General features: G+C 44.6%; 8 protein-coding genes across 9 annotated transcripts; 4 read left to right on the forward strand and 4 right to left on the reverse strand.

Annotated features, from left to right (window-relative positions):
• Positions 1 to 9,688: 9,688 nt before the first annotated feature.
• Positions 9,689 to 10,369, forward strand: tmem125a (transmembrane protein 125a; the record flags this gene model as incomplete). Its single annotated transcript, XM_084162914.1, has 1 exon — positions 9,689 to 10,369. The coding sequence occupies one exon, from the start codon at positions 9,689 to 9,691 to the stop codon at positions 10,367 to 10,369; it is 681 nt and encodes a 226-aa protein (XP_084019040.1).
• A 3,061-nt stretch (positions 10,370 to 13,430) lies between these two features.
• On the reverse strand, positions 13,431 to 51,273 carry LOC311130862 (AP-1 complex subunit mu-2-like). The gene is made up of 12 exons (XM_084163672.1): positions 51,081 to 51,273; positions 41,571 to 41,727; positions 40,552 to 40,619; positions 40,293 to 40,423; positions 31,691 to 31,838; positions 30,459 to 30,585; positions 26,310 to 26,452; positions 26,107 to 26,178; positions 25,680 to 25,838; positions 18,084 to 18,209; positions 15,570 to 15,645; positions 13,431 to 15,088 (listed from the first exon to the last, which is right to left on the reverse strand). Exons 1-12 carry the CDS (start codon positions 51,120 to 51,122, stop codon positions 15,066 to 15,068), a joined length of 1,272 nt encoding a protein of 423 aa, XP_084019798.1. The 5' UTR covers positions 51,123 to 51,273; the 3' UTR covers positions 13,431 to 15,065.
• Positions 51,274 to 54,349: 3,076 nt separating this feature from the next.
• Positions 54,350 to 73,202, reverse strand: cUnh1orf210 (chromosome Un C1orf210 homolog). Its single transcript, XM_084163436.1, has 5 exons — positions 73,064 to 73,202; positions 72,581 to 72,636; positions 56,437 to 56,561; positions 55,435 to 55,942; positions 54,350 to 55,240 (listed from the first exon to the last, which is right to left on the reverse strand). Exons 3-5 carry the CDS (start codon positions 56,545 to 56,547, stop codon positions 54,822 to 54,824), a joined length of 1,038 nt encoding a protein of 345 aa, XP_084019562.1. The 5' UTR covers positions 56,548 to 56,561; positions 72,581 to 72,636; positions 73,064 to 73,202; the 3' UTR covers positions 54,350 to 54,821.
• A 22,966-nt stretch (positions 73,203 to 96,168) lies between these two features.
• Positions 96,169 to 117,596, forward strand: LOC311131653 (tyrosine-protein kinase receptor Tie-1-like). The gene is made up of 23 exons (XM_084164759.1): positions 96,169 to 96,423; positions 98,227 to 98,535; positions 98,632 to 98,742; positions 99,025 to 99,180; positions 100,700 to 100,831; positions 101,115 to 101,255; positions 101,682 to 101,810; positions 101,886 to 102,031; positions 102,231 to 102,375; positions 102,646 to 102,804; positions 102,965 to 103,102; positions 103,477 to 103,779; positions 104,061 to 104,351; positions 106,280 to 106,473; positions 107,370 to 107,580; positions 107,738 to 107,848; positions 108,785 to 108,975; positions 109,353 to 109,466; positions 111,676 to 111,746; positions 112,726 to 112,766; positions 113,508 to 113,604; positions 113,756 to 113,855; positions 114,275 to 117,596. Exons 1-23 carry the CDS (start codon positions 96,381 to 96,383, stop codon positions 114,344 to 114,346), a joined length of 3,405 nt encoding a protein of 1,134 aa, XP_084020885.1. The 5' UTR covers positions 96,169 to 96,380; the 3' UTR covers positions 114,347 to 117,596.
• Positions 117,597 to 117,858: 262 nt separating this feature from the next.
• mpl (MPL proto-oncogene, thrombopoietin receptor) lies at positions 117,859 to 124,528 on the forward strand. Its single transcript, XM_084164679.1, has 12 exons — positions 117,859 to 118,058; positions 118,384 to 118,504; positions 118,664 to 118,848; positions 120,499 to 120,650; positions 120,894 to 121,059; positions 121,452 to 121,563; positions 121,720 to 121,880; positions 122,142 to 122,284; positions 122,556 to 122,715; positions 122,948 to 123,029; positions 123,148 to 123,235; positions 123,752 to 124,528. The coding sequence occupies exons 1-12, from the start codon at positions 117,908 to 117,910 to the stop codon at positions 124,154 to 124,156; spliced, it is 1,926 nt and encodes a 641-aa protein (XP_084020805.1). The 5' UTR covers positions 117,859 to 117,907; the 3' UTR covers positions 124,157 to 124,528.
• Positions 124,529 to 126,050: 1,522 nt separating this feature from the next.
• orc1 (origin recognition complex, subunit 1) lies at positions 126,051 to 136,112 on the reverse strand. Of its 2 annotated transcripts, XM_084164490.1 has the most exons (19): positions 135,902 to 136,112; positions 135,618 to 135,725; positions 135,368 to 135,495; positions 134,979 to 135,151; positions 134,295 to 134,727; positions 133,911 to 134,160; positions 132,983 to 133,048; positions 132,777 to 132,881; positions 130,996 to 131,218; positions 130,704 to 130,876; positions 129,996 to 130,097; positions 128,977 to 129,148; positions 128,801 to 128,908; positions 128,393 to 128,542; positions 127,633 to 127,752; positions 127,253 to 127,422; positions 127,081 to 127,168; positions 126,731 to 126,951; positions 126,051 to 126,589 (listed from the first exon to the last, which is right to left on the reverse strand). In XM_084164490.1, the coding sequence occupies exons 2-18, from the start codon at positions 135,713 to 135,715 to the stop codon at positions 126,751 to 126,753; spliced, it is 2,760 nt and encodes a 919-aa protein (XP_084020616.1). In that variant the 5' UTR covers positions 135,716 to 135,725; positions 135,902 to 136,112; the 3' UTR covers positions 126,051 to 126,589; positions 126,731 to 126,750. The 2 variants fall into 2 exon arrangements, with proteins under 2 accessions (XP_084020616.1, XP_084020615.1); XM_084164489.1 differs by having other exon boundaries at positions 126,052 to 126,951.
• A 53-nt stretch (positions 136,113 to 136,165) lies between these two features.
• Positions 136,166 to 139,867, forward strand: prpf38a (pre-mRNA processing factor 38A). Its single transcript, XM_084164491.1, has 10 exons — positions 136,166 to 136,377; positions 136,885 to 137,044; positions 137,209 to 137,330; positions 137,428 to 137,513; positions 137,599 to 137,709; positions 137,858 to 137,964; positions 138,098 to 138,124; positions 138,345 to 138,436; positions 138,592 to 138,640; positions 139,569 to 139,867. The coding sequence occupies exons 1-10, from the start codon at positions 136,248 to 136,250 to the stop codon at positions 139,612 to 139,614; spliced, it is 930 nt and encodes a 309-aa protein (XP_084020617.1). The 5' UTR covers positions 136,166 to 136,247; the 3' UTR covers positions 139,615 to 139,867.
• Positions 139,868 to 141,431: 1,564 nt separating this feature from the next.
• On the reverse strand, positions 141,432 to 142,817 carry LOC311131093 (interferon-induced protein with tetratricopeptide repeats 5-like; the record flags this gene model as incomplete). Its single annotated transcript, XM_084163906.1, has 1 exon — positions 141,432 to 142,817. One exon carries the CDS (start codon positions 142,815 to 142,817, stop codon positions 141,432 to 141,434), a length of 1,386 nt encoding a protein of 461 aa, XP_084020032.1.
• Positions 142,818 to 142,962: the final 145 nt, after the last annotated feature.

Consider the following 142,962-nt stretch of genomic DNA (forward strand, 5'->3'; position numbering starts at 1 on the left):
CTAGGCTATATAACTTTCTTGAAATTGTTCCACCTTTTTAGTTCGGTTCTAGGCTAGCTACTTATTTGAATTTTCAAGCAAGGAAATTGAGGTGAATATAAATGTAGTCTAGTTTACTGTCATAACGTCCTCATGACAGGTCATCATATGACAGTGTCAGGTAGCTTTATGATGGTGTTGTGTATGACAGCCTTGGGTAATGTGTTACTGTATGTTTGTTGTAACCATGTCACCATCCTGTTGAGACAATCATCCCATAGAGCCAGAGTAGGCTACATGGAGAGTTTAGCTCACTGCAGTTGCCACATTGAATACATATAGCCCCTTTGTATTTTCTGATAGCTATCTCCCATTTAAGGACAATGAAGCTCATCATTTCGGATTTGTCAACATTTAATAGCGGGAAATTGGTAACTTACTTGGTCCACCCCCTCATAAAGATTCATCATGGTTATTAGCTAGCTGTTTGACTGAAGTTTTAATTAATATTCTTGAGCCTGACTTGACCATTGACCATAAGAGTTATTAAACATGGCGTAAAAAACAGTAATGTATTTAAAAACTAAACAAACACATACTCCTGACTATTTTTACATCCATGATGCAAATAACACAATTCTGGTGAGTTTCGTCTATTTTCAGCCATATTTTTGTGAAACTGGAAAGACTGGAATAGTTTAATAAATATGAACCTTTTATTGCCAGACAGAATGGGTGGAACAGGTTTTGTGGAGGACTGAATTGTCCCGTTTTTTATTTATTTATTCAAGCCAACCAAGAAGTTCCTATAATGTAACTAGTTCCGGCCAATACCACATCACACCTTAACCTTTGGACCATAGTGTTAATGTTGGCCGCAACCTCTAAACTCTGTTATGATGTAGCTATTTCCACTTTTATATACCATACAAAACAAAGGTCACTGGTGTTGTGGAAAATCCATCTAGCATATTCTTGTGTAACAGTAAATGACTATACCTAGCAGGGAACAACAATGGAGAGGTCACTCCTATCTCATGGCTCATAATAATGTCTGGAACGGAGCAAATGGAATGGGATCAAACACAAGGAAACCATGTGTTTGATACATTTACATTTACATTTTAGTCATTTAGCAGATGCTCTTATCCAGAGCGACTTACAGTTAGTGAGTGCATACATTTTCATACTGCCCCCCCCCCCCCCCCCCGTGGGAAACGAACCCACAACCCTGGCGTTGCAAGCGCCATGCTCTACCAAATGAGCTACCATTCCACTGATTCCGCTCCAGGCATTACCACAAGCCTGTCCTCCCCAATTAAGGTGCCACCAACCTCTTGTGATGTGTGTGTGTGTGTAAGGGAGAGAGGGTGAGAGAGAGAAAGAGAGAGAGAGAGTGACAGGGAGACAGAGAGAGACAGAGAGACAAAGAGAGAGAGAGACAGGGAGAGAGAGGGTGAGAGAGGGTGAGAGAGAGACAGGGAGAGAGAGAGGGTGAGAGAGAGAGAGAGAGAGAGAGAGCGAGGGTGAGCGACAGAGAGACAGAGAGAGAGGGTGAGAGAGACAGAGAGAGAGACAGAGAGAGAGAGAGAGGGTGAGAGAGAAAGAGAGGGTGAGAGAGAAAGAGAGACAGAGAGAGAGAGGGGTGAGAGGGAAAGAGAGACAGAGAGAGACAGAGAGAGATCTCTATTTGCACATAATCTCTTGCACATCTAGCATTCCAGTGTTAATACTATTGTAATTATTCTGCACTATAGCCTATTTATTGCCTTACCTCCATAACTTGCTACATTTGCACACACTGTACATATATTTTCTGTTGTATTTTCTGACTTTATGTTTTTTTTACCCCATATGTAACTCTGTTGTTTTTATTGCACTACTTTGCTTTATCTTGGCCAGGTCGCAGTTGTAAATGAGAACTTGTTCTCAACTGGCTTACCTGGTTAAATAAAGGTGAAATAAAAATAAAATAAAAAAGAGAGACAGAGACACAGAGTGAGAGAGGGTGAGAGAGAAAGAGAGAATAGTAAGTGAATGTGTGATGTGTAAGGAGTGCGTTTGGCATGTATTTGTGTGTGTGTCACAGATGTGTTTCACACAGATCGTGGTCTGCACAGTGTTCAAAGAACCAATCCAATGAACCATCCAATGTTCTGCTCTACCCTGGAAGCCAGCCCTGTGAGGATCAGGTTGTAGCCCAGGCTCCTGTTTCACAGAGCAGGGAGGACTGAATATGCTGAAGGCCGCCTCCGAACCCAAAAAGTAAACACGTTTCCTGTCGTCAGCAGAGTGGAGCGAGGCAAGGGGGACACGAGCGCATGTTCATTTTTGATTTGATTTTAATATTGCAGCTGTGCTCGATAAAGGCACTACAGAGAGTGTATATCCGGGGTGGCGGCTATAGGAGACACTATCAGCAAAAACACAGCAAGGACAGGAAAGTATGCTAATGAAAAGCCCACTGCGAAAACATTGCAGACTTTGTTTAGATTATGTTTGTGCTGTATTATAACGTGTTGGTGTTGGTGTTCTGTTTTTTTCTCCTTTCAATTCTGTTATTTTCTATTCTATTCTTCTTTCCATACAGTTTGTGACTGATGCAGGCAAGCTACTGTAGTCAGGTGTCTGAGTCTGAGGTCTCGGCAGGGAGTTGGTGCAAGTTGAGATGGGTGGTGACATCACAGCCAACATCACTAGGTCCTGCTGCTGAGAGATTGAAAACAACACCAGGCACAGGTACAGCACCAGAGGGGGGGAAACCAGCAGGGGAGACACCAGTGTTTCCTTGTGCTGTTATTTTTACTAGTATTTGCTATCAAGCACACAGTCCACAATTAAAATAGCATTAAGCCCAACTGAGTTGGTGAGTCTGCCCATTGTCCCCTCACCGTGCCTGGCCACAGAGAGGGTCCCCAGGGCCCTGACTGGCTGGACTGTGACAGGGACAGAGACACTGCCTGAATAAAGAACCATTCAGAACCTCTCTCTCTCCGCCCGCCACGCCACGCCATCATCCAGCCCTGTCCTGCCCAGCCTCATCCCCAGACGCCTGCCTGTCTCCAGCCCCTAGCAGCACCAGCCTCCCGGCCCCCATGGCGCTTGGCACTGATGCCCAGTGCACAGACAGATGGTGCCAACCCTGACCCCTCTCCTCACCCGCGGGGACCGCAGCGCCACCGCCACACAGAGACCACCCATTGACAGGAACAGGAAGAGGAGGAGACGCTGTTGCCATGGCAACTCCTGCCCCCACATCCTCTCCAAGGGCCTCAGATAAACACATTCACACAACAGGACCACGGCGAGGACCCCGTTTGTGTCATAGCCAGCTATGATGGACCAGGACCAGGACCAGTGCAGGAGCGTGACATCAGTTTACTGAAAGCCGGTGAAACTCCATCCTGTCGGGGACTGCTCCTCTTTCCCTGCTGGCTGGCCTGGGCGAATTATTAAAGGGACCACGCAGTACTGCTGGTTCTCTAAAGGCCTCTTTAAACACCTGCTGGTTGGAAGGAGCAGTGTGTCGGGTCAAAGGTCGTACAACCCTGCAGAGAGGAAGTAGGGACAAGCAGTTTCAGCCGTTTGACTGCAGATCAAAGCAAAGCCTCTGCAACTGTGTGGCTCCCTTGGCTCTCATCTCCTCCTGACAGAAGTAAAACAACCACCATTTTGTTTATTTTTTACTGGATATTATGTTCTTATGTGAACCCATCAATACTTAATCTACAGACTGATTATAATGGCAAATTCCTATTTTAAAAGAACAGAACTTAAAATAAATAAAATGAGACACTAATGCCTTGGTGGGATGAATTCAGCAGGACCAAATAACAGAGGGAATACAGTGTCCCTAAAGCATAGCAGGTCATTGGAGGAAAGCACAGCTCCTCTGTCGAGTCGACCAACAGACCGACCTTCAGGCAAAAACAACTCTGAACCAAAAATAGATCTTACTAAATGATTCTCAAGGTTTACGATTATCTGTGGGATTTCCTCATCATTATCACAGAGAACATTTGCATAACTGAAATATGCTGCTCTGCACATTATTTTTATTTTTTCATTTTACCTTTATTTAACTAGGCAAGTCAGTTAAGAACAAATTCTTATTTACAATGACGGCCTACACCGGCCAAACCCGGACGACACTGGGCCAATTGTGCGCCGCCTTATGGGACTCCCAATCAGCCTGTGATATAGCCTGGAATCGAACCAGGGGGTCTGTAGTGACGCCTCAAGCACTGAGATGCAGTGCCGTAGACCACTGCGCCACTCGGGAGCCCGTAACCATCATAAAACTTGCTGGGTGCTACAGACGTTTGGGGGAAGTCATTGTCTGCTAAATACAGAAGAGACAGACTAGAGAATAGTCCACAGAGAGAAAACAGGAGCAGATGATGAAGGTATTTTTGATGAGGCCTCTGTAATCGGTGTGATGTGAAGGAGAGGTCCTATTAGCTCTGATAAGAGAGCAGGCAGAAAGGCTTACACCCTGTGCCTCTAAACTAGAGAGAGTGTGTGTGCGTTGGTGCTGAGCGATTCGTGCTTTTTGAGGTCGGTTCAGTTGCGGTTCGGTTTAAAACAAATAATCATGCTCTCCGGCCTTGGCTAGCGAAAAGGGTAGCCAGTGATCATTGGTTTGCCACAGCTGCCCATGCTGCAGAGCTGTCTGAAGAAATCACTATTTTAGTAGTTCTTCAAAGTAGATAACGCATACTTTCAAGACTGCTACAACTATCAGTCGGTTAGTAGAGCTATACCTTCTGAACTGTCTATCCCTGTTGTTGCTGTGTTGTGTACATTCCTCTCTCATGCGTTCCGTGTGCGGTACCAGGAAGAATAGGCCAAATGGATTCTGGTCATTGTAGTTAAGTGTTGGGGAGTAGTGAACTACATGTAGTTCAACTAGTAATTTTACAGTAGCTTGGTAGTGGTTGAACTAAATTCAAAAATCTTGGTAGTGTTTTGAGTAGTTAATTACTTTTTTGCAATGTAGCGGTGTAGCTAACTACTGGAACTACACACTACTTTTATTGCACAAATTAAACATGGGTGAAGTAGGCAAGAATTTCCTTTAATTTGTGCCATCAGACTTGCCTAATTCTCACTTGAAATATAGTTGTTGTGTTTAATAGCTAAATTACACATTCCATTACAGTTTGTTTTTAACGCTTTGGTACTATTTTCACAAGTGTGTGGTGAATTTTCTAAACTTTTAGTACAAAACTCCAAATTAGTCACAGTTGTAACGCAGTTGTAACTTTGTGCATTCATTTCGTTTGTAGACATCTTTCACCACACAACCATTGATCCAAAATATAAGTTTACTGTGAAATATAATGAGTACATTGGTTTTATCACCAAAACACAAGATAAGGATATCTTCTCAATTTAGCTGTTTTAACAGCCAGTTAATCCAATAGCAAAAAATGCTAAGATGCATGTTTCAAAATTGCCCTTTGAAGTGCTGAAAGTAATATGCTACAGTACTGTAAATTACAGTACATTGCACTATATTCACGTTGGGCTATACATTTGTACTACCCATCAAAATGTACTGAAAATCACATTTCCATCATCTCTATCATTGGTGTGATCATTGAAGACATCTTCCACAATCATTGATGCAATTTATATGTATATATACAGTGGGGAAAAAAAGTATTTAGTCAGCCACCAATTGTGCAAGTTCTCCCACTTAAAAAGATGAGAGAGGCCTGTAATTTTCATCATAGGTACATGTCAACTATGACAGACAAAATGAGAAAAAAAAATCCAGGAAATCACATTGTAGGATTTTTTATGAATTTATTTGCAAATTATGGTGGAAAATAAGTATTTGGTCAATAACAAAAGTTTCTCAATACTTTGTTATATATACCCCTTGTTGGCAATGACACAGGTCAAACGTTTTCTGTAAGTCTTCACAAGGTTTTCACACACTGTTGCTGGTATTTTGGCCCATTCCTCCATGCAGATCTCCTCTAGAGCAGTGATGTTTTGGGGCTGTCACTGGGCAACACGGACTTTCAACTCCCTCCAAAGATTTTCTATGGGGTTGAGATCTGGAGACTGGCTAGGCCACTCCAGGACCTTGAAATGCTTCTTACGAAGCCACTCCTTCGTTGCCCGGGAGGTGTGTTTGGGATCATTGTCATGCTAAAAGACCCAGCCACGTTTCATCTTCAATGCCCTTGCTGATGGAAGGAGGTTTTCACTCAAAATCTCACGATACATGGCCCCATTCATTCTTTCCTTTACACGGATCAGTCGTCCTGGTCCCTTTGCAGAAAAACAGCCCCAAAGCATGAAGTTTCCACCCCCATGCTTCACAGTAGGTATGGTGTTCTTTGGATGCAACTCAGCATTCTTTGTCCTCCAAACACGATGAGTTGAGTTTTTACCAAAAAGTTATATTTTGGTTTCATCTGACCATATGACATTCTCCCAATCCTCTTCTGGATCATCCAAATGCACTCTAGCAAACTTCAGACGGGCCTGGACATGTACTGGCTTAAGCAGGGGGACACGTCTGGCAATGCAGGATTTGAGTCCCTGGCGGAGTAGTGTGTTACTGATGGTAGGCTTTGTTACTTTGGTCCCAGCTCTCTGCAGGTCATTCACTAGGTCCCCCCGTGTGGTTCTGGGATTTTTGCTCACCGTTCTTGTGATCATTTTGACCCCACGGGGTGAGATCTTGCGTGGAGCCCCAGATCGAGGGAGATTATCAGTGGTCTTGTATGTCTTCCATTTCCTAATAATTGCTCCCACAGTTGATTTCTTCAAACCAAGCTGCTTACCTATTGCAGATTCAGTCTTCCCAGCCTGGTGCAGGTCTACAATTTTGTTTCTGGTGTCCTTTGACAGCTCTTTGGTCTTGACCATAGTGGAGTTAGGAGTGTGACTGTTTGAGGTTGTGGACAGGTGCCTTTTATACTGATAACAAGTTCAAACAGGTGCCATTAATACAGGTAACGAGTGGAGGACAGAGGAGCCTCTTAAAGAAGAAGTTACAGGTCTGTGAGAGCCAGAAATCTTGCTTGTTTGTAGGTGACCAAATACTTAATTTCCACCATAATTTGCAAATAAATTCATTAAAAATCCTACAATGTGATTTTCTGGATATTTTTTTCTCAATTTGTCTGTCATAGTTGACGTGTACCTATGATGAAAATGACAGGCCTCTCTCATCTTTTTAAGTGGGAGAACTTGCACAATTGGTGGCTGACTAAATACTTTTTTTCCCCACTGTATACAGAAAGGAAAAATACTTTAAAATACTACTTAAGTCGTTTTTTGTGATATCTGTACTTTACTTTTTATATTTTTGACAACTTTTACTTTTACTTCACTACGTTCCTAAAGAAAATAATGTACTTTCCATACATTTTCCCTGACACCCAAAAGTACTTGTTACATTTTGAATGCTAAGCAGGACAGGAAAATGGTCCAATTTACGCACTTATCAAGAGAACATCCCTGGTCGTCCCTATTGCCTCTGATCTGGTGGACTCACTAAACACATGTCTGAGTGTTGGAGTGTGCCCCTGGCTATCAGTAAAAAAATTAAATAAAAGCAAGAACATGGTGCCATCTGGTTTGCTTAATATAGGGAATTTAAAATGATTTATACTTTTACTACTTAAGTATATCTTTTTTTTACCCCGCTTTTTCTCCCCATTTAGTGATATCCAATTGCGATCTTGTCTCATCGCTGCAACTTCCCAACGGGCTCTTTATCTAATATTAGGTTTTGGTTGAAGATCTGATAACATTCAGTATCACAAATATGCAAAAGTAGAGAAAATTAGAAAGGGGGCAAATACTTTTTCATAGCACTGTATATGTGTGTGTGTTGTTTTCGTCCAGCTCATATGTCACCTCAATTACTGCCTTCTATTCCTGTTCTACCTGTCAGTGGCATCAGGTCCAAACCTGCTGGGATTTAATGAGTGACTCAACAACACACACACACACACACAGTGTACACACATCCACCTCATAATTATGAACTGAAGCGGCGTGGAGAACCGGGAGTCCAATAAACACAGTGCACTCTGTTATTTAGGATCCCTTCACTTCACACCTCATGTGAACACCTTATGACTCAGCTGTACTGTCTGTCATATCCCTGTGTGTTGATGATGAGGACTCAGCTCAACCTGCTGCTGGGCGGCTCAGACAGACTGGTAGTGTTCTGTTTGTGTCAGCAGACTAGACTAGGCCTGTCAGAGCACAGTTGTAATTCCTGTCAGAGGACAGTTGTAATTCCTGTCAGAGGACAGTTGTAATTCCTTTCCTGTCATAGGACAGTTGTAATTCCTGTCAGAGGACAGTTGCAATTCCTTTCCTGTCAGAGGACAGTTGTAATTCCTGTCAGAGGACAGTTGCAATTCCTTTCCTGTCAGAGGACAGTTGTAATTCCTGTCAGAGGACAGTTGTAATTCCTGTCAGAGGACAGTTGTAATTCCTGTCAGAGAGCTGCTGCTGCTGCTCTGTGCTCGCCTCGCTCAGCGCCTCAGCTCGCGCTGTTGACTTTGATAGTAAAGGGGCTGACAGACTTTTAAAGACAAGCTGTCTGCGGTCTGACCTTGAGGGTTGCTGGGACTACAGGGACAGCCCATTGATAAAAGGACTCATACTTGAGCCCCGTTGCGAGTGGGGCTGTAGTCAGCGTTGCACCGCTATCTTAGAAACATCACCTTGCAGGGGAATAAACAGGAGGTCGCACACAACACAGAGGACGAGAGCTGGGTGGCTAAACTAGCCTACAGGGTGCTGGTCTACATACAGGAGTACACCATAAAGATGCCAGGCCACTAATAGCTGCTAATCGAATAAACAACACACACACATACACACACTCGTATAACTACAGAAACACAGACACACTTCTATTTCACATTCTTTCTCTCTGTCACACACACACACACACACACACACACACACACACACACACACACACACACACACACACACACGCCTCAGAAGGGAGAGGGGTTTTCAGGTTGCATATTCAGCATTATGTTTTCAGTCAGTTCAAACACCTCTCTCTGCAGGGTACCTCTGTTATATGGCAGGAGCTCTAATGTTTAGAGCTCTGCTTTAAAGATGGCATATCGTGTCTGTGTGTTTCTGTGTGTGTGTCTGTGTGTTTCTGTGTGTGTGTGCATGCGTACGTGTGTGTGTGTGTGTGTGTGTGTGTGTGTGTGTGTGTGTGTGTGTGTGTGTGTGTGTGTGTGTGTGTGTGTGTGTGTGTGTGTGTGTGTGTGTGTGTGTGTGCGTGCGTGCGTGCGTGCGTGCGTGCGTGCGTGCGTGCGTGCGTGCGTGCGTGCGTGCGTGCGTGCGTGCGTGCGTGTGTGTCAGCAGGTGGCGCTCATCTCCCCTGTCTCTCCTCTCCCCAGGTATCCATCAGGCTGCATCTGGTCCCAGGACATCCTCTCAGGCTGCAGTGGACTACCTGAGGGACCCTGTGATCCACCAAGAGGACCAGTGATCTACCAAAAGGACCTATAATCAAGTGAGAAGGAACTGTGATCCGGTGAGGTGTCCAGTGATCCATCTGCTGTGATCCACTGAGGACTGTATTGGGATCCACTCAAGATTTCCAGAGAGAAAGAATGGTGTTCCACTGAGAGTTCCAGTGATCCAGCTTGTGTCTTGGTAGTTCTCTGGAGAGCGTGTCCGTCAGGCTGGGAGGATCAGGATGCCAGAGCTGGAGGACTTCCCTCCGACGCGGGTTGACCAGCCGGCCGGTCCCGACCCTGCCCAGATCCAGCGCAGTGTTCTGGATGAACAGGTGGAGCTGTGGTGGTTCGGAGACCCAGCCAAGTCTCTGCTGTGCTACTGTTTGGCGGTCCTCCTCATCCTGGGCTGCGGCCTGGGCGGCGTGCTCCTCCTCTCCACCACCACCAGTTTCTCCAGTGACTGGCGCATGGGAGCGGGCATGGCCCTGTGTCTCTTAGCCCTGGCCGTCCTCCTCAAACAGCTCCTGAGCTCGGCCGTGCAGGACATGAACTGTGTGCGGAGTCGCAGGCGGATCGATATCCTGAAGAGCGGAGGGCTGTCGGATCTGTTAGTGGTGCTGATCACGGGGCTGTGTCTGGTGGTCTGTGGGGCTGTGCTGCTGAAGCTGGCCTTGGAGCACCACATGCCCCAGCCGGGCGTGGCCCTGAACGATATGTACATCTCTGGGGTGGTGTTGTTAGCTGGAGGGGGGGCAGCGGTAGTGGGGGTGGGGGTGTACACAGGGGTGGTGTTGCTGCTGGATAGGACCAGGCCGGGACAGAGGTTTAGGGACAGGGCTGTGGGGCTGTTCACTATCTCTGGAAGACACATGGACCAGGGTAGGAGGGAGACCACCTCTAGCCTGGCTAACCTCATCTGAACTGACCACCAGTGACATGGGATGGGACAGGTAGCCCACACAGCAGATGACTGTGACGCTCATATGGCCCAGATCTGATCCATATGTGGGAGATGCGCACTGGGGGAGGGTTGGAGCTTATTGACCAGCTCTGGCTTGAGGTATGTGGCCTTGTACAGTGGGGAGAACAAGTATTTGATACACTGCCGATTTTGCAGGTTTTCCTACTTACAAAGAATGTAGAGGTCTGTAATTTTTATCATAGGTACACTTCAACTGTGAGAGACGGAATCTAAAACAAAAATCCAGAAAATCACATTGTATGATTTTTAAGTAATTAATTTGCATTTTATTGCATGACATAAGTATTTGATACATTAGAAAAGCAGAACTTAATATTTGTTACAGAAACCTTTGTTTGCAATTACAGAGATCATACGTTTCCTGTAGGTCTTGACCAGGTTTGCAGAGACTGCAGCAGGGATTTTGGCCCACTCCTCCATACAGACCTTCTCCAGATCCTTCAGGTTTAGGGGCTGTCGCTTGGCAATACGGACTTTCAGCTCCCTCCAAAGATTTTCTATTGGGTTCAGGTCTGGAGACTGGCTAGGCCACTCCAGGACCTTGAGATGCTTCTTACGGAGCCACTCCTTAGTTGCCCTGGCTGTGTGTTTCGGGTCGTTGTCATGCTGGAAGACCCAGCCACGACCCATCTTCAATGCTCTTACTGAGGGAAGGAGGTTGTTGGCCAAGATCTCGCGATACATGGCCCATTCCATCCTCCCCTCAATACGGTGCAGTCGTCCTGTCCCCTCTGCAGAAAAGCATCCCCAAATAATGATGTTTCCACCTCCATGCTTCACGGTTGGGATGGTGTTCTTGGGTTTGTACTCATCCTTCTTCTTCCTCCAAACACGGCGAGTGGAGTTTAGACCAAAAAGCTCTATTTTTGTCTCATCAGACCACATGACCTTCTCCCATTCCTCCTCTGGATCATCCAGATGGTCATTGGCAAACTTCAGACGGGCCTGGACATGCGCTGGCTTGAGCAGGGGGACCTTGCGTGCGCTGCAGGATTTTAATCCATGACGGCGTAGTGTGTTACTAATGGTTTTCTTTGAGACTGTGGTCCCAGCTCTCTTCAGGTCATTGACCAGGTCCTGCCGTGTAGTTCTGGGCTGATCCCTCACCTTCCTCATGGTCATTGATGCCCCACGAGGTGAAATCTTGCATGGAGCCCCAGACCGAGGGTGTTTGACCGTCATCTTGAACTTCTTCCATTTTCTAATAATTGCATCAACAGTTGTTGCCTTCTCACCAAGCTGCTTGCCTATTGTCCTGTAGCCCATCCCAGCCTTGTGCAGGTCTACAATTTTATCCCTGATGTCCTTACACAGCTCTCTGGTCTTGGCCATTGTGGAGAGGTTGGAGTCTGTTTGATTGAGTGTGTGGACAGGTGTGTTTTATACAGGTAACGAGTTCAAACAGGTGCAGTTAATACAGGTAATGAGTGGAGAACAGCAGGGCTTCTTAAAGAAAAACTAACAGGTCTGTGAGAGCCGGAATTCTTACTGGTTGGTAGGTGATCAAATACTTATGTCATGCAATAAAATGCAAATTAATTACTTAAAAATCATACAATGTGATTTTCTGGATTTTTGTTTTAGATTACGTCTCTCACAGTTGAAGTGTACCTATGATAACAATTACAGACCTCTACATGCTTTGTAAGTAGGAAAACCTGCAAAATCGGCAGTGTATCAAATACTTGTTCTCCCCACTGTAGTTGCTGGGCCACGTTTGGTCTGAATGTGGGCCACATCCACCTTGCTGTCAGGGAGGGACCAAGGGACATCACATCTGAAAATGGCATTTGAGCATAGTGGCCATCTTGGAAAGACACTTTGGTATGTTCAATGAGTTGTTGATTACCACAGCGTCCCTGTGGTCCTTAAAGCAATGGAATTTTGCAGGACCATGAAATACCATGAGGAATACAGAGCTGCGTTAACACATTCTGTTTTTATGGTTCAAACATGGGCCATTTTATGAGCTAGAGCCCAGCAGAGCAATATTCTATGATGTGGAATATAGAGAATACCAGTGACCCTGCACAGACACCGGACACTGAACACAGTGCAGAGATAATGATTCATAATGTGTCCAATGTAATGTCATAATAATATCATCCACTACAAAGCAGCAGGTGAAAAAGCTGCTGTAAGGAATAATGATATCATAGAATAATGTACCCTGCATCTCCAAACTTAATCAACCTGATAAAGTGATTTACTGATCAATGTCACATTTTGTCACCTTTTCATGTCACAGGTTTACAGCAGTGTTGGGTGGTCAAAGGCCTCCATAAGCAAGCTGTGTCATCACTCACTTTGCTTTGCAACGCTTACCAAGAATCTGAGGAGAATGTCCTGCATTGTTGCCATGGTTAAAGGGTACAATATGGTTTCATTGAACAAAGCGTCTATATGCTTGGGTTCTCGGATTTAAGTTGCTGTGTGTGTGTATTTGTGTGTTTTGTGTGTGTGTGTGTGTGTCTGGCCCTCGCACCTCCTTATCAGGCAGTGCATGTAAGCGGCCTGTTGCTCAGAGACAATACGGGTCACTGAGGCGGCCATTGTTGTTGTACTGATGGTTGGGCACTGGGACAATGGACAGGCTGTGTATTGTAAAGGGGCTGGCATCGCCCAGTACGGCTCACCCTTACCACCCTCTTAACACACACAGCATCGGCAGTGCAGTGACTGTGTAATGAGCCAGTACAGCGTGCAATCTCTAATTGACAAGGGACTGTTCTCGGTCTCTGCTGTGCTCTGCTATGCAGGACTTGCTGTCTAGGTGGTGCCAAGTATGTTTGTGTACGTATGATAAGAGAGACGACAGCCACAAACAGTGATGAGAGAGAAACCAGACAGAGAGAGAGAGAAAGAGGGAGAGCTAAGCCCTCAGGTCCAGTTCCCCTCATCGGTCATAGCCTAGGAGGTTCAGCTCGGCTGTCCCTGGCTTTTATTTGATAACATACATGATCTCACTGATAGAGCTGGAAATAACCAGTGAAGATATTAAGGTACAAAGTCATTTATTTATTTCTATCTAGATCCCTTTGTCTCCCATTGACGTACAGAGGTTAATAAATAAGATATGAATAGTTTGAAAAACACATACTAATCATTAAAAACCCCACTGGAGAGAATATCTGGAAGAAAATAGTCATATTTGTCCTGTTCCTCATAATCAACTATTTTACATGGATGGTTTAATATGATATTTCATCAGACCTGGGTTGACGTACTATTTAGGGTATTTCACTTACTTTTAAAGACATTTGGAAGTAAGTATTTAGATATATATATATTTTTTAAGACAAGTAGTTGAATATTGGAAAGTATTTGAAAATACTCAAATACACGGTCTCAAATATACTACCATGCATCTAACCCAGGTATTTGAAAATAGTATTTGAAATAAGTATTTGAAAAAACTTTTTGAGTCGCCCACATTATTTGAAAATACTCAAATATACAGAAAATAAGTATTTAAATAACAAATAAACATGAATTTGAAACCAGGTCTGGATTTCATACAGTAGGCCTACACACAGCACACTCATACACACCACATTGACTGGAGCTGCACTGTTGGAGCTAGGAACACAAGCATTTTGCTACACCCCTAATAAGATCTGCTAAATATGTGTATGTGACCAATAAAATTTGAAGTTGATTTGATTTTAGCTGTTTAATCTGGGCTGAACCTTTCTACTCTATTCCCCTGGCAGAGAGAACCCGAGCTATTACCCTGGCAGAGAGAGAACTAGAACTGATATGAGGGGTGGTGCATTGCAGGCACAACAGACTACTGTAACCATACCAACCAACACCTGCTTTGGAAAAGTTGGGTGTTTGTTTGGTGGAGACACATTGGCATAGATTTTCACACATTGACATAGATATGTCCACTTTCTCTTCATATCGGACCACCTTATTGAGGGTTTACTTATTTTGATCATGGCATTTCCTGGAGGCGTTAAATGTGTCTGTATCACAAGACTGTTAGAAACACTATATCATTGTGATCTGCACACAGAGAATTCCTTCAGTCTTTTGCTCAATAGTTGTCAGCTGAGTACAAGCACAAGTCTAGGAACTGTGACGACAATATTGTAATAAACAGCGGCTGATATTATGCAGGCCTATTAATCATTGATTTGGCTATCTTGGTGTTAATCTCTTGGACACGGTGGGGATTATATGCTTACAGCTGACTCCAGATAACGTCAACCGATAGCATCCACACCCACACCAAGCAGATATACTTTTTTATTAGTGCTGTACACAGGTTTCAATGTCACAGGTTTCAATGTACACTTTCAATGATGAGATCATCATGTCGTGAATTAGTCCAGAAGAAAATACAACTATACAAATGTTACAATGTGACCAATAAGAAAACCCCTACGTTCATTATTCAACATGTTTCTCCAGATGATGTAACAAAGCAAAGGTCGAAGGTGACAGTTCTAAAGGGAAATGGAGTCTTGAAGGTCCTCTGCAGAGTGTGCAAGATGGCTACCTTTTCCTTTGAGAATTGACAGTGGTGAAAGTTGTTCCCATTTCCTTGTCCTCTGCTGTCCCTCACTCCCAGAGAGCCAGAGAGAGGGAGAGAGTGACGATCAATTCGTCTAGCAGCAGGCTTGCCCTTAGTTTGTCCGGAGTTGATAATCTGCCAAGAAGTGAAGATATAACAGCAATACATTAACACTGTTCTATCCATCATCACTTTGCCCCTGTCCTGTGGCGTCACATTAACGTTAAAATTAGTGTTGGGGCTCTGGGTGACTGAGTTACACATTGGGGTCAGTGGAGTAGTTATTATGGCTTTACAATGACTGCTTATAACTCGTTTATGAATAAGTCAACACCTCTCCCATCCTTTCACTCTCTCTCGTTCTCTCCCTCCATCCCTCTCTCTCTCTCTCTACCTCTGCTGATCACAGTGGAAAGGTGATAGCCACCTTGGCATGCAGAGCCAAGTGACACAGCGAACCTAATGGCAGTAAGGCATAATTCAAATCCCCCTTGCCCCAGCTTCAGGAGAGAGGTAATAGATATGATAGCTGGGTTCACTGCGGGGCGGGATGGTGTGTGTGTGTGTGTGTGTGTGTGTGTGTGTGTGTGTGTGTGTGTGTGTGTGTGTGTCTCACCTCCACTCTGTGTTATGTAGCGTACCCATGGTAACGCCTGATAGCCGCTTTTCTCAATGATCTTCAGATAGCGTACCTGAGGAGGAGCGAGGAACAGTTTACACACACACACACACACACGCCAGGGCCGGTGTTATGGGCGGACCTTAGGGGGCCTGGCCCGCCCTACCATACCTCCTTGCCCGTCCAAATAAAATATTGAAATATTTATCATTTATTTGACCGAGACGCGCTCCGACAGAAAGACGCATCAATTTCAGTTAAAGCATCCGAGCGAGCGAAACAGCGCCCCTCTGTCTCTGTAGACCATTTATCTGATGCTGTCTAGACCAAAATAGTATGGCATGTGGCCCAATGTGTTTCTATGGGAATAATATGCAGACCTAAGATTGATCTGCCTTCCCGCCTTTGGGACAAAGACTCCCATTGTTAGGGTGGAGACATGAGCATCTTGAAATTATATACAGATCTCTGGTTTCAGCCTCTTGCGAATTGGAAAGGAAAGTTGGCGGGAGCACAGTGCCCTGTTAGGATGCTGGATTGCCCTAAAGTAAATTGATGTTTCGCCAAAATTATATAATTACTCCTGTCTAAAGAAAATCATTCAAAATACTAAACCGAGGAGCATGACTTAGCCACAGAGGATCATTAGCTTCTTTTGGAAAAATAGCTGTGGTTTATTTCAAATCACAAGTGTGTATGGGAAGCCCGCAATTTGGGTAGTGCGCGTAGCAATAGGTCTAGCTGATTGAGTTGCGGCTTTCAGTGAAAAGCATCTAAAATATGTGTGAAGATAATGTGTCTTGAGTATCATTGAAAATGTTGCATCAAGAAGAAGGGGAGGGGTGTGTGGCGAAGATATGGTGTGTCTCTCTGCAGAATGCATATGTAGGAAAGTGCCCATTTGGCAATGTTGATTTTCTGATTGTCTTAACTCACCACATACACCACTAATAAGCTGAGCTTTTCAGTTATTTTGTATTCGCCTCACGTGTTTTTTAACATCCATTGCGAATTATTGTTCAAATACTAAGGAACTATCTTTCCAACACCTCGATAATTGCCAAGCCTCGGTGTGAAAGAACAACATTTCATTAATAAAAAAGCTCTCTTTTTTTAAATGTTTATCTGTCCCGAGCTCACTGGCGCAGGAAACACTGAGGGCCCAGAATAGGCTAGTTGATACAATGTTGCAAGTTCGCTAGTGTAGTGTATAAACAGTTTATGTCTTTGCTGATGTTTGCAAATGGTGTGTTAGAGGAAGTCTGTTATGTGGCCTCCCAGGATTGGTTTATGGGAAAACACCCATATTATGTTACATAGGGCATAGGATATAAATACCATGGTTGAAACAAAGGACGGGGAGGAACAACATATTAGAGATTGGGTCAGTTGTTCTCCAGATGTCTGCAGGAGTCTGTAAACTGGCGCTGAAATCTTTGGTATAATAAACTATTATAATCAAGGACAGTGTCAGCGGATTTCTTGTCCTCACAGCATAATTAGCATCATTATTTAGATACCACACTAGCTACCAGACCCAGTGATGATTTGATACAATGTTGGACTTCACTAGCAATAGCTCAAGTCAAGACAGATAGAAAGGGAGGCAGACAGGTGGAGTAGAGAGATTTACATTTAAGTCATTTAGCAGACGCTCTTATCCAGAGCGACTTACAGTTAGTGAGTGCATACATTTTTTATACTGGCCCCCCGTGGGTATCGAACCCACAATCCTGGCGTTGCAAGCGCCATGCTCTACCAACTGAGCTACAGGAGAGATGAATGTGATTGAAAGAACCTGAATTTTTATCAGGATATTTTCTACTGTTTTTATTTGTCTGCTTTAGGCCTATGTATTTTACTTAGTTGACGATGGAAGTTATAGGCCTACTGCTGCATTGGCCTATAGGCTATCTCTGAGTTCTATGCTCTCATTTCTTTAGCCGCCAATGGATCACAGTGTATTAATGTGTCCATATGGCAGAGGCTGGTGCTCTCGCCATTGTTGAATTTGAACTTTTACATTTGTATAATTTTACTTTTGATTTTTATGATTAACCACGTGACAATGATTTTGAAAAACGAAAACATTATTATTGAAATTAAACTCTTCCACAAAAAATGCGCATGTAAAAATAATCATAACTGCCAAGCAGATCAGTGGAAATGGTAGGATAAATTGTAAGCTTCCCCGAACTTGAAACTCACGAACTGCCTTATTGTCTTTACTGTTACACCAATTGAAAACATGGTGAACGCGTGCACACATAGGAGGTCCCGTGGAAAAACGTGCCCGCCTATGGAAAAACGTGCCCGCCTATGGAAATCAAAGGCCCGTCCAACTGATTCGTTCTGGCGCCGGCCCTGACACACGCACTAACACACACGCACACGTGAGTCAGCTCCTTCCAGCCTGTATGCCCTATTAGATGGAACTCATACCTGGCTCTACTAGGGTTCACTTTGAAAAACAGAAATTTGGGGGATTTGATAGGGGATCTGTTAGCTTACCTGGATACCAGATACAGTGAAATAGGGGATCTCAAAGTTGACAGTGATGGGCCTTCTCCCCTCCAACTCAGTACTCTCCACACTAGGCAGACCAAAGTGAGCCCTCATCATGTACTCCTTTCCCCCCTGTTCAAACATAGAAGAAAAAAACACACACACACACACACACACACACACACAGGTATGAGGTTTATTGGAAAACTGGAGCATTTCTCTTCGGTAATGTTCTTTGTTATGTTGTGAAATACACTACATGACCAAAAGTATGTGGACACCTGCTCGTCTAACATCTCATTCTAAAATCATGGGCATTAATATGGAGTTGGTCCCCCCTTTGCTGCTATAACAGCCTCCACTCTTCTGGGAAGGCTTTCCACTAGATGTTGGAACATTCCTGCAGGGACTTGCTTCCATTCAGCCACAAGAGCATTAGTGAGGTCGGGCACAGATGTTGGGCGATTAGGCCTGGGTCGCAGTCGGCGTTCCAATTCATCCCAAAGGTGTTCGATGGGGTTGAGGTCAGGGCTCTGTGCAGGCCAGTCAAGTTCTTCCACACCGATCTCGACAAACCATTTCTGTATTTCTGTATGGACCTCACTTTGTGAACGGGGGCATTGTCATGCTGAAACAGGAAAGGGTCTTCCCCAAACTGTTGCCACAAAGTTGGAAGCACAGAATAGACTAGCATGTCATTGCATGCTGTAGCGTTAAGATTTCCCTTCACTGAAACTAAGGGGCCTAGCCCGAACCATGAAAAACAGCCCCAGACCATTATTCTTCCTCCACCAAACATTACAGTTGGCACTATGCATTCAGGCAGGTAGTGTTCTCCTGGCATCCGCCAAACCCAGATTCGTCCGTCGGACTGCCAGATGGTGAAGCGTGATTCATCACTCCAGAGAACGCGTTTCCACTACTCCAGAGTCCAATGGTGGCGAGCTTTGCGCCACTCCAGCCGACGTTTGGCAATGCGCATGGTGATCTTAGGCTTGTGTGCGGCTGCTCGGCCATGGAAACCCATTTCATGAAGCTCCCGATGAACAGTTTTTGTGCTGACGTTGCTTCCAGAGGCAGTTTGGAACTCGGTAGTGAGTGTTGCAATGGAGGACAGGCTATATTTACGTGCTACTTGCTTCAGCACTCGGCGGTCCCGTTCTGTGAGCTTGTGTGGCCTACCACTTCGCGGCTGAGCCGTTGTTGCACCTAGACGTTTCCACTTCACAATAACAACGCTTAGGCCTCCCTAGTGGCGCAGTGGTCTAAGGCATTGCATCGCAGTGCTAGAGGCGTCACTACAGACCGGGGTTCGGCTGTGATCGGGAGTCCCATAGGGCGGCGCACAATTGGCCCAGCGTCATCTGGGTTAGGGGAGGGTTTGGCCGGAGGGGCTTTACTTGGCTCATCGTGCTCTAGAGACTCCGTGTGGTGGGCAGGGCGCCTGCAGGCTGTCCTCAGTTGTAAAAATAACAGCGCTTACAGTTGACCAGGGCAGCTCTAGCAGGGCAGAAATTTGACGAAATGACTTGTTGGAAAGGTGGCATCCTATGACGGTGCCACCTTGAAAGTCACTGAGCTCTTCAGTAAGGCCATTCTACTGCCAATGTTTGTCTATGGAGATTGCATGGCTGTGTGCTCGATTTTATACACCTGTCAGCAACGGGTGTGGCTGAAAAAGCCAAATCCACTAATTTGAAGGGGTGTCCACATACTTTTGTATATATAGTGTACTTTATAGCACTGTAAACGGAAAAAAATTGTCCATTGAAGCCTAAACCCCTCCCTACCTGATCTTATCACAACAAAACTAGCAAGGCCATGCAGTCATATCCTTATTAAACACTCCTCACGTCTGTACTGGTGTAGGATACATCAACAGTGCACAGGACATCCTTGTTGAATAAAGGTTAGGTAAACAACTACAAGGTGACCTGAATGGCGAAACCTCTCCTTGGGTAACCCCCAAATGTTTCACAATGTTGCTGTAGCTCTGAACTAGCTATTTAAGAGCTTGAGGATTAGTTGACCAGTTGAATCAGGTGTGCTAGCTCTGGAATAGATCAGTTACATGGAACGTCCTGGGGTCCCTGGGGAGAGGTTTGACAACCACCACTCTACTGTACTGTATTGTGTTGTCCAAACTTGTGAAACATAGATGTCAATGATAGGTTCAGATTTGGTCCAGTCCGGAGGGTTAGCAAAAATGCTCTCCTAACCTGCTATGAAAAGTCACTTGTATCGAAGTGGCGTGCTTTTAGGGAGTCCCATCCGTGGACATTGAAATCAAGGCCGGTCCGGACCGCAACAAAATAAAAAGATGGCCGGTCCAGACACAACCAAAAAAATACATCCAAAAGATATCGGCGTAGGTCCCCTTAGTGAGAAGTTACCATCTACAATGACGAAACTGGATCGGCGTCTGGGGGCAAAAAAATGTCTCACCAAACGCTCTCAGCCAACTTATTCAGTACTTTGAGTCACTTATAGGAACTGGTACTGTATGTGCTTTAATGTAAAGCAGCTGTTGATATTCACCCCTCTCCCCTATTTAAAGGGAGAATCCATATGTTTTGCATAAATGCAAATAGCCATATCTATGAAGTAATAGCCAGGGCCCGGTTTCCCATAGCGATGGAACTTTGCTTACAGTGTTTTAACCATGCATTGTTTCTATAACGGCCAAAGAACTCACATGCTTTTCCCAAAACACCACGTAGGGAGAACTTTCAATAAGTACGTTGTTAGAGCATGTGTCGATACTGACAGGATCGAAAGAAAGGCTGTGCTGCTCTCAGATCAGCGTTCTCCATTCAAATCTTACCTTAAAATTAGATACTGGTGACGGATCATTCTCCTAGAAATAAATGATCACCTACGGCTGCAAATATTGAGGTGGCTATGCACTAAATCAAATATTAGGAGCAATCCATTTTCGTGAACGAGGTGGTGTACCTAATAAACTGGCCGGTGAGGGTATATATCATTAGTCTGTATGTACACTGAGTATACAAAACCTTCATCTTTCCATGACATAGACTGACCAGGTGAATCCAGGTGAAAGCTATGATCCCTTATTGATGTCACTTGTTAAATCCACTTCAAAATCAGTGTAGATGAAGGGGAGGAGACAGGTTAAAAAAAAGTTTTAAGCCTTGAGACATGGATTGTGTATCTGTGCCATTTAGAGGGTGAATGGCCAAGACAAAATATTTAAGTGCCTTTAAATGGGGTATGGTAGTAGGTGCCAGGCGTACTGGTTTGTGTCAAGAACTGCAAAGCTGCTGGGTTTTTCACGCTCAAAAGTTTCCCGTGTGTATCAAGAATGGTCCACCACCCAAAGGACATCCAGCCAACTTGACACAACTGTGGGAAGCATTGGAGTCAACATGGGCCAGCATCCCTGTGGAATACTTTCAACACCTTGTATAGTCCATGCCCTGACAAATTGAGGCTATTCTGAGGGCAAAATGGGAGGGTGCAACTGAATATTAGGAAGGTGTTCCTAATGTTTGGTATACTCATTGTATATATGTATTATTGTAGCGTCACCATCTTTATTGCAAAAATAAATTCAAATACACACAACTTTAAGCTACATATTCATTTGACAGAGGTAATGAACTACCCATTGATCAGCACAGCAATTGATAAAACATGACCATGTCATGAGCTTATGTCAATATTACACAAGTAAGCTAACGGTTACAGAAATCAAGAATGGAGACAGGCTCTATAGACCTCTATATAATTTATGTGTGACTATGTCCAACACACCACCACCTGTTGTTATGTTGGGCACCTACTGACCCCAAAAATATGTTATAAAATATATTTATTTCTCAATGACATGTATTGCTCAAATATATGTTACAGGCATGCACCACATTACTACAAGACAAAACAGCTCAATCAAGCCTGATGGTCTTGTAAGTATAAAAGCAGCTTTCATATCATTTAAAAAAGCTTGAAAAGGTAGTGGAATGGGATTAGTGTGGTGTGTGAAGAATCCAATACTTTACCTTGTATGCGGTACAAATCACATTATTGTGGAAGGACCTCCTCTAAGAGTATGAATTAGGCTGTTTGAGAAGGTTTGAATCCTAAGCAACCTGCCTACACATAGTTTGAAGTACAATACCAACATACAGTGAGGGAAAAAATATTTGATCCCCTGCTGATTGTGTACATTTGTCCACTGACAAAGAAATTATCAGTCTATAATTTTAATGGTAGGTTTATTTGAACAGTGAGAGACAGAATAACAACAAAAAAATCCAGAAAAATGCATGTCAAAAATGTTATAAATTGATTTGCATTTTAATGAGGGAAATAAGTATTTGATCCCTCTGCAAAACATGACTTAGTACTTGGTGGCAAAACCCTTGTTGGCAATCACAGAGGTCAGACGTTTCTTGTAGTTGGCCACCAGGTTTGCACACATCTCAGGAGGGATTTTGTCCCACTCCTCTTTGCAGATCTTCTCCAAGTCATTAAGGTTTCAAGGCTGACGTTTGGCAACTCGAACCTTCAACTCCCTCCACAGATTTTCTATGGGATTAAGGTCTGGAGACTGGCTAGGCCACTCCAGGACCTTAATGTTCTTCTTCTTGAACCACTCCTTTGTTGCCTTGGCCGTGTGTTTTGGGTCATTGTCATGCTGGAATACCCATCCACGACCCATTTTCAATGCCCTGGCTGAGGGAAGGAGGTTCTCACCCAAGATTTGACGGTACATGGCCCCGTCCATCGTCCCTTTGATGCAGTGAAGTTGTCCTGTCCCCTTAGCAGAAAAACACCCCCAAAGCATAAAGTTTCCACCTCCATGTTTGACGGTGGGGATAGTGTTCTTGGGGTCATAGGCAGCATTCCTCCTCCTCCAAACACGGCGAGTTGAGTTGATGCCAAAGAGCTCGATTTTGGTCTCATCTGATCACAACACTTTCACCCAGTTCTCCTCTGAATCATTCAGATGTTCATTGGCAAACTTCAGACAGGCATGTATATGTGCTTTCTTGAGCAGGGGGACCTTGCGGGCGCTGCAGGATTTCAGTCCTTCACGGCGTAGTGTGTTACCAATTGTTTTCCTGGTGACTATGGTCCCAGCTGCCTTGAGATCATTGACAAGATCCTCCCATGTAGTTCTGGGCTGATTCCTCACCGTTCTCATGATCATTGCAACTCCACGAGGTGAGATCTTGCATGGAGCCCCAGGCCGAGGGAGATTGACAGTTATTTTGTGTTTCTTCCATTTGCGAATAATCGCACCAACTGTTGTCACCTTCTCACCAAGCTGCTTGGTGATGGTCTTGTAGCCCATTCCAGCCTTGTGTAGGTCTACAATCTTGTCCCTGACATCCTTGGAGAGCTCTTTGGTCTTGGCCATGGTGGAGAGTTTGGAATCTGATTGATTGATTGCTTCTGTGGACAGGTGTCTTTCATACAGGTAACAAGCTGAGATTAGGAGCACTCCCTTTAAGAGTGTGCTCCTAATCTTAGCTCGTTACCTGTATAAAAGACACCTGGGAGCCAGAAATCTTTCTGATTGAGAGGGGGTCAAATACTTATTTCCCTCATTAAAATGCAAATCAATGTATACAATTTTTGACATGCGTTCTTCTGGATTTTGTTGTTGTTATTCTGTCTCTCACTGTTCAAATAAACCTACCATTAAAATTATAGACTGATCATTTCTTTGTCAGTGGGCAAACGTACAAAATCAGCAGGGGATCAAATACTTTTTTCCCTCACTGTAGCTACTGTAGTAGGTTAAAGCTGTGTGCTGGAAAACCTTGGTAGAGCATGGGTGGAACAGGCATTGTGGTGCCATTCTTTTTCAGCTTCAGACCAATGCCTACTTCTCACTTAAAACATTGTGTTTATTAAAAACAAACTAACTGTCTCCTGCGACACATCACTAATACCACCACCACACACAGTTATTCGTTTAAACTGTCCATGAGACTGTTGTTTCTCAAAGCCAGGAAGGATGTGGTTTTACAGCAGCAGAGAGAGTTGACAGAGTCATGCTGAATGTAATTCTAATAGTCAGGCCATAGGGTTGAGTGAAGTTTGCTTATCAGTCTTTATTAATATGAAGTGTTTCCTCTAGCTGTTATCAGACATAACTTGTCTAACCTCCCCATGATTCGTCTGGTGGCTGTGTAAAAACATGTTATCTATTAGAAAAGGAGCTGCTTCCTGTGAGAATACTGTATGTACTGCCGTCAGAGACTGTTAATGGATAAGACCACATTTTTACCATTTAGTTACTATTTAGTCAATAACATAGAAGGCTGGTGGGAGGAGCTATAGGAGGACAGGCTCATTGTAATGGCTGGAATGGAATCAATGGAATGGCATATGGAAACCACATGTTTGACTCCGTTCCATTTACTCCATTCCAGCCATTACAATGAGCCCATCCTCCAATAGCTCCTCCCACCAGCCGCCCCTGGTCAATAATTACCCATAGTATGGTATTGAACAGTACAACTGTGTGAGGGTGGATTGAACAAAATAGTATCTAAAACATGGCTACTGTTACAATAACATGTAATTTAGCAGACGCTTTTATCCAAAACGACTTACAGTCATGCATGCATACATTTTATGTATGGGTGGTCCTAGCGGGAATCAAAACCACGACCCTTGGCATTTCAAGCACCATGCTCTACCGACTGAGCCACACAGGACCTATGCTATGATAATATTACCATACTGTAGCAGATGACCCACTAACAGGGAGGCATTGAGTTGACTGCAATCTAAAATAGGTTATTATTATACGGAACAAAAATATAAACGCAACAATTGATTTTACTGAATTACAGTTCATATGAGGAAATCAGTCAATTGAAATAAATTCATTAGGCCCTAATATATGGATTTCACATGACTGGGAATACAGATATGCATCTGTTGGTCACAGATACCTTAAACAAATGGGCCTCACAATGGGCCTCAGGACCTCGTCACAGTATTTTTGTGCATTCAAATTGCCATCGATAAAATGCAATTGTGTTCGTTGTCTGTAGCTTATGCCTGCCCATACCATAACCCCACAGCCATCATGGGGCACTCAGCAAACCGCTCGCCCACATGACACCATACACGTGGTCTGCGGTGGTGAGGCCGGTTGGACATACTCCCAAATTCTCTAAAAAGATGTTGGAGGCGGCTTATGGTAGAGAAATTAACAAAAAAAGTATCTGGCAACAGCTCTGGTGGACATTCCTGTAGTCAGCATGCCAATTGCACGCTCCCTCAAAACTTGAGACATCTGTGGCATTGTGTTGTGTGACAAAACTGCACATTTTAGTGGCCTTTTATTGTCCCCAGCACAAGGTGCACCTGGGTAATGATCATGCAGTTTAATCAGCTTCTTGATATGCCACACCTGTCAGGTGGATGTATTATTTTGGCAAAGGAGAAATGCTCACTAACAGGGATGTACACAAATTTGTGCAGCAAATATGAGAGACATTTCTGGGATGTTTTATTTCAGCTCATGAAACATGAGACCAACACTTTACATGTTGCATTTATATTTTTGTTCAGCGTAGTAATGTTTAGTTAATCTCCGTGACATTAGATACTTACAGGGAAGGACTTGATGTTCCACTGCACCACGCTCTTCTCAGGAAGATACTGGCAGCTGCCTGTGCTCGTCTTGAATTTGGGCGAGTCGGCATCGCTGGGCACAGGTACCATGATGGCCACATTGTTGGCAGTGGAGCGACTCTTAAACTGACTCCTGGCCTGCAGGGTGGAGGTGAAAGGTCAAAGGTCACAGGGTTACCAGCAGAGACGCGCAAAGTTAGTGATGGAACGAAGGGACACAGTCATCAGAAAAAACACAGAGGTTATTGTATGAAGACTTCCCTGTTCAATGATTAACTCATAGCATCTAAAGTTAAAGGTTGAGGAAACAGTCCCAACCCAAACATTGTCCCACATTGCAGCCAGGGTTCATAGGAAAGCCAATGTTGGAGCCATGCTAAAACACAACACAGTGGATGATGGTTACCTTAACCTTGATCTCCACTCGGCTGTGGGAGAACTTCTCAATCACACTCTCAATCCATATCAGAGGCTTCACCTGGCAGACAGAGAAGAGAGAAGGAAGAAGGTTAACATGGGGCAAAGGAGATGTATGTGTGTGTGCTTGTGTGCGTATTTATGTGTGTGTGTGTGCGCGTGTGTGTGAGAGAGTGTGTGTGTTCCACTGACCGTGGTGTTGAGGCGGTAAGACATGAGCTCGGACTCTCCGTCGGGGGGGATGAAGGAGATGGTGCGGTCGTTCTCGAAGCGGGACAGACGGACACATTGATGGAACTTGACATCCTCCAGCTCTACCGTCTTACTTTTCTCTCCTGACAGGACACAGGCAAGGGGGAGGGGTTATTGTAAGCTATGTGACACACAGGCAAGGGGGAGGGGTTATTGTAAGCTATGTGACACACAGGCAAGGGGGAGGGGTTATTGTAAGCTATGTGACACACAGGGAAGGGGGAGGGGTTATTGTAAGCTATGTGACACACAGGGAAGGGGGAGGGGTTATTGTAAGCTATGTGACACACAGGGAAGGGGGAGGGGTTATTGTAAGCTATGTGACACACAGGCAAGGGGGAGGGGTTATTGTAAGCTATGTGACACACAGGCAAGGGGGAGGGGTTATTGTAAGCTATGTGACACACAGGGAAGGGGGAGGGGTTATTGTAAGCTATGTGACACACAGGGAAGGGGGAGGGGTTATTGTAAGCTATGTGACACACAGGGAAGGGGGAGGGGTTATTGTAAAGCTATGTACTAATACACTCAATGCCTGATACGTGCACATTGGATAAGTGCAAAATATCCATAGAAGTTTACCAGTCTCAGTTAAAATACTGTACAGTCTTCTCATATGCCTCGGATACTAAATAAAAAGTATCTTGTATGTTCCACTGTCATCCTTCCTGATCGGAAAACACACAGTGACAATGCACACACCACTGTTTCTTCTTCTTCTTCGTAGGTACTTTATAAAGAGTTCAATCAATCATAGCTGTTATAAGAGAGGGTTTTGGAAGAAGATCCACTTCAGGAGTGGGTTAGAAAAAATGTCATGCCAATGTGGCTGTGTACTGTGGTGAGCAAGCCTAATGTTCCTGTTGTTTTCCTTAGTAAATGGAGAAGGCCCAGCAGAGCTGCTGTTAAAAGCTCTTAATGACTCTGGGCCCCACATGAACCCAGGCAGAATGAACCCTGTCCACACCAAGGTGACTGAGTGTGATCGTGTGTGTGTGTGTGTGTGTGCGCATGTGCGTGCATGTGTATGTGTGTGTGTAATAATAATAATAATAATAATTATGTGTGTATGTGTGTGTGACATTTCAATGTAAAGCCCCATCCTCCAGGGAGAGCTAGCGTCTAGTCTTTGGAGATCAGAGACCTAGCAGGCCTATCAGATCATCACATCCCAGCAGGTTAGCCCTTTGGAGCAATATACTGTAAGTATGGTCCCCCTAGTAGCATAATCACTGAGAGACTGTGGAACGGTTAAAAAGGAGGCACGGCCCTTCATGTTCGGGCTCTAAGGGGGTGGAGGGAGGGAGAGGTGCCAGACGTAGCAGGGTTTAGGTTTCGTCACACTGTCCCCTGTGGTTCACCTGAAAGGCTTCACTATCCCCCTAACAAGGCAACAGAACACTCAAGTGTCCATATCACAGATATGAATCCTGTGTTTTATTCGTTTTCACAATTTGATCTGTCTCAGCTCTCACATTTCATATCTCTCAAAGCCTACTTCAAATCTCTCCCTGCATGCTTTAAGCTCATGTGGTTTCCTTTCCTGCATGTATCATTAGCATGATTTCCCCGTACCCAGATTTGAATGCCCTGATGCTCCTACAGTATTTTCCAAATATGTAGTGACATTAACAGGCTTTAACCAGAAGAGGGTGCTGTTTAACCCACGTGATAAGGCTGTTTACACGTAGCAAGCTGGGCAGATACAATAGTAAAGATGACTTAAGTTATAACAAATATTTATTAGTAATCAAACACACATTTATGGTAAAAACTTACTTGCCCCAAATTCAGGATTGTAGTAGGATCCCTTGAGGGCATACATACATACATATGCATGTTATGCAAAAACAGAGTGCAATATACATGTTGGGAGAATAGTTAATGTCACCTCCTCCTCTGATTATGTTGCAATAGGGAGAGTGCAAAAGCCCATTTTAAATTCTCATTTTTATCTATTCATTATTTGTAGGAGTATTTTTCTTTTTCTATTCCAGACATCCCACTTCACTTCCAGCCCGTAGGCTGCATGTGAGGAGCCGTCCAGGGGGCATCTTTCATCTCCCGACAGCAGCAGTAGCCTGGGGGAGGGATTAGCACCGGGGCTAGACCAGGGAAGAGTAATACACCAGATGCCCCACAACCAGGGCACATGAGGGGGGAAACCAGGTCCTGGGAAAGGGGGCGGTGGAGGTGGAGGGGTGGAGGTAGGGCTGGGGATGGGAGGCAGGGGGCAGGGGGCATGGGGTTAGTTGGGCAGGATTGGGAACAAACTAAGATATTGAAGGGTGAGGATTTGGGCTTGGAAGGTAATTGTCCATATTACCTGTGACCATATCTCTCCAGAGATGAAGAGTCAAATTATTTGCGTTGGGGACCTTGCACTGACTATGATCGTCCTTACCTTTTGGTGTGTGTCTGTGTAGTCGTGAGTGAGTGTGTGTACTGTGTACAGCATAGCCGCGGGAAGATGTTTTGAGTTGGGTGTATATAAATCCCTTTATAATAATGTATTCTATCATTGCATGTGCCTAGTGGCATACAGTTCAGAAGAAGCATTTTTAGGATGGGGCAAAAATTTTAGCCTTTTATAAACGCATTTCATGTAATTCTAGGATCCTATGGTTCTAAAATGAATTTAGCCTTAAGATGCTTTTGAGAAACCGGGCCATGGTCTTGACATGGCCCATGGCCAATAAAAAGAAGGGAGACACGCAGATTGTACAATATTAGGAGGAAATATGTCAATATTATAGGCTACAGTAGACTACTAAATCAACTTTCCAGTGGCACTGACCCACCCAATGATGAAGATAGCATGAATATGCGTAGCCTAGGCTTCAAGATAGGCTTGAGCTACTTTGAAAAACAGTGCTGTTTGTCTGAGTTGTTGAGAAAAGAAATGGTAGCTTCTACTGACAAATTAATCTTCTATTTTCAGCAGTAGGCATTTGCTTTCCAAAAGTACTTCCCGCGATTGTATTTAGACATTTGCGAAAGGCCTTTAGCTATTCACTGATGGCGCAAAGAGAAATAGAATCCATAGAACTAGAATCCATAGAATGAAAGTGCTCATTCAAGTCAGAACTGGCAGCCATTTTGATCATACCCATGAGTTTACCAGTCAAATTACTAGGGTGAGATTCCAAAACCCTTCCAAGATAGCACATTTGGTTCCTTGGAAGTGGGAACGTACATTTTTGGTTTCCCATTGGTTCTGGGAATTAAGTCATACGTTTCCTGACAGTTAAAACATAACTTTTTTAAAATGTTCTGAGAATGGAAGTGAAAATATAGGCTGTTTTGGGAATGTTAATTTTTTGGTTGCAGGGAGGTTCTGAGAAAAAAATTATATGGTGCCCTGAAAGTTTTCCTGGGAGGTTTTATTAGCGTTCCGAGAACAAAAATTATAGGTTATTTGAAGGTAATTAAATAATGTTCTGAGAATGTTTCAATGAGACTTTTAATAACACTGCTAACTTAGTTTAATGGTTTTGAACTCACATTTTGCAAACACATTACTTTTTTTATTGTGGCATGGTGCCAGTGAGATTCGAACCTATGATCTTCTGCTCGCTATCCATGGAATTAGTCCACTGCGCCACTAGGATGGAGCTAGCATGCCATGGTTTTTTAAACTCATACAAAGCTGTTAATTTTTGTCTATTCAAACATTAACCATGAGAAAACCTGCAGAAAATGTTATGCTGAAATACTGAAATTCCAACAGAAGAACATTGTTTCTTAACGTTCTCTGAACAATTTGAGAACATTCCTTTAAATAGAACCATGAGGAAACCTGTAGGAAACGTTATGGGAAGGCTGTATGCAAAATAACCATAGGCCACCACGCTTTAAGAAACATATGGTTCTCAGAATGTTATGCGCTAGCTGGGTTCTATGGATTATATTTATATGGCCACAATGCATCAAACTGTTCAATATTTGGTGCATGTGCTGCACAAATTCAGTCAGTGTTCAGACAGGAGTAATTATACCATTTTGGAAACATTATTTAAATGTATCGGTGTACCACTACTTCCCACGGCTATGGTGTACAGACATTATACTGTTGGGGTTTTTACTCACGTCCTGTGATTTCGAAGAGCACTTTGTCGTTGAGGCCCAGTCTGAGTTCAGGCATCCCAGACAGGACCACCTTGAGCTTGATGCTGCCCACGATCTCACTACGCAGGACACTGCCGGTAGCACTCACCTACAGGGAGGGTTACAGACAGCGAAAAATATGAATCATAAAATTACATAAACTCAGATTTTGACAAGGAGGAACCAAGGATTGCAGGTTTATATGAGGTTTAGGAAGATACTTGAAAAAAAGTGTCTTGTCACAAAAAGGGAGCTCAGAGATCTAGCTATCGAGTTTAATGATAATGTTGCAATAGAGACCCATCAGACCTGCTCTTCCTTACAATCAGTCAGTTATCAGCCATGTCTCTGTCTGAGACCCCTGGGATACATCAGGGGCTCAGGGGACTGGTTACGTGGAAAACCAAAAGGTTGTGGCCGCATGGGTATCCTGGTGTAACAATGTTACCACAGAAACCGGAGGATTGTTGTAAGACAGGAAATCGGAAAACATTTCCTCACATTTTCTATTCAAGGAAGTGGAAAAAAGGTGTCTGGAAGAAACTTCTCTGACATACAGCTTACTGTAAACCTGACCTTGTTTCTTGGCCTGTCCATTCTAAATGATGATCAATCTTTAAATATATATCCAACTATTAGAAATCGAATTTTAACAAAAATGTATCCTGGGTACGCAGACCCACGAGCCACTGTGGCCCCTCATGATGAGATATGTTTTTTTGTGGCCCCCACCCTCATCAAAGTTTCCCATCGTTGGTATACAGTAAAAGGTATGTACAGTAAAGTAACATGGCTATGAACTCTATTTACCTGGGAATTTTTACCTTTACTCAAACAATTTCCTGGTTTAGGTTAAAGGCCCAATGCAGCCATTTTGATCTCAATGTCAAATCATTTCTGGGTAACAATTAAGTACCTTACTGTGATTGTTTTAAATTAAAATGGTCAAAAATAAACAAAAATACCTTCTTAGCAAAGAGCAATTTCTCAAGCAAAAAATGTTGCTAGGGCTGTCTGGGAGTGGGGAGGGGCGGGGAAGGGAGAGGGGCAGGCAGGCAGGTAGACTAGCGATTAGAGTGTTGGGCCGGTAACCGAAAGGTTGCTGGTTCAAATACCCGAGCCGACAAGGTGAAAAACCTGTTGATGTGCCCTTGAGCAAGGCACTTAACCCTAGAATAGTAACAGACCGAGATCCCATTAAAGAGGCTTCTCACCAGCAGGTTGACGGACTCGATGACGTCCATGAACACCTCGTTCTTCCTGTACTTGATGCCCTCCGACCTCCAGGACACAGCGTTGGTGACGGTGGCGGGGGGGCGAGGGGCGCCCACATCCAGTTTGTGACCCTGTTGGGTGATGTACCTGCAGAGAGGGGAGAGGGGGAGAGCAGAGAGAGGGGAGAGGAGAAGAGAAGAGAAGAGATGAGAGAGGACAGATTCCATGTAAGCCTATTCAGAGGGGGAAAATACTGGTGCAAGAACAGAGGAGCAAGATGAATAGGAAGGACAGTGGAAGTTATTTTATGAAGATGTTTGTTTTCTAGGTGATATCATACTTTGTATTTATTCATTATTGATGAAAAAGCTTATGATAAGATATCCCAGAATAGAAAGTTAATTTTATTAAACCTCTTGACTGGAATAGATAGATTATTGAAAGGATTTGTCGTGGGTTGTGAGCTGGGTAGCCATGGGTGTAATTGGAACAAGGGGGTTTACATTGTGATTGTAACCAAAAGACAGACTGAACTAAACTAAACTCTGAGCTCAAATCATTCTATTGTACCTGAAGTACATTTTGTGTGCTCATTAATTAGGTAGAATCTACAATTGTTAACAACAATCAAGTTGACCTCATAGACGGTCAGGCCTTGCACCCATAGCTCCGTGAGAGTGGTTCCATGTCTCTAGCCTAGCCCTATCCCATTGTGCCTTTAAACACAGCAGACCCTGTATGTCTATCGTCTACTACGGGCTGTAATAGCAGTACCGTATGCTGCAGTGCTGAGTTGTACAACAGGCAGAGATATACTGTCCTGAGAGAGGCTTGTTCTCCTCTAGGGAGGTCTGGGTGTCTGAAGGGATGATGTGATGAGATGTGGTGTGGGTAGGAGGGAGATGATGTCCATACAGTATGCAAATATGTGACCCTGTTTATTCCGTCGTTGGAACACCTGCCCCTGCCTCTGTTTACTTCTCACTGACAAACAACCAGGTGACAGACAGCAACACCATCTACTTCCTCAAACACACACACACACACACACACACAGAGGCCTGCCGCCTGACTTGTAATCCCCCCTGATAGATCTCCTCTCCTCTGCTTGCATCTCTCCCAGCTCTCCCTGGGGTAATGAGACAGATTGATACATTCTCCACCATGGATCCTTCTGATGCCTGACGACTTTCTCTCCTCCTCTAATCCTTCTCTGGGCTCGTCTGAGAATCCCCCTATCGCTCAGCTTAAAAGAGGCTAGCATGGTTCAAAATGTGTGTCTGCACAGGCACCGAACCCCTGCTTTGATTTCACCACTACACTGACACAAGCCATGGTGACCTCATAGTGTTTATGATAACCCCACCTCATTCAGGGAGATCATTTAATCTCAACGCCTCATCTCAACGCCTCATCTCAACGCCTCATCTCGACTCACGGAGAGTGGAAAGAGATGAAAGACAAGTGGGCTTGTTTTGTTTGGTTGTTGGTGTGTTGCTTTTGGATTTGGTCCTGATTCTCCTCAGAAATGCTAATGAGTGTATCCAAGAGCAGAGTTGGCGGTAAATCGACAGATTAGCATAAGAATGTAATGTCAATCCTACTACGAAACAACACACACCAACACACTCATTGTCTCACATACACACACAGGGGAAGACAAGGGAATCATTGGCAGGCCAGCTGGGCAGTGTAAAAGAGGGATGGAGGAGCGCCGGGATGAGGTGAGGGTTGGGGGGGGGGGGGGGGGGGGGTCTCCTTGGTACAACGAGGAGGAACAGTCGTCTGTCTGGCTCTGGAATCCAGCCAGCTGACGGTGGCATTGTGTGTGTGTGTCAATGGGACACAGGCTAGCGATGGTCAGCCCTATTCAGGCCCACAGACACAGACATCACACTGATAAAGGCCTCATCAAAGCTCAGGGCAAAATCCCATCTTCACATGTCTACATCAGACAGTCACCATATTATCACTGTCTGTTTGAGCAATTATAAAAATAAACAATTATAGTATGATGTTACAAGCAGGCTTTCAATTGAAAATGTAAGTAAGCACATATTTAGCCCATTGCCGTGGTAGCCTGGCCCTAATTAAATGAACGCTGAACCTTCCACCAGAACATGGCACCTTTCCCAGGAGCAAAACAGGAAAACAAATTCCCGTTAACGAGCTAAACCCTCTGAACCCTGTAGGCTATTGTATACTGTCACTAGCCTGGATGCAAGTCTGTTGGCAAGCCATATAGTAGAAAGATGAGCAGACAGAGGTGTTGACTGACTAACTGACTCAACTCACTCTTTAGCAGAGAAGAAAACACAAAAATAAAGTATTGTTAACAAGCTAAAGCCTTTGGACCCTATATAATGTAGTTTACAAAGCACTGTGGTAGTCTGTTGAATATCGGTCTATTGAATATCAGTCAGTTTGGTAGTATGTTGGATAGTAATCAGTTTGGTAGTCTGTTGGATAGAAGTCAGTTTGGTAGTCTGTTGGATATCAGTCTGTTGGATATCAGTCTGTTGGATATCCGTCAGTTTGGTAGTCTGTTGGATATCAGTCTGTTGGATATCCGTCAGTTTGGTAGTCTGTTGGATATCAGTCTGTTGGATGTCAGTCTGTTGGATGTCAGTCTGTTGGATATCAGTCTGTTGGATATCAGTCTGTTGGATATCCATCAGTTTGGTAGTCTGTTGGATATCAGTCTGTTGGATGTCAGTCTGTTGGATATCAGTCTGTTGGATATCCATCAGTTTGGTAGTCTGTTGGATATCAGTCTGTTGGATGTCAGTCTGTTGGATATCAGTCTGTTGGATATCCATCAGTTTGGTAGTCTGTTGGATATCAGTCTGTTGGATATCAGTCTGTTAGATATCAGTCAGTTTGGTAGTCTGTTGGATAGTTTTTATTTTTATTTTTATTTATTTTTTATTTCACCTTTATTTAACCAGGTAAACCAGTTGAGAACAAGTTCTCATTTACAACTGCGACCTGGCCAAGATAAAGCAAAGCAGTGCGATAAAAACAACAACACAGAGTTACATATGGGGTAAAACAAAACAAAAATCAAAAAAATACAACAGAAATACAATTAATATACAGTGTGCAAATTTAGCAAGTTATGGAGGTAAGGCAATAAAATAGGCTATAGTGCAAAATAATTACAATTTAGTATTAACACTGGAATGATGTGCAAGAGATGATGTGCAAATAGAGATACTGGGGTACAGATGAGCAAAATAAATAACAATATAGGGATGAGGTAGTTGGGCGGGCTAATTTCAGATGGGCTGTGTACAGGTGCAGTGATCGGTAAGGTGCTCTGACAACTGATGCTTAAAGTTAGTGAGGGAGATAAGTGTCTCCAGCTTCAGAGATTTTTGCAATTTGTTCCAGTCATTGGCAGCAGAGAACTGGAAGGAATTGCGGCCAAAGGAGGTGTTGGCTTTGGGGATGACCAGTGAGATATACCCGCTGGAGCGCAGACTACGGGTGGGTGTTGCTATGGTGACCAATGAGCTAAGATAAGGCGGGGATTTGCCTAGCAGTGATTTATAGATGGCCTGGAGCCAGTGGGTTTGGCGACGAATATGTAGTGAGGACCAGCCAACAAGAGCGTACAGGTCACAGTGGTGGGTATTATATGGGGCTTTGGAGACAAAACGGATGGCACTGTGATAGACAACATCCAATTTGCTGAGTAGAGTGTTGGAGGCTATTTTGTAAATGACATCGCCGAAGTCAAGGATCGGTAGGATAGTCAGTTTTACGAGGGCATGTTTGGCAGCATGAGTGAAGGAGGCTTTGTTGCGAAATAGGAAACCGATTCTAGATTTAACTTTGGATTGGAGATTCTTAATGTGAGTCTGGAAGGAGAGTTTACAGTCTAACCAGACACCTAGATATTTGTAGTTGTCCACGTACTCTAGGTCAGACCCGTCTAGAGTAGTGATTCTAGTCGGGTGGGCGGGTGCAAGCAGCGTTCGGTTGAAGAGCATGCATTTTCTTTTACTAGTGTTTAAGAGCAGTTGGAGGCTACTGAAGTAGTGTTGTATGGAATTGAAGCTCGTTTGGAGGTTTGTTAACACAGTGTCCAATGAAGGGCCAGATGTATACAAAATGGTGTCGTCTGCGTAGAGGTGGATCTGAGAGTCACCAGCAGCAAGAGCGACGTCATTGATATACACAGAGAAAAGAGTTGGCCCAAGAATTGAACCCTGTGGCACCCCCATAGAGACTGCCATAGGTCCAGACAACAGGCCCTCCGATTTGACACATTGAACTCTATCTGAGAAGTAGTTGGTGAACCAGGCGAGGCAGTCATTTGAGAAACCAAGGCTATTTAGTCTGCCAATAAGAATGCGGTGGTAGACAGAGTCGAAAGCCTTGGCCAGGTCAATGAAAACGGCTGCACAGTACTGTCTATTATCGATCGCGGTTATAATATCATTTAGGACCTTGAGCGTGGCTGAAGTGCACCCATGACCAGCTCGGAAACCGGATTGCATAGCGGAGAAGGTACGGTGGGATTCGAAATGGTTGGTGATCTGTTTGTTGACTTGGCTTTCAAAAACTTTTGAAAGGCAGGGCAGGATGGATATGGGTCTGTAACAGTTTGGATCTAGAGTGTCACCCCCTTTGAAGAGGGGGATGACCGCGGCAGCTTTCCAATCTCTGGGGATCTCAGACGTTACGAAAGAGAGGTTGAACAGGCTAGTAATAGGGGTTGCGACAATTTCGGCGGCTAGTTTTAGAAAGAAAGGGTCCAGATTGTCTAGTCCAGATGATTTGTAGGGGTCCAGATTTTGCAGCTCTTTTAGAACATCAGCTGTCTGGATTTGTGTGAAGGAGAAGCGGGGGGGGCATGGGCAAGTTGCAGCGGAGGGTGCAGAGCTGGTGGCCGGGGTAGTGGTAGCCAGGTGGAAAGCATGGCCAGCCGTAGCAAAATGCTTGTTGAAATTCTCGATTATTGTAGATTTATCGGTGGTGATAGTGTTTCCTAGCCTCAGTGCAGTGGGCAGCTGGGAGGAAGTACTCTTATTTTCCATGGACTTTACAGTGTCCCAAAACTTTTTGGAGTTAGTGCTACAGGATGCAAATTTCTGTTTGAAAAAGTTAGCCTTTGCTTTCCTAACTGCTTGTGTATATTGGTTCCTAACTTCCCTGAAAAGTTGCATATCACGGGGGCTATTTGATGCTAATGCAGTACGCCACAGGATGTTTTTGTGCTGGTCAAGGGCAGTCAAGTCTGAGGAGAACCAGGGGCTATATCTGTTCTTAGTTCTGTATTTTTTGAATGGGGCATGTCTATTTAAGATTGAGAGGAAATTACTTTTAAAGAACTGATATCCAACTGATATACTTTTAAATTACTTTTATAGTAATCAGTTTGGTAGTCAAAATCAAATCAACTCAAATGTTATTGGTGACATACACATGTTTAGCAGATGTTATTGCGGGTGGAGTGAAATGCTTGTGTTCCTTGCTCCAACAGTGCAGTAGTATTTAACAATTCACAACAATACACACAAATCTCAAAGTGAAATAATGGAATTAAGGAATATATAAATATTAAGACGAACAATGTCAGAGTGGCATTGACTAGAATACAGTAGATTACAGTATATACATATGAAATGAGTAAAACAGTATGTAAACATTATAAAAGTGACCAGTGTTCCAGTCTGTTGGATAGTAATCAATTTGGTAGTCTGTTGGATATCAGTCTGTTTGGTAGTCTGTTGGATATCAGTCTGTTGGATATCAGTCTGTTTGGTAGTCTGTTGGATATCAGTCTGTTGGATATCAGTCTGTTTGGTAGTCTGTTGGATATCAGTCTGTTTGGTAGTCTGTTGGATATCAGTCTGTTGGATATCAGTCTGTTTGGTAGTCTGTTGGATATCAGTCTGTTGGATATCAGTCTGTTTGGTAGTCTGTTGGATATCAGTCTGTTTGGTGGTCTGTTGGATATCAGTCTGTTTGGTAGTCTGTTGGATAGTAATCAGTTTGGTAGTCTGTTGGATAGTAATCTGTTTGGTAGTCTGTTGGATATCAGTCTGTTTGGTAGTCTGTTGGATATCAGTCTGTTTGGTAGTCTGTTGGATATCAGTCTGTTGGATATCAGTCTGTTTGGTAGTCTGTTGGATATCAGTCTGTTGGATATCAGTCTGTTTGGTAGTCTGTTGGATATCAGTCTGTTTGGTAGTCTGTTGGATATCAGTCTGTTTGGTAGTCTGTTGGATATCAGTCTGTTTGGTAGTCTGTTGGATATCAGTCTGTTTGGTAGTCTGTTGGATAGTAATCAGTTTGGTAGTCTGTTGGATATCAGTCTGTTTGGTAGTCTGTTGGATATCAGTCTGTTTGGTAGTCTGTTGGATATCAGTCTGTTGGATATCAGTCTGTTTGGTAGTCTGTTGGATATCAGTCTGTTGGATATCAGTCTGTTTGGTAGTCTGTTGGATAGTAATCAGTTTGGTAGTCTTTTGGATATCAGTCTGTTGAATATCAGTCTGTTTGGTAGTCTGTTGGATATCAGTCTGTTGGATATCAGTCTGTTTGGTAGTCTGTTGGATATCAGTCTGTTGGATATCAGTCTGTTTGGTAGTCTGTTGGATAGTAATCAGTTTGGTAGTCTGTTGGATATCAGTCTGTTTGGTAGTCTGTTGGATATCAGTCTGTTGGATATCAGTCTGTTTGGTAGTCTGTTGGATATCAGTCTGTTTGGTGGTCTGTTGGATATCAGTCTGTTGAATATCAGTCTGTTTGGTAGTCTGTTGGATATCAGTCTGTTGGATATCAGTCTGTTTGGTAGTCTGTTGGATATCAGTCTGTTGGATATTAGTCTGTTTGGTAGTCTGTTGGATATCAGTCTGTTGGATATCAGTCTGTTTGGTAGTCTGTTGGATATCAGTCTGTTGGATATCAGTCTGTTTGGTAGTCTGTTGGATATCAGTCTGTTTGGTAGTCTGTTGGATATCAGTCTGTTGGATATCAGTCTGTTTGGTAGTCTGTTGGATATCAGTCTGTTGGATATCAGTCTGTTTGGTAGTCTGTTGGATATCAGTCTGTTTGGTGGTCTGTTGGATATCAGTCTGTTTGGTAGTCTGTTGGATATCAGTCTGTTTGGTAGTCTGTTGGATAGTAATCAGTTTGGTAGTCTGTTGGATATCAGTCTGTTTGGTAGTCTGTTGGATATCAGTCTGTTTGGTAGTCTGTTGGATATCAGTCTGTTGGATATCAGTCTGTTTGGTAGTCTGTTGGATATCAGTCTGTTGGATATCAGTCTGTTTGGTAGTCTGTTGGATATCAGTCTGTTTGGTGGTCTGTTGGATATCAGTCTGTTTGGTAGTCTGTTGGATAGTAATCAGTTTGGTAGTCTGTTGGATATCAGTCTGTTTGGTAGTCTGTTGGATATCAGTCTGTTGAATATCAGTCTGTTTGGTAGTCTGTTGGATATCAGTCTGTTGGATATCAGTCTGTTTGGTAGTCTGTTGGATATCAGTCTGTTGGATATCAGTCTGTTTGGTAGTCTGTTGGATAGTAATCAGTTTGGTAGTCTGTTGGATATCAGTCTGTTTGGTAGTCTGTTGGATATCAGTCTGTTTGGTAGTCTGTTGGATATCAGTCTGTTGGATATCAGTCTGTTTGGTAGTCTGTTGGATATCAGTCTGTTTGGTGGTCTGTTGGATATCAGTCTGTTGAATATCAGTCTGTTTGGTAGTCTGTTGGATATCAGTCTGTTGGATATCAGTCTGTTTGGTAGTCTGTTGGATATCAGTCTGTTGGATATCAGTCTGTTTGGTAGTCTGTTGGATAGTAATCAGTTTGGTAGTCTGTTGGATATCAGTCTGTTTGGTAGTCTGTTGGATATCAGTCTGTTGGATATCAGTCTGTTTGGTAGTCTGTTGGATATCAGTCTGTTGGATATCAGTCTGTTTGGTAGTCTGTTGGATATCAGTCTGTTGGATATCAGTCTGTTTGGTAGTCTGTTGGATATCAGTCTGTTTGGTGGTCTGTTGGATATCAGTCTGTTGAATATCAGTCTGTTTGGTAGTCTGTTGGATATCAGTCTGTTGGATATCAGTCTGTTTGGTAGTCTGTTGGATATCAGTCTGTTGGATATCAGTCTGTTTGGTAGTCTGTTGGATAGTAATCAGTTTGGTAGTCTGTTGGATATCAGTCTGTTTGGTAGTCTGTTGGATATCAGTCTGTTGGATATCAGTCTGCTTGGTAGTCTGTTGGATATCAGTCTGTTTGGTAGTCTGTTGGATCTCAGTCTGTTTGGTAGTCTGTTGGATAGTAATCAGTTTGGTAGTCTGTTGGATAGTAATCAGTTTGGTAGTCTGTTGGATAGTAATCAGTTTGGTAGTCTGTTGGATAGTAATCAGTTTGGTAGTCTGTTGGATAGTAATCAGTTTGGTAGTCTGTTGGATATCAGTCTGTTTGGTAGTCTGTTGGATATCAGTCTGTTTGGTAGTCTGTTGGATAGTAATCAGTTTGGTAGTCTGTTTTAGTATTGCCACTGTATTCCAGCCTGAAATGTCAAGCCAAGCCTTCCAAGACAGACTGCAGTGTTGATTGACTGTAACTCAGTCCACTACTCACTCTTGCAGGATCTTGCTGTCTGTGGTCTGAGGGAAGCCAAAGTCCATGACCTCGTCCATCAGCTCATACACAGTCACAAAGTTGTCACGGATGCTCTCCTCCTCCAGCTCCTTAAAGTACTCCTTAAACACCTACAGATGGACACACAGACAGACAGACAACTTAATACATGATCAATACAACACAACAGGATTACATTCAATTGGTTGAATACAAGCAGTATACTACAGTAGGTATTATCAGTAAAGCACAAACTCACCTCCACTATTTTGTAGAGGAAGGAGTACACCAGTGCTGCATTGGCATTCTTTTTGGTCATTGCCACCACTGAAGAATAACTTAAGAATTTACAAAAATGGTTGAACAGAAAAGTAACTGGGCCACTGCTGTTTTAAAATCTTTCAAATGGAACATTTACAGTGAGACGCACTGTTTTAACAAAACTAAAAAGTTGGTAATAGAAAACTCTGAAATGAAGTTTCAGAATCAGGCCTTAGTCAATCTGATTCTGCTAGACAACCACCACACCCATAAGTGAGACGGTTGACTCAGATTAGTTATTCACAGCATTTCCCTCTAGTTGAGAATAACACAAGATGCACAGATAGAGGACATGCAGTAGATAGCGCCACATCATCCATCTCCATGCATGCAGTAGATAGCGCCACATCATCCATCTCCATGCATGCAGTAGATAGCGCCACATCATCCATCTCCATGCATGCAGTAGATAGCGCCACATCATCCATCTCCATGCATGCAGTAGATAGCGCCACATCATCCATCTCCATGCATGCAGTAGATAGCGCCACATCATCCATCTCCATGCATGCAGTAGATAGCGCCACATCATCCATCTCCATGCATGCAGTAGATAGCGCCACATCATCCATCTCCATGCATGCAGTAGATAGCGCCACATCATCCATCTCCATGCATGCAGTAGATAGCGCCACATCATCCATCTCCATGCATGCAGTAGATAGCGCCACATCATCCATCTCCATGCATGCAGTAGATAGCGCCACATCATCCATCTCCATGCATGCAGTAGATAGCGCCACATCATCCATCTCCATGCATGCAGTAGATAGCGCCACATCATCCATCTCCATGCATGCAGTAGATAGTGCCACATCATCCATCTCCATGCATGCAGGGAGGGTGTGAACTGTGAATTGAGAAACAGTCGTCCTGAGCATGGTAAGAGAGACAGAAGCTTGGTAACCAAGACGGCCTGACTGAGCAGTAACAGGACTTCCTGTTTGGACAGGATACGGTAGAGGTTTCTGTGTTTGATCCACAGGAAGTGGGAGGAGCCGTGTGTCACCAGGGGCGATGTGTCTGCGTCCTCCTCCATCCTCATCATGATGGGCATGAAGTGGTCGACCTCATTCATGTCCATGTTCCCCATATAGTTACGACTTATCAACACCTACAGGGAAAATACATAACACAAAATAGGGTGAAGATTTGTAACATGTTGCCCACCCATGTAGTTATGGCATAGCAAACACCTGAAACCACATGACATGACACAGAGGGCATTGTAACACATTCATGAAATTCATTTTCAATTCAATTCAGTTCATCTTTATTTAGACAGGATGGTTCACTCGGCACTGTCGGCAGCAATTCTCACTGTTTTCCAGGTAGTCCATAGTGGCAGTTATGCAACAGAAGAAATGAAAAAAGATCAACCATGGAGCATATGTCCTTCCCCTTGTTGTGAAGGCTCAGCAGTAAGCTGTGTAAAATGTACAGTAACCCCAAATGAAAGGAGCAGCAGCTTCTGCGGGTGGCCTCTGTTGAGAAACTCATCTGTGATCACAACACCCAATGACAGCATTGTGTCAAATATATCTCTCTCTCGCACACACACTGGAGTGGCCTGAGGGAAACCTCACTCTTTCTCTCTCTCTCTCCCTCTCTCTCTCTCGCTCTCACACACACCACAAGATACACTAGAGTGGGCAAAAGGAAACATCTCGCACGCACACACACACGCACGCACGCACACACACACACAACTTTTCATTTCAACACCAACAACAAGATGAGTCACCATTGAGAGTCGCTGAGCAGGAGCCCTCACACTCTGATAGATAAAATGCTTGAGGGATCTCACACACTGAAGCAGACCTGGGATAACTGGAGTTTTAGCTATGCTTTGTGGAAAGTAACAATTTTTCTGGAGGAACAAAGGAGGTGACCACTATTTGAATACAGATCCCCAGAAATTACAACTTTTTAAAACTATTTGAATACAGATCTCAGAAAGTAACTACACGTTTAAACTATTTGAATACAGATTTGAGAAAGCAACATCTTAAAAAAAATATTTGAATACAGATGTCAGGAAGTGACTACTTTTCTGGAACTATTGGATTGGCTGCCTTCAACTAATAATGGCAGGGCTGTATCTGGAACTGCATGTTGAAGATAGAAATATAATGAATAGAGCACACACACAATCTCCTATACTATTCCAATCTATCTGATAGTTATATTTGATCTACACAATACATTTCTATCTGAACATTTTGTAAACGTGCATTGCTCCAGTTGTACATAATCAAGTCAAACCAATTAACCAATTATATTTTGTACAGATAAATATAAACAAGTTGTGATGCTCAACTACTGCATGACTCTTTCAACATGCCACTGGAAAGGTAGAACGCTGCAATTCATTTTATGATTCCTGAAAATACTGCAGAGTAATTAAAATCAATTTGCAAACAGCAAGTTCGATGCTTAGAAAAAACAACTTCAAACCTCTTTGTCCATCTGAGGGTAAGTGTTCTTGTTTCAAACAAACAATATACCATCTTTAAAGGGATAGTTTGTATTCTGAATGAACTCATGATTTTCCACCTACCTTGGTTGTAGTTGATTCAAGAAGGCAGTTTGGGATATTTTGTTTCTTTTTTACACTTATTAGCCATATTTTGTTACTGTTTTGAAGCTGCAAAAGCGATCTACTCTAATGTTGAGGTGATTCCATATTCCTCACTTGTTAAATTCTGGGCTACATTAATATTCATATCAAAGAGCCCTCCAAACCATGTATTATGATCATATATTTAGACTAACTCAACAGTTGTAGTTTTTGGTTCTTCAAATATTTGGCATCAATAAAATATATATATATATATATTTTTTTTTCTTCAAATAACTTGCATATATTTTATTTGGATTTCATGTAATGGACATACACAAAATAGTCCAACTAGGTGAAGTGAAATGTAAAAAAATTACTTGTTTTAAAACGGAAAAGTGGTGCGTGCATATGTATTCACCCCCTTTGCTATGAATCCACTAAATAAGCTCTGGTGCAACCAATTACCTTCAGAAGTCACATAATTAGTTAAATAAAGTCCACCTGTGTGCAATCTAACTGCCACATGATCTCAGTATATAGGCACCTGTTCTGAGACGCCCCAGAATCTGCAACACCACCAAGCAATAAGACCAAGGAGCTCTCCAAACAGGTCAGGGACAAAGTTGTGGAAAAGTACAGATCAGGGTTGGGTTATAAAATAAATATCAGAAACTTTGAACATCCCACGGAGCACCATTTTAAATCCATTATTAAAAAAATGGAAAGAATATGGCACCACAACAAACCTGCCAAGAGAGGGCTGCCCACCAAAACTCACGGACCAGGCAAGGAGGGAAAGAGACCAAAGATAACCCTGAAGGAGCTGAAAAGCTCCACAGCGGCGATTGGAGTATCTGTCCATAGGACCACTTTAAGCCGTACACTCCACAGAGCTGGGCTTTATGGAAGAGTGGCCAGAAAAAAGCCATTGCTTAAAGAAAAAAATAAGCAAACACATTTGGTGTTTGCCAAAAGGCATGTGGGAGACTCCCAAACATATGGAAGAAGGTACTTTGGTCAGATGAGACTAAAATTGAGCTTTTTGGCAATCAAGGAAAACGCTATGTCTGGCGCAAACCCAACACCTCTCATCACCCCGAGAACACCATCCTTACAGTGAAGCATGGTGGTGGCAGCATCATGCTGTGGGGATGTTTTTCATTGGCAGGGACTGGGAAACTGGTCATAATTGAAGGAATGATGGATGGCGCTAAATACAGGGAAATTCTTGAGAGAAGGGAAACCTGTTTCAGTCTTCCAGAGATTTGAGACTGGGACAGAGGTTCACCTTTCAGCAGGACAATGACCCTAAGCATACTGCTAAAGCAACACTTGAGTGGTTTAAGGGGAAACATTTAAATGTCTTGGACTGGCCTAGTCAAAGCCCAGACCTCAATCCAATTGAGAATCTGTAGTATGACTTAAAGATTGCTGTACACCAGCGGAACCCATCCAACCTGAAGGAGCTGGAGCAGTTTTGCCTTGAAGAATGGGCAAAAATCCCAGTGGCTAGATGTGCCAAGCTTATAGAGACATACCCCAAGAGACTTGCAGCTGTAATTGCTGCAAAAGGTGGCTCTACAAAGTATTGACTTTGCGGGGGTGAATAGTTATACACGCTCAAATTTTTCTGCTTTTTTGTCTTATTTCTTGTTTGTTTCACCCCAAATAAATATTTTGCATCTTCAAAGTGGTAGACATGTTGTGTAAATCAAATGATACAACTGAGACTGCTCTTCTCTGTGTCACGGAGGCTCTCCGCACTGCTAAAGCTAACTCTCTCTCCTCTGCTCTCGTCCTTCTAGACCTATCTGCTGCCTTTGATACTGTGAACCATCAGATCCTCCTCTCCACCCTCTCCGAGTTGGGCATCTCCGGCGCGGCTCACTCTTGGATTGCGTCCTACCTGACAGGTCGCTCCTACCAGGTGGCGAGAATCTGTCTCCGCACCACGTGCTCTCACCACTGGTGTCCCCCAGGGCTCAGTTCTAGGCCCTCTGCTATTCTCGCTATACACCAAGTCACTTGTCATATCCTCACATGGCTTCTCCTATCATTGCTACACAGACGACACACAATTAATCTTCTCCTTTCCCCCTTCTGATAACCAGGTGGCGAATCGCATCTCTGCATGTCTGGCAGACATATCAGTGTGGATGACGGATCACCACCTCAAGCTGAACCTCGGCATGACGGAGATGCTCTTCCTCCCGGGGAAGGACTGCCCGTTCCATGATCTCGCCATCACGGTTGACAACTCCGTTGTGTCCTCCTCCCAGAGTGCAAAGAGCCTTGGCGTGACTCTGGACAACACCCTGTCGTTCTCCGCTAACATCAAGGCGGTGACCCGATCCTGTAGGTTCATGCTCTACAACATTCGCAGAGTACGACCCTGCCTTACACAGGAAGCGGCACAGGTCCTAATCCAGGCACTTGTCATCTCCCGTCTGGATTACTGCAACTCGCTGTTGGCTGGGCTCCCTGCCTGTGCCATTAAACCCCTACAACTCATCCAGAACGCCGCAGCCCGTCTGGTGTTCAACCTTCCCAAGTTATCTCACGTCACCCCGCTCCTCCGCACACTCCACTGGCTTCCAGTTGAAGCTCGCATCTGCTACAAGACCATGGTGCTTGCCTACGGAGCAGTGAGGGGAACGGCACCTCCGTACCTTCAGGCTCTGATCAGTCCCTACATCCAAACGAGGGCATTGCGTTCATCCACCTCTGGCCTGCTGGTCCCCCTACCTCTGCGGAAGCACAGTTCCCGCTCAGCCCAGTCAAAACTGTTCGCTGCTCTGGCACCCCAATGGTGGAACAAGCTCCCTCACGACGCCAGGACAGCGGAGTCACTCACCACCTTCCGGAGACACTTGAAACATCACCTCTTTAAGGAATACCTGGGATAGGATAAAGTTACCCCACCCCCCCCCCAAAAAAAAAAGATTGTAAAGTGGTTGTCCCACTGGCTATCATAAGGTGAATGCACCAATTTGTAAGTCGCTCTGGATAAGAGCGTCTGCTAAATGACGAAAATGTAAATGTAATACAAACCCCCCAAAAATCCATTTTAATTCCAGGTTGTAAGGCAACAAAATAGGAAAAATGCCAAGGGGGGTGAATACTTTCGCAAGCCACTGTATAAAGGGATGGTGGAATCCCAGTCAGACCGACAGACAGTTCACCAACGCTACCAGACTTGTAGAGGTAAATATCAGTGTTCTCAATGAATGCCATTTTGAGAGAAATAGCTTTGGAGGACATGTTTGGCTTCTGCTTAAAGTACAGTAAACTGCCATGAAGGTTCAAGGAAATTAAAAAGCTAAAATATTGTTCAAACCCATTGTCACCATCCCTTCATCAACACCTCACCCTCTGTTACTCAAACGCATGTATCAGAACAGACCACGGCAAGTTCCATGTTTAAATCCTCAGCCACTGTCTGCAGTCGTCGTGAGCTAACAAACCTCACTCCAGCCACCTTTTTTTTTGTTTTTCATTAAAAAACACTAATGGGGAATGTTTGCTCATCTCCTCTCCTGTATTTGATTTACTGTAGGCTAACTAAGTGCTGATGTTCCTACCTTTTTGACCGGTTTAACTGCCAGTATAAAATGTCTGCCAGTGTTGAATATTATGGTTAAAGTCTGACGCAACACTAATAATGTAGCTGTGATTCTGTAGCCGCTGATGTTGTCTTCCTCCAATCCTCACGGGCTGGTGTTCACAGATCATTTGGTCAGATTTAGATTATAAAAGGCCTGTCTCCAAGAAGCCGCTAGACATTTTCTGTGCTGGAGGCGTCTCCCTGTTGCAACTAGTAATTAAACCAGATTGACTATATCTGCGACCTCTCTTTTTATTCACCTGAAAATCCCTTTACACACTTTCTCTGCAACATTACATTTGTGTTATGCTAGCCTAGACTCCAGACATTTTTATAGGATGTTGGTCTGGTAGCATGTGACTAATATTCTTCTAACTTTAAATGTGAACCTACAGACCCACAGCAACTCCAGGAGTTAGGCAGTGCCTCCTACTGCAGTACGACAGACAGATCTGAGAGACTGCTGCAGTGATGCTGTTACCGTTTGAGATTGAACAAGAGACGTGTCTGGGAATCTGAAATCAAGCTTGGTTCACCTTCAGTCCCACTGTTGGCTGACAAACGGTAAAACACACCGTGGGACTAGCACACACACACATCCCCTTAACTAAAGGACCATTCTGCCAGGGGAAGATTGTTTGTTAACGGGACACTGGTCATTGTTAAAGAGGCATTGTTTACAATCAATATTAACTACCGTCTGTATGACCTCTAGAGGCCGATGGCACATCTCAGTTAAGATAAACAAACTAGAGATCGCACAGGGTCAGTCTCAAATGGCACCCTACACCTTATTCCTTTTGACCAGAGTCAAAAGTTGTGCACTACATAAGGAATAGGGTGCCTTTTGGGGAAGCGAGCTCAGTAGTTTGGAGGTGAACAACTATGGAGAATCTATCAAGCTACCAGAGGGTCTCCAAAATACTTGACCTTTACCTCTGAGAAGGACATGGTTTGACAATCAAGCACACATGGCAATCAAGCACACATGGCAACTAAATACTTAATCCTGAAAGCACATGCCAACATATCTATATGATCATGCTACATGACAAGCTACAGTATATATCCATCATGGTGTGTAGATCCACATATAGAGACAGCAAACTTGTACTTTAAAAGTAGTGTACACTCATCCAGAATTGCAGGTGCAAGGCATACAATGTAAAGAATACACTGCACCCTGAAATGCTCCCGCTGTTTAATTTGCTCAATAAAAGAGCTGGGGAGCATTCATCAGTGTGCTGGTGGCCATTCTTTATTTAAGTTACGAGTGTAGTCAGAGTACAAAACAAAGCAGCCATTTATCAGCATAACATTATATTTCAAAGACAGACATTGTGAAACTTTAACAGTATAGCATAAAGCTACATTCATAACATCTCACTACTACAAACAACCAGTGTGTTGATAGACTGCCTGTATACTGCCACACTAGTCTCCAAGAGACAGACAACCAGTGAAACAGCTACTTTGGAAGCATGTCTGTTTGCCCTCCAGCCAGGGCGCAGCTGTGGCCTCCAGCCAGGGAGCAGCTGTGGCCTCCAGTACAGCCCAGCCTGGGTCAGAGGTATTGGATTGCTCCCAGGGCAGAGAGTGGAGAAAGGCTTTAATCAGCACTATCAGGGATGTAGGCAGGGGCCTATGAGAGAGTAATCTATCCCCCTGACACCTTCAGGCACTGGTGGCATTTCTCTCCTTCTCAACAATATTAACACTACCATACAAATAAGGAATGTCAGGTTTGCCGTGATTAGACTATAGTCTGAGGTGCGTTCAGTTCGTCTGAACGTTTGCTACGTTGTGGAACGGTTCGTACTGAACGACATGTTTCCCCAAAACGTTATTGTAAGTCTTGAACAAACTGCGGTGGGTTTGCTCCCATTTGGTGGGTGTGGCTTGAAGCAATGAGTGACTTATTTAAAAGGGAAGTGGCCATGCTGACAGCGTCACACAACCCAACCGTTTCCGTTCAATTGAATGTTCCAGAACACAAAAACGTACAGAACGCAGCCCTGCTGTCTGAGTTGGCTTGATTAGCCAATAGTGTGTCTGACCGGGTACTCCAGACTTTTATTATAGTTTGTTTGTATGCAAACAACTCCCCATGAATAAGCCAATTAATGTAGGATATTATTGCACCTTAACTTAATGATATATTGTTGTTATCTGTTAGTCAACTACACAGTTAGACTTACAGTATGTTTATAAAGTTGCCTAATAAGACATGGGATAAATATTTGCCTGACCAGAACAAGAGAAAAGACTGTCTGGCAGGTAAAGCCTAATACTGAATAGGTATGCTGCACTTTGGTGTTGCAGAACAGGTTTGACCAAGAATGTTTCTATTCACAACACCAGAGCCATATTCATTAGGTCTTGCAACCGAAACCGTTTACTATTGAAGAACCAAACGGAACGAAACGGGGAGGTGACCTACCAGAATTGTTCCAATTGAAACTAGTTTTCATTGCAAAACTGAAATGTTTTGCAACAAGTTTGGTGTAATGAATACACCCCAGGGATGTAATCACTAGGAACCAAAAATATCAAAATTAAACGGGGAGGGACCTACCTACATTTGTCCAATAGAAAGTCTAATTTTCTGACAAATGATTGCACCCCTGCTCCACCAGGCTACACTGTAACCTGCCCTACTACGGCCCATCGTCTGCTGTTAATTGTTGTATGTATATGCGCTATAATTTGACAAGAAATTATTTTCACTTTTAGAAGATGTACATATAAACCATCTCGGGTTCAAATCAAATGTTATTTGTCACATACACGTGTTTAGCAGATGTTATTGCGGGTGTAGCGAAATGCTTGTGCTTCTAGCTCCGACAGTGCAGTAATATCTAACAAGTAATATCTAACAATTTCACAACATATACCCAATACACACAAATCTAAGTAAGTAATGGAATTAAGAATATATACATATATGGACGAGCAATGACAGAGCGGCATGGACTAAGATACAGTAGAATAGTATAGAATACTGTATATACATATGAGATGAGTAATGCTGATATGTAAACATTATTAAAGTGACTAGTGTTCCATTTCTTAAAGTGGCCAGTGATTTCAATAGGCAGCAGCACAGTGGAAACTGTGTTTTTTCGAATAAATGATTGCCAAATACTTTTGAAGGATGCGGGACAAGTGATGTAATCACTGAACAAAAATATAGCCATTGAAGAGGAGTGGGACAACATTCCACAAGCCACAATCAACAGCCTGATCAACTATATGCAAAGGAGATGTGTCACGCTGCATGAAGCAAATGGTGGTCACACCAGATCCAGACTGGTTTTCTGATCCACGTTTTCTGACCAACAGATGCATATCTGTATTCTCAGTCATGTGAAATCCATAGATTAGGGCCTCATTCATTTATTTCAATTGACTGATTTCCTTGTATGAACTGTAACTCAGTAAAATCTTTGCAATTGTTGCATGTTGCGTTTATATTTTTGTTCAGTGTTTTATAAGCTCCACTCCACATTTAATTCTAAATTCCTACTGCTTGCTAAATATTTTGTTTCAACAACAAACATTTATTTGCAGGACAAGGATTGTCCTGTCTTTCAAGAATGTCTGAATTGCTACACCTCGCTTTTCTGGTTGGCTGGCAAGTTTCACCATCCAATTATTTCAGATCTAAAGGAGTGCAACTTTCACCACGGTCAATTACTGCATTCTATCCATTCTGGCTTTCGCGGGCTACCTGAGACATTAAACGTATAGGGAGGGCATACAGGCTGTCGCCAATTTATTAATGCGCAATTTGCCTAAATGAGTAATGGAAACACTTCAACCACTACATTATTTTTTTGTCGACACTAGGTCTTACCGAGGTGACGTTATTACGTCCAGCTGTTTTCATCGACACAAGAGAGTTCAATTGAAACACCTTAGCAGACAATTGTAGCATCTATTTTCTATGAGAACTTTCTAAATGTCGACAAAAAAAATCACTGGACAAGCTATTGGAAACATAGCTAGTGGCGAATTCAGAGAAATAAATACATTTAGTTATACTTGTTTTATCTTTTAATATTTACGTCATTTTACTATAGCCTGCCCTTCCGCTATCTTTCGTTTTCTTATGTGCGCTTTTAAGCATGGATTTCTTCACCACACTGGTAGATGCAGGCTGCGCTCAACGCTGTTGATCGATTCCTAGCCTCGTCATGAACCAGGCTTCCCTAAAACGGGAACGGCAACGCGAGATTGATCGATGTCAAGCTATAAACTTATCCGCCAGTCCCACGTAGACTGTCAAGTCTCAGCTTACCTTGCCTTTAAGGTCCAGGATGAAAATAGCAGACGCCGACATCCTGATAAACTAACAGTGCAAAATGATATTAATGTTTGACGTGTAATATCCCTTAAAACATTATATTCAGTGAATCTCCCATCTCTCGCTCTGTTGTCTAATCCACGCCACGGCTCTTTTCCGGGTAGTATTTCGTCGTCAGACCTGTCGAGCAGCTTTCAACCCAACAGAGCATGCTAAACCAATCCACGGTGTGAACATTCTGTGAGCGAGTCTCTACATCAAAGAATATGTCTACATATGATATCGATTCTCTTCTACTCTGCTTAAGTTCTGCATAGGCTACTATCAGGAGTGTTTGTCTATTGTACTATATAAAGCAGGGGTGTCAAACGTCCGGCCCGCAAACGGGTTTAATCCGGCCCGCGAGATGATTAAAAAAAAAAAATAGGAAAAAAAATATATATATATATTTTTTTGTAAAGTATAAAAATGCGCTGCAATTTTTCAATAAAATAAACTGCTGTTCCAATTGCGTCCACTGGATGGCGCAATAGCAATTGTGTTAAGCAAGCAAACTGTTTATACCGGGGCAGAGCAAGTAGGTCAAGCATGTGCAGCCAATGAGCTACTTTGTTTTGCCCGCGATATTTATTACGGCTTCTACTTTTAACATTATGTGCTTTGGCACCCTCATTGCCCCAATATGTCTCTGTCAAAAAAGAGAAAAGTGGACGCAGAGTGCAGAGTGTTCCAAGAAAAATGGTCATCCTATTTATTCACGGAATTGAATGGGAAAGCTGTATGTTTGGAGTGTTCAGAGCATGTTGCAGTGCTGAAAGAATATAACCTTCGTCGCCACTATGTGAGTCTTCATGCCGACAAATATGACAACTTTCAAGGACAGCGGAGATGAGAGAAGGTGAATGAACTGTTGGCGGGTCTGAAGAAACAGCAGTCTGTGTTTACTCACAGCCGAGACATCAGTGACGCTGCAGTGAAAGCTAGCTACCTCATTGCTAATGAAATCGCAGTGGCTTTAAAACCATTTAGTGAGGGTGAATTTGTAAAAACATGCATGATGAAGGCAGCGGAGATTGTGTGCCCTGAAAAGCGGCAGGCTTTTGCAAATATCAGCCTGACAAGAAACACAGTTGCAGACAGGATTTCCGATCTTTCAGTGGATTTGGACAGCCAGTTGAAGGAAAAAGTAAAGTCATTTATTGCGTTTTCGGTTGCAATTGATGAAAGCACGGACATTACAGATGTTGCACAACTGGCCATTTTCATCCGCGGAGTTGATGACACATTGACCGTCACCGAGGAGTTCGTGGAGTTGGTGCCGATGACAGATACAACGACAGCAGCTGATATTTTTACCGCACTCGTCGGTGCGCTGGACAGGGTCGGAGTGGACTGGTCCCGCGCTGTCAGCCTGGCTACAGATGGTGCGCCCTCAATGATCGGGAAAAAAGCAGGCGTTGTGACAAAGTTCCAGAGAGAAAGTGCAATCTGCAAATGGAGGACGTGATTTTTTGACTTTTCACTGTATTTTGCACCAGGAGGCTTTGTGTTGCAAGTCATTAAAGATGGATAACGTCATGAAGGTGGTCATCCAAACTGTTAATTTCATCCGATCCAGAAGCCTGAATCACCGTCAGTTTGACAGCCTTCTCAGAGAGAAAGACCACATCTATGGCCTGCCATACCACACTGAGGTAAGATGGTTAAGCCGAGGTGCTGTGCTGAGGCGTTTCTTTGATTTACGAGAAGAAATTGAACAGTTCATGGAAGAAAAGGGCAAACCAGTGTTAGAATTTCATTCCGCAGAATGGATGCAGGACCTTGCATTTATGGTGGATGTTACAGAGCACCTGAATAACTTGAACAAACAGCTGCAAGGGCGCAACAAAGTTGTCACGCAGTATTATGACAGCATACGTTCTTTCAAGTTGAAGCTGTCATTGTGGGAGACGCAACTTGCCGGTGGTGATGCAGCTCACTTCCCCTGTCTGAAAAATGTGTGCGCGACCCAACATGTGGCAGACATGAAGCGGTTCAAAGATAAAATAACGGGACTGTTACGGGAGTTTGAGCAACGCTTTCAGATTTATGTTTATATGTTTTTATGTTGATGTGCTATTGTTTTTAATTGATTTTATTTTATTTGTATATTTAACCTATTATTGACTCTGTGGTTCTTGCACTTGTTTGGGGAACAGGATTTCATTATTTGTATCTACATTTCTGACTGAGAAATGACACCCTGATATAGTTCTGTGATCTGTGATATACTTCTGTGAATCACTGAGGCATTGTGTGTTTGTGTGTTCTTTGTCCTCAGAACTTTCAAATAACTTGAGGTGTTTTATGATTAATAGTGATGTTGTGCTTTTGGACACTGTCCTCAGGCTCCAGCTTTATGTTTATATGTTTTTATGTTGATGTGCTATTGTTTTTAATTGTTTTTATTTTATTTGTATATTTAACCTATTCTTGACTCTGTGGTTCTTGCACTTGTTTGGGGAACAGGATTTCATTATTTTTATCTACATTTCTGCCTGAGAAATGACACCCTGATATAGTTCTGTGATCTGTGATATACTTCTGTGAATCACTGAGGCATTGTGTGTTTGTGTGTTCTTTGTCCTCAGAACTTTCAAATAACTTGAGGTGTTTTATGATTAATAGTGATGTTGTGCTTTTGGACACTGTCCTCAGGCTCCAGCTTTATGTTTATATGTTTTTATGTTGATGTGCTATTGTTTTTAATTGATTTTATTTTATTTGTATATTTAACCTATTCTTGACTCTGTGGTTCTTGCACTTGTTTGGGGAACAGGATTTCATTATTTTTATCTACATTTCTGCCTGAGAAATGACACCCTGATATAGTTCTGTGATCTGTGAAACAGTTCTGTTAATCACTGAGGCATTGTGTGTTTGTGTGTTCTTTTTCTTTAGAATTTTCAAATAAACTTGACGTGTTTTATGATTAATAGTGATGTTGTGCTTGTACTATTTTGGACACACTGTCCTCAGGCTCCAGCTTTATGTTGTATGTTGATCGTATTAAAACAAAGAAAACAATCTGAAGTTGTTGTTTTTAAGTTATATATATATATACCATGATTTTTCCGGTCCGGCCCACTTGGGAATAGATTTTCCTCCATGTGGCCCCTGAGCTAAAATGAGTTTGACACCCCTGATATGAAGCATTGCTATACATGATTATAGATCGATGCATATGCCTAACTGTGTTTCAAAATAATTTGATGCAGGTGTGCTTTTGAATTTTAAAACGTTTTATTTTATCTACAAATGTAATAAAACGGAGTGCAGGCACACCCAAATAACATCACATTAATTGGTAAAAGTGTGTTGGAACTTAAAAAAGCTAACTAAAATACAAATTGATTGATTAATTGACCCACTTTGAATAATAATTCTAACATATTTATATCAAAGTCCATACAAACAGTCAGCCCAATTTTGAAATCCATTGAAAGACAGCCAAAGGTGCCCTATTGCAGAGCTAAATTTAGTTATTGCTATTGACAGTTTTGTATTCATCTGTCTCTGTGACTGTTTTTTCCCTCCAAAGATGATGGAGATAGACATGCTTATATTTAATATCTGATTTGGCCCCAATCAGTGTCCAAATAGCCTAGTGACCTCACTCTCGCTCTCTCTCCATTCTATCTCTCTCTCGCTTTCCTCTCTTTCTCTCCCCTCCCTTTCCACCTTCTCCCTTTCTTCCTAGCCAATGGTAAATTCCGTCCCATCCTCTTCCTCCTCTTCCACCAGTTCAAGTGCCCTCTTAGCCCTCTCCCTCTCGCTGGCTTGTATGTAGTTATCCTCTATGAAGCCATCATCATCATCATCTTCCTCATCCTCCATGTCCATCTCTCCCTGGGGGACAGCAGCAGGGTGGGGGCTCTGTGCCTGTCCCCCATGGTTGTGCATGGAGAAGCCCACCTCCAGGCTGTTGGGGTCACACTGGCTGGCTGTGTCCTGCTCGGTCAGACGGGTGTGTTGGTAGCTGGCTAGGTAGCGGTGGACCAGATGGCATTTGGCCAGGCTGGCGATGAGGAGGGAGAGGGAGATGGCCGTCACCAGGACTGCCACCAAGTATTGCCATCTGTGTGAGGGGCGGCTCTGACCAGGTGACTCTGTGCCTGTTAGGTGAGAGGGGAATAGGTTTTACATTTCAAGTCATTATTATGAATTACATCACAGCTAAAACAGCCAAGACCGCTTGAGTAAGCATCAAATAATTCTATGACAGCTGATAATTCTATGATATATCTTAAGTACATCATTTATAAATGAGGTGATATGAGGCAGAAGTCAATTGTTATGAGATCCTTACCATTAGCTGTAGTCATTGCGTTAGTTGGAGTTTTGGTGGGATGTTCAGTGTCATTTGTCAACAGTTTTCTATGAAATGGTCTTCTGATTCCTGTCGACAAATCATCAGAGCCACGCTCAAGCTCTTGGTTCCCATGGAGATCCAGGAAGGATATAGTTACTATATCTCGAGTGGAGACAGACAGGGGGACTTGCAGTCTGTTGTTCCCCAAAAACAGCTTCCCTAACCTGGGTAAACCCTGCAGAGCTCCAGCCTCTATGGAGGTCAGTTGGCAGCTACTGAGGTCTAGTATTTGCAGGGAGGGGAGGCTGCAGAGGTTGTCTTTCCCCAGCAGAGGGAGGTAGTTGCCTGAGAGATTGAGGGTAACCAGATGATCCAACCTCTGTAGTTGTCTGAGGTGTTGAGGGTTAGTTAAGTTGAGGTGGTTCTGGGAGAGGTCCAGTGTGGTTGCATTGTCCCATATCTCTGGAATATGGGCCAGTTTCCTCCAACTGCAGTTAAATGATGCCTTGGGGAAGAGATGAACAAGATTGGTCAAGCCAACCCTTCCCATTTTGCGGTTGCCATTTAGCAAGAATCAAGAAGTGTTTAAAACAAACTTTATGATTTTCGAAAGTATCTCCCTAAAGCCACTATATTGGTGAATTAAAAGGGAATTATAAAAAACTGGTGTTTAATTAATTAGGAGTCTTTGCAACTGTGCTGATAAATAAATATTCCATGTAAATTTAAAACGAAAGATAAAGAAAACCATCTAATATTTAACAAATCAAGCTGTGAACAACAAATCGATTCGCTCAAAGAGAGCCCCAATCTTGACATAATTCTTATGTTGATATCCTGTAACGAATCAGACTTGACTCCCAGAGGTAACATTATCTTATGATCAACAACCAGGAAAAGTGTCTCAAACAGGAAATTCCCCGTAGTCGCTTCCTCACGTGACTGCTTGGAACTGAACAAAGGGAAGAAAAAGAGAAGAAAGCTGTGTGTCTTTCTTACCGTGCCAGTATTGACATTACACGGGCCAACAGTGCGACTGTGAAGCGTGTTCCCGCTAACTGTTCCCCAGAAACACAAAACCACACACAGGCCATGGCCCCAGGACCCCATGGTTCCCCCGCTTCCTGTAGGAATCACAGATGGACAGACAACTGCATTGAGAAATAATAACCAGATAACTAGAACCGCATTGAGAAATAATAACCAGATAACTAGAACTGCATTGAGAAATAATAACTAGAACTGCATTGAGACAAGTGTTTTAATTAATACTTTACATGCTATTATTGGGGATTTATTATTCTCTTAGATTGATGGGATGACTAACTTAGAAGGAGTGCATTCTTGACTGGGCTAATGTAGGTTGTGACACCTGGGGAGGCTGTGATTGATGTGAAGGTCTGTTTTAGTGTGTAAAATAAGATAAGGATTGTGTCTTCAAATGCTAGACTATAATGGTTCTTTGTGAGCTGTAAGTCTTCCTTTGACATAGGAATGATGTCTAAGGGAGCTGGCTCTTCTCACTATGATAGAATGTTATGATAATCTTGTGCCTGGCTGTAGTGTGCAACAAATGGCGCCGAGGAGATGAGACCAACCCCATGAACCTAGGATTGGCTGAGAAACTTTAAACCACGCTCAAGTCTTTACTCTAATTGGCCAGCAGAGAAGTGGGAAACTTTCTGTCAGGGTATTTGGGTATTGTTTCTGAAAACAATGTTTTAGTTCTCTGAGAATGCCCTGCGTGGTATTACAGTGGACCCGTATATACGAAACATCATATTTACCATTGAAGGTTTTTGCATTAATTAAAATAACTAGTATACCTTAGAAGTCGTGTTGACCTCTTTTGTTCCTAATGCCAGATTTGAATTGACGCAACTTTGACAATTGGTGACCCCGACGCGATCTGGTAGAAGGGACTTTGCTGGGTAATGTCCGGCACATTTGGTCAACTCTTTCATCGAACCGTATGTTTCACAAACTGCCCGGGCTTCTAAAAAGGTAAGCAGATACCTGTTGTTAAATAACCAAAGATCTGCACATTGGCTTTATCCAAATTAATTTTGTGAAACAACTGTCTGATGTAAGTGAACTAAATTATGAAACTATTATGAGTAGATAAGCACAATATTGTGACATGCAAAACCTTTAGTAAATGTGATGTTTAACCCATGGTACCAGAGAGTATTTGTTCTACCGGCAAGGTCCGTAACTACGAGGGTACGGCTAGGTTCGGAGAAAATACTGACATCTATCGGCAAGGTCCGTAACTGCGAGGGTACGGCTAGGTTCGAAGATACAGGGAATAATTGATTTAGTATTTGCTATCGGCAAGGTCCGTAACTACGACAGTACGGCTAGGTTCGAAGAATTACACCGGCAAGGTCCGTAACTACGAGGATACGGCTAGGTTCGGGAAATTTTAGATATAGGGAATAATTGATTTAAGTAATTGCTATCGGCAAGGTTCGTAACTACGACAGTACGACTAAGGTTCGAAGAATTACACCGGCAAGGTCCGTAACTACGAGGATACGGCTAGGTTCGGGAAATTTTAGATAAATACTAGCGACTGGCAAGGTCCATAACTTCGAGGTATGGCTAGGTTCAGCGGAGTATTTTTTAAAGATAGTAGAAGAGGCTGTGTGCCCTTACAGATTGTGTGTGGGATATAAGTGTGTCATTTATGACTGTGTGACATATTTGACTGTGTGATAGGATTATGACTGTGTATTGTGAGTGAGTGCGATAACTGTGTACTATTTTTGCTGTGTGATAACTGTACACTACGTTTAACTGTGTACCATTTTTGGCTGTGAATACAAATAATATTTTAAAACAGTAAATAAGGAGAATTATAAAAGGAAATAAGGTTTAAATTGTGCAAACGGTAACAAAAGACACCCATAGGAGGTACTATAAAAAGTTAAACAGTGCGAGTGTTGTCGTATGCATGAAAGTGTGAATGATAAACCTGTATACCTTGACAGAAAACAAATTGGGAATCATAAGACGTTTGTGGCTGCCCAAACGGTATAATTTGGGAATACATGTTGGGTATGTGGTTGCTTAAACCATATAACCCGTTAAAAACAATTGGGAACATAAAGCTAAAGTGATGAATTGTGTGACTGAACGGAAACGGTTCTGAGCTGATATGTTTGAACTGTGCCGTTTGGTGGTAGACTTAGCATCATTCTGGTTATAGGTGCTTGGGTTGAGGGTTTTTTGTTGATTATTTGATGTAATGTTTGACGTTTGACCCTGTAAAATACTGCTTAAACAATTAGACTGAAATAATTCGGTTTTACGTTTAAATATAAACGTGCACCAACTTTAACTAATTAGGTGGGAATTATTTGATTTAATAAATGGACTGGAGTACTTTGAGTAACGGCGGAATATTGGAGGCGCGCTGGGACGAGAAGCAGCTCCTCACAGCTCCTCAAAAAGGTAGAGTTGCGAGGGGAGGGGCTGGAGAGAGCGAAAGTGTGGCTTTTGGAGCCAGAAAAGAATGGCAGTTGACTGGGAACGCATGTGGGTATCTGACGAGAGAGTGTTCTAAACTTGCTCACCGAACGCAGACGTGCGTTGGGTGAGAAAGTAGAGAATATTCACATTTGCGTTTTTGGTAATTTGGCAGACGCTCTTGTTTAGAGCGATTTATGGGAGCAATTGGGGTTGAGTGCCTTGCTCGAGGGCACATCGGCAGATTTTTCGCCTGATCGGCTCGGGGATTGTAACCGGCGACCTCTCGGTTGTTGGCGCGGCGCTATTGGTCACTAAACTGCCAGCCGCCCCAAATGAGTTTAAGATTGTGGCGTTGGTGGATAATGTGATTGGAATAAACTGACCATAAGTAATGTTGTTTTAGACGTAATGTATAATATAATACAAAGCAAATAGAGGGTTAAATCGAACTAATTATCATGGTAGAGCTAACGTAGTACAGTGAGGGAACTTCATTTTGTGTCAGAGGGTAAGATGAGATCATTAATAGTACTATTGGTGGAAATCTATTTATAATTTCAAGGCATGGAGTAACAATCTGCATTTATGAGTGTAAATTTCACGGCTGATGTGTTGATTGAATGGGTACGATGAGTATTTGGTTTGGTAATGTTGAATGGACTATTTGTAGCGTGTTTATGGGTTAAATAGAAAAACTAACTTATACAATAGGGAATCAAAAGGAGAGAGAGTTTTTTGCTGAGGTGAAAGCTACTGCGATTTTCATTTGGTGACGTCACTTGCTCTATGAGCTGGGAGTAGTTACTTTGAGAGCATCGCAGATGGTGTGGAGTGACTGGCGATGTCCCTGGTTCGAACACAGGTAGGGACAGTAGACAAAGCTTTCGCAGTGGGGCAATATATATATATATATATACATAGATTACTATGTGGATTGTGAAAGGTTGAATTAGATAGCTTAAATGGAAGTATTCTAGAAAAGTCTATGAAAAATATGTTATAAGGTTACCATGCGCTCTCCCCGAAGGAGCAAGGGGAGGGTGAAAGACAGTATAGTTCAAATGTCATTAAGCGTATGCTGACCAGCGATAGCAAGTATTTGTTTTATTAATTAGGGCGTAATCAGAGAGAACAGTTAAATAAATTGAATAGTGAACTGAAATGGGTTAGCGGAAAAGTACAGAATAATTGGACGATTTTAAAACGATAATTTATTTTGATTAGGATGAAAGTATGCATTGGCTGTTGTGCTGGGGAATAGCGCCAGCCTGTAGTGGGTTATGGATTTGTTACATAAACTTATATTTTAAATTAAAGTGATGGAATAGGCTACAATTATAACATTATCAGAAAAAATACACAATATAATGTGAAATAGTTATTACAAGTATTATTGATAGTTATTACAGTTATTATCATTGATCCAGTAATGATATAAGGATAGTAGAGGAAGGCAGGGGATTTAATCTCATTTAGGGAAGTTATATTAGGAAGAAAATACAATTAAATGAGGGAACATTTGATGTAACCATGATTGTATTGGCTAAAGACTCAAATATGACATTTACAGGGAGGATAGGAACAATAGAAGGGAAGACAGGTTTTCCTAGGGGGTTGAATAAATAATTGATAAATGGATCATTTGAGATGAGATCACATGTAGCAGAGTTAGGGTAATCAATTAAATAATCATTGTATACTCGAGGAATTTTGAGTGGTTTAATGAATTAGATATGAGGAATTAGAATGATACAAACAATTATTGATGGGTTAAGACTGGGGATATCTATCATGTTTTGTGTGTACTACCATCTTTAGATTATAACTAGGAGAAAGAGATTAGCTCATCTCAGTTAGGCAGAATTTAGGTCATAAAAGTGAGCTATCAAATTGAGTGAGGCCTGGCTATTTGTGATTGTTGTTTTTTCAAATTGGGTTAAAATGGGTTCACAGAGCCAGAGGCTGTACAGAGAAAGGTGGAGCCCCCATGTTGCCCTAGTGAAAGAACATTCAGAGGAATGGTTACTAGGTAAATGGATAAAACAAGGGAAAAATATTACTGATTAGCAGAATACACCAAATGGGGATCAGTATGGCCACTCCACTGGGAGATATAGAAGAAAGATAAATTGGAGAGCAAAAGCCCAGCCCAGTGTCCATCTGGAGATACATTTTAACGGATGACAGGAAGAGATTTTCTTAACTCAGGAACAGGAGGCTGAGTTAGAAGCAATTCCGTTCAAATTATGGTCACAAGGACAGCAGATGTAGGACTAATTAAGGGGGTAGCTCCAGTACAAGTGATTCCTCGATTCGATAATAGACCATACCAAAAGCAATATACTATGAAACCAGAAGCAATAAAAGGGATAACACCTACATTTGAGCATTTACTTAAGGGAGAGGTGATAATTCCTGGAGATGAGGTACAATGAAACTCTCCAATATTTCCTGTTAGAAAGGAGGCACCTAGCGCCGACTGGAGGATGGTCATGGACTTACAGTTAGATTAATAGAAATATCATTCCCAGAGTTCCATGTGTACAGATCCACATACATTGCTGAACCAATTGAAACCAGAGAACTCCTATTTTACAGTGATAGATTTAGCTAATGTTTTCTTTAGTATCCAAGTTCATCCGGATAGTCAGGGGTGGTTTGGCTTTACTTTTCAGGGAAGGAAATGGACTTAGGCTAGGATACCTCAAGGCTACTCAGAAAGTCTTACAATCTTAGACCAGGCTATAACTAAGACTTTGGGGAAGTTTGAACCTAGGGAAGGAAGCAAATGTTAATTTATGTAGATTATATTCTATTGGCTAATCCCACTCAGGAGGGATGTAAGGAGGGATACAATCCAATTGTTAACCTTCCTGGCAGAACAGGGACACAAAGTGAACAAAAAGAAACTTCAACTTTGGTAGAGCGAGGTCATTTACCTAGGACACACTATAACACAGGAGGGGCGAATGTTAAATTCATCCAGGAAAACTGCTATATTTAAACGCCAAAACCGTTAAAACAAAAAACAAATGATGAGCTTTTTGTTAATGATAAAGTGCTGTATAGTTTAATAACTCCATTATGTACTGCATACGGGTAAATTAAGTGATCTTATCTATGGGAAGGCAATGGTAGCCCATGGTAAAGTAATTTGGAACTCTAAGGAGGCATACATACATCAGGGATGTTATCCAAATGGTAGAGAGTAACGAGGGATATGACATTGGTAGTGATTTAAAGATGATGAAGTTTTTTGGTGGGCTATTAGATATAACTGGGTTAATCATAAACATAAAGATTTTTATTCTTTGTTGCTAGACAGAAGACTTAGGTGACTTAAAAAATAGACTTGTCATGTCCAACAATTAGTCTTCAGGTCAAGCCCGGGAGAGCCTGGGTAGAACAGAGTTTGAACTAAACATGAGTGTTTTTACAAGATAAGAGATTGAATGATTGGATTACTAATTGATTCTGAACTGGATGAAAGTTGAATTTAGATGCCATAAAAGACAAAGGAAGTGGGAGGAGCAATAAAGGAGCAAAAGATAATCTAAAAAATGAAAGGCATGGCAATAGGATGATAAATTACATAAGAAATGGTTTAGAAAGGTGGTAATATTGACACATGGGCAAATCATGTGTCAAAAAGGGGGAGTGATAGGATTAAATAATATTGATAGAATTAAATAAAAATACTTAAAAAGAAAAAACAACAATAGAAATAGAGAGCTGAGCATGTATGTGTGAAGATAGTTTATTAACCACACCCGTATGTCAGAGGTTTTGTGCCCCACAGGTGAACTAAAGGAGAAGGTGACCCACTCTATCTAACCAGGAGACTGAATCAGGCCTGGCGGGAAGGGCCACACCAAGTACTGCCTTTGCCAGCAGAATAGCTGAGAGATCCATCTGGGTGCATGTCACACACTGTAAAAAGGTAAACCCAGCTACACCTGACGAACAAACACAGAGTTAGGAGAAAGATCCGATCACCACAAGGGTCCGGGGGTTGGCTCCTTAACGAAGATTCCCTTACCCTGTCTGATCATCCCTGTGTGAGTTCGATAGAAGGTGAAGCAATGGGTTGGCCTCTGGCATCTGACATGTTCTCAGGGCAAGGGTGGGGATTCACAGGTCTCCTGACGGTAGGTAGCTGTCTGATTGTGGGGGCCATATTCCTAACACACTCAAACCCTTCTGATCAGCCGAAAGTAGTAGTTAACCTAAAACAAGTTGATAAAATAATACCTGAGCACAGTATACGAAGGCATAGGAGACAGCTAGACGTAGGGAAAGGGGAAGATTAGGGACTTTAGGGGAGGACATCACTGTACGTGTGTCGCCATGTACATCCTGGGACTATGTAGTTGCTTATGTCGAGAGCGTGGGGGATGTGTAGGTCTCCGTGCACAGTTTAGGGACAGGTGAAGTATTGTGAAAATAGGGAATTACCAGAAATGGCAGTGCAACCCATAGAAGGGTAGGTACTGTCTGAAAGTCTGAAGTACGCAAAAACAGGTTACAGACCTGACAAGTAAGATATCCTCTTCAACTGGGGCACCCTATAGAGTAAACCTCTCTGAGGGAGGTAGTGAGACAGTGCAACCTATAGACCTGAAGAAAGTAGGACAGGTGGAGACGGGGTGTAGGAATCTTGACCTGTGGTTGGAATGGATTTAGTATACGGCAAGAACTATGTCTAAATAGGACTGTTATGCCTGTGGGACAGCCAAACCAAGGTTAACAACTACTCCGTTCCCCTTGACAGGCTTTGACTCTCTGTCAGGTTTATCCTCCATGCAAGCCATCTGGGAATGTGGTGAAAGAGTCTTGTAGTAACTTGAACTATCAGTATCCCCCGATAACAAAGTCATCCCGACCTGGGTTGCCTACGTTTGAAGTCTCAGGGGATTCTAATTGTTTTTCTAGGACTAGTAAGATAGGATACAGAGTAGGGCATCTTAGCTCTGCTCCTACACAGAGAATATCACAACTGAAAGAGAACATGACTAATCTCTCCTCTTTGTTGCAGACAGAGGATTGTAGGAACTAAAACCAGGCCCGTGCTGACATCTGATGGTTGTGTGGTGATAACTGATTGTGAACTCAACTACATATGTAAACAAACTAACGTGTCAGAGACTGGTGAGTTGTCACGTAGAAAGTAGGACCTCCTCCGGGATCCTTTGATGAAAGGATCCTTTGATGGGATAGGAGTACCTCGAGAGGTTCCAGAACAATTCAAAGCTAGGAATCAGATCGCAGCTGAGTTTGAATCAAGTATTTTTTGGTGGTCAACAATTAATAAAAACATAGATTGGATAAATTATATTTACTATAGCCAGCAAAGATTTATAAACCACACTTGTGATGCAATAAAGGGATTAGATGAGCAAACAGTGGCAACTATCTTAATGACAAGGCAGAATATAATAGCTTTAGATATGCTTTTGGCTGAGAGGGGCGGAGTTTGTGTTCTGTTTGGATCTATGTGCTGTATTTTCATCCTCAAACAATATAGCACCGGACGGGTCAGTGACAAAAGAGCTACAGGGAGTAACTACACTGACGAACAAACTGGCTGAGAGATCTGATATTGATAGCTCCATAAACGGTTGGTTTGATAACATATTTGGTAAATGGAAAACTATTGTTGTGACTATTCTGGGTGAAGTTATAGCTTCTATGGGTATACTTGTTCTTTGTGGATGTTGTCTTATTTCCTGTGTCTGAGGTTTGGTGAGAAAGGAGATGGAGAAGGTGATTTCCCACAGATGGTGAGATAAGGCCCAATCCTGGACTCCAACCAAGGAATTGAGGATATGACCTACCAGGCTTGGTGGAGTGACACTAGAGGGTGTCTAAAGGGGGCCAAAATATACTTCTCTGTTTGTGTTTTATGTTTTAATAGTCTTATGTTTTGTGTTTTATTAATCCTGTGTTTTATGGTTTGAAGTTTTTTGATGACTGGTAACAATTTGCAAGTTGGGTGTAGATGAACAGAGGGTTTGAATGTTTTTGTATCATTATGGCCTATTAATAAAAGTGTGATTTTTTTGTTTGTATTGTATTATAATGAATGATAATCTGTGTTTTCTTATTTTTTGAATCACACCTTATTAGGTGTGAAAAGGGGGACTATTGGGGATTTATTATTCTCTTAGATTGATGGGATGACTAACTTAGAAGGAGTGCATTCTTGACTGGGCTAATGTAGGTTGTGACACCTGGGGAGGCTGTGATTGATGTGAAGGTCTGTTTTAGTGTGTAAAATAAGATAAGGATTGTGTCTTCAAATGCTAGACTATAATGGTTCTTTGTGAGCTGTAAGTCTTCCTTTGACATAGGAATGATGTCTAAGGGAGCTGGCTCTTCTCACTATGATAGAATGTTATGATAATCTTGTGCCTGGCTGTAGTGTGCAACAAATGGCGCCGAGGAGATGAGACCAACCCCATGAACCTAGGATTGGCTGAGAAACTTTAAACCACGCTCAAGTCTTTACTCTAATTGGCCAGCAGAGAAGTGGGAAACTTTCTGTCAGGGTATTTGGGTATTGTTTCTGAAAACAATGTTTTAGTTCTCTGAGAATGCCCTGCGTGGTATTACAGTGGACCCGTATATACGAAACATCATATTTACCATTGAAGGTTTTTGCATTAATTAAAATAACTAGTATACCTTAGAAGTCGTGTTGACCTCTTTTGTTCCTAATGCCAGATTTGAATTGACGCAACTTTGACACTATCCTCTGGGAATTCATTCTACATCTTGTTTTATACTTTTATAACCCAAAATAAATTCAATGTAATTCACTATTGTCACGCCCTGTCACGATCGTCGTATGGAGTAGACCAAGGCGCAGCGTGATGACCGAACATATTGAATCTTTATTATCTATAGTGACAATATACACAACAAAACAACAAAACGAAACGTGCAGTCCTACGGTTTAATATAACCAACAAGGAACAAACCAAAACGGAAACAAGATCCCACAAACACAAAGGGAAAACAGACAGTTTAAATATGGCTCCCAATCAGAGACAACCAACAACAGCTGACACTCGTTGCCTCTGATTGGGAGCCACTCTGGCCAACATAGAAATAGCACAACTAGAACTCCCGACATAGAAACACAACACATAGAATGAACACACCCTGGCTCAACATATAGAGTCCCAGAGCCAGGGTGTGACAGTACCCCCCCCTAAAGGCGCGGACTGCGACCGCGCCTCAACTAGAACCAAACAGGGGAGGGCTGGGTGGGCATTCCTCCTCGGCGGCGGTTCTGGCTCCGGGCTTGCCCACCACCCTCCAATAATCCCCCCATAGCGCCCCTGGTCCGATCTGGCCCCGCTGGCTGGAGCTGAACTGGACATAGTAGGAGCGGATAGCTTCAGCTCCGGTGTGGAGCAGCCGACCGGTACCTGATCAGGCACCGGTGACCCAGGCACGGGTTGTGCCGGACTGACGACGCGCACCCCTGGCTTGGTGCGTGGAGCAGGAACGGACCGGACCGGGCTGACGATGCGCACCCCTGGCTTGGTGCGTGGAGCAGCAACTGGCCGGACCGGGCTGACGATACGCACCCCTGGCTTGGTGCGTGGAGCAGGAATGGGCCTTACCAGGCTGACGACGCGCACCCCTGGCTTGGTGCGTGGAGCAGGAACGGACCGGACCGGGCTGACGATGCGCACCCCTGGCTTGGTGCGTGGAGCAGCAACAGGCCGGACCGGGCTGATGATACGCACCCCTGGCTTGGTGCGTGGAGCAGGAATGGGCCTTACCAGGCTGACGACGCGCACCCCTGGCTTGGTGCGTGGAGCAGCAACGGGCCTTACCAGACTGACGTCTCGCACCCCTGGCTTGGTGCGAGTGGCAGGAACAGGCCTTACCGGGCTGACGTCTCGCACCCCTGGCTTGGTGCGAGTGGCAGGAACAGGCCTTACCAGGCTGACGTCTCGCACCCCTGGCTTGGTGCGAGTGGCAGGAACAGGCCTTACCAGGCTGACGTCTCGCACCCCTGGCTTGGTGCGAGTGGCAGGAACAGGCCGGGCCGGGCTGGCGACGCGCACCGTAGACTTGGTGCGAGTAGCAGGAACAGGCCGGGCCGGGCTGGCGACGCGCACCGTAGGCTTGGTGCGAGGGGCAGGAACAGGCCGGGCCGGGCTGGCGACGCACACCGTAGGCTTGGTGCGAGGGGCAGGAACAGGCCGGGCCGGGCTGGCGACGCGCACCGTAGACTTGGTGCGAGTAGCAGGAATAAGCCGGGCCGGGCTGGCGACGCGCACCGTAGGCTTGGTGCGAGGGGCAGGAACAGGCCGGGCTGGCGACGCACACCGTAGGCTTGGTGCGAGGGGCAGGAACAGGCCGGGCCGGGCTGGCGACGCACACCGTAGGCTTGGTGCGAGGGGCAGGAACAGGCCGGGCCGGGCTGGCGACGCGCACCGTAGGCTTGGTGCGAGGGGCAGGAACAGGCCGGGCCGGGCTGGCGACGCGCACCGTACACTTGGTGCGAGGGGCAGGAACAGGCCGGACCGTACTGGGGACACACACCACTGGCTCTACACCGGGATCTGGAACAGGCCGGACCGGACTGGTAACACACCCCAGTACCTCTCGCCGTGCCTCTACACCTTCCTTCCCTTCCTTGACCAGTGACCCCCGTAACCTGGTGGCCTTCTGAATTCGCCCCTTGTCTGCCTCCGTCAGCCCCGTCGTCCATGCCCTGTGCCCCCCCCTAATTTTTTTTTGGGGTTGCCTCTCGTCCGTCCGACGACGACACTGATTACGCCGTTGCTCCTCTCTCTGTCGCGCTTCTACCGTCTCACTCCATGGCCGGCGATCCATCCCGGCCAGGATTTCCTCCCAGGTCCAGGACCCCTGCCCGTCCAAGATCTTCTCCCACGTCCAGGCTGCCTGCTCCTGGACACGCTGCTTGGTCCTGGTATGGTGGGATCTTCTGTCTTTATCGTCGTATGGAGTAGACCAAGGCGCAGCGTGATGACCGAACATATTGAATCTTTATTATCTATAGTGATAATATACACAACAAAACAACAAAACGAAACGTGCAGTCCTACGGTTTAATATAACCAACAAGGAACAAACCAAAACGGAAACAAGATCCCACAAACACAAAGGGAAAACAGACAGTTTAAATATGGCTCCCAATCAGAGACAACCAACAACAGCTGACACTCGTTGCCTCTGATTGGGAGCCACTCAGGCCAACATAGAAATAGCACAACTAGAACTCCCGACATAGAAACACAACACATAGAATGAACACACCCTGGCTCAACATATAGAGTCCCAGAGCCAGGGTGTGACACGCCCTGGCTCTGGGGACACTGTTATGTTGAGCCAGGGTGTGTAGATCTATGTGTTTTGTTTCTATGGTGTAAATTCTATGGGTGCTATTTCTATGTTGGCCAGAGTGGCTCCCAATCAGAGGCAACGAGTGTCAGTTGTTGCTGGTTGTCTCTGATTGGGAGCCATATTTAAACAGTCTGTTTTCCATTCGTGTTTGTGGGATCTTGTTCAAGTTGGTTTGTGTTTGACCGTAGACTGTCACGTTATCGTTTTTGTTGTTTTGGTCGTGTTCGCTAAATAAAGAGTATGTTCGTCTGCAACGCTGCGCCTTGGTCCTCATCTCTTACCGACGATCGTGACAACTATGACCTGACTTATCAGTCATATAGGGCATATGACCTTACTGACATAGGCCCCCCACAAGGTATAGCTATGTGACCTGTCCAGGAAAAACTACTGGCCCTAAAACACACCAGAATCGGGTTGAGACATAAACCATTTTTTTGACATAACTGAAACCAGTGACCTCTGCTCTTCTGTAAGCAAATTTGCTAAACTTACATTTGTTTGCATGCAGTGTTGACTCGTGATGTTATATACAGATCCGCTGACTCATTGCACATTCAGAAGATGTCTATTGGCATGTTCTCACAAATACAAAAGTACCAGTTTAGTGTTTAGTCATAGACTGAAGAGCTCTTTCACACACTTTAACAATAGCTTTTGTTCTGCAGATTGCTCTTATGTTGTTCTTCTCAGATCTTTGACTGTATCTTTCTCCTTCTTTGTTTTTTCATCAGAGCCCGGCCTGTTTGCAGAGTCCTCTTGGCACCAGAATTATTTTTCACAGAGGAGGCCTACTGGCTGGTCGCTTTGCCATTAGGCCTCTTCCCCTCTCCTCCTTCTGCTATTCAGCTCAGCATGGTTGGCTGTAAAGCCCAGAGTGGGGATCTCTTTTATCTCTTGCTGTCCTCGCACAGTAAAGCCACAACAACAACAACAACAACAACATGCCTGGGAGCTATGGGAACCCCAAGAGCCCACGAGGCTGTGTGTGTAGTAGCCCACTGGGCACAGACGTCAGTTCAAAGTCTAGTTTTCATTTACATTTGGTTGAGTTGTCAACTAACCTGAATTCAACGTAAAATCAACAAAACATTTCACCATGTCATTGGATTTAGGTTAAAAGATGGGTGAAAAAAAAGAAGAAATTCCCTTACGTGGATAACGTTTTTCAAATCCAATCAGTTTTTCACATTGATTCAACGTCATCACATTGAATGTTTTGGTTGAAATGACGTGGAAACAATGTTGATTCAACCCGTTTTTGCCCTGTGTGTGTGTGTGCTTTATGTTTAAGGGTAGGCTTTGAAAGTAGTTCCAAGGGGCTCCTTGACCAGCCCGCCTCCACACTCCCAGCACAATTCCACGTCTTGCTGTTCTGTAATGGGTTACCCAGGTCCTGTCCCCCTCTTCCCTCTCCTTCCCCACTCCACGCTCTCCTCTCTGGGTACGGAAGTGACACACACAGCCGTCCTTCGTCTGACCTCCTGGTGACACTGTGGTGAGGTGAGCAAGCCTTCCTCCCCCACAGTCCTCATCCATGGTGCCAGATAGATATTTTTGTCATTGGTTTCAGATAATATTTTGCGTGGGAGCTAAGTGATGCCATTGTTTGTCAAGAATAAAGGATATGATTTGATCATACAGGGATTTGAAAAACAGCTGACAGAGAGGGAGGTTGTTTATGAGGCAGATGTTTTAGACACATGCAATGGATACAGGGAGCCTGCTACTCAGGATAGGGTGGTATACTTAAGCAATAAGGCACGAGGGGGTGTGGTAATGGCCAATATACCACGGCTAAGGGCTGTTCTTATGCACGACGCAAAGCGGAGTGCCTGGATACAGCCCTTAGCCGTGGTATATTGGCCACATATCACAAACCTCTGAGGTGCCTTATTGCTATTATAAACTGGTTACCAACATAATTAGAGCAGTAAAAACAGTCTGATATACCACGGCTGTCAGCCAATCAGCATTCAGGGCTCGAACCACCCAGTTTTTAGCAGACGCTCTTATCCAGAGCGACTTACAGGAGCAATTAGGGTTAGGTGCCACATCGACAGATTTTTCACCTAGTCGGCTCGGGATTAGAACCAGCGACCTTTCGGTTACTGACACAACGCTCTTACCCACTAAGCTACCTGCCACCCCAGGTATGTAAGGTCTTCTCTAAGTACTTCTTTACTTTTAAACCCTCTAGAGTCGATGTCCGTACCCCCGTGGAAATCAAATTAGCATAATAGAAAATCCCCATAACAATCCGTCAGTTTAAGCTAGAGATATTTGTATGCGTCTCAATCCGCCACATCTGCTGATGTCGCACTTCTGCATCTGCGGTGAAAGGTGACAGAGCTAGAGGTGAAAGGTGACAGAGCTAGAGCTGAAAGGTGACAGAGCTAGAGGTGAAAGGTGACAGAGCTAGAGGTGAAAGGTGACAGAGCTAGAGGTGAAAGGTGACAGAGCTAGAGGTGAAAGGTGACAGAGCTAGAGGTGAAAGGTGACAGAGCTAGAGCTGAAAGGTGACAGAGATAGAGGTGAAAGGTGACAGAGCTAGAGGTGAAAGGTGACAGAGCTAGAGCTGAAAGGTGACAGAGATAGAGGTGAAAGGTGACAGAGCTAGAGGTGAAAGGTGACAGAGCTAGAGGTGAAAGGTGACAGAGATAGAGCGGTGTTTGTCAGACCATGAGACATCCCGAAAGTCGGTCTTCTCACAAAACCGTCTGTAGCGTCCGAACGGTTTGGCCTACAAACTATTATGACCCCTCGATGGAAAGATGAGACTCTCACATACATGATGGGACCACCGAGTGCTGACGCGCGTAGCACGTGAAAATCGTCTGTCCTCGGTTGCAACATTCACTACCGAGTTCCAAACTGCCTATGAAAGCAATGTCAGCACAATAACTGTTCTTTGGGAGCTTCATGAAATGGGTTTCCATGGCCGAGCAGCCGCACACAAGCCTAAGATCACCATGCGCAATGCCAAGCGTCTGCTGGAGTGGTGTAAAGCTCACCGCCATTGGACTCTGGAGCAGTGGAAACGCGTTCTCTGGAGTGATGAATCACGCTTCACCATCTGGCAGTCAGATGGACTAATCTGGGTTTGGCGGATGCCAGGAGAACGCTACCTGCCCCAATGCATAGTGCCAAATGTAAAGTATGGTGGAGAAGGAATAATGGTCTGGGGCTGTTTTTCATGGTTCTGGCTAGGCCCATTAGTTCCAGTGAAGGGAAATCTTAACACTACAGCATGCAATGACATGCTAGTCTATTCTGTGCTTCCAACTTTGTGGCAACAGTTTGGGGAAGGCCCTTTCCTGTTTCAGCATGACAATGCCCCCGTTCACAAAGTGAGGTCCATACAGAATTACAGAAATGGTTTGTCGAGATCGGTGTGGAAGAACTTGACTGGCCTGCACAGAGCCCTGACCTCAACCCCATCGAACACCTTTGGCGATGAATTGGAACGCCGACTGCGACCCAGGCCTAATCGCCCAACATCAGTGTCCGACCTCACTAATGCTCTTGTGGCTGAATGGAAGCAAGTCCCCGCAGCAATGTCCCAACATCTAGTGGAAAGCCTTCCCAGAAGAGTGGAGGCTGTTATAGCAGCAAAGGGGGGACCAACTCCATATTAACGCCCATGTTCTTGGAATGAGATGTTCGACGAGCAGGTGTCCACATACGTTTGGTCATGTAGTGTTTATATATGGAGACTGTTTCATGACAAAAACAAGATTTAAAATACATGTAAACATTTAATAAAATGTTTCCTGATCTTTCTTATATCTCTCAGATATAGGACAGAAACTTCAGAACAAGCTTCCTTTTGATTTTTGGGGAGACTGTTGTTCCATGTAGTGAATCTGTTATTCAATGCGTTTGTATGGGCTAATAGCAGTAAGGCCAAATAAACATTTTCTTCACATAATGTTTTCATATAAAAAATAATAATTATACTTCAAGGGGTCTTAAAATTCCAAATCCAATAGCTAAATGATCCTTCTTAAAACAATTCCATATAGCTTAGTAGAACCCTCCCCTGGTTTAGACAGGGCTTAGACTGTTATGGGTTAATGAGTTTCACATCTGTAGCTCTGTTAATCCCACTAAATCATCAACAAAGCAACTGGCAATAGGCACAATCCTTTCTAACATTTTGCTCAAAGGTCTACACAGTGTCAGCAATAAAACCAAGCAAATTCTACAAACAAATACACCGGAAACTATTATCTTTAGCTTTAGAGGTTAGTGGGATAGAAGAATAATGCATTTGACAGACCTTTAGCTTCCTGTGTCTCCTTGGTAATGTTACTGGACTTCACCACATCATCCTCCCTGAATGAACAATGGTTTACATTATTATCAAGACGCTGGCTAAAAAGTCAGCTGATGTCAAAGGTTTAGCCTTATTTTGATCAAAACAGCAAGCGGCGGGTATCAACATGTGGGCATGGCGGCGCAGCATGCATCTAATTTAAGTATCAATTTCTCTCTCATTCATCCACTTTCATGTTATTATATCTCGTAACAGCCGTCAACATAATTACTGATATACTGTAATGGAGATTGATCAAAAGGTTGTTTGCATTTGGTTATTATACTAGTATGTTATAGAAATATACCAACATATTGTATTACTGTAACCACAGTACTTAAGGATCAATAGGAGAATCAGGGACGTCATATGATCTCAATGTTGACAAATGGAAACAGCCCAAAAGGTTAACATTTGGAGAAAGTCCACTCATTAGAAGTGTCCTACCTGGCCAGCCTGGTCTGTATGTCCCTGAAACCCGGGTAACAATATGTCCTCTTCCTTATAACTCACATTAATTCAGCATTGTCACTGTAAGTTTGTTTTTTGCCTTTGCTATAAAATGGAGGCATGTTGAGCAAAGGTTGAACGGTTCACCTCAATCGTGTTATGAAGGACTTAAGTTAATGAGTAACTTTGTAATTGCATACAGTAGGTGCGCTCACCTCTCCTTCATACTTTCCCTTGCCTTTATCCAATGGTACTACACTAGACCTGGTCAGAGTCAATAGTCAATTCAATAAGAACAAGGTGGTTGCTATACAATTACATGCTTTGTCCTTCCTTATGTCAGAATGTTTATACACAATAGGAGTCAGTATTCCACAGAACCCATGTTATTTACCCGTCTTTACACATTACATAAGCCTACTTTTATACGAGCATAGTCTATCCACAGTCAGGGTATGATATAGCACGGACGGTACTGCACATTTAAAAAAGCACACTCAGGATACCCCACAGACACACCTTGCTTTGTTCTTATAGAACCACTATCTCTCAAAACGTCTGGATCTGAGAGAGGGGAAACAGACAAGATACATGTGAAGCAATTTTTTTGTTTAGTTAAGATGTTTGGGCCTTGAGGGAGAGAGAGCAGCAGTCTGCAACCCTGGAAGGAAAAGAGGGGTGATTCAGAAAACAATAGGGCCACATCCTGCCCTACTCCCTGCGCCGAACCTGCAGCATGCACTCCACGCCTCCAACCCTCTGGTGCTTCTAGCACGTTCCTAAGAGGCCTCGGCTCATGTTAGGGCAGGTAGACTGCAGGACAACAGGGTCATATTAATTAGGCTCCAAACGGAGGGACTACCTGAATTGGTCTAATAAGAAATGCTTCCTTTTGTCTTCTATTGCAAAACGTTTTGCTAGTGTGCCCTAAAGAACATGACCCTGCAAACTGGCCACTCAGCAGTGAAGGAGTTGTGGGGTTTCCCACCCATATCTCCAGGGGCTCCTGCTGTATATCCCAGTGGTATGGTAGTTGAGGTCAGTGGTCAAGCTCCTTCTGTAAGGCAGCTGTGATGGCCTCACTGCCTCTGTAAAGCAGGGGAAATAACAACACGTGTGTACAGTACATTACAATGGAGAGGGGGACAGGGAGGGGCTAGGACACAAACAATCCAGCAGACAGTCTGGGCTGTTTGTGTTTTTTTGGCGCAGTGGTCTAAAGCACTGCATCGCAGTGCTAACTGTGCCACTAGAGATCCTGGTTCGAATCCAGGCTCTGTCGCAGCCGGCCGCGACCGGGAGACTCATGGGCGGCGCACAATTGGCCCAGCGTCGTCCAGGGTAGGGGAGGGAATGGCCGGCAGGGATGTAGCTCAGTTGATAGAGCATGGCGTTTGCAATACCAGGGTTGTGGGTTCGATTCCCACGGGGGGCCAGTATGATAAATAAAATAATGTATGCACTCACTAACTGTAAGTCGCTCTGGATAAGAGCGTCTGCTAAATGACTTAAATGTAAAATGTAAATGTATTAAGAGACTTCTGTTTGTCATTACCCAGCCTGGTCTCATAGACTAGACGTAACATAGTAAAAGTAAATCCGGGACACTGAAATTAGTATGATATGTTACGTTTGGTATGGTTACAAGGCAAAAACAAAAGGAGGATGGTATGTCACGGTGGATTGGTGGATGTATAACGTGAACGTCCAGCAACGAAATGGTTGCGTGTTTGAATAATCACGGACAACTTTAGCATTTTAGCTAATTAGCAACTTTTCTAAAAAAAAAAAATGCTACTTTGCACCTACTTAGCATGTTAGCTAACCCGTCCCCTAACCTTAACCTTAATCCCTAGCCTAGCTAACGTTAGCCGCCTAGCTAACACAAGCGTTAGCCACCTATCTAACGTTAGCCACAACAAATTGGAATTTGTAACATATCATACGAAATGGAGGGAGACAGATTTACATTTACTATGCTAGGTCCAGGTTGCGCTGTCTGGATATCACATTGGCTCCCACATATTACACAATAGGTAAAGACACAATGTCTTTATTTTTGTAATTTCAGGTGCGTAAGGTCATAACTGTTTGTTTTATTACATTTTAATAGCTCAAATTCATTATCCAAAAGCTAGTCTGGAGTTTTGAAGACTAATTTAGAACTTTGACATTTGGATTCAATTGCAAGAACATTCACTTCCTATTTGAGGTGGAAACCGCCAGAAACTATGGGCTCTGTGAGGAAAGTGATTTGTCCAAGTGATGTGTTAATCAGTGATTTCTATCACTTCAGTGTTTGGCTTGGCTTCTTCACCCAGTGTGTGAACTAGCAGGCTATAACAATAGTCTGATGCAGAGTAGAAACCCACTGGGAAGTATTGGGGGACACAACAGTACCCACACATAGGATTGACTGGACATACTCGACATAGGACTGGGTGGCTCTCGGATATAAAAGAGATTTAGTCACCCTTCTGCATGGTTACACAATAGGAAAAGAGATCTGTATCTGCATCCCTGTATTAAACCCCACAGCAGGTGCCCATGTACTGTAAATATACAAGGTGAAGGGTATACTTTAGGGGTGTGCCCTTGAACCGCTGGGAATCGAACCTGGGCTACGTTATACATCCTGATACACATCTAGATAGCTTGTCAAACACAAGGCACATCAGGACATCAAACAAGATTCTGCAGAAAACTGCACATTAGATTAGATACCAGAGCAAGGACTGTCTGTGCATCAGCACGCATGACTATTAATACAACACACTGTCCTTAGATCCCTGGCTTGGTTGGAAGCACTGCATGCATGGTCGGTGGTGCCTGTCCACAGCTCCAGCTGTTTTCCCCCACTGGCTGATGGGAACTACATAGTCCCTGCTCCAGCTGTGTTCCCCCACTGGCTGATAGGAACTACATAGTCCCTGCTCCAGCTGTGTTCCCCCACTGGCTGATGGGAACTACAGTCCCTGCTCCAGCTGTGTTCCCCCACTGGCTGATGGGAACTACATAGTCCCTGCTCCAGCTGTGTTCCCCCACTGGCTGATGGGAACTACATAGTCCCTGCTCCAGCTGTGTTCCCCCACTGGCTGATGGGAACTATAGCCCATCCTCCCCGGGCAGAGGGCTGAGCAAACACCCAGAAGGCAGACAGGAGACACATAGGCTTTCATGTCTCTGCCTTTGCCCCAGGCTGCCTCTGCCTGACTGGGCTGCCCGCTGGGTGATTCCTGCCCCGACCTCCAGCCACTTCCTGAACACATATCAGCTCCAGCAGCACTACTTCCTGTGCTCAAGCTGACGAACAGAGCTCATGGATTTGTCTCTCTCACTCTCATTCTTTAGCTCTTTGTCACTCTCACTTGCTTGCTGCTCATTTCATCTCCCTGGTGGGAACTTCACACATACTTTTCTCTCCCATTTTAATCTTCTTAGTCTCTTTGTTTTGTGTCCTCGGAATACATCATCTGTGTTTTGTGATGTTTCCAAAGAATCATGCTCTGTTTGTCTTTTTCTCTAGTTTGTTTTATATACTGTACCACCTCCTATATTTTATATACTGTACCTCCTCCTATATTTTATATACTGTACCTCTTATATTTTATATATTGTACCAATTACAGCATCGAGTCTTCTTGGGTATGACGCTACAAGCTTGGCACAGCTGTATTTGGGGAGTTTCTCCCATTCTTCTCTGCAGATCCTCTCAAGCTCTGTCAGGTTAGACGGGCAGCGTTGCTGCACAGCTATTTTCAGGTCTCTCCAGAGATGTTCGATCGGTTTCAAGTCTGGGCTCTGGCTGGGCCACTCAAGGACATTCAGAGACTTGTCCCGAAGCCACTCCTGCGTTGTCTTGGCTGTGTGCTTAGGGTCATTGTCCTGTTGGAAGGTGAACCGTCGCCACCAGTCTGAGGTCCTGAGAGCTCTGGAGAAGGTTTTCATCAAGGATCTCTCTTCATACTTTGCTCCGTTTATCTTTCCCTCGATCCTGACTAGTCTCCCAGTTCCTGCCGCTGAAAAACATCCCCACAGCATGATGCTGCCAACACCATGCTTCACTGTGGGGATTGTGCCAGGTTTCCTCCAGATGTGACGCTTGGCATTCAGGCCAAAGAGTTCAATCTTGGTTTCATTCAGACCAGAGAATCTTGTTTCTCATGGTCTGAGAGTCTGTAGGTGCCTTTTAGCAAACTTTAAGCGGGCTGTCATGTGCCTTTTACTGAAGAATGGCATCCGTCTGGCCACTCAACCATAAAGGCCTGATTGGTGGAGTGCTGCAGAGATGGTTGTCCTTCTGGAAGGTTCTCCCATCTCCACAGAGGAACTCTAGAGCTCTGTCAGAGTGACAATCGGGTACTTGGTCACCTCCCTGACCAAGGCCCTTCTCCCCCGATTGCTCAGTTTGGCCGGGCGGCCAGCTCTAGGAAGAGTCTGGGTGGTTCCTAACTTCTTCCATTTAAGAATGATGGAGGCCACTGTGTTCTTGAGGATCTTCAATGCTGCATAATTATTTTGGTACCCCTCCCCAGATCTGTGCCTCGACACAATCCTGTCTCGGAGCTCTACGGACAATTCCTTCGACCTCATGGCTTGGTTTTTGCTCTGACATGCACTGTCAAATGTTGGACCTTTTTATATAGACATGTGTGTGCCTTTCTAAATCATGTCCAATCAACTGAATTTACCACAGGTGGACTCCAAGTTGTAGAAACATCTCAACGATGATCAATGGGAACAGGATGCACCTATGCTAAATGTCGAGTCTCATAGCAAATGGTCTGAATACATATGTAAATAAGGTATTTAAAAAATATATATATAATACATTTGCAAAAATGTCTAAACCTGTTTTCGATTTGTCATTATGGGGTATTGTGTGTAAATTGCTGAGGATTTCTTTTTATTTAACCCATTTTAGAATAAGGCTGTAACGTAACAAAATGTGGAAAAAGTCAAGGGGTCTGAATACTTTCGGAAGACACTGTATGTTTTACATACTGTACCTTCTCCTATATTTTATACTGTACCTTCTCCTATATTTTATACTGTACCTCCTCCTATATTTTCTATACTGTACCTCATTCTATATTTTTACTGTCCCTCCTATATTTTAAATACTGTACCTCATTTTTTAAATATTCTGTACCTCCTATATTTGATGTACTGTACCTCCTTCTATATTTTGTATACTGTACCTCATATATATATATATATATATATATATATATATATATACAGTGGGGGAAAAAAGTATTTAGTCAGCCACCAATTGTGCAAGTTCTCCCACTTAAAAAGATGAGAGAGGCCTGTAATTTTCATCATAGGTACACGTCAACTTTGACAGACAAAATGAGAAAAAAAATCCAGAAAATCACATTGTAGGATTTTTTATGAATTTATTGGCATATGATGGTGGAAAATAAGTATTTGGTCAATAACAAAAGTTTCTCAATACTTTGTTATATACCCTTTGTTGGCAATGACACAGGTCAAACGTTTTCTGTAAGTCTTCACAAGGTTTTCACACATTGTTGCTGCTATTTTGGCCCATTCCTCCATGCAGATCTCCTCTAGAGCAGTGATGTTTTGGGGCTGTCGCTGGGCAACACAGACTTTCAACTCCCTCCAAAGATTTTCTATGGGGTTGAGATCTGGAGACTGGCTAGGCCACTCCAGGACCTTTAAATGCTTCTTACGAAGCCACTCCTTCGTTGCCCGGGCGGTGTGTTTGGGATCATTGTCATGCTGAAAGACCCAGCCACGTTTCATCTTCAATGCCCTTGCTGATGGAAGGAGGGTTTCACTCAAAATCTCACAATACATGGCCCCATTCATTCTTTCCTTTACACGGATCAGTCGTCCTGGTCCCTTTGCAGAAAAACAGCCCCAAAGCATGATGTTTCCAACCCCATGTTTCACAGTAGGTATGGTGTTCTTTGGATGCAACTCAGCATTCTTTGTCCTCCAACATGACGAGTTGAGTTTTTACCAAAAAGTTATATTTTGGTTTCATCTGACCATATGACATTCTCCCAATCCTCTTCTGGATCATCCAAATGCACTTCAGACGGGCCTGGACATGTACTGGCTTAAGCAGGGGGACACGTCTCGCACTGCAGGATTTGAGTCCCTGGCGGCGTAGTGTGTTACTGATGGTAGGCTTTGTTACTTTGGTCCCAGCTCTCTGCAGGTCATTCACTAGGTCCCCCCGTGTGGTTCTGGGATTTTTGCTCACCGTTCTTGTGATCATTTTGACCCCACGGGGTGAGATCTTGCATGGAGCCCCAGATCGAGGGAGATTATCAGTGGTCTTGTATGTCTTCCATTTCCTAATAATTGCTCCCACAGTTGATTTCTTCAAACCAAGCTGCTTACCTATTGCAGATTCAGTCTTCCCAGCCTGGTGCAGGTCTACAATTTTGTTTTTGGTGTCCTTTGACAGCTCTTTGGTCTTGGCCATTGTGGAGTTTGGAGTGTGACTGTTTGAGGTTGTGGACAGGTGTCTTTTATACTGATAACAAGTTCAAACAGGTGCCATTAATACAGGTAACGAGTGGAGGACAGAGGAGCCTCTTAAAGAAGAAGTTACAGGTCTGTGAGAGCCAGAAATCTTGCTTGTTTGTAGGTGACCAAATACTTATTTTCCACCATAATTTGCAAATAAATTCATTAAAAATCCTACAATGAGATTTTCTGGAATTTTTTTTCTCAATTTGTCTGTCATAGTTGACGTGTACCTATGATGAAAATTACAGGCCTCTCTCATCTTTTTAAGTGGGAGAACTTGCACAATTGGTGGCTGACTAAATACTTTTTTTCCCCACTGTATATATATTACTACCGTTCCAAAGTTTGGGGTCACTTAGAAATGTCCTTGTTTTCAAAAGAAAAGCAATTTTTTTGTCCATTAAAATAACATTAAATTGATCAGAAATACAGTGTAGACTTTGTTAATGTTGTAAATGGCTATTGTAGCTGGAAACGGCAGATTTTTAATGGAATATCTACATAGGCGTACAGAGGCCCATTATCAGCAACCATCAGTCCTGTTTTCCAATGGCACGTTGTGTTTGCTAATCCAAGTTTATCATTTTAAAAGGGTAATTGATCATTAGAAAACCCTTTTGCAATTATGTTAGCACAGCTGGAAAATGTTGTGCTGATTAAAGAAGCAATAAAACTGGCCTTCTTGAGAATAGTTGAGTATCTGGAGCATCAGCAATTGTGGGTTCGATTACAGGCTCAAAATGGCCAGAAACAAATAACTTTCTTCTGAAACTCGTCAGTCTATTCTTGTTCTGAGAAATGAAGGCTATTCCATGCGAGAAATTGGCAAGAAACTGAAGATTTTGTACAACGCTGTGTACTACTCCCTTCACAGAACAGCGCAAACTGGCTCTAACCAGAATAGAAAGAGGAGTGGGAGGCCCCGGTGCACAACTGAGCAAGAGGACAAATACATTAGAGTGTCTAGTTTGAGAAACAGACACCTCACAGGTTCTCAACTGGCAGCTTCATTAAATAGTACCCGCAAAACACAAGTCTCAACGTCAACAGTGAAGAGGCGACTCCGGGATGCTGACCTTCTAGGCAGAGTTGCAAAGAAAAAGCCATATCTCAGACTGGCCAATAAAAAGAAAAGATTAAGATGGGCAGTCTGAGATATGGCTTTTTCTTTGCAACTCTGCCTAGAAGGTCAGCATCCCGGAGTCAACTCTTCACTGTTGACATTGAGACTGGTGTTTTGGCCATTTGGACTATTTTGTGTATGTTCATTACATGAAATCCAAATAAAAATCAATTTAAATTACAGGTTGTAATGCAACAAAATGTGTGTGTGCAGTCAAACGTTTGGACACACCTACTCATGGGTTTTACTTTATTTTTACTATTTTCTACATTGTAGAATAATAGTGAAGACATCAAAACTATGAAATAACACATATGGAATCATGTGGTAACCAAAAAGGTGTCAACCTCTTAAGGATCAGACCCTTCTTTAAAATTTCCGCCTAAAATGACAAACCCAAATCTAACAGCCTGTAGCTCAGGACCTGAAGCAAGGATATGCATATTCTTGGTACTATTTGAAAGGAAACACTTTGAAGTTTGAGGAAATGTGAAATTAATGTAGGAGAACATAACACAATAGATCTGGTAAAAGATAACACAAACAAAAAAACATGTTTTTTTATTTTTGTTGCATCATCTTTGACATGAAAAAGGAAAGCCATACATTCAGATAGGAAGCTGGATGTAATTTAAATGTTGTCTACAAGAGGGCAACAGTGTATGTGCAAAGTTTCAGACTGATACCTTCAAGAATGATGGAGCTACATAACATTTAGTATCAAGTCACCCAAGTGTCCCTCACGAGTTTGCCCAAATGTACCCAAGTGGCCTCCAAGTGGCTGAATTAGTAAATTGATACATGTTCAAGTACATAACTATAGAGGACATACAAAAATGCTATGGTAATAAAAAATACAAGTTTACACACTCCCAGGAATGTCATACATGAAGGATGATTAGCTTCCCTACATAAAAGGTATTAACAGGAGACGCGACGAGAATGCTGATTCAATGCCTCCCAACACAGAAGTGAACTATTTAAGATAAGGGCTAAGTTAGCAGCCAACACTGATCTAATGTCATAAGTGAACACACCACAAACCACACACAAAGTGAAAAAAATATATATATTTACACACTATTTACAATGACAGTATTTAGAACAGCCTCAGTCCTCTACACAAGATTGTGCTGCTGATGCCAAGTCCCATAGCAGTCTCTTTCTGCTGTGAAGCAGAGGGTAACAGAAAAAGTAGTGCAGGTGATAGGAGATTTCTTGTGAAGACACCTGGGTGACCTCATACTAAACGTCATGTAGCTCCCTCAGTCATACACCTTATGGAACAGCGGGGACTGTGAGGCAACACACAAACAGGCACAGACACATGCATACAAACACACACACACACGATAACATACGCACCATACACACACGTACACATGGATATTGTACTGTAGATATGTGGTAGTGGTGGAGTAGGGGCCTGAGGGCACATAGTGTGTTGTGAAATCAGTGAATGTATTGTAATGTTTTTAAAATGGTATAAACTGCCTTAATTTTGATGGACCCCAGGAAGAGTAGCTGCTGCCTTGGCAGCAGCTAATGGGGATCCATAATAAATACAAATACAACGAAACCTCCCTGCTGTGCTCTTTTGGCCCTGAGGCACATTCATGTCAGCAGTTATGTATTTTGGCAGGTGAACACCACTGGTGGCAGGAGTAGAGGGGTGAAGATGAAGGGGACTGTACTTTCCAGTCATGTCCAGCTGAGGTCCTTTTGCCTTTTCGGTCGAAATGTTGGTGGAAGTGGCTCCACATCATCTTCTAACACAGTGTGCCGTTTCTGGGCTGGCCTCTTCGCACGTCTAGATGGCCGGGCGGGGGTAGGTGTGGATCCAGAGACGGCAGCAACGGTCGGACTGAATAAATAAATAAAAATCAGTAAGAATACTTTTACGGATGAGCCCTGCATCAACACATCAAATAAACAACACACATCTATAAACATATATATTATATAGAGTAGGGGGAACACAATCACTGTGGTGAAGTGTGTGTACCAATGGTAAATAAGGCTGGTGAGGGGAGGACGGTTTGTAGTGGTGGCCAGGGTGAGGTGAGTGGAATGGTATCAAGCACATGGTTTCCGGCCATTGTTGTGGGCTGTCCTCCCGTCACCAGCCTCCACTGGCTTCTATGTATATATGTATATATATATATATATATATATATATATATACAGACCCACAATGTATATTTTATGTTGACTTTGACATGCTGTGACTATGGTTTTCAAGTGCTTTGTTTGCTATTCATACACATATTTCATTAGTGATTATATATACACTACCGGTCAAAAGTTTTAGAACACCTACTCATTCAAGGGTTTTTCTTTATTTTTACTATTTTCTACATAAAAAGTGTTAAACAAATCAAAATATATTTTAGATTCTTCAAAGTAGCCACCCTTTGCCTTGATGACAGCTTTGCACACTCTTGGCATTCTCTCAACCAGCTTCATGAGGTAGTCACCTGGAATTAAACCTCTAAATTACATCCAGCTTCATCAAAGATGATGCAACAAAAAAAAAAAAAAATGTTTTTTTGTTTGTGTTATCTTTTACCAGATCTATTGTGTTATGTTCTCCTACATTAATTTCACATTTCCTCAAACTTCAAAGTGTTTCCTTTCAAATAGTACCAAGAATATGCATATCCTTGCTTCAGGTCCTGAGCTACAGGCTGTTAGATTTGGGTTTGTCATTTTAGGCGGAAATTTAAAAGAAGGGTCTGATCCTTAAGAGGTTAACACCTTTTTGGTTACGACATGATTCCATATGTGTTATTTCATAGTTTTGATGTCTTCACTGTTATTCTACAATGTAGAAAATATTAAAAATAAAGAAAAACCTTTTGAATGTGTAGGTGTGTCCAAACTTTTGACTGGTACTGTGTATATATATATATATATATACACTAATAAAAAAATAAAGGGAACACTTAAACAACACATCCTAGATCTGAATGAATTAAATAATATTATAAATACTTTTTTCTTTACATAGTTGAATGTGCTGACAACAAAATCACACAAAAATTATCAATGGAAATCAAATGTATCAACCCATTGTCACGATCGTCTAGGAGTGAAGGAGACCAAAGCGCAGCGCGTTGAACGAACATGACTTTAATTGAAAAAGCACCGAAATACAAAACAAAAGACGACTCGTGAAGTCCACAGTACAACGACTGAAACACGGAACAATAACCCACAATGCCCACAAGAAAACATACAGAATAAATATGGCTCCCAATCAGAGATAACGAGCCGACAGCTGACACTCGTTACCTCCGATTGGGAGTCAATGACCAAACCTAGAAACACACACAACAGAACTACCAACATAGAAAATCACCCAAAACCCAACAAAACACAATACACCCTGGCTCAAATACAAAAGTCCCGGAGCCAGAGTGTTACAGTACCCCCCCCTAAAGGTGCGCACTCCGGGCGCACCAGCATACAGTCTCGGGGAGGGTCTGGGTGGGCGTCTGTCCACGGTGGCGGTTCTGGCCCTGGTCGTGGTCCCCACCCCACCTTAGTCACCACCCGCTTCCCTAGCCTCCTCCACATGACCACCCTCCAACTTACTCCACCTGGATTTAGGGGCAGCACCGGGCTAAGGGACAGCACCTGGCTAAGGGGCGGATCCTGGCTGGCTGGCTCTGGCGGATCCTGGCTGGACGGCTCATGGCAGGCTGAAGGATCTGGCTGCTCATGGCTGGCTGACGGATCTGGCTGCTCATGGCTGGCTGACGGATCTGGCTGCTCATGGCTGGCCGACGGATCTGGCTGCTCATGGCTGGCCGACGGATCTGGCTGCTCATGGCTGGCGGAAGGCTCTGGCTGATCCTGTCTGGCGGAAGGCTCTGGCTGATCCTGTCTGGCAGAAGGCTCTGGCTGATCCTGTCTGGCAGAAGGCTCTGGCTGATCCTGTCTGGCAGAAGGCTCTGGCTGATCCTGTCTGGCGGAAGGCTCTAGCGGCTCTGGTCTGGCGGACGGCTCTGATGGCTCATGGCAGACGGGCGGCTTTGCAGGCTTTAGGCAGACGGGCAGTTCAGGCGGCGTTGGGCAGACGGACAGTTCAGGCCCCGTTGGGCAGACGGCAGACTCTGGCCGTCTGAGGCGCACCGTAGGCCTGGTGCGTGGTGCCGGAACTGGAGGTACCGGGCTGAGGACACGCATCTCAGGGCTAGTGCGGGGAGAAGCAACAGGGCATGCTTGGCCCTGGGGACGCACCGTAGGCCTGATGCGTGGTGCCGGAACTGGAGGTACCGGGCTGAGGACACGCATCTCAGGGCTAGTGCGGGGAGAAGCAACAGGGCATGCTTGGCCCTGGGGACGCACATAAGGCCTAGTGCGGAGAGCAGCAACAGGGCATGCTGGACCCTGGGGACGCACATAAGGCCTAGTGCGGAGAGCAGGAACAGGCCGGGCTGGGCTGGCGACGCGCACCGTATCTCTGGTGCGAGAGGCCGGAACAGGCCGGGCCGGGCTGGCGAAGCGCACCGTATCCCTGGTGCGTGGAGTAGGAACAGGCCGGGCTGGGCTGGCGACGCGCACCGTATCCCTGGTGCGAGTGGCCGGAACAGGCCGGGCCGGGCTGGCGAAGCGCACCGTATCCCTGGTGCGTGGAGTAGGAACAGGCCGGGCTGGGCTGGCGACGCGCACCGTATCCCTGGTGCGAGTGGCCGGAACAGGCCGGGCTGGGCTGGCGACGCGCACCGTAGGCTTCGTATGAGGCTCAGGAACAGGCCGGGCTGGGCTGGCGACGCGCACCGTACACTTAGTGCGAGGGGCCGGAACAGGCCGTACCGTACTGGGGACACACACTACTGGCTGTACCTCGGGATTAGGAACGGGCCGGACCGGACTGGTTACACACCCCAGTACCTCTCGCCGTGCCTCTACACCTTCCTTCCCTGCCTTTCCCAGTCGCCCCCTTAACCTGGTAGCCTCCTGAATCCGTCCCTTCTCTGCCTCCGTCAGCCCCCTTAACCTGGTAGCCTTCTGAATCTGCCTTGTGGCAGCCTCCTGCTGCTCAGTCGCCCAAGCCATGTGCCCCCCCCCAAAAACTTTTTGGGGTTGCCTCTCGTCCTTCCGACGATGGCCCTGCCGATGCCGTTGCTCCTCTCGCCGTCGCCTCTCCACCGTCTCGTTCCATGGTCGGCGATCCATACCATCCAGGATCTCCTCCCAAGTCCAGGACCCTTTACCGTCCAACAGTTCCATCCATGTCCAGACCCTTTGCTCCTGGACGCGCTGCTTGGTCCTTTTATGGTGGGTTATTCTGTCACGATCGTCTAGGAGTGAAGGAGACCAAAGCGCAGCGCGTTGAACGAACATGACTTTAATTGAAAAAGCACCGAAATACAAAACAAAAGACGACTCGTGAAGTCCACAGTACAACGACTGAAACACGGAACAATAACCCACAATGCCCACAAGAAAACATACAGAATAAATATGGCTCCCAATCAGAGATAACGAGCCGACAGCTGACACTCGTTACCTCCGATTGGGAGTCAATGACCAAACCTAGAAACACACACAACAGAACTACCAACATAGAAAATCACCCAAAACCCAACAAAACACAATACACCCTGGCTCAAATACAAAAGTCCCGGAGCCAGAGTGTTACACCCATGGAGGTCTGGATTTGGAGTCACCCTCAAAATTAAAGTGGAAAACCACACTACAGGCTGATCCAACTTTGATGTAATGTCCTTAAAACAAGTCAAAATGAGGCTCAGTAGTGTGTGTGGCCTCCACGTGCCTGTATGACCTCCCTACAATGCCTGGGCATGCTCCTGATGAGGTGGCGGATGGTCTCCTGAGGGATCTTCTCCCAGACCTGGACTAAAGCATCCGCCAACTCCTGGACGGTCTGTGGTGCAACGTGGCGTTAGTGGATGGAGCGAGACATGATGTCCCAGGTGTGCTCAATTGGATTCAGGTCTGGGGAACGGGCGGTCCAGTCCATAGCATCAATGCCTTCCTCTTGCAGGAACTGCTGACACACTCCAGCCACATGAGGTCTAGCATTGTCTTGCATTAGGAGGAACCCAGGGCCAACCGCACCAGCATATGGTCTCACAAGGGGTCTGAGGATCTCATCTCGGTACCTAATGGCAGTCAGGCTACCTCTGGCGAGCACATGGAGGGCTGTGCGGCCCCCCAAAGAAATGCCACCCCACACCATGACTGACCCACCGCCAAACCGGTCATGCTGGAGGATGTTGCAGGCAGCAGAACGTTCTCCACGGCGTCTCCAGACTCTGTCACGTCTGTCACATGTGCTCAGTGTGAACCTGTTTTTATCTGTGAAGAGCACAGGGCGCCAGTGGCGAATTTGCCAATCTTGGTGTTCTCTGGCAAATGCCAAACGTCCTGCACGGTGTTGGGATGTAAGCACAACCCCCACCTGTGGACGTCGGGCCCTCATACCACCCTCATGGAGTCTGTTTCTGACCGTTTGAGCAGACACATGCACATTTGTGGCCTGCTGGAGGTCATTTTGCAGGGCTCTGGCAGTGCTCCTCCTGCTCCTCCTTGCACAAAGGCGGAGGTAGCGGTCCTGCTGCTGGGTTGTTGCCCTCCTACGGCCTCCTCCACGTCTCCTGATGTACTGGCCTGTCTCCTGGTAGCGCCTCCATGCTCTGGACACTACACTGACAGACACAGCAAACCTTCTTGCCACAGCTCGCATTGATGTGCCATCCTGGATGAGCTGCACTACCTGAGCCACTTGTGTGAGATGTAGACTCCGTCTCATGCTACCACTAGAGTGAAAGCACCGCCAGCATTCAAAAGTGACCAAAACATCAGCCAGGAAGCATAGGAACTGAGAAGTGGTCTGTGGTCACCACCTGCAGAACCACTTCTTTATTGGGGGTGTCTTGCTAATTGCCTATAATTTCCACCTGTTGTCTATTCTATTTGCACAACAGCATGTGAAATTTATTGTCAATCAGTGTTGCTTCCTAAGTGGACAGTTTGATTTAACAGAAGTGTGATTGACTTGGAGTTACATTGTGTTGTTTAAGTGTTCCCTTTATTTTTTTGTGTGCAGTGTATACAGTGGGGGAAAAAAGTATTTAGTCAGCCACCAATTGTGCAAGTTCTCCCACTCAAAAAGATGAGAGAGGCTTGTAATTTTCATCATAGGTACACGTCAACTATGACAGACAAAATGAGAAAGAAAAATCCAGAAAATCACATTGTAGGATTTTTTATGAATTTATTTGCAAATTATGGTGGAAAATAAGTATTTGGTCAATAACAAAAGTTTCTCAATACTTTGTTATATACCCTTTGTTGGCGATGACACAGGTCAAACGTTTTCTGTAAGTCTTCACAAGGTTTTCACACACTGTTGCTGGTATTTTGGCCCATTCCTCCATGCAGATCTCCTCTAGAGCAGTGATGTTTTTGGGCTGTCGCTGGGCAACACGGACTTTCAACTCCCTCCAAAGATTTTCTATGGGGTTGAGATCTGGAGACTGGCTAGGCCACTCCAGGACCTTGAAATGCTTCTTACGAAGCCACTCCTTCGTTGCCCGGGCGGTGTGTTTGGGATCATTGTCATGCTGAAAGACCCAGCCACGTTTAATCTTCAATGCCCTTGCTGAAGGAAGGAGGTTTTCACTCAAAATCTCACGATACATGGCCCCATTCATTCTTTCCTTTACACGGATCAGTCGTCCTGGTCCCTTTGCAGAAAAACAGTGGGAGAACTTGCACAATTGGTGGCTGACTAAATACTTTTTCCCCCCACTGTATATTAGTTGGTATTTTACCCCTTTTTTCCCCCCAATTTCGTGATATCCAATTGCGATCTTGTCTCATCGCTGCAACTCCCCAACGGGCTCGGGAGAGGCGAAGGTTGAGTCATGCTTCCTCCGAAACATGACCCACCAAACCGCGCTTGTTAACATCTGCCCGCTTAACCTGGAAGCCAGTTGCACCAATGTGTCGGAGCTGAACTGATGACCGAAATCAGCCTGCAGGAGCCCGGCCTGCCACAAGGAGTCGCTAGAGCACCAAGTAAAGCCCTCCTGGCCAAACCCTCTCCTAACCCGGACGACGCTGGGCCAATGGTGCGCCGCCCTATGGGACTCCCGGTCACGGCCGGTTGCAACACAGTCTGGGATTGAACCTGGGTCTGTAGTGATGCCTCAAGCACTGCGATGCAGTGCCTTAGAGTGCTGCGCCACTCAGGAGGCCTCCTCCTCCTATATTTATATACTGTACCTCCTCCTATATTTTATATACTGTATTTCCTATATTTTATATACTGTACCTCCTATATTTGATATACTGTCCCTCCTATATTTTATACTGCCCCTAGCTTTTTCCACCTCACTCTCTTGCTCTCTCTCGCACTCTCTCTCGCTCTCTCTGCCCTCCGTCTCTCTCTCTCCCTTGCTTTTCTCTCACGGCCAACAACTCTCCAACGTGTTATTCAACTTCCTAATCGACTGTAATATGCCAGAGACATTTTGGCTGGATAAAGTTTCACACCACTCCCTTTCCTTGTTAATAATAACATTCAGATGGGAAAGCTGGTCTATTTTTTTTCATTAGAATTTCAATCTACCAGACCTATTGTCAATAGCAAAGGCACCTGATCTTACTTTGGCTGCTAACCATGACTGACAGAACATGGTCATAGAGATGGATGCAAAAGAGGAAAAAATTGAGAAAGCTGGATTTTCGGTAGAACAAAAAGGTCTGCCTTGCTCTTCATGAACTTATGCTCCAACTGAAACCATATAGCTTACTGTAGTCTCTTAAATTGGCAACTCTTACAACTCACATACACTGAACAAAAATATAAGTACAACATGTAAGGTGTTCGTCCCATGTTTCATGAGCTGAAATAAAAGATCCCAGAAATGTTCCATATGCACAAAAAAGCTTATTTCTCTCAAATCATCCCTGTTAGAGAGCATTTGATCCTTTGTCAAGATAATCTATCTACCTGACAGGTGTGGCATATCAAGAAGCTGATTAAACAGCATGATCATTACACAGGTGCACCTTGTGCTGGGGACAATAAAAGGCCACTCTAAAATGTGCAGTTTTGTCACACAACACAATGCAACAGATGTCTCAAGTTTTGAGGGAGCGTGCAATTGGCCTGCTGACTGCAGGAATGTCCACCAGAGCTGTTGGTAGAGAGTTGAATGTTAATTTCTCTACATCGTTTTAGAGAATTTGGCAGTACGTCCAACCGGCCTCACAACCGCAGCCCTTTTTTAGGGGGAAAACTCATTCTAAATGGCTGGGCCTGGCTCCCAAGTGAGTGGGCCTATGCCTTCCCAGGCCCACCCATGGCTGCGCCCCTGACCAGTCATGTGAAATCCATAGATTAGGGCCTCATTTCAATTGACTGACTTCCTTATATGAACTTTAACTCAGTAAAATGTTCTATTTGTACCTCCACTTCCTTAGTTTGATCTGTTGATTTTCCATAATGTCAACAGGGGAGTTTTGGGTGTTGTGTGTGTGTGTGTGTGTGTGTGTGTGTGTGTGTGTGTGTGTGTGTGTGTGTGTGTGTGTGTGTGTGTGTGTGTGCGCCTGCACGTTTTTGCAAGTTTGTGCGTATTCCTGAAAGTCCATGCTTTTGAGCGTGTATATGCAGACATGAGCGTATGGTCTGTGTAGATTCAGGTATGTACAGTAGGAACGACCAACCTGTTCCACAGGGAAGCCCCTGGTTGGTGCTCTTTTGTCCTGGAACTATGGGTCAACCCTGTTCCAGAGCTGGTGGGGGACCGATGGTACCCCATCTGCCCCTGCACCACCTCCCCCCTTCCCCATCCTCACTCTCACCCAATCATCTCCCCTGCCCTACCCTCACCCCATTCTCCCCCCCCGCCTCACCCTCAACCGGGGCAGCAGCTTGGGGCCGCCACAGGCCTTATGAGAACTGTGTTGTCTTTCCAGATCAGGACAGACAAAGGGAATGAGGGTACGGCTGGAAACATGCCACTCAGTTCCAAGCACATGGAGCAATAAAGTCGGGCCAATTTCCACTCAACTGACACACGGAGAGGATGTAGAATGGTTTGTTATGGAGAGAAGCCAGTATGAAACCATTGTACTGTCAGTCCTTTTAGAGATCACTGAACTGAAGAGATACACTTTCATTTTGATTGATTGTATGAATTATTACTAATAAGTGGGTGGCAATGTATTGTGGAATAAATGTACTACCAATTACTTAATTGGAAACATTTGAAACAAGTTAAAGAAGCTGTCTAGTAAATCAAGCGGAAGAAAAACATCAATACATCGTGTTTCAACAGCAGGGAAAGCCTGGGGTTGGGTATCAGATGGCCATGGCTAGAAGGGATCCAGCTTTTGTCAAATTATCGTCAAAATTAGATTATTTTGCATTTTAGCTAACCCTAACCCTAACCCCTTTCCTAACCTGATTCTTCTAACCTGCTACATTAATTATCCTAACTTGCTACGGTAATTCTCCTAACCTGCTGCGAAAAGTCAAATCCGACGTTAATTTGACAAAAGCTGGAGCCCTTCTAGCCATGACTGTACCAGATAGGATAGCGTGCCAAGCTGTAAGATGTATCTGCAGGACTCAACACATTTGTGTGGTGAGAAGACGACTGCTGAGGAACAGAGGAAGGAAGGATGGAGCAGAGCAGAGCATTCTTTCCATGGGCACTTCACTTGATTCTGGTATTTATTGGTATTTATTAGGATCCCCATTAGCTGCTGCAAAAGCATCAGCTACTCTGATGACAATACATAGTACACAACGTTATTAGTCAAGGATATACATCAATTTAAAATGTCACACATTTTAGCCTACATATCAGTACATACACACAATATCTAGGTCTAATACATAGTACAGTGCAAATTACAGTACAATATATATAAAATGGCTGATTCATGAGGAGTGTAGAGTATTTCAACTGAATATAAACCATTTTATCACTGCACTTTGTTTTAAGGAATTAGTGACACTGACAGGATCATTGTGTGTGTGTGTGCGTGTATGTGTGTGCGTGTGTTTGCGTCCATGCACACACAGCAGGGTTTTCTGGGCTCATAATAGCTAACATTTTACATTTTAGTGATTTATCAGACGCTCTTATCCAGAGCGACTTACAGGAGCAATTAGGGTTAAGTGCCTTGCTCAAGGGCACATCGACAGATTTTTCACATAGTCAGCTCGGGGATTAGAACCAGCAACCTTTCGGGTACTGGCACAACGCTCTTAACCACTAAGCTACCTGCCGCCCTAACATAATAAGCTAAGCTTATTATAAGCTAACATAATAATACGTATGATTTTAGGCCTTGAGGCTGACGTACTACAAACTAGCAAGCTACTATGCACTTCCTCTTATGATAACCCTGTATCCTCCTCCCAGAATCCTGCTGACCTGACCTCACATCCCTCTGCTGACGGTCACACATCACTTCACTCAGTGTCATCCCATCTGACTAACCCTAAACACAGCACCGTTTTCATCTCCTCTGATGATGTCGGCGGCCGGGTGGATGCTGTTTATTACTACACAGAGCTGTGGCAGGCTTGGGATTTGCTGAGCGGTTTATTCCACTGACCGCCCGGAGGAGAGGGAAACATGACGAGGCGGGCGAGATGACAAGTGTCTGAACCCGGCTGTCACCAAGCACCAAGGCACTCACACACACACCCCACTAGAATCTTCTTGGCTTGTTGTTCAGCCATAGAGATGACAGACAGCGTTCTGACTCTGAGAGCATACACACATTTCCGTAGTTTTCACCTCGTTATCTCTGGGGATTTTTTTTATTTTTTTTTATTTTAGCAGACACTCTTATCCAGAGCGACTTACAGTTAGTGAGTGCATACATTTTCATACTGGCCTCCCGTGGGAAACGAACCCACAACCCTGGGGTTGCAAGCGCCATGCTCTACCAACTGAGCTACAGGGGACTACACATTACATACACATTACATACACATCGAAGGGGGTTTAACAAAATGTAATCACACTGATTGCCCTCTGACCCCCTCCACTCACCTCTCAAGAGTCTCGACCCTGTAATGTAATCACTGGCTGCCCTGGAGCCCCCAGGGGTCTGGATTGGGGTCCCAGGGGTGGGTTTCCTCCACAGACTGAGGGGAGGAGGGAAGGGGGGTAGGGGGTCTCAAGGGGCCAGAGAGGTGTACACTGCACCCCTCCCCCAGCTCACAGGGCTTGCAGGAGTGGGTCAATGCTTGTGGAATTCTGCCAGCTCCTCACACAATGGGTGGAAATAGGAATTTAATACAAACTTTCTCACAAAGTCTCAAAGACCTTACCCCCTTCCTCCTTCTCCTTCTCACTTCCAGGCCCACTCCCAACACCCACCACCTCCACCCCACTCCACACCAGGCACGGACTGGGACCAGAAATCGGCCCTGGCATTTCTAACACACCTGCGCATTTTTTTCCTTGAGGCAACCACACCGGCCCATTTATTTTTTCCTTGAGGCCCCAATTATTAGCCAGATAAAATTAAAATAATAATGTGATGACCACTAGGCTAAAAATGGACCAGCCCATATGGCAGTTGCCCGAAATGCCAGATGGCCAGTCCGCCCCTATCCGACACCCAACAACGACACCACTAAAACCACAACAAAATGTCCAAAAAGTACTAAAACACGGAGGGGAGTGTGCAGCTGTAAATTCACCTCTACTGTTTGACATTTTCCCACAGACCAGATTTGTCCGCTTGATTTTGAGGTTTGGTGTTTTCAATTCAGATTATCTTCAAGCAATAACACTGTAATACAGTTACAGTGCAACATGCAACACAATGAAAGCCGGTGGTCAGCGTATCCTACTGCGCTTTACATTAAACATAACAGAAAACAATCATCATGTGATGTGATCCAATGTAAACACCATAAACCTCTTCTGATTGTTTGCTCTCCCACTGATGACCTTGTGTGAGGTACACGTATTGTGTTTTGACCCTAGCGAGGGGAGACGGGCGGTTTGTCTGGCGGTGTCATCTAAAGCAAGCACAATAATCAACAAACACCGCTCATAGTTACCTCAGGACAACAAAGAGCTCTCTGGACAATGGGCCATGTCTGAGGAGTATCGTGCCACGGCCTGAGCTCCAACCTGCAATATCAACCTACACACACACACACACAAGCACGCACAAACAAATGCATTGGCGGGCAGGCAAGCACACATGCGCACAAACACACATGCACACACACACCCTGTCTCAGGCTTTTTGAAGCCTCGCTGCACCCAGCAGCCAAAGTAACTATGTTGACACAGCATCCAGTCTTTTCCCCTGTGGGCTTCCTCTCTCAGAGTCCACTCTGCAACCACCAACATGTCTGTTTGTCCCTGCGTGTCTGTCTGTCCAGGTGCTCTACCTTCCATCCATCTTTGAGAACAGAGAGTGTATTTGAGCACACAATAAAGCGTTTGCACAACTGAAAAGTTTGCACCAATTTCCTCCAAAAAAAACTGCTATGAAACTGATTGATTAATTTCCTTCTGAGAAAAAGTTGTTTAAATATTTGTCATTCATTCTGGGAAGAAGTGGTGTAAACTCAGCACTGATGCAAACAAAAGAAGTGTGGAATTGTTATGTCCCTGAGAGAAAGGGTAGTCAGAGTGACTGATAAGATGAGTCTCTGTCCTCATTGTCATGTGTGATGAGTCGGTCCTGTGAGTGGAGTGTTTGTGACCCTGTGTAGAGGAAATAGGAAGGCCCTCTCAAGGTGATGGTCTATTTACAGTATCAGGGACAGGGAGGTCACCGTCATAGAACCACAGAGACCCAACAAACCTGAGCCAACACTGGGAAGTGCCCTCTGTTAGGCCTGTATCAAAATGGAAACATTCTGACCTGGAGACATAACAATAGTCTCCTGCTCTGGACACCTCATCAAAGTCTTTGTGTCATTTTGTATTATCCATTGTGTGATTATGCTATTCAATGGTACGGTGAAGGGTTGTGTCCTCACCTATTTTGAGCAGCTTAATGCAATCACATAAGACAGGCGTAACAAGTGAGTTGTAGATTATATCAGAATTGTATTTATCTGAACCAACCCTCAAATCCCTCAGAAATACGCTCCATTTTAAGAAAATCTTGAACTCTCTTATCGAAAACAGGAAGTTTCAAACAATAAGATGTTGAGTCAACTTCGTTTGTCTGAGGCCATCAGGAAACGTAAAGAAAACATTAAATCAACCATTTCAAAGCCCGCCCGTCCAGAAATAAGAGAAGTGAGTGGTACTTAAAGCTTCTCTAAATTAATATTAAAAAGTGAGACACGGGACCTGATCCATCTGATTGCAGCTGTAATGATAGAATAGCATAGACTCAACAAGCAGACTGTTCATAATCATTTCCTCAGACTGGTTGGAGCAGTGAAGGAGAGGCCAAATGACCACCAGCTGCAGGGATCACAACTAACTTACTGGGGGGAAAGAACACAGCTATTACATTACCCATCTGCTATTATTACATAGATCTGACAGTGACGTTTAAAAACAGCTAGAGAAAACTCAGTATGCATAGGCCTACTATTACTAGCATGTAAAATGCAGTGTCAGCATTTAGGGAAAGCTAAAATGCTAAAGTTGCCCGTGATGTGATTCGAACACGCAACCTTTGAGTCACTAGAGGTTCGCGTTATACATCCACCCCGACCAACCACCTTACTTTCATTTTTGCGTTAAGTAATCTTTTGTCTTATGTAACCATACCAAACGTAACATATCATACTAATTTCAGTGTCCCGAATGTACATTTACTATGTTACGTCTAGTCTATGAGACCAGGCTGGATTGAAACAGGCAACTTTTTAGTTATATGCCCACCCATCCACCCCATCCAACAAGCCTACTATTGTTTTTCCCGTAAGTAACGTTTTGTCTTATGTAACCATACCAAACCTAACATATCATACTAATTTGAGTGTCTCGGATTTTCGTTTACTATGTTATGTCTAGTCTATGAGACCAGCTTGGGGCAGAGCGCGGTAGAATATATCTGAGGGAAATAAAATAAAACACATGCACATCTAAATGCATTAAAACCAACCATTCTTGGGCATCGTCAAAACTGTGCAAATACATAAAACAATGATGACATTTGCTGCAGGATTATTTTTGAAAATGCAATTTTCTAGGCCTACATGAATTATTGACTTGGCTAACAACGCATTTGGTGGAAATAAGGAAATTGATTGGAAAACGAATTTACATTCTATGACAAGTAGAAAGTAGCCTAATCCACAAACTAATGCACAACTCTGCAACTCCTGAAATCAGAACCAAGGCTTTTGGAGAGTAACAACCTATTTCCCCTCGTGACGCTCTTCCTTCTTATCCTCTCCCACCCAGAGTAATGCAATTGTAAGGACAAGAGATTCAGAACGCTCAAATTGGAGCTGGAGAATGTGACACGATATGGAACACTCATAGGGACAGAGATATCAATGCAAGGATTACTTTACCGTTAAAACAATTACTGGAATTGATGGCAATGCGCAAAGACACGCGCGGTTCTTTGGCACGCTGGGGACCACCGCTTGGAATGTAGAAGTGTCTCTTTTTACCGAAGAATTGGATTGGATAAACCACTGCTGATTTGGGAATTGCGGTTTTGAGGATTACAAATATGATTGATATCTTGTACTTGTTGTGCCTCATACCTGTGTCAGGTAAGTGGGGGGGCTTATTCAGCTTATTCTGATCCATTCAATTTTAAACCCTAAATAAACTGTATTCTAAAAACAAAGTAATACTCATTTCATACACAGTCAAAGATCACACAAATTTACAATGCCTGCTTGTTTTTGGCAAAGGTAAAATTAGTTTTATATTGGTTATTCAGTGGATATTCGGATTTCTCTCATCAATAGCAATTGAACCAAGCATGCCATGACTATGAAGATGGTATATTCTGAATCAGGGGTGGATGGAGAACAATCCACACCTTCAAAAATATATATAATACGATTCCGGATTTCAATCTTCGATAGCTCTTACACAAAGCATGCCATGACACAGTATATTCTGAATTGGTGGAGGATGGACAAAAATCCACAGCTTTGGGATGTTTTTTTATTATATTTATCTGGCTTTCATTTTTACATTTTAGTCATTTAGCAGACGCTCTGGAGCGACTTACACGCGCAATTAGGGTTAAGGGCACATCAACAGTTTTTTCACCTAGTCGGCTCGGGGATTTGAACCAGCGATCTTTCGGTTACTGGCCCAACGCTCTTAACCGCTAGGCTAAGACCTCCCTGTTTAAAATACAAACAGCCCCTAAGGTTTAGCAACATCCACCACCCCTCTTCCCCTCCTAATTTACCAGTTACCCACTGATATGTATAAAAGGGGTGTGTATACATGCAAGAAGGTGGTAAATAAGAGGCTGTTTGAAAGGGGGTCATATAAACATTGCCTTATATTATTTACAGGTAATATACTACACCTTCTGTCTGAAATGGGTATAAGCTACATTACTCAAGGTGCTTATTAGATTGTGTAATCATTTCCTCTGAATGTTTAAGCCCCAGAAAGAAGGCTATAATGTAGGCTATGCAAGGCAACTCTAATCAGAATTTATTTGACACAACAAGTTATGGGCTACTATAAAAGTTAAAGGGAAATGCAGAATGCAGCCTCTTGAGAGAGCAGGAGCTCATCTCGGTTTCCTTCTATTGTTCGTTGGATCAGGGCTCAAATGCCACAGAACAGGAATGTTGTCGGATTTATGTAACAACATTTCTGTGCCACCATATATGATGAACTCCCGAGTGGCGCAGTGGTCTAAGGCACTGCATCGCAGTGCTAGCTGTGCCACTAGAGATCCTGGTTCGAATCCAGGCTCTGTCGTAGCCGGCCGTGACCGGGAGACCCATGGGGCGGCGCACAATTGGCCCAGCGTCGTCCAGGGTAGGGGAGGGAATGGCCGGCAGGGGTGTAGCTCAGTTGGTAGAGCATGGCGTTTGCAACGCCAGGGTTGTGGGTTCGATTCCCATGGGGGTATGAAAAATAAAAAATTATGTATGCACTCACTAACTGTAAGTCGCTCTGGATAAGAGCGTCTGCTAAATGACGTAAATGTATGTATTTTCTTATTTGGCTCATAATGATTTAAGTTGGGGACACTGATTCTAGGTCAGTATGTAACTGGAATATGTCCCCAGGTTGTAGCATTATGCCCTCAGGCCCTCAAATTCAAATCTGGACCTCGAAGCCAGTTCCACTACTTTATTTTTCTCAATTTTACCCTTTAATTAATAATCAGGTAGAACAGAACACCAGCAGTAGCCCGGACCTCGTAGGGTAAGATTTAAATACCCCTGCCCTAAGGTCTAGTAATGTTTGTTTGGGTTAGAATGGATAAACTGATTTTGCATCAGTAGATTACTACAGTAGCTGCTCTTTGTTGTTTTACCTCATAATAGTGTAGATGACTGTATCAGGTGAGCGACGCCATCTCGTCCCTATAGGTGCGGTTACAGACCTGATGATGATCTCCAACGCCGAGGCCTCCACCCCTCAGCGCTTCTCCATATCCTGCCTCACGGGGCAGCGGGATGCAGCAGAGCTAGAACTGGACATCAAGAAGGACAACAGCATTCTCATCCTCCCCTCACCGTCCCGATACAGCGTCAAGAGGCCCAAGACCAAGGAGGTGGTGGCCAATGAGTTTGTGGGTATAGTGGACCAGACAGGCATCTTTTACTGTCATGCATCACAGGGAACTAGTCCTACTAGAAACCTGGTCACAGTCACTCTCATCAACAACTATGGCAAAGGTAAGGAAAAGGCTCTCAGTGAAAGAATGAGAGTGTGTGAGAGAGAGAGAGGGAGAAAGAGAGAACTTATGTATTCTTCTATATTGCTCCTCCCAGGTCTTTTTGTCCCGGCCCACCTCACAGTGACGACTAACAGAGGAGACACAGTCCACCTGGCCATGCAGGTACTCAGCTCCCAGAGGAGAGATGTCACCTGGAAGTACAATGGTGAGTTACAGAGGGAGGGATAGATGGATGGATGGGATAGAGGGAGGGAGGGAGGGAGGGAGGGAGGGAGGGATGGGATAGAGGGAGGGAGGGATGGATGGATGGGATAGAGGGAGGGAGGGAGGGAGGGAGGGAGGGATGAAATGCAGGCATTTCTGTCTGAGCAGGGACTAGATTAATCTAAATGAGACTATTACATGGCAATATAGCCAATTGTTTGATTCATTGATTGTTAATGAGAGTTTGTCCTGTGTGTTGACTCATACTGTGTTGTATCACCAGGAAACTATTTCTACATGACCCACTGGGGTGATGTGTCCAACAGTACGACTGTACTAACCCTGGAGGACGTGAGTAATGTCAACGAAGGCATCTACAGTGCAGGCTTCGTGGGAGACAGTCCCATCAATGGAGCCTGGATGAGGCTGATTGTCAGAGGTACAGAAGGGGTGTTCGTATTATACACACACACACAAAGACACACACACACACAGGTTGACTCGTTCATTTTTGTCTTTTGTTTGACTTGCTAGTGTTGGCCGCAATGAGTCCTACAGCTGGATTAATACACGCTCTTCCATCTCAGCGGCGCCAGAGACGTGCTACGACCACCAACTGTCTGTCATTTGCGCAGCAAAATAGATCATGAGCATAGAGAAGAAAAAGACATGTTTAGAACTGATAATTGATCGCATGGTGCAAGAATGAAAGCAGTTAATTAATTATTGAACGTTATGATGGACACAGCTTTGTAGAACCAAAACATAAACAGCCTCTGCTCAACAAACTCCAACTTGAGAGCAAATCGTTTGGGGGGCTGCAGTTTGCGAATGGCATTTAGCTTATCACACTCACAGCAGTCAAGCAATGCGTTCTGCCATGAGTCGTTCACAATCTAGTCCGGTTGCGGCCACAACTTCGTTTAAAATGTCTACATTTTTTATCTTATTTGTATGCCTAGCAATCAACAAATGTACATTGTTTAAAGCAGACGTTTACAAGTCTCAGTCACAAATGACAGCTCCAATAAGCCCCCCTATGTGAATAAGAGGCTCGTAGGGTCATGAGTTGTCAGTTTATTGTTCACCAGTAGGGGGTCCTGTGTGCTCTGGGCATTACTGACTCAAATAAAACGAGTCGAAAGATTAGTTATTTTGACTGAACGAGTCGAAAAGATCATTGTCAGTAAAAAGAGCCGAACTTCCCATCACTATTGTATACTCTCTGTGCTGGGATTGATCTATTTTTCATCTGGATATAAGCCTGACAATACATTTAGTTATTTCTTTTCTGAAACATTTTTGGTTGGATGTACATCTTTGAATGTACATTGTTAGTACTCAGTTAATAGTGTTATTAACACCTGTATTACTTGTACTTTTATTTAACCCTTATTTTACCAGGTAAGTTGACTGAGAACACATTCTCATTTACCGAAATGACCTGGGGAATAGTTACAGGGGAGAGGAAGGGGGAAGAATGAGCCAATTGGTAGAGCACGGCGCTTGTAACGCCAAGGTAGTGGGTTCGATCCCCGGGACCACCCATACACAAAAAATGTATGCACGCATGACTGTAAGTCGCTTTGGATAAAAGCGTCTGCTAAATGGCATATTATTAGGTGGCCATGATGGTATGAGGGCCAAATTGGGAATTTAGCCAGGACACCGGGGTTAACACCCCTACTCTTACGATAAGTGCCATGGGATCTTTAGTGACCACAGAGAGTCAGGACACCCGTTTAACGTCCCATCCAAAAGACGGCAACCTACACAGGGCAATGTCCCCAATCACTGCCCTGGGGAAAGAGTGCCTCCTACAGGCCCTCCAACACCTCTTCCAGCAGCATCTCTCTTACTGTTAACCATTACAAGGATATGTATGATGATTCACATATGGATGAGGTGTTTGTATTTGCGTGGGCTTGCCACTGATGCTGCTCTGCTGTCGGTCCCAGACTGTGCCAGTAAGAAGTGGGGAGCCGACTGTGACAAGGACTGTCCAGAGTGTCTCAATGGAGGGGTGTGTCATGACAGTGACGGGGACTGCATCTGTCCACCGGGGTTCATGGGGATGCGCTGCGAGACAGGTGAGTGTGTGTGTGTGTGTGTGTGTGTGTGTGTGTGTGTGTGTGTGTAGGGTGGGGGTGGGGGGACAGGCAATATGTTAAAGCATAAGATTGTGGCCTTGAAGCTGACACATACTACAAATGAGCAATTGTGTGTGTTTGCGTGTGTGTGTGTGTGTGCATAAGTGCATATAAGTGCGTGCGTGGTGTGTGTAAAATACAAGTATATTCTATTGACAAACTGTCTGAAGTAACTGTACCTGTCCTGTACTAAATCTACGACTTGTAATGTATTCCCTCCCAGCCTGCAGAGAGGGCATGTTTGGTCGTAACTGCCAGGAGTGGTGCAGGTCAGAGCTGGACTGTGTAGGGCTGAGGTTCTGCCTGGCTGATCCTTATGGATGCTCCTGTGCCAGCGGATGGTCTGGGAACCACTGCAACAGATGTGAGTTCATTTGTTATAAATAGGGTTATGACGTATTTTCAGCCCTGGATTGCCCAATAAATATTGATTGTACTGTACAACCAACCTATCAACATTATTGCATGTGTTAAAGTAGTTACTCCCGAGTGGCACAGCGTTCTAAGGCACTGCATCTCAGTGCTAGAGATGTCACTACAGACCCTGGTTCGATTCCAGGCTGTATCACAATCCGGCCGTGATTGGAAGTCCCATAGGGCGGCGCACAATTGGTCCGGGTTTGGCCGGGGCAGGCCATCATTGTAAATAAGAATTTGTTCTTAACTGACTTGCCTAGTTAAATAAATAAAAAATAAAAACATGCATAGCCAGATCAGGTAGCAATTCATGAAACACTTATTAGAACCCCAACCCCTTGGCATTCCCATCCTAATGTCTTCCCTCCCCCAGCCTGTCACAGGGACATGTACGGGGCAGACTGCAGGCTGAGCTGTAGGTGTAAGAACGGGGGAGTGTGTAACCGCTTCAGTGGATGTCAGTGTCCCACTGGCTGGAGAGGACAGAACTGTGAGAAATCAGGTAGGTAAACATTACCTCCTCATCCTCACCACTGCTGCCTCTACCAAGCATCTTAATCTGTTTCTCCCCCATCAGACCGCGCCCCCCAGATCTTGGACATGGCCAGTAGTCTGGAGTGGAACCTCAACTCCAGCCCCAAGATCCTGTGTTCCGCCACAGGCAACCCCCTGCCTAGCCACACCAGCATCGAGCTGCGCAAACTGGACAGTTCTGTGCTCAAGGCAATGGAGGGATGGCCAGGGTGGTCATTTTATATTGGATTATTCCATTACTGGGAATCAAACTGTGACAGTGTAGTCATTGGGATTTGTGAAATTCTGTGTTTTTGTTTTAGTGAAAATATATCAATATTTTTTATGATAATGTCAGTTGGCTCAACATACAGCCTTACCAATATCTATTTGTACTTCTCTCTCTCAGGCGTCTCGCACCACCATGGACTCCAATAAGAGCACAGCCCAGTTTGACATCCCCCGTCTATCCATTGAGCATGCTGGGTTATGGGAGTGCAGGGTCTCCACCAATGGGGGACAAGACTCCCGCAAGTTCAACCTCACTGTCAAAGGTGAGAAGAGAAAAGTATTTTACTGGTCTAGATCAGTCAATGTGAGGTGCTTAACATTGAGGGCAGGTTTCCCAGACACAGGTGAAGCCTAGTCCTGGACTTGAACATGCTTTTTAGTGCAGGACTTGATTTGAGTCTGGGAAACCTGCCCTAAATACACAGTGAGAAAAAGGGTAGATAAAAAGGTTTTAATGTTCTGGTTGAGACTCGTCATATCACCCATATCACCCATCTCACCCACTTCCTCACCCCCACCCACTCTCTCACCAGAGCCGCCTTGCCCCAGCACCCCTCCCAAGCTGCTGGAGAAGAGGAGTAAGCAGCTGGTGGTGATGCCTGTGGACTCCTACAGAGGAGACGGACCCATCGACTCCACCAAGCTCCTCTACAAGCCCATGGAGACCGGAGACTCCTGGTCCTCCATCATAGGTACGTCAGATGGAGTTTGATCTCATGTCAAGTCATGGGAGTTACAACTACTTATCTTGGCAAGTGGCAACATACATTATTATCCATAGGAAACATTTTGATCCCTATGCTACATTGATAATCGTCTCTGATTCTCTCTCTCTGTGTTCCTGTTCTTCAGTGTACAGTAGAGAGCCTATAACTCTGATGAATCTGAAGCCATCTACACGCTACCACGTCCGTGTCCAGCTGACCCGCCCTGGGGAGGGAGGGGAGGGGACTCTGGGGCCTGAGGCCATCATGGAGACTGACTGTCCAGGTGAGAAACAACATAGCGCCCATTTTAGTTTTTGCAGTGTCGTAAGTCAGAGCAGAGGTTTGTAGGGAATTGGTGATGCTGCAGAGGGGGAGTGTGTGTGTGTGTATGTGTGTGTGTATGTGTGTGTGTGTGTGTATGTGTGTGTATGTGTGTGTGTGAGTTGAAGTTAGTAGAAGTTTGTCCTAGTGGACAGCTGAGTGCTGGTTCTGAATCTGTGTGAGAATGGTTCTTTAATTCTAAGGTCTATGAGTGACCAGATCAGAATGTTCTTTGCCCATCTGTAAGCGAGAGGCTGTGTCTAAGTAAACAGAATGAGTAAGTATCCCAGGCTGGCGGACCTCTCTCTGACTGCGTGTTCTGTGTCGCTGCTGTAGAGCCAACGGTTCGACCAGAGATTGACTTCAGCTCGCTGGAGGGCCGCAACGCCACCGTACGCTGGCTGTTGCCTGGCAACGCGGGCGGGGCCGTGGGTGCGGCCAGCGGGTTCTTAGTGCAGCTCTTCAGGCCCTCCCCCTCAGGAGAGAAGTTGAGAGAGGAGACCACCCTGCTCAATGTGCTCTCCACCAAGTTCTACAACCTGCAGTACCACCAAGACTATACAGTGGTTGTCAGGCTGCTCAACTGTGGCAGTCTGGGGCCCGCCTCTAAGCCTTACCACTTCCGCATCAACAGCCAGGGTAACTAACAAAAGCTCCTTCTATTGGTTTAGCAGTGAGTGTTGACGAGTGTGATTGGTGGATGTATGGTGTATGGATGGTGCCTGCCTCCCCCCTGCCCTCGTAGTGTGTCAGGGTTAAAGAAAGGAAATCAGGATGGATGACTAAGGAAATCAAGAAAGATTAAAGCATTGTGCAGCATTGGGCAATAGCCATGTAGCATAAGCTAACACCTTCTGACCAATACTAACCCTGATTTATCCTCTCTGTTCCCTCCCCCTCCCCTCTCCCCTCTCCATCAGGTCCCTCCTCACCTCGTAACGTCCTGGCCCTGCCCCTGTCTGTGTCTGCGGTGCAGGTGAAGTGGCAGCCCCCTGAGGACCCTAACGGGGGCATAGTGAAGTACATCATAGAGTACCAGCCGGTGGGTCAGGGCAGCCTGCATCCCTGGGTAGACACTGACGATGGCAACAAGACGGCTAAAGACGTGACGGCGCTTAACGGGAGTACTCTCTACCAGTTCAGAGTGAGAGCCTTCTCTAAAGTACCGGGGGAGTGGAGCAAGTTTGTCCATGCCAGGACCCAGGGAGATGGTGAGAGATGGTTTAAAAAAACATGTGTGGAGTTAGATCAAGCTGTTTTGTAATCCCAAATAAATAACAAAGAGAGGGTACCACCATCTACAGTGAGGGAAAAAAAGTATTTGATCCCCTGCTGATTTTGTACGTTTGCCCACTGACAAAGACATGATCAGTCTATAATTTTAATGGTAGGTTTATTGGAACAGTGTGAGACAGAATAACAACAAAAAAATCCAGAAAAACGCATTTAAAAAATGTTAGAAATTGATTTGCATTTTAATGAGGGAAATAAGTATTTGAACCCTCTGCAAAACATGACAGTACTTTGTGGCAAAAACCCTTGTTGGCAATCACAGAGGTCAGACGTCTCTTGTAGTTGGCCACCAGGTTTGCACACATCTCAGGAGGGACTTTGTCCCACTCCTCTTTGCAGATCTTCTCCAAGTCATTAAGGTTTCGAGCCTGACGTTTGGCAACTCGAACCTTCAGCTCCCTCCACATATTTTCTATGGGATTAAGGTCTGGAGACTGGCTAGGCCACTCCAGGACCTTAATGTGCTTCTTCTTGAGCCACTTCTTTGTTGCCTTGGCCGTGTGTTTTGGGTCATTGTCATGCAGGAATACCCATCCACGACCCATTTTCAATGCCCTGGCTGAGGGAAGGAGGTTCTCACTCAAGATTTGACGGTACATGGCCCCGTCCATCGTCCCTTTGATGCGGTGAAGTTGTCCTTGTCCACTTAGCAGAAAAACACCCCCAAAGCATAATGTTTCCACCTCTATGTTTGATGGTGGGGATGGTGTTCTTGGGGTTATAGGCAGCATTCCTCCTCCTCCAAACACGGCAAGTTGAGTTGATGCCAAAGAGCTCGATTTTGGTCTCATCTGACCACAACACTTTCCCCAGGTCTCCTCTGAATCATTCAGATGTTCATTGGCAAACTTCAGACGGGCCTGTATATGTGCTTTCTTGAGCAGGGGGACCTTTCTTGGTGACTATGGTCCCAGCTGCCTTGAGATCATTGACAAGATCCTCCCGTGTAGTTCTGGGCTGATTCCTCACCGTTCTCATGATCATTGCAACTCCACGAGGTGAGATCTTGCATGGAGCCCCAGGCCAAGGGAGATTGACAGTTATTTTGTGTTTCTTCCATTTGCGAATAATCGCACCAACTGTTGTCACCTTCTCACCAAGCTGCTTGGCGATGGTCTTGTAGCCCATTCCAGCCTTGTGTAGGTCTACAATCTTGTCCCTGACATCCTTGGAGAGCTCTTTGGTCTTGGCCATGGTGGAGAGTTTGGAATCTGATTGATTGATTGCTTCTGTGGACAGGTGTCTTTTATACAGGTAACAAACTGAGATTAGGAGCACTCCCTTTAAAAGTGTGCTCCTAATCTCAGCTCGTTACCTGTATAAAAGACACCTGGGAGCCAGAAATCTTTCTGATTGAGAGGGGGTCAAATACTTATTTCCCTCATTAAAATGCAAATCAATGTATAACATTTTTGACATGCGTTTTTCTGGATTTTTTTGTTGTTATTCTGTCTCTCACTGTTCAAATAAACCTACCATTAAAATTATAGACTGATCATTTCTTTGTCAGTGGGCAAACGTACAAAATCAGCAGGGGATCAAATACTTTTTTCCCTCACTGTCATTTCATCACATTAGATGCCTATCTTTCCCACTCATGTGGGATTGAGGTATAAAGCTGGATCTAAACAACAGATGGTTTGGGACATGGACTCATCTTGACATTAGACCACTTTTTTGAGTTCTGGAAATGTCCAACAAACTTTGAGTGACCTTTTTGAGAGAACATAGATTTTTCAGTGAACACTTTAAAATACTAAGGATACTTAGCCTATTGTATATAAGAAATAGGAGATGCTCAGGTGATTCTCACTGCACACTTCCTCATCTCCTCCTCCCCTCTCAGGCTTCCAGGACTTCACTCCAACCACCCAGGGTGTGGGGGGGCGTCCAGGCAGCGAGGGCTACCAGCTGGTGATGGCGGTAGTGGGGTCTGTGACGGTCACCTGTGTCACCATCCTGCTGGCCCTGCTGGCCCTCTTCTGCATCCGCAAGACCCTGCTCAACCGCAGACGCAGCTTCCCCTACCAGTCTGGATCGGTGAGAGACAGAGTGAGAGAGAGACACACGGCATACCATAGTCATTAACTAGTTCACTAAATACACACTGAGCATACCAAACATTAAGAACACCTTCCTAATATTGAGTTGCACCCCCTCTTGCCCTCAGAACAGCCTCAATTCGTCGCGGTATAGATTCTACAAAGTGTCAAAAGCATTCCACAGGGATGCTGGCCCATGTTGACTCCAATGCTTCCCACAGTTGTCTAGTTGGCTGGATGTCCTTTGGGTGGTGGACCATTCTTGATACGTACAGGATACTGTTGAGTGTGGAAACCCAGCAGTGTTGCAGTCTTGACACACTCAAACCAGCGTGCCTGACACCTACTACCATGTGGTCCTCTGTAGCTCAGCTGGTAGAGCACGGCGCTTGTAACGCCAAGGTAGTGGGTTCGATCCCAGGGACCACCCATACACAAAAATTTATGCACGCATGACTGTAAGTCTCTTTGGATAAAAGCGTCTGCTAAATGGCATATTATATTATTATACCCCGTTCAAAGGCACTTAAATCTTTTGTCTTGCCCATTCACCCTCTGAATGGCACACATACACAATCCATGTCTCAATTGTCTCAAGGCTTAAAAATAATTATTTAACCTGTCTCCTCCCCTTTATCTACACTGATTGAAGTGGATTTAACCATTGACATCAATATGGGATCATAGCTTTCACCTGGATTCACTTGGTCATTATACTATATGTCATGGAAAGAGCAGGTGTTCTTAATGTTTTGTACACTCAGGGTATATATCCACTTTTCAAGCTATATTATACATATACATAGCGACAAATTATTAGAAACATCTCTATATATACAATTTCTATACTTTGATTGATTAAAAACTAATCAAATCAATCATTGCAACCCGTAGGGAGAGGAGACCATCCTTCAGTTTAACTCTGGGACCCTGACCCTGACGAGAAGACCTAAGCCTGCCGCCGAGCCTCTCACCTACCCTATCCTGGAGTGGGATGACATCAAGTTCGAGGACGTCATTGGAGAAGGCAACTTCGGCCAGGTCATCAAGGCCATGATCAAGAAGGATGGGGTCAAGATGAGCGCCGCTATCAAGATGCTGAAAGGTAGTAGGTATCACACAAACACACGCAGACACACACACCAAAACAGACACACACAGACACACACACTACAAACTCTGACAACAAGCCAAACTGAACAAGCTTCTTTCTCTGTACCTGTTTGTAATTTGCTATGTTTACTGTGTTTCGTTTTGAGCAGAGTTTGCCTCTGAGAATGACCACCGGGACTTTGCAGGAGAGCTTGAGGTGTTGTGTAAACTGGGCCAGCATCCCAACATCATCAACCTCATAGGAGCCTGTGAAAACAGGGGTGAGTCTGCAACCTACTGGTCAGGGTGGGGAATTACATGCTTTTAATTGACACTATATAATAATATTACTGGACATAATATAATAATACTTCCCTCTTCAAGTGAATACTTTTTTAAATATGAGTTTTGAAGCAAGTTGCTAGAAATAAGTCTGTATTCTTTTATGTTCACTATAGTATGTTGATAGTGATTTTAAGATTTTAAAATGAAAGTTAGTTACACTTCACTTTGTATTTCTTCATTACTGATTCCATACTGCTTAGCTGCCTGAGCCCAACATGCAGGGCATGAAGTGGTTAATATCCTGAGTTATCCGGATGCATATAGATCCTCTGATGTGCACCTGGACAGGACTATGTGTCGTCCAACCCAAACAAACCCTGTCTGTCTGCTAGAAGCATTTGCACGATCACATTTGTTTTGCTTGTCCATATGCCACATCAGCAAACTGTTCTGCTGCTGCATATCTGTGTGTGTAATACAGAGCCTTAGGACCAAGCTCTGAGCATGACATTTCAATTTCCATACCACATCCGATGGTTTCGGGACATAATTGAATTGGCTGTTTCTCTTTGTACTTTAGAGGGAGATTACAAAAACAACTCAACCATGAGAAGAATACATCCTACCAAACCACCATGTTTCACAATCCCACTGGTTCTCAAGTAGCCCGGAGAGAGAGAACCAGAATTGCTGGTTAATGTTGGTTCTCTCTCTCTCTCTCGATACAATAATGATGATTACAGCACAGAACTATAATTATATTTCTATGGTTACATTATGATACTCAGTTAATGCCTTCCTACCTTTCCATGGCAAACTTTTATGCATATGGTATCTCCCTTAGCAACCTTCTCCATAAAGTGTACAAGTAAATCATAAACTTCCATCACTTTCCTTTCCTTTCCCCTAACTGCCTCTCTCTACCTGTGTAGGGTACCTGTACATTGCCATTGAGTATGCCCCCTATGGTAACCTGCTTGACTTTCTGCGTAAGAGCCGAGTCCTGGAGACAGACCCCGCCTTCGCCAAGGAGCATGGCACCGCCTCCACCCTCACCTCACAACAACTGCTGCAGTTCGCCGTCGACGTGGCAACTGGCATGCACTACCTTAGTGACAAACAGGTATAGTAAACACACAGATGTCTCTGTGAACTCTAAAGATGCATCCCTGAGTTGGGAGGGGAGTTGCCAATTCTATGTGGTTTATATCCAAGTTTGGCAGCATACTTTTATTTTAAAAAACGTTACAGCTGTGCAAGCTTCAATACACAAATTATGATTGATAAATGTGACAGGGAATCTTTATGTAGTTTCCTCTCAACATACATTTTCAATGATATCATTCCCAGATGTTATCTTCATCCTCCCTCTCCTCTCTCTCCTCGCTCTCCTCCCTCTCCTCCCTCTCCTCTCCTCTCCTCTCCTCTCCTCTCCTCTCCTCTCTCTCCTCCCTCTCCTCTCTCTCCTTCCTCCCCCTCTCTCGCTCTCTCTCTCTCTAGTTCATCCACAGAGATCTGGCAGCGAGGAACGTTCTAGTGGGAGACAACCTGGTCGCTAAGATAGCAGACTTTGGTCTGTCCAGAGGAGAGGAGGTCTACGTCAAGAAGACCATGGTGGGTGCTCAGTCGCAAACAGCACTGTGCATTATCAAACAATAGCCAGGGTACTAGTCTGTAATGATTCCCAAAAAATTATCACAGATGATAAATAATATTGTGGAATGAACTGAAGAGGGCAGTAGTGTTTCTGTAAGAGGGCAGTAGTGTTGCTGTAAGAGGGCAGTAGTGTTGCTGTAAGAGGGCAGTAGTATTGCTGTAAGAGGGCAGTAGTGTTGCTGTAAGAGGGCAGTAGTATTGCTGTAAGAGGGCAGTTGTATTGCTATAGGAGGGCAGTAGTATTGATATAAGAGGGCAGTAGTATTGCTATAAGAGGGCAGTAGTATTGCTGTAAGAGGGCAGTAGTGTTTCTGTAAGAGGGCAGTAGTGTTGCTGTAAGAGGGCAGTAGTGTTGCTGTAAGAGGGCAGTAGTGTTGCTATAAGAGGGCAATATTATTGCTGTAAGAGGGCAGTAGTGTTGCTGTAAGAGGGCAATAGTATTGCTGTAAGAGGGCAGTAGTATTGCTGTAAGAGGGCAGTAGTGTTGCTGTAAGAGGGCAGTAGTGTTGCTGTAAGAGGGCAATAGTATTGCTGTAAGAGGGCAGTAGTGTTGCTGTAAGAGGGCAGTAGTGTTGCTGTAAGAGGGCAGTAGTGTTGCTGGAAGAGGGCAGTAGTGTTTCTGTAAGAGGGCAGTAGTGTTGCTGTAAGAGGGCAGTAGTGTTGCTGTAAGAGGGCAGTAGTGTTGCTGTAAGAGGGCAGTAGTGTTGCTGTAAGAGGGCAGTAGTGTTGCTGTAAGAGGGCAGTAGTGTTGCTGTAAGAGGGCAGTAGTGTTGCTGTAAGAGGGCAGTAGTATTGCTGTAAGAGGGCAGTAGTGTTGCTGTAAGAGGGCAGTAGTGTTGCTGTAAGAGGGCAGTAGTGTTGCTGTAAGAGGGCAGTAGTGTTGCTGTAAGAGGGCAGTAGTATTGCTGTAAGAGGGCAGTAGTGTTGCTGTAAGAGGGCAGTAGTGTTGCTGTAAGAGGGCAGTAGTGTTGCTGTAAGAGGGCAGTAGTATTGCTATAAGAGGGCAATAGTGTTGCTGTAAGAGAGCAGTAGTGTTTCTATAAGAGGGCAATATTATTGCTGTAAGAGGGCAGTAGTGTTGCTGTAAGAGGGCAATAGTATTGCTGTAAGAGGGCAGTAGTATTGCTATAAGAGGGCAGTAGTGTTGCTGTAAGAGGGCAGTAGTGTTGCTGTAAGAGGGCAGTAGTGTTGCTGTAAGATGGCAGTAGTGTTGCTATAAGAGGGCAGTAGTATTGCTATAAGAGGGCAGTAGTGTTGCTGTAAGAGGGCAGTAGTATTGCTATAAGAGGGCAGTAGTGTTGCTGTAAGAGGGCAGTAGTGTTGCTGTAAGAGGGCAGTAGTGTTGCTGTAAGAGGGCAGTAGTGTTGCTGTAAGAGGGCAGTAGTATTGCTGTAAGAGGGCAGTAGTGTTGCTGTAAGAGGGCAGTAGTGTTGCTGTAAGAGGGCAGTAGTGTTGCTGTAAGAGGGCAGTAGTGTTTCTGTAAGAGGGCAGTAGGGTTGCTATAAGAGGGCAGTAGTGTTGCTGTAAGAGGGCAATAGTATTGCTGTAAGAGGGCAGTAGTGTTGCTGTAAGAGGGCAGTAGTTTTGCTGTAAGAGGGCAGTAGTGTTGCTGTAAGAGGGCAGTAGTGTTGCTGTAAGAGGGCAATAGTATTGCTGTAAGAGGGCAGTAGTATTGCTGTAAGAGGGCAGTAGTGTTGCTGTAAGAGGGCAATAGTATTGCTGTAAGAGGGCAGTAGTGTTGCTGTAAGAGGGCAGTAGTATTGCTGTAAGAGGGCAGTAGTGTTGCTGTAAGAGGGCAGTAGTGTTGCTGTAAGAGGGCAGTAGTATTGCTGTAAGAGGGCAGTAGTATTGCTGTAAGAGGGCAGTAGTATTGCTGTAAGAGGGCAGTTGTATTGCTGTAAGAGGGCAGTAGTGTTGCTGTAAGAGGGCAGTAGTGTTGCTGTAAGAGGGCAATAGTATTGCTGTAAGAGGGCAGTAGTGTTGCTGTAAGAGGGCAATAGTATTGCTGTAAGAGGGCAGTAGTATTGCTGTAAGAGGGCAGTAGTGTGTTAGGCTTTTCAGCAAGCAAGTAACCCTGCAAGTTATGAGAATAGAGAATCACACACCTTTACCTTTATTAGACAGACTGAACTGTACGATGTCTTGACCTTTTCTCTTTGCATTACAGGGGAGGTTGCCTGTGCGGTGGATGGCGATAGAGTCCCTAAACTACAGTGTGTACACCACCAAGAGTGACGTGTGAGTATCTGTCTGGGAAAGTCATAGTTCAACTAGAACAAATTGTACCTTTATTTAGACAGTTACACCATGTCTTTCAGTAAAGGTTGGAAGATAATAGGATGCCAGCAGTCATATGATCCCGGACTCTCTCTCTACCCTGCTATCCAAAACAACAAATCATGTTCGCCCCCCGCCCCCCCCCAGTCAATGGTGAACTGATAACAGAACCCAGGAAGCCCTAAGGAACAGAGCCGGTGGATGGCCTCACTACCACACAGAGCCTGTCAAACACACACTATTTATACCCACCTCAGAACTGACTGGTAGGCCCTAGGATAGCTACAGGAAGTGAAACAAAAAAAGAGTTGGTTAGGTTAGCAGAGAAGAGAGACGTTTCTGTAGTAAACAAGTTGTAAATGAGCTACCAGATACAGCACTGTGTGTGTGTGTGTGTGTGTGTGTGTGTGTGTGTGTGTGTGTGTGTGTGTGTGTGTGTGTGTGTGTGTGTGTGTGTGTGTGTGTGTGGACGAGAGCTAAGCCACACAGAACATAAGAAAAGATAACCAGACCATTACTCTGTGTTTACGTGAGAGAGAGAGAGCAATGTTAACATACGTTTCCCATGCCAATAAAGCCCCTTGAATTGAATTGAGAGAGAGAGAGATTACCTCAAGCAGAGTCATATTGTATTTGTACAGAATGACTGACAGTTAACTGTTCAACTTGCAGTGGGTAGGCTACACGATGTTGTTAGTTCACTATGGCAAGTCAACATAAAACCTCTAACTACCCTATGTAATGGATGTAATTATAAGGCCACTAACTGTTCAATGGTCTCTCTCTCTCTCTCTCTCTCTCTCTCTCTCTCTCTCTCTCTCTCTCTCTCTCTCTCTCTCTCTCTCTCTCTCTCTCTCTCTCTCTCTCTCTCTCTCTCTCTCTCTCTCTCTCTCTCTCTCTCTCTCTCTCTCTCTCTCTCTCTCTCTCTCATTTTTCTCAGATGGTCTTTCGGTGTACTTCTATGGGAGATAGTGAGTTTAGGTAAGTTGATGTCAAGTTAACGTAAAGTGTGAGCACTATACATATTTTCAGATTAGAAATACTATTGGCATGTGGGCCCCCAAAATAAAATTATCAAGAAACCTCCGGTTGCCCTGAGAGAGTATTTTACCCTCAAACATTTCAGTTTCCACCACAGCTTTCACATCATACTGTAAATGTACCATAGGTCACGGAAAGAGTGGGAAAGGGGCCCCAGCAGAGAGTAAACAAAGTAGGAACACACAGAGAGTCTGCAGAACATCATTGGCTGTCATAAAAGTCAAAACAAAACAACCCCTCTTGTGAGGAATGATGGTGATGGTGGTGATGATCATGATGATGATGGTGGTGATGATGATGATGGTGGTTATGATGATGATCATGGTGATGATCATAGCGTGGTGGGGGTGGCGGTGGGGATGATGATGGTGGTGGTGATGATGATGATTATGAATGTGATGATGGTGGTTATGATCATGGTCATGGTGGTGGCGGCGGTGGGGATGATGATGGTGGTGGTGGTGATGATGATGATTATGACCAAGACTATAACTGACAGACATCAGTCCATGCCCAGTGTCAGTGTATGGTTGTAAAAGTGACCCCGTTCCCGGTTCTCTCTGTCGGTCTACCAGGTGGTACTCCCTACTGTGGGATGACCTATGCCCAGTGTCAGTGCCCAGTGTCAGTGTATGATTGTAAAAGTTACCCCATCCCCTGTTCTCTCTGTCTATCTACCAGGTGGTACTCCGTACTGTGGGATGACCTGTGCCGAGCTTTATGAGACGCTCCCTCAGGGCTACAGGATGGAACAGCCCAGGAACTGTGACGACGAAGTGTAAGTAATGACCTTGGCTTGGAACTGTGTGTGTGTGTGTGTGTGTTTGTGTGAGTGTGAGAGAGAGAGCGAGAGAATGTGTGCACCATTATAGCTGGTTATGATCGTTTCTTGTTGGTTGATAATTGGTTAATTGTTTTATTTTGTCCAGGTATGAGTTGATGAGGCAGTGCTGGAGAGACCGGCCCTATGAGAGACCTCCGTTCTCACAGATCTCTGTACAGCTCAACAGAATGCAGGAGGCCAGGAAGGTAAGGGGACTGTCACTCACAGTTTCACTTAGGACTCATCTTTTCAATCAGCTAGTAACCTCTTGGCCTATCCCATAGGGCACAGAGGTAGCCTGGTCCCAGACCTGTTTGTGTTGTCTTGCAGGAGTTGGCACAGAGGGTCCTGGTCAGGGTTGCAAAATTCCGGGAACTTTCAATAAATTCCCTGGTTTTCCCAAAATCCTGGTTGGAGGCTTCTCCAAATCAGGAGGTAATAAGCAGGAAATCCGGAATCCAACCAGGATTTCTGGAAAACCAGGGAATTTATTGAAAGTACCTGGGATTTTGCAACCCTAGTCCTGGTTACATAGAATTCCTCCTCCAACTGAATTAATTCCTCACCCGTAATTTTCTAAATCACTCTACTATCTAACTACTCTTCTCCTTACGTCCCAACCCAGGCCTACGTGAACATGGCGCTCTTCGAGAACTTCACCTACGCTGGGATAGATGCCACGGCCGAGGAGGCCTGACTACCAGCCCCCCCAGACCCCGACAGGTCACGTAGCCCACGGGAGAGGCCCCGAGGCTGGGCACCGCGTTACTGCCACCCTCCTGCTGCGGCCCAACGTGGGGACCGGTGGAACAACAAACGATCCACCCGGACCACGAGGGTATAGAGCGAGGACTGTGAAAGGACACTGTGGGGGTCTGATGGGGGTCTGATGGGGGGGACTGGTTGGGACTGGTATGGGAGATGTAGCACTTGACTTAGGACACACCGCTGTGTTTGTTTGAAGGAAAGTGTGGGAGAGGAAGGTGCTACAGGAAATTCTACTACACTGCCAGGGTCACAGGCTACTACACTGCCAGAGTATGTGGTGTGCCCTATGAACTTTCAGCCCTCCGTCCAAATGGAGAGAGGACTTATTTGACACATGGACACACGTGGAGTTTGCTGTCGATTCTGAGATGGATTGAGATGGATCCAACTGGGCAAAAACATACAATGTAGCACTTGAACCAGAATTATGTGTATATTCCCTTATTTCCCGTCTTTCGGATTGGGACGTTAAACCGCTGTCCTGACTCTGTGGTCACTAAAGATCCCAGGGCATTTATCGTAAGAGTAGCCGGTGTCCTGGCTAAAATGTCCAATCTGGCCCTCATACCATCATGGCCACCTAATCATCCCCAACTTCCAATTGGCTCATTCATCTATCTCCTCTCCCCTGTAGCTATTCCCCAGGTTGTTGCTGTAAATGAGAATGTGTTCTCAGTCAGCTTACCTGGTAAAATAAGGGTAAATAAAATGGTAGTACGGTATATAATTTGCTTTCATGAGAATGTAACTACTGTGCATGGACTGTCTTTCCTTCCTCTTAAAGTGTCAAGAATATATCATCCTCTTGTAAAAGTTTAGTATAAATCATATATACAGACCACTTGTTTACTTTTGTGACATACTGTATGCTACCTGTATCTCTTTGGATGGTGTATCTATCTACTCTGTGAGAAAATAGGTTTTGTTTTCTTGATCACAAAGAGGCACATAATAAGTTACTTGAGCTGTGAATCTAAAGTAGCACATTTGACTATTTTCTTTTTTTTTCTCTGTTATATCTAACCCAGCAATACTGCACTGCTCTGTTGCCACTGTTTTGCCACTGAGTCCTTGGATTTTAAGGTGTGAGGTCGAATTAAGTGGTGTTTTTTTGCTCATGGTGGCCTACTTTTGTCCCTCTGGGTATCAGCGTGTTGGGGTGTTAGGGATAAACCGCAGCCCAGGCTCGTGGGGGCCTGAGGTCGACAGGGCACTGGCCTCTTCCCTGCAGCACAGAGCTGATCTGTCAACACACACACACACACACCCTGTGGCTTCCTGCAGCACAGAGCTTATCTGTCAACACACACACACACAAACCCTGTGGCCTGGCCTCTTCCCTGCAGCACAGAGCTGATCTGTCAACACACACAAACCCTGTGGCCTGGCCTCTTCCCTGCAGCACAGAGCTGATCTGTCAACACACACACACAAACCCTGTGGCCTGGCCTCTTCCCTTCAGCACAGAGCTGATCTGTCAACACACACACACATACACACAAACCCTGTTGCCTGGCCTCTTCCCTGCTGCAGAGAGCTGATCTGTCAACTCACACACACACACACACAAACTCTGTGGCCTGGCCTCTTCCCTGCAGCACAAAGCTGATCTGTCAACACACACACACACACACACACACACACACTCACACACACACACACACCCTGTGGCTTCCTACACCACAGAGCTGATCTGTCAACACACACACACACACACACAAACCCTGTGGCCTGGCCTCTTCCCTGCAGCACAGAGCTGATCTGTCAACACACACAAACCCTGTGGCCTGGCCTCTTCCCTGCAGCACAGAGCTTATCTGTCAACACACACAAACCCTGTGGCCTGGCCTCTTCCCTGCAGCACAGAGCTGATCTGTCAACACACACACACACACACACACACACACACACACACACACACACACACACACACACACACACACACACACACACACAAACCCTGTGGCCTGGCCTCTTCCCTGCAGCACAGAGCTGATCTGTCAACACACACACACACACACACACAAACCCTGTGGCCTGGCCTCTTCCCTGCAGCACAGAGCTGATCTGTCAACACACACACACACACACACACACAAACCCTGTGGCCTGGCCTCTTCCCTGCAGCACAGAGCTGATCTGTCAACACACACACACACACACACACAAACCCTGTGGCATGGCCTCTTCCCTGCTGCAGAGAGCTGATCTGTCAGAGGATTTCCTCCTGCTGCTGACACCATGACACCAGCCACAGGCTAAGGACTGAGGACTGGCACGCAGAGCCCCGCTGAGCTCAGCCTCCTGACACCCGAGCACACACACACACACTACTTGTACACATCTATGGATATACAAAAAGGCATGAACCTACACTATAACAAACTAGTCCTGTATGAACCTACACTATCACAAACTAGTCCTGTATGAACCTACACTATCACAAACTAGTCCTGTATGAACCTACACTATCACAAACTGGTCCTGTATGAACCTACACTATCACAAACTGGTCCTGTATGGCTCAGTTGGCAGAGCATGGCGCTTGCAACAGCAGGATTGTGGGTTCGATTCCCAGTGCCACCCATACGTAGAAATGTATGTTGCTTTGGAAAAGTGTCTGCTAAATGGCATATATAATATATTAAGACATACAGTACGCCAAGCTGTATTCTACTATCTACCCAGATGCCCCTTTGAATTACTACACATTAGATCCCTGATAAGGGAAAGGGGGATACCTAATCAGTTGTACAACTGAATGCATTCAACCAAAATGTATCTTCACATTTAACCCAACCCCTCTGAATCAGAGAGGTGCGGGGGGCTGCCTTAATCGACGTCCACAGGGGCCCGGGGAGCAGTTGTTGTTGGGGGTTAACTGCCTTGACCAACAACATTTCGGTTACTAGGCCCAATGCTCTTAACCGTTAGGCTACCTGCCGCCCAAGTAGAAGAGGAACTGATGAAGGATGCAACTTCTATAGAAGCACCTCTATCTACAGTATCTCCATGAGGAAATGCTCTATCTGGCCCATGGGCCTGGCTGTCTCCCGTCTACTGACCAATAGATTAGTTGGAAGAGATAGCTGCTGAATTGTGGTCATAATGTGTTGACATACGCTTCATATAACTGACTGTTACTGCAGACTCTGAATAAAGGATGACATGTTCAAAGACTTGATTTGTATTTGAAAGAGATTTGTATTGAATGTGTGAAAACATCAACTTGGATAAATGTGTGTTAGAGGCAACACTCTCCCTTGCACCCCCATTTTGGTTGGCTCAAACCACACAACACACACTTCCTGTAGAACGAGGACCTGACAGATAGAGCCTCCCCTCATCACTACAATCCCCCACCACCCCGACCTCACCCCCAGACCACAACGCTACGCTGACATGCACTCACAAACACACAAACACCCTGCCACTCTCAGACATAGAGCTTGGGGCAGCGATGGGGAAGATCGGACACACCTGTATGTAGATGGGACACAACTGCCACCTGTCTGTGGATGTCATGGACCGCCATCTCACCTGGAAGGTCCCCTGTGTCTGGCTCTGGATCATAGCAGGCTGGGTGAACGTGCTGGGGCATGGGATTGGAGATGGGGCTGTCCCTCGCCTGTCAAAGAAAGGTAGGACATTGGACCACCCGTTCAATAGTTAAGTGTCTATGTAGAATATTTGGAATAGTGTTAAAGCTAGACAAAACAAGGCAACATTGTTGATCATCTCTCAGCTGAACTTCTCTCTCGTTGTGCTGTATTGGTGATTTATGCCTGTTTTTTAAGTACAAAAAAGTAAGAGAATGTGTGCATTCACTACTGTAAATCGCTCTGGATTAGAGCGTCTGCTAAATGACAAAACAATATTTGTTACAGCATTATAAAACAATAATAAACTACAAAATGCCACATTTTTATTTCAAAACTGTAATAAATAATACTATTTCCCATACAGATGTGTTGTTGTTGGCTGGTGATTCAGATCCAAAGTGTTTTACCAGGACACAGTATGACTTCACCTGTTTCTGGGAGACACCAGGCAACACGGCTTATGACTTCTTCTATAGGAATGATGAGTATGTTCAATGTATTCTGGTCAATTATAAAATTAATTATAAAATGTCAATATTTTCAGAAAATAAAATAAATATATATTACAGTTGAAGTGAACAGTTGACATAAACTCCATTCTGCCAGTCACTGACACCAGTCACCTTTCCTCTGTCCCTGATCAGTGGGGAGAAGGAGAAGCGGTGTAAACTGACTCTCCAGAGGACAGAGGAGGAGGAGGGGAAGGTCCTCCATGTCTGCTTCTTCCCTCGCTCTGACGTCTTCCTGTTTACGCTCACACACATCAGAGTGGTGGAAAGCAGCTCCAACTACACACTCTACAGACGCACCATCAGCGTTGAGGACCAGGGTGAGAGAGAGAGAGAAACAGAGAGAGAGAAACAGAGAGAGAGAGAAACAGGGAGTGAGAGAAACAGAGGGAGTGAGAGAAACAGAGAGAGAGAAACAGAGAGACAGAGAGAGAGAGAGAGAGAGACAGAGCGAGAGACAGAGACAGAGAGAGAGAGACAGAGAGAGAGAGACAGAGAGAGAGAGACAGAGAGAAACAGAGAGAGAGAGACAGAGAGAAACAGAGAGAGAGAGAGAGAGAGAGAGAGAGAGAGAGAGAGAGAGAGAGAGAGAGAGAGAGAGAGAGAGAGAGAAACAGCGAGAGAAGAGAGAGAGAAACAGAGCAAGAGAGAGAGAGAGAGAGAGAGAGAGAGAGAGAGAGAGAGACCGAGAGAGAGACAGAGAGAGGGAGAGAGAGAGAGAGAGAGAGAGAGAGAGAGAGAGAGAGAGAGAGAGAGAGAGAGAGAGAAACAGAGAGAGACAGAGAGAGAGAGAGAGACAGAGAGAGAGAGAGAGAGAGAGACAGAGAGAGAGCAAAACAGAGAGAAACAGAGAGAAACAGAGAGAGAGAGACAGCGAGAGAGAGCGAAACAGAGAGAAACAGAGAGAGCGAAACAGCGAGAGAAGAGAGAGAGAAACAGAGCAAGAGAGAGAGAGAGAGAGAGAGAGAGAGAGAGAGAGAGAGAGAGAGAGAGACAGAGAGAGAGAGAGAGAGACCGAGAGAGAGACAGAGAGAGAGAGAGAGCGAGGGAGAGAGAGAGAGAGAGAGAGAGAGAGAGAGAGAGAGAGAGAGAGAGAGAAACAGAGAGAGACAGAGAGAGACAGAGAGAGAGAGAGAGAGAGAGAGAGAGACAGAGAGAAACAGAGAGAGAGAGAGAGAGACAGAGAGAGAGCGAAACAGAGAGAAACAGAGAGAGAGACAGAGAGAAACAGAGAGAGAGAGAGAGAGAGAGAAACAGAGAGAGAGCGAAACAGAGAGAGAGCGAAACAGAGAGAAACAGAGAGAAACAGAGAGAAACAGAGAGAGCGAAACAGAGAGAAACAGAGAGAGAGAGACAGAGAGAGACAGAGAGAAACAGAGAGAGAGAGACAGAGAGAAACAGAGAGAGAGAGAGAGAGAGAGAGAGAGAGAGAGAGAGAGAGAGAGCGAGAGAGAGAGAGAGAGAGAGAGAGAGAGAAACAGAGAGAGACAGAGAGAGAGAGAGAGACAGAGAGAGAGACAGAGAGAGACAGAGAGAGAGAGAGACAGAGAGAAACAGAGAGAGAGAGAGAGAGAGAGAGACAGAGAGAGAGCGAAACAGAGAGAAACAGAGAGAGAGACAGAGAGAAACAGAGAGAGCGAGAGAGAGAGAGAGAGAAACAGAGAGAGCGAGAGAGAGAGAGAGACAGAGAGAGAGCGAAACAGAGAGAAACAGAGAGAGAGACAGAGAGAAACAGAGACAGAGAGAGAGCGAAACAGAGAGAAACAGAGAGAGAGACAGAGAGAAACAGAGAGAGAGAGAGAGAGACAGAGAGAGAGCGAAACAGAGAGAGAGAGAGCGAAACAGAGAGAAACAGAGAGAGAAACAGAGAGAGAGGATTTTAGTAGTTTGAAATCTAAAGCTCTTACTGTCCAGTAACAACACATCCTCCCTGCTTCATTCTTTCTTCTCTCTTCTTTCTCCTTCCTTAGGTCTCCTGGAACCCCCTGTGAATGTATCCCTTCACCCGACAGGGCAGGCTGGGCAGTTCCAGGTGGCTTGGCACGCACCAAGAGATTGGGAGAACAACGTGCAGTATGGGATGCGTTACTCCTCCCAGGGACTGAGGGAGAGGACAGAACTGGTACTGAAACTCAGAAACACAAAATCAACAATAATTAAACCAGTCAAATTCGCTGCAAGGGGAAAAAGACAGACAAAGTGTTTGGTAAAAAAATCCATCATGACTGCTGCATTCACTATTAGTACCCACCTTGATGGTAGGCTACAGGGCGTCCATTTTGTGCCAGAACGTCATCACTCAAATTCCATTCACTGTGCTGCTGCTGTAGACTTCTTGTGATATTTCTTCCCTCTCTGTCCCAAGATAAAGTCAGTGAGGTCCCCCATCCACAGCCTGGTTTCTCTGGTGCCAGGGGAGGTGGTCAGCGTCCAGCTGAGGGTCAAACCCAACGGCTACAGTGAGACGGAGACCAGCGGTCACTGGAGCGACTGGTCGGTTCCCATCACTGCCATGGTACCTCAGAGCGCAGGTGGGTGAGCTACTGAGTATTGGCCAAAGACTGATAAAGACTGATAAAGACTACAGTGCACATGTGGGGCAGCAGGTAGCTTGGCGGAGGCGGCATGTAGCCTTGCGGGTAGGAGCATTGGGCCAGTAACCGAAAGGTTGTTGGATCGACTCCACGAGCTGACAAGATAAAAATCAGTCGTTCTGCCCCTGAGCAAGGCAGTTAACCCACTGTTCCCAGGGCGCCGTGGATGTCGATTAAGGCAGCTCCCCCGCACCTCTTAAATGCGGAAGACACATTTCAATAGAATGCATTGTTGTACAACTGACTAGGTATCCCCCTTTCCCTAGATGTTGTTTACTGACAGCACTGTTTGAGTAAGAGTGATGGAGTTTACTACCTCTGTTTTCCAGCTGATATCTCATTGTTGTGCCATACCTCTGACCTGCAAAACATCACCTGCCAATGGAATGGGCAGTCCTACAGAGATGCTACCTACACCTTAAACTACAAGCTGGGATCCAGGTAGCTGTTAACATACAAATGACCTCAACAAACACGCTACTCTACATGCAAAATGTTCCACAGTGCGACATAAATCAAGGCTAAAGCTCATATTGCATTGTAAAACATACTTGATGATTATGTATCATTAAACCTCTGGTTGTATAATCTCTGCAGTGAAAGGGAGGGCTGGAGAAAGTGTCTTCAGAATGAGAACACCTCCTACCACTGCCGTTTCCATGGAGCGGAGTCCAGTGAGATACTGGTCAAACTCAGTACTGGTCCTGGTTCTCTCAAACGGACCTTCTACACTGAATCCTTCAGACTCAACAACAGCAGTGAGTCACACTGGTAATAGACCACTTGGCAGCTGTGAAAGCTTCCCTTCAATCAAAAAAAGAGAGTACCGGTATGCTACATTGCCATTAAGAGTTAAACAAATGGAAAGAGGTTGAGTCTAGCATGCATTTTACTTAATGTTTTAAGAACCCTTGTTGACATAAATCTGTAACAGTACAATCTGTATTGCTGGATATACACTAATCATCTCTGTAAAACTCATGTTATGTCTCTCTCTCCTGTCCCTATGTTGCGGTCAGTTCAAACAGACCCTCCAGGGAGGCTGAGGGGACAGTGGGAGGGGGGCAGGCTGTGTCTGAGATGGGGCACACCCCTACTGGCTCTGTCTCTCCACCTGATGTACCAGCTCCGCTACCAGCCTCAAGGGGAGGCCGTCTGGAAGGTACAGTACAGAGCCTGCCTACAGAAATACCCTCACTACATCTCATATCCAAAATTATCTACTTCTGTTTACTTCATTCTGTTGTGTGGTAAAACCATAAGCCTGGCTCTGTCCTTATCGCATATGTAAACAGGGAACTACATGTTTTGTCATGAGTTTGTATTTTGCAGTACAAACAAATAACTGGGTGCAATTCAGTGGAGGCTGAATTTAGCAGTTCTCCCCTCAGCAGCCTCCACTGGTGTTTTTGTGTGTTGTCCTCGCTCTCCAGCTGGTGACTCTGCAGGTCCCTGAGAACAGTACTTGTCTGGACGTTCAGACTGGCGGTCAGTACTTTATCCAGGTCAGAGCCAGGCCCAACGGGTCAGTCTATGCTGGCTACTGGAGCAACTGGTCACCCCCCCTCACTGTGGACACGCCTTCGGATATCGGTAAAGTAACACCACTATGGAGATAAGCAAGATTCTTTTTTTCCATATCTGATTACATAAAATGCCTACTGTACATGGGAAGGTTGGTTGATAGATCAAGCTTTTCTTGTGTTCTGTGACGTTCAGGTAGGCCTAAAGAGGGGAAACCCATGAATAGTAGATATTACAGTCACTGCACTTCTAATCAGGCAGGCTATTGTCATTCTCAAACTCTGCTTCTTTATTTTATCAGCAGGGTTCCTCATCCTCTGCATTCCTCTCATGATGCTCATCCTATCAGTTGTGTTCCTCTCAATGTTCTCCAGCTATCTCAGGTAAGATGCTTTTTCAGTTTGCTTCACACTAATGCAGCGTGTACCATCTACCGTAAACACATTTATCTTTTCCACCCTATTCATGGACATGTTGTGTACTGAATGATTTTTCCACCAGTAAGCTGAAACGGTATCTGTGGCCACCAGTCCCAAAACTTGACAAAGTACTGCATGGCTTCCTCACAGACATCAACCGACAGACTTGGGTAAAAACTTAATTGATTGCAGTACACAGTAGAATAACATTATGGAACTATACTGAACAAAAATATAAACGCAACATGTAAAGGGTTGGTCCCATGTTTCACGAGCTGAAATAAAAGATACCAGAAATGTTCCTTATGCACAAAAAGCTTATTTCTCTCAAATGTTGTGTACAAATTTGTTTACATCCCTGTTAGTGAGCATTTCTCCTTTTGCTCCCAAGTGGGTAGGCCTAAGCCCTCCCAGGCCCACCCATGGCTGCACCCCTGCCCAGTCATGTGAAATCGATAGATCAGGGCCTAATTTATGTATTTATTTATATTGACTGATTTCCTTATATGAACTGTAACTCAGTAAAATCTTTGAATTTTTTGCATATTGCGTTTCTATTTTTATTCAGTGTAGATCAATTGAAGGGGTCACATCTTAACTGTGTGTTCAATGTGGTTTATCTTTATGAGTACGTGTTGGAAACCATTGAATCGGAGTCTCCGTATGTACCTGTGTTCCCTCCATAGGACCCTCCCTTTATTACCAAGCAATGTTCAGAGGAGACCCCAGCCTGTGTGGTGGAGATTATGTCTGAGAGGGAGGCTCCAGGTGGAGGGAAGCTTCCCATGGAGTCCTCCTTTCTACTCTCCTCAGAACGAGGCTCCGCTGGCGGGGAGGAGGAGAGGCTCCCCACCCTGGCCCTGGAGCTCAGCCGGGACTACGTGACCCTGGCCACGGATGACGTCATCCCCTGGCTCCGAGGGAACGAGTATGTGTACGACGGGGAGGTGGGGGCGGAGTCTCGAAGCCTGGGGGAAGAGGAGGTTCTCCAGATGAAGTGTCACTGCCCCTCCAGCTTCCCATCATCCTCCAGTACCACGGACATCCTCAACCGCTCCTACATGCTGCTGGCTGAGCAGCCTATAGATTGACTGGACTGTCAGGGCAGCAGTAGGGCCGGCAAATGCCTGATTGGCACAGCTCAACAAGGGCACACAGAGTGGACAGTTAGAAAACATCCAACACAATATCCACAACTAAAACAGGTCCTTGCATATTAAAGATCTATCTTATGATTCATGGGATAATATATAAAGTGTACCCAAATCTGGATGAAAAGAGATGGATTGATATGTTCCATGGACATACCATATACTGTAAATATATCTATTTCACTTGTCATATACCTGGCTTAAGTTCATTCCGAAAGTATTCAGATCCCTTTACTTTTACCACATTTTTCAGCCTTATTCCAAAATGGATTTTTTAAAAACATCCTCATTAATCTACACACAATACCCCATAATGACAAAGCAAAAACAGTTTTGACATTTTTGCAAATGTATTCAATTGAAATATCACATTTACATAAGTATTCTGACCCTTTACTCAGTACTTTGTTGAACCACCTTTGGCAGCGATTACAGCCTCGAGTCTTCTTAAGTATGACGCTACAAGCTTGGCACACCTGTATTTGGGGAGTTTCTCCCATTCTTCTCTGCAGATCCTCTCAAGCTCTGTCAGGTTGGATGGGGAGCGTCGCTGCACCGCTATTTTCAGGTCTCTCCAGAGATGTTCGATCAGGTTAAAGTCCAGGCCACTCAAGGACATTCAGAGACTTGTCCCGAAGCCACTCCTGCGTCGTCTTGGCTGTGTGCTTAGGTTCATTGTCCTGATGGAAGGTGAACCTTCGCCCAAGTCTGAGGTCCTGAGCAGGTTTTCATCAAGGATCTCGCTGTCCTTTGCTCCGTTCATCTTTCCCTCGATCCTGACTAGTCTCCTAGTCCCTGCCGCTGAAAAACATCCCACAGCATGATGCTGACATCACCATGCTTCACCGTAGGGATGGTGCCAGGTTTCCTCCAGAAGTGACGCTTGGCATTCAGGCCAAAGAGTTCAATCTTGTTTCTCATGGTATGAGAGTCCTTTAGGTGGCTTTTGGCAAACTCCAAGTGGGCTGTCATGTGTATTTTACTGAGGAGTGGCTTCCGTCTGGCCACTCTACCATAAAGAACTGATTGGTGGAGTGCTGCAGAGATGGTTGGCCTTCTGGAAGGTTCTCCCATCTCCACAGAGGAACTCTGGAGCTCTGTCAGAGGGACCATTGGGTTCTTGGTCACCTCCCTGACCAAGGCCCTTCTCCCCCGATTGCTGTTTGGCCAGGTGGCCAGCTCTAGGAAGAGTCTTGGTGGTTCCAAACTTCTTCCATTTAAAGAATGGAGGCCACTGTGTTCTTGGGGACCGTCAATGCTGCAGACAATTTTGGTACCCTTCTCCAGATCTGTGCCTCGACACAATCCTGTCTCGGAGCTCTACGGACAATTCCTTTGACCTCATGGTTTGGCGTTTGCTCTGACATGCACTGTCAACTGTGGGACCTTATATAGACAGGTGTGTGCCTTTCCAAATCATGTCCAATCAATTGAATTTACCACAGGTGTACTCCAATCAAGTTGTAGAAACATCAAGGATGTTCAATGGAAAAAGGATGCACCGGTGCTCAATTTCGAGTCTCATAGCAAAGGGTCTGAATACTTATAAATTAGCAAACATTTATAAAAACCTGTTTTTGCTTTGTCATTATTGGATAGTGTGTAGATTGAGGGGCAAAAAAATATTGTATCCATTTTAGAATAAGGCTGTAACGTAACAAAATGTGGGAAAAGGGGTCTGAATACTTTCCGAATGCGCTGTGTGTCTATCATTAGCTCCTCCCTACAAAATATGCTTTGTTCATTCTAACCTCTGGAAAGCAATACCTGTGCAGGTAAATTGTTCAAGTAATGTAATCAGGAGTACATGAAGAATGGAAAACTAGGCCTTCATACACAAGTATTGTTCAATATCTTTATTACATTTGTAGATACAATATTCACACATAACAATAATCAAGAACATCCTAAAACCAACAAGAGCAACTTTAAAATGTTTGAATAAGGATAAAGAGGAAAGTCAAATTGCTAACTGATGGGAAACTAGCTCTTCTCCCATCAACGAGTTAAAACCAGATCTAAATATCCTTAAAGTTTGTAACAAGGGCAATTTTCAGTAAACAAACGTAAAACATATTTAATAGAAGTCATGATTTCTTGTGTTCTTGGATTATGACAGAATTCCATCAAATATTTAAGTACACTGCAAGAGCTTCCAGAAATGTATTGTGCTGACAACGATGACATTGAAAAGCATTCGTAAAAGAATACTAAAACAGAGGATGTCCTAAAACCTCTCAGAAGACGGCATCAAACCAAACTGAGCCACCATAGACACAGATGTCTGTCTGTGGGATTCCCATTCCCAGTCCTGAGTGGTACAGCAGTATTGCATGTGGTTGAGGCGTGGGACTATGTGGTCCAACGGTGGTCCTGATGAGTTGTAGTGTGAGAGAGGGATATTGGTTGTTGTAAAACAATAAGTTGACTGGTATAGATGGAGCAGGTTCCCTTCTAGGCCCCAATAACACATTCTTGAGTTAGGACCACAGACCCTCATCCTCCCCCCTGTACCTTCAGACACCCGGTGGTGCTCAGTCTCTGACAGCTTTGAGTGCGTAGAGCACGTCATCCTGGCTGACGTTGAGTCTGACCCGCTGTAGCACGTCTAGACGGCTGGCCTCCAGCAGCAGCAGACGACACGCCCCCAGACGCTGACACACTGCCAGACCCTCGGACACGCTGATGGGCTGCAGGCCATCCACACGACACAGAGCCCGGTGCTGCACAAACACCTGGGGGGAGGGGACAGTGGACTTTAGATAAGGGAACTTCAGGAAAACGCCACAATGCAGCTAAAAGAGGGAAAGATGTGTTGAGCAAGAGCTGTAGTAAATCACTGTTGTCCTCATTAGGGCCTTTACCTGTTGGAAAGTGGCCTCCTCCAGTCCCAGCCGCCTGAACTCAGCAACGACCGCCCTCAGGAAGAGCTGCTCCTGCAACGATGCACACCTAACACAGAGATTTCAGACTGACAGTTCTCTGGGCCAATTCATTCAGACTGACAGCTCTCTGGGCCAATGGGATGTCTCTTACCTGATGGCTGTGATGTAGGAGGAGGAGAACATCTCATCCAGCGCCTCCATCACATGACTAATTCCCACCAATCCCGTGGAGGACGGGTGCGAGGCGGCGTGTTCGCAGATCTCAGTGGCGCGACGACAGATGTCCAGACAGCGTCGGGCATCGCCTGACAACGCTGCCACCTGGAGGACGGGAGGGGGACAGCGCTCAGAGACAGACACCACTGACCGATGGGTAAAGCCACACAGAACACTTCTCAGTATGGATCCAATAAATTCCATTAACTGACCAATTAAGAGGCAGGGAGAATTTAAAAAACAGCAGGACTGTGGAACGCAAGGATCTGAGTTGTACACCCCTGGGCTGAATAATAGAGCGACAACATGACCTACCTTTCTGGAGACCAGCTGCATAGCGTCCTCCTCGAAGGCCTTGACCTTGTTCAGTCTGGACATGATGATCTGCTGCAGCTGCTTGAAGCTGTACGGCTGGAATGACATCCTGGTCAGGCCCTGGACACACACACACACAGACAGAGGGAGAGAGAGAGACACGCACAGGAAGTTACAGTTAAACACAAACACTCCCATATTGACACTGGTTTGATCTGCACTTCAAGAGGCCCGCATACACGCTGAAAGAATTTCACAGCAATACAGACTATATACAGTAAAAGCTGCCACATGGAAGCTCATATGAAAGCAGTGGTGATTGCCAGCCCAGCCCCACCAATCTAACAGCGCCCTCGTGTGGTGGGGATATAGAGAATTAAAATGGAACACTAATGCAGTGGTTCTCCAACCACTCCTCTGGAACCCCAGCACGCCGTTCCATAGACGGGTTGGTTGTATAGCAACAAAATCGACACGTGCTTCTTGTCATTGTTGCTAGCTATCCGACCGTTCAGAATAATAACAAAGCTTGCCGTCCGACCACGTCGATGTACGTACATCATTTTCGTAACATTGTCAGCCAACCCGTCTATGCGTTTGATCTATTTCAGAGCTAGCAAACCTGATTCAACCGGTCATCAAGCCCTTGACTAGGAGAATCAGGTGAACTAGGTCAGGCCTACATCCAAATTGTGAAACGTCTGGGTCTCCGAGGAGATGTTTGACAACCACTGCGCTGAAGTATCTCCATGGTCTTTACCAGTCTGCTGGCCACCCTGTTGATCATGATCCTCTCGGGCAGGTCCATGGTGTTGGCGATGGTCAGCACCACCAGGCGGGCGTGGCGCCGCGTCGGCCAATCAAACAGGTTGTACATGACATTCTGCTTCCTGGTCCACAGCAGGTCCAGCTAGAGGGGGGAGGGAAACACAGGGTCAGTCATAAAAAACAGAATGAACGGGCATCTCCATTCAAGTCAATGATGCGTAATTCTATTTCTAATGGAGTCAGTCATAGAAATATGTAGAGTAGAGCGAATGAGTATAGAACGGAGACAATTCTCTGTCTTGAAATCCATCATCAGCATCTCCCAGTTGGGGTCAACAATGGTTACGTCCAAAATAAAAACGTATTCTCCTATCCTTAAGAGTTGAGACAGTGGCCTTACCTCGTCCACCAGTAGCACGGTGGTCTCCTTCTTGGGGGCGGGGTTACTGAACCTCTTCTCCAATAGGGCTGCAGCGTGGTCAGCTGTCGCCTTCTGGTCTGTCAGTTTCTGGAGGAGAACACACGGTCAGGAGTTACACTGATACTTGGTGTGTGTGTCTAGGTCTGTGTGTGTACCTGTAGAATCTGGACGTAGGCCTGGTGAGGGTCTGTCATTTTCATGCCATTGATCTCAATGAATCGGAACGTGGGGATTTCATCCATATCAGAGGCGTGCTGTAGACAGCGGATAACCTCGTGGACAGTGGCGGTTTTCCCAGTTCCCGGAACACCAGAGATGTACATACACCTGGAGGACAGACAACAGGCTACTGTAACCCGTTTTCCATCAAGTTAAGGAACGTTGACATTACTTGCAGCGAAATAAGAAACAAAAGTCAATTTTCCATCAAAACAATCACAGGTGGAAACATTATGCTTTGGGGGTGTTTTCCTGCTAAGGGGACAGGACAACTTCACCGCATCAAAGGGACGATGGACGGGGCCATGTACCGTCAAATCTTGGGTGAGAACCTCCTTCCCTCAGCCAGGGCATTGAAAATGGGTCGTAGATGGGTATTCCAGCATGACAATGACCCAAAACACACGGCCAAGGCAACAAAGGAGTGGCTCAAGAAGAAGCACATTAAGGTCCTGGAGTGGCCTAGCCAGTCTCCAGACCTTAATCCCATAGAAAATCTGTGGAGGGAGCTGAAGGTTCGAGTTGCCAAACGTCAGCCTCGAAACCTTAATGACTTGGAGAAGATCTGCAAAGAGGAGTGGGACAAAATCCCTCCTGAGATGTGTGCAAACCTGGTGGCCAACTACAAGAAACGTCTGACCTCTGATTGCCAACAAGGGTTTTGCCACCAAGTACTAAGTCATGTTTTGCAGAGGGGTCAAATACTTATTTCCATCATTAAAATGCAAATCAATTTATAACATTTTTGACATGCGTTTTTCTGGATTTTTTTGTTGTTATTCTGTCTCTCACTGTTCAAATAAACCTACCATTAAAATTATAGACTGATCATTTCTTTGTCAGTGGGCAAACGTACAAAATCAGCAGGGGATCAAATACTTTTTTCCCCTCACTGTATGGGGTTCACACAGTAACAAGATTTTCTGAAACGTAGCAAGGTGTCAGTCAATCTTACCCTCCGGTCCCGTCCATGACCTTGCTCTCCACAAAGTTATAGATATCCTGGAACTCCTGCTCCCTACAGGGAAGAGACTCTGGTACTGCCGACACATGCAGCCTGCAGACAGGGACACACACACACAAATATCAAATGGATTTGCCACATGCACCAAATACAACAGGTGTAGACCTTACTGTGAAACACTTACTTACAAGCCCTTAACCAACAATGCAGTTCAAGAAATAGAGTTTAGAAAATATTTACTAAATAAACTAAAAGTTAAAAATAAATTAAAAAGTAACACAATAAAATAACAATAATGAAGCTATATACAGGGGGTACCGGTACCGAGTCAATGTGCGGGGGTACAGGTTAGTCGAGGTAATTTGTACATGTAGGTAGGGGTAAAGTGACTATGCATAGATAATAAACAGCGAGTAACAGCAGTGTAAAAACAAAGGGGTGTCAATGTAAATAGTCCGGGTGGCCATTTGATTAATTGTTCAGCAGTCTTATGGCTTGGGGGTAGAAGCTGTTAAGGAGCCCAATAAAACATTTTTTTAACTCCCTACACGGAAGAGACAGCTGCGGCCCTTCATGATGAGTCCATATTTTTTGTGGCCCCCACTCCCATCAAAGTTGCCCATCCCTGACTTAAATAAACACAGACGTAAATCATTGGCTGAAATCTACTGTTTGGATAGGATCCCAGTTTGTTCTCACCTAGCCCTGGCGTCCTCCAGGACGTTCCCAGGCTGCCTGGCTGGAATAGTCCGGCTGGGAATACTAGGAGTGGCATGACGGGGGGTCCGGGGGGTACTGGGAGTGGCATGACAGGGGGTCCGGTGGGTACTAGGAGTGGCATGACGGGGGGTCCGGGGGGTACTGGGGTTGACCTGGATGGGAAAACATGGAAAAGAAACAGAATTCCTCGATCCCTTTCTCAGCTCACGACAGAATGGAAAAATATGAATATTAGACAGGCACCACAGAAGCCTACCATAGCCATACGTACTTTCTTGCTGGGCGTTTTGAGTGGGGTCCTGGCGGGGGTCTTGCGAGGTCTTCCTCTGGTCTTCCTCACCACGGTCTCTTCCTCACTCTCTGCCTGCTCTTCCTCCATCTCTTCATCGCTGCTGCTCTGTAGGTCCTTCTTGGAGGGAACGAAACAGTCATCATCATCATCATCATCTTCCTCTCCATCGGAGTTTAGCTCCTGGGTATTGTCCATCAGATTCCTACAAAACAAATTAACACATTTTAGTAAATAATACTTCAAAATGGCATTGCAAAAGTACTTTGTAGAAGGGGAAGTATTTAAAAATATATGTATTTCTTGAGATGCAAATTTAACTGAGTTGATGTGATAACATCAATTGGTGGCACCCACCACATTGAATTATCATTAAACAACCCGTCAATAGCATTACATTTTTTTCAACTCATTTAAAATCACTCAGAAGTGAACGCTTCAAATTACTCCTTAGAGGGTCACAGTTCCTTTCAGTCAGTAGGGGCATACCAGAGATAGAATTAGAGGACTTTTCTGTGTATCTGTCCCATTATGCCATCTGTGAGCGCATCGGCAGCGCCAGAGAGAAAGAGGCAAGTTTTTGTATGGCGGTCAAAGAGTGTCTAATTTAGTCAACAAAAATAGGAATTGCTAATTTTCTACGAGGCTTATTTGATCTAATAGAAGTTTCGTAATGATCAGTGATGTGTATTTTTTAATGGATTATCAGATAAAACTGGGTTAATCACGAACATAGAGTTAGAATTATTTGTTACTGGGCCACGAATGTAATTGGGTCATTTCACTGTGTATGGTGGTAAAGAGGGAATCTGACCTAAACTGGCTTGGGCCGTTTGTTTCTGTCTTCAAACACAGTGAAAAGAGCCAGGATTGAACTAAACATGAGTGTTTTTGCAAGATAAGGGTTGATTGATTGTAGTACTCTGAACTTAATGAAAGTTGAGTTTAGCCGCTCTCAGAGACAAAGGAAGTGGGCGGAGCGTTAAAAGAGCGGGAAAACTGAAGAGGACTATATAAGTTGGAGGGAGACCGTAAGGGGGTGTGCCACTCTGCAGACTGGTATCGGCTTTGTTGAACCTTTAATAAAGTCATTTCTTGATGCAACAAAAACTCTGTAAGACCTTATTTGTAATAAAGTATAGTGGTTATTCCACAACATCAGGTTGTTACGAATGCACTGATATAAGTGGACGCACGTGGCATTTCGGCAACTTTGGGGGAAAAAACTACATTATATCGGAGTTGTGCCTGTTGTTCATTGGCTATAATGGTCCCACCTCCTCCCGTCAAAGACAGTACAGTGCTTCCATCTTTGAGGACATGTATTTCCATTGTTAGAGCGGTCACTCATCTGTCTTGTCAATATAACAGATCATCTTTGGCAGCGCCATTGAGGCCATCTCCATTTTTAAGTAGTCCATTTTCTTCTACTACTTCTATGAATTGGGATACAAACTGCAAGTGTGCATACTGCCACCTGGAGTGTGTTGTTTGAACAGGTATAAAGCAAAGGTTGGTGAATTACTGCCATCCGCAGTTATGGAATGTTTGCTCTCAAGTAGAATTCATTGGCTGATCCCTCCCGATGCCCTGGATGGAATCCCGATGCCCTGGATGATCCTTCCTTAACCCATAGTTGACTACTTTAAAATGGTGGAAGCCTTCAATGGTAATGTCTACACAAAAACAGGTTTTATCCATCTAGAGGCCTCTATCATTCTCTATGGGGCATACCTATAAGTCACATGGCAGCCAGTACTTACAACTGCTTCCTGATACGTGATGACACCAGCTGGGCTGACTTCCTCTTGGAGCGAGGCGTCATGGCAATCGGCTGCTTGGGAGAGTTCTCAAAGTCCTCCTCCGCCCTGAGATAAACAGACGATAATAAGAAATAATATACATGGGATCATAAGAAGATTAGAGTAATCAATAATGTGACTGATCGATCAGACTGTTAGATACTCACAGCACCCCCAGAGCCGGCTCTCTCATGGTCATGGCGGACTCTTTCCTCCTGGAGGGGGTGGTAGCTCTTTGGGAAGACAGAAAAGTGGATGAGTCAAGACACTCAATTTGCAATCTACTATTTGTACAAATATGTGACTCGTCTATTGGTTAAGGTGAGGCGAGTAACTTAGCTGGCCGTAGTAAAACTAGCCACCCATAGTGACACACTGCTTGCTTATCAACATCGGCTAAGTGAAGTCTCTTATTAGCTTTTAAGCCATCTCAAATAAAACCAGTGGAACTATGTACCATCTGCTGTGAAGCCATGTCTATTAAGATATAGACAGGCAAGCTCCCACCAAGTGCTCCCCTGTCTGACCGCTAACCCCCGCCCCCACAACCACATCCGTGCTCCTGTCACCGGACCTGGGGTGGCCCACTCACTTCTGCCCCCTAACATAGTTCCTCCTGGGGGTGGCCTGTCTCTTCTTGGGGGTCTTGGCAGAGCCAGAGTCTGTAGGTAACCCTGCCTCAAATACCTCATCCTCTAGGGCCAGGGGAGACACAGCCAGCAACAGGTCACTGGAGAGGGCATGAGGGGACACACTGGCTTACTGATACTACTCACAGTATATTGGAGGACCCTGGGAGGATGTTGTTAAAACTTCCACAACCAGGACATTGAGCATGAATATAGTGTTAAGAATGTAATGTTTGTAGGCAGACATGTAGCTATTTTGCAAAGCACACATAGCTAAAATAGCTAAGATCTAACATAATTGGCACCAGCTGATCGGTGTAACGTTGTACAGCTGATCTGTGTAACATTGTACAACTCCTGTAAGCCCTGTATAAACAGCATCACACATAACTGTGTCTATTTCTGTGGTACCAGACTTCACAACTTAGAACGGCTGGAGTTAAGGCTACTCTGTGTCTAACCCTACCTGGAGAAGTCCTGTTCTCCCAGAGCAGTAGGAGACAGTCTGTCCAGGCTGATGGAGGCGGTCTTCCGGGGGAACCCCCCCTGGCCGTTAGGGGTCTTGCGGCCACTTCTCATGGGGGAGAGGCTGTAGCCATGCTGGAGGGAGTGTGAAACTGAGGAGCTCAGTTTGAGGGCCAGAACTTTCTCTGACTCCACCTCTTCAGCCAAGAGCTCACAGAGGTCATCTTCTCTGGTCATTATCTTCCCTGGACCTTGTAGGAGAAGACACACACACGTTACACCACCAGGACCCGCTCTCCCAGGCGCTACACCATCTCCTCTTGACCAACACACTGTTCAAAATGAAGTCATTTGAGATGATCACATCCTGAGATAAGACACTCACTGGACCCGATGCTGAGCTGTAGTTTCTTGCGTACACCCGGTGTGTCTGCAGCGCTGCCCCTCCTCTTGGCGCTCAGAATTTTAGAGGCAGAGAGCTTGGAGGCAGAGTGGCTCGACTCTGCCTCGTGGGTGACCATCTTTCCGGCGCTCATGGTGGCTCTAGTGTCAGACACAGACCCTGCTCTCCTCATCACTGTAGGGTCCGGGGTGGGCAGGGTATGACGCACTGGGCCCCGAGACACAGGGGCTGCCACGGGGGAAGAACAGGGGGGAAACTGAGGGAGAGCAGGTTTGGGAGGGGGTGAGGCAGGGGTATCCTGCATCAGGACAGGGTCTAAGACATTGAAGGCTTTGGTGTTCCAGGACAGCTTCACATAGAGGGTGTCCTTGGTTCCAGGCTCTGGAAAAGGAGTATCTTCAGGGACGTGCTGGACCTGGGGAGCGGAGGGAAGATGTTCAAATGGCATCAGAATCCTTATCAAATCAAACAACGACATTTGTTAAGTGCTTTTATAAGGTCAAGAGTCACAAAAGACTGAGCAAATAACCCAGAACCGAACAACTACGAAAGCAATCCTAAGTGAATAGGGACAAGGAAAAACACATCTAGAATCATTGAGAGGGCCAATGCTCAAGAGCACAGGTGCTAACACCACGGTTCTACTGGTGAACTATCCTGCCTCACATGCACAGTGCCAAGGATGGACTCTGCGTTGATCTCATCGTCACAGCCACGTCCCAGATAGTAGAAGATCTCCTGGGGGTGGGGACTCCTGCCCAGCAGCTTCTTCTTGTTGCGGGGCACCTCAGACAAGCGCACAAACCACTGCACCAGCGCCTTCTTCTGCTTGTGGGACTCTGAGGACCATAGACACATGCATAAGGTCATTGCAGGACATGATTCACTTTGTTACCTAGTCCTAGATGCTTGAAATAAGGATGACAACGTTTCCCCACATAACAGAGCATTTTCAACGTATTTCTGCCAAATTCATCTGAGCAACAACAACAGTTCATACCGCCTTTAAGTCGCAAGCCCTTAAGTACATTGCATAACATTAAACCATAACTCACCATCGCCAAAGAACTTGAGAAGCTTGGCAACGAATGGGTTGTCATCATCATCTCCCTCAATGAGGATGTACTGGCCAGGGGTTACAGTGGTGACTCCCTCCTGACCCTCCACACTAATTTTCAAATAACTAGAGAAAAAGACCAACAAACATTGTTTCCATTGGAAATCAAGTGGAACAAAATATGAATTAACAGCATAATTGCCGATGCTCGAGGCAAATTTATGTTATGACACTAAGTTGAAACTTACTCAAAGACAAAACTCTTAAATTTTCTGTCGAAGTTAGTCGGTCTTCCGCCCCATTTGTAGATACGTCTCACTCTCAATCTTGTAAAGTAGCGGACCATAATTGCAGACCTTTTACAGAAGACACATTTTGACACAGTGAGTAAATCAAGACTTGGTTACTTGGGACAAAGATAATTCACGTTAGCTAGTTGCCATACTTGCTCTCGAGAACCCAAGGAGCAATGTGGCCTTAGTTAGCTTGCTAGCTAGCTAACCTATATGAATAGGCTAGCTGCAATACTCACAGAGAAGAGAGTCTGATAAGAGTCGAACGGGCAAGTTGATCAAATTTCAAGCAGTTTAATATAAACGAAGATGCACTATAGTGTAGTAATATAGCTAGTTATATTTTACACGTAGCTAGATAACTAAAAAAAAGAAATAGTCTAGTACAATGGATTGTGTCGCTGCACTAGCTAACTTTCGCGCGAAAAATTGCGTGATTGGCATGTGACTGAAGTATCGACCAATGACCGCCTTCACATTCTGCCCCGGAAGTGTACGTTGTTACACAGGAAGATATACAGCAACTTCTAATGCGAATTCGTTTACCACAGGAACTCATTTTTCATTCAGGTTTGACCAGTAAAAATGGCAAATAGGACTGTTAAAGATGCAAACAGTATACATGGAACAAATCCACAATACTTGGTAGAGAAAATTATTCGTACTCGAATCTATGAATCAAAATATTGGAAAGAAGAATGCTTTGGACTGACTGGTGAGTTGGAGCTAGCTAACTAACAGCTAACGCTAGGTACTTTAGCTTGAAATACAAATACCACACATGTAAACAAAGTAACTAGTAGGAAGTGTGCTAGCGTCTAGTAAATGTTACCCTGTTAGCTACTTACACTTAATTACACTCACTCACTAAAATGAGGTTTATGCACAGCAAAAGTATTGGCTTAGGTAGCCTCACTTGATGCCATGCCTATACACGCTCTTGGCTAGCTTTGGGAGAGTCTGTGTATTGGTTGAACTCCCTAAATTGTGCATCGTTCTGGTGGGTGGCGACAGAAAATAACCCTACCATAATATAGCTGGCTTCCCCCCAACTGTTTTTTCCTGTCAACAAAAGCATATGTATAACCTCTAGAAACTCTACTTACCAGACGTAAAGTGAAATGTGTCCCTCGCTATTAAATACACATCTGAATCCAACTTTTGTCCAAACCGCACCATATTTGATCATCTTTCTAATCACTCGTTTCTCCTTGATCTACAGCCGAACTTGTCGTTGACAAAGCCATGGCGCTGAAGTTTGTCGGAGGAGTCTATGGAGGAAATATCAAACCTACACCGTTCCTGTGTCTCACTCTGAAGATGCTGCAGATCCAGCCAGAAAAAGACATCATCGTAGAATTCATCAAGAACGAGGATTTCAAGTACGTTTTGGCTTTTGTGCTTGTTATTATAAGTCTTTCTGTATTTAATCATGAATGAAAAGTTAGATCAACTATCTTCTGACTCCCAGCTTGACATGTGATATAAAAAAAATCGGTATGTTCATGCATTACACACCTCACTATGATGTTTGTCTTCACCTTAGGTATGTCCGCTTGCTTGGGGCAATGTACATGAGGTTGACTGGGACATCAGTGGATTGCTACAAATACCTGGAACCACTGTACAACGACTACCGAAAAATCAAGAGTCAGAACCGAAATGGAGGTGAGTCCTTTCGTTAATGTGTATTATGGAATGATTGCACATTGCAAAATGTATCCTGGTTTTAAATGGCACCATATCCTTTCACTGTTTGTTTCAGAGTTTGAGCTGCAACATGTAGATGAGTTTATTGATGAACTGCTACACGCTGAGAGAATGTGTGACATCATCCTTCCCAGGCTTCAGGTAAGTCTACCCCCCTTGTATGTGCTCACATTCCTTGTTTCACTGACCTAGACTGCTGATGTTATTTTGTGTGTGTTGACTACAGAAAAGACAGGTCCTTGAGGAGGCGGAGTTGTTAGACACACGCATCAGCGCCCTAGAAGAGGACCTGGATGAAGTGGAGACCAGTGACGAGGAAGAGGAGGAAGAGGAGAAGGTTGTCATCTTAACTTTCTCCACCTACAGCCTGCATGGCCTAACTATAAAGTTGACTAAACTTAGGTTAGTGTAGTAGTCGTAGGAATGCAAATGTTGTTTCACTCTGTCCATGTATGTCTCCTGTCTGTCTGTTCAAATGTCTACAGCCAGAGAGAGTTCAGACCCCGGAGCCCCACAGACGGAGTTACCGGGACAACGACCGCCCTCGCCGCTCGCCCTCTCCACGCTACAAACGCAGCCATTCACCCAGACGGTAACTAGTAATTTATCTAATCTAAAGTCCAGAAATATCTTTATTCGCCAAATACATTTACATATACTCAGAATTAATTTCCTTTCACATCCTCAAGACACTAAACATCTTTTATCCTTTTTATTCTGCCCAGGAGGAGCAGATCACCCAAGAGACGAAGGTATGTAGAGTCTCTACCTGGGTTATTTTCTGTTGGATTTTCCTTGTGTTTTCCATTGTACCGTCAGATGGTAAACTCAGTTATTAAATATAATGTTAAAGAATTTAGTGTTTGATATATAAAAGAACTGAAACTCAGATTTAATTGACTGTGGTCCTGGTTACTTACAAGCAGTGCCCTCTATTAATGTTGGCTGTATTGTTTCTGTTTTAACACACAGCCCATCCCCCAGACGAGAGCGCCACCGCAGCAAAAGCCCCCGTCGCCACCGCAGCCGTTCCCGAGAGAGACGTCATCGCTCAAAGTCCCCAGGTATCATAGCAACGCCAACCTGCATCGCACTACATCAAAAGTCACATCTGTGTTTATGCTTGTGACTGGTAGTGTCAGCTGTAATCATGTGACTTTTTTAAGATGTTTGTAACAATAGTCCCAGTCTGACCGAGAGCTGCTCTGTTTTGTCCCAGGCCATCACAGAAGCCACAGGCATCGCAGTCACTCCAAATCCCCAGAGAGGTAAGTAATGGAGCAAGAGAAAGAAAGAACCTCACCACTATACTAGTTTAAAATGCAGCTTTCTATGTTATTGGTGTAGTTAAATTGTCTGTGAATACCATCATATGAAAGATGTAGATGTTTTTTAGTGAGAGTAGCTAGGTTTCCATCCAATTGGCGACAGATTTTCATGTGAATATTCTAAAATCTGCATGAAACTATAAGGCCATTTTCCCACCAGGGATGTGTTTCCATCAAATGGACTTATTGCAGATAAAAGGCTGTGAGGGATGATGTAGTGCACATCAAGATTTATTTTGCCGTTAAATTCCCATGTACAGAAAAACAAGTTCAATTGGTTTCCATCGCATTCTCAACTCTACTGATGGGTTCGTCACAAAAACTGTGGCGTTATATAGCAAATGTACCCACTCTGGCTTTGGCGCATGCGCTCTAGCTAACAGCTTGCGGATCCAGTGTGGGTAGGCTACCTACATGATGAGATTATTATGGATAAGAGCAATATTATTTTCACCAGAATAAGTCCCTTAATGTTTATTGGAAACCTTCCCCTTCACCACCCTGTGAAGTTCATCACTTCTTTCATCTATAGCCTAATAAACTGCACACTTTTCCCAGTCGTAGTGGGAGGGACCACACGACGGGACTCCCCAAGTTTACTTCCATATGGTGATTTATTATATCAATATTTGCGTATAAAGGCGTTTTCACCGCCATTTCTCGCATAATTAATTTTACCAACACAAAAAGATCTCACCGTGTTGAACAAACATTGTCTGTCAATTTATAGAATTGTACCGGCATTTCCTGTTTCCATCAGCCCGGTCTTACTTTTTTAATGCGTAGTGTAATTAATGCGCATGAAATGGTTGGATGGAGACCTGGTTTATGGTTCACCTACTGTTTTATTTCTTCCTCTCTATTCCAGGAGTTCAAAAAAGAGCCACAAGAAGAGTCGCCGAGGAAACGAGTGACCCGTTTTGTATTTTGTTCTTGTGGATATTTCCTCTTTTTGAGTTGGAAGTTAATGGGGCAAAATGTTTACGTCTGTATGGAATCCCTGGTGTTTTGTATTTAAGTCTGGAAACAGATTGCATTTTTTGATATTTTCAGACCATGTTGCAGTAAAAGTCAATCTCAAATGTATTTCTAAAATCTGCAGCTCATATGGAGCTGTCCATAACCCTATGCACCAGTGGATAAAGTTTCTCAATGTTTTAAACATAAGGACCTTTGTTGTGTGATCCAGTGTGTTTATGGCAAAACTTTATCTTTATGACTTCAATGAAAGTGAAACAATGCAATGGCTAATCAGTAATAGTTTCTCTAGTCTAGAAAATAGAACTCAACTCGTAGACAGACCAACACTGACCCAACATCAGAAGGGAATTAAGCTTTGGGATGTCAATAAGGGTTTCCACTCCTCTAGACCAACTCCTTTCTTTCATGAAGTTCCCAAAAGGCATCCACAACCATATTAGCCTTATCCACTCTGGTAGTATGTCGTCTGTTTAGACCACGTGTCAAACTCGTTCCACTGAGGGCCGAGTGTCTGCGGGTTTTCCCTCCCCCCTTGTACTTGATTGATGAATTAAGGTCACTGATTAGTAAGGAACTCCCCTCACCTGGTTATCTAGGTCTTAACTGAAAGGAAAAACCAACGGGCACTAGGCTGTCTGTGGAATGAGTTTCAAACCCCTGGTTTAAACCCTCAGCTTCCTGTAGTAAACTGTACATTTTATCAATGGTAGAAGTCAATTAATCTTCAATTCAACTACAATCCATTGAACATAGGATATTTCCTTTTTTGACTTGGACGTTAATGTGTTCAAAATTGTATGTGTGTATGTGTAACCGGTGTGAAATGGCTAGCTAGTTAGCGGTGCGCACTAGTAGCGTTTCAATCGGTGACGTCACTCACTCTGAGACCTTGAAGTAGTTGTTTCCCTTGCTCTGCAAGGGCCGTGGCTTTTGCGGAGCAACCGCGGCTTTTGTGGAGAGATGGGTAACGGTGCTTCGAGGGTGACTGTTGTCGATGTGTGCAGAGGGTCCCTGGTTAAAGCCCAGGTAGGGGCGTGGAGAGGGACGGAAGCAACACTGTTACATATGGAACCCTTGGTGTTTGTATTTCATTTTAGAAACTGATTGCATTTTTAGATATTTTCAGACCATGTTGCAGAAAGAATCAATCTGAATTGTATTTCTTAAATCTGCAGCTCGTATGCAGCTGTCTACAAGCCTATGCACCAGCGGATAAATTTGCTCAGTGTTTTGAAAATGAAGACTGAGGATGTCATGTGTGCACAGTCTCCTTGTATGTATTTTCAGTCCAAGCAGGTCAGGGACCACGGTAATAATGGTTGTTAAGCCCAATTTTATTTGTTTTAACAAGACCCTTATTGAAAGATGTAATGTGATATGCCTCATCTTTACAGAATAAGTGTGGAAATGGTCGGATTTGGTTTGGATGTCTGAATGCATATGTTGTCCTCGTGTGAATGCTGTGAGTTACACACTGAAAGTGTTTCTCACACTTATATAAATAACTTATTTTGCCCCCATTGGAAATATTACGAAAAACACAGTGTTATGGTCATGAGGAATTATTTTGTCAAAAAAAAATGAACAAAATTCAATCAATAGTTTTATTTGCATGGCACTTTCAACAACAACAGAAAACATTTGTCACAATTTGCTTAGCAACAGCCTGGCCTAAAAGAGCCCAAAGAGCAGAAAACCAAGACATTGTATGTACAATATGGCTCCCTCAATTTGGTTGACCTCTAATTGGTTAATTCTCCTCCTTGCTGTTATTCATTCTGTGAGAAGAAAGGTTTTTGAGAAATTCACAGATTTCTGCACATCTTTGATTTCTTCCCCGTTCTTCAATCCTCCTCAAGACGCCGATACTCTTTTTACCGTATTTGTTAGGATTTGGTATTTTTGCTGCCTTCATGTGAAAATCAATTGATGCATTGCGATCCTGGATGTGGAAATGCAGGTAACTAGCGTAATTGAAGTAGAGTAACTGTAAGTTGTGTGGATCCTGCTCGCTGGCGAGTAATTCTTCATAGATCTGCTTGGCTAGTTCCCTCCTGTCAATGTCTGATTCTGCATAGATGCTTGCAAGCTCCAGTTTGACCTTTAGTGATGTCTCTGGATAGAGTGAGATCACATCTATATAGAGACTGATGGCTCTGTCGTACATGCTCTGCCTCCTCAGACTGTCCTCCTTTGAGTAGATTTTCCATTTGTAGGAATTCGCTAGATGTTTTTTCAGGTAGCGAACATTTGGATGTCTTTCCAGAGCCTCGTCTGCTAGGTCAATAGCTTCATTGTGTGATAAATATGTCCTGTAAAACTGAAGTAAGGGTCTAAGACCACTGTAGCAGCTGACAGGCTTCTTTAAAATGTGCTGCGCTAGCTGTCGCGCTTCCTCACTTCTGACCTGGCTCGTCCTGCCAAGTCTTAACAGGTAGATACTTGCTACATACAAGTTGTCTGGATCGTGTTCCTTGGCAAGTCTCAGCTCCTTTAGAACCTCAGACTCCTTCTGTTGGTTGTCTGGATGAAAAGGATAAACTGAGTCTAGGGCCAAGGCATGGCTTGATTGCCACTCCTTTCTCTCAGGTTCCATCCTAATAGCCATTTGAAAGTAATCTATCGCTTTCAGTCGTTTGTCCTGGTCAAACTTCATGAGGGTCCAGGCTTTTTCAGCACACACCTCGGGGTGCAGTTCTTCCTGGGAAGGCGAGGGGTAATCTCGTAGCAGTCCCTCAACCTTTGTCACGCACCGCTGGCTCTCCGCCTGGTTATCCAGGTGATAGTGCACCCAGGCTAGGTTCCCATAGTGGACCAGCAGCCAAGGACCCATCTTGTCTGAAGGACTGTTTAGGTAAAAGGCCTCCTCTGCCTTACTGAGGCACTGCAGGGCTGCATCAGTGGAGCCCAGGGTGTGGTGTATGTAAGCCCACAAGTTGTACATCTGACCCAGCCATGGAAAGCTCTGGTCACTGCCAATGTCCTCCAGGTGATCTCTGAGAAGGAGCAGCTGGTACCTGCTGACTTCCAGTCCCCAGGTGAAGTGACACTCCAGCTTCTCCAGTTTAGTCTTCAGGGCTGTCTGAGCAGGGCTGGTTAAGACAAGGGTTGGAACAGGAAACTTTTTATTAAGCATCAAGATTAATGTTAATGTGACACAAGTCTATCCCTAATCTAAATTGAGTTTGTTAACATTGAGTTCTATTGAATCTGCTGTTTTCTGTTGTTGATTTTATTTATTTAAGGAGTACTTACTTCATAGTTGAGCAGGAATCTGATTT

Source organism: Coregonus lavaretus (assembly GCF_964263955.1).
Source record: "Coregonus lavaretus genome assembly, chromosome: 6".
NCBI classification, from domain to species: domain Eukaryota; kingdom Metazoa; phylum Chordata; class Actinopteri; order Salmoniformes; family Salmonidae; genus Coregonus; species Coregonus lavaretus.

What these genes read in the sequence shown, in the direction of transcription:
- LOC311130862 (XM_084163672.1), bottom strand. Translation starts at nt 51,122, where the DNA reads ATGTCGGCGTCTGCTATTTTCATCCTGGACCTTAAAGGCAAG. An exon ending in GAGTGGAGATCAAGGTTAAG is followed by an intron (nt 25,839 to 26,106) that starts GTAACCATCATC and finishes TCCACCCTGCAG; the next exon opens with GCCAGGAGTCAGTTTAAGAG. An exon ending in TCACTGTATCTGGTATCCAG is followed by an intron (nt 15,646 to 18,083) that starts GTAAGCTAACAG and finishes GCTCCTCCTCAG; the next exon opens with GTACGCTATCTGAAGATCAT.
- cUnh1orf210 (XM_084163436.1), bottom strand. Translation starts at nt 56,547, where the DNA reads ATGGGGTCCTGGGGCCATGGCCTGTGTGTGGTTTTGTGTTTCTGGGGA. An exon ending in GTAATGTCAATACTGGCACG is followed by an intron (nt 55,943 to 56,436) that starts GTAAGAAAGACA and finishes CTCTTCCCCAAG; the next exon opens with GCATCATTTAACTGCAGTTG. An exon ending in CGCAATGACTACAGCTAATG is followed by an intron (nt 55,241 to 55,434) that starts GTAAGGATCTCA and finishes CTCACCTAACAG; the next exon opens with GCACAGAGTCACCTGGTCAG.
- LOC311131653 (XM_084164759.1), top strand. Translation starts at nt 96,381, where the DNA reads ATGATTGATATCTTGTACTTGTTGTGCCTCATACCTGTGTCAG. An exon ending in CTCCTGGTCCTCCATCATAG is followed by an intron (nt 102,805 to 102,964) that starts GTACGTCAGATG and finishes CCTGTTCTTCAG; the next exon opens with TGTACAGTAGAGAGCCTATA. An exon ending in CTTCCGCATCAACAGCCAGG is followed by an intron (nt 103,780 to 104,060) that starts GTAACTAACAAA and finishes CCTCTCCATCAG; the next exon opens with GTCCCTCCTCACCTCGTAAC.
- mpl (XM_084164679.1), top strand. Translation starts at nt 117,908, where the DNA reads ATGGGACACAACTGCCACCTGTCTGTGGATGTCATGGACCGCCATCTC. An exon ending in CTTCAGACTCAACAACAGCA is followed by an intron (nt 121,881 to 122,141) that starts GTGAGTCACACT and finishes TGTTGCGGTCAG; the next exon opens with TTCAAACAGACCCTCCAGGG. An exon ending in GGACACGCCTTCGGATATCG is followed by an intron (nt 122,716 to 122,947) that starts GTAAAGTAACAC and finishes TTATTTTATCAG; the next exon opens with CAGGGTTCCTCATCCTCTGC.
- orc1 (XM_084164490.1), bottom strand. Translation starts at nt 135,715, where the DNA reads ATGGTCCGCTACTTTACAAGATTGAGAGTGAGACGTATCTACAAATGG. An exon ending in ACAGCTCAGCATCGGGTCCA is followed by an intron (nt 134,161 to 134,294) that starts GTGAGTGTCTTA and finishes TTCTCCTACAAG; the next exon opens with GTCCAGGGAAGATAATGACC. An exon ending in GTCATGGACGGGACCGGAGG is followed by an intron (nt 129,149 to 129,995) that starts GTAAGATTGACT and finishes TCTGTCCTCCAG; the next exon opens with GTGTATGTACATCTCTGGTG.
- prpf38a (XM_084164491.1), top strand. Translation starts at nt 136,248, where the DNA reads ATGGCAAATAGGACTGTTAAAGATGCAAACAGTATACATGGAACAAAT. An exon ending in GAGTCAGAACCGAAATGGAG is followed by an intron (nt 137,331 to 137,427) that starts GTGAGTCCTTTC and finishes TGTTTGTTTCAG; the next exon opens with AGTTTGAGCTGCAACATGTA. An exon ending in CACTCCAAATCCCCAGAGAG is followed by an intron (nt 138,641 to 139,568) that starts GTAAGTAATGGA and finishes TCTCTATTCCAG; the next exon opens with GAGTTCAAAAAAGAGCCACA.